The sequence below is a fragment of the Malaclemys terrapin genome, chromosome 16 (assembly GCF_027887155.1).
Source record: "Malaclemys terrapin pileata isolate rMalTer1 chromosome 16, rMalTer1.hap1, whole genome shotgun sequence".
NCBI classification, from domain to species: domain Eukaryota; kingdom Metazoa; phylum Chordata; order Testudines; family Emydidae; genus Malaclemys; species Malaclemys terrapin.
The window spans coordinates 12,831,372-12,953,137 of NC_071520.1; the positions used below are offsets into that span (position 1 = coordinate 12,831,372).

The 121,766-nt window shown below is 47.7% G+C and overlaps 2 protein-coding genes across 6 annotated transcripts; one reads left to right on the forward strand and one right to left on the reverse strand.

Moving 5' to 3' along the window:
- Window positions 1-1,234: 1,234 nt before the first annotated feature.
- LRRC75B (leucine rich repeat containing 75B) lies at window positions 1,235-32,217 on the reverse strand. Of its 3 annotated transcripts, XM_054006129.1 has the most exons (5): window positions 31,684-32,217; window positions 24,614-24,742; window positions 17,143-17,255; window positions 13,372-13,438; window positions 1,235-2,432 (listed from the first exon to the last, which is right to left on the reverse strand). In XM_054006129.1, the coding sequence occupies exons 1-5, from the start codon at window positions 31,960-31,962 to the stop codon at window positions 1,950-1,952; spliced, it is 1,071 nt and encodes a 356-aa protein (XP_053862104.1). In that variant the 5' UTR covers window positions 31,963-32,217; the 3' UTR covers window positions 1,235-1,949. The 3 variants fall into 3 exon arrangements, with proteins under 3 accessions (XP_053862104.1, XP_053862105.1, XP_053862106.1); XM_054006130.1 differs by lacking the exon at window positions 13,372-13,438; XM_054006131.1 differs by lacking the exons at window positions 13,372-13,438; window positions 17,143-17,255.
- A 19,005-nt stretch (window positions 32,218-51,222) lies between these two features.
- GGT1 (gamma-glutamyltransferase 1) lies at window positions 51,223-120,563 on the forward strand. Of its 3 annotated transcripts, none has more exons than XM_054006125.1 (14): window positions 51,223-51,309; window positions 70,868-70,958; window positions 98,830-99,009; window positions 99,972-100,099; window positions 100,365-100,454; window positions 102,328-102,520; window positions 102,990-103,147; window positions 105,589-105,738; window positions 106,419-106,555; window positions 107,259-107,446; window positions 110,498-110,625; window positions 111,852-111,964; window positions 114,821-114,934; window positions 119,418-120,563. In XM_054006125.1, exons 2-14 carry the CDS (start codon window positions 70,897-70,899, stop codon window positions 119,559-119,561), a joined length of 1,785 nt encoding a protein of 594 aa, XP_053862100.1. In that variant the 5' UTR covers window positions 51,223-51,309; window positions 70,868-70,896; the 3' UTR covers window positions 119,562-120,563. The 3 variants fall into 3 exon arrangements, with proteins under 3 accessions (XP_053862100.1, XP_053862102.1, XP_053862101.1); XM_054006126.1 differs by lacking the exon at window positions 51,223-51,309 and adding an exon at window positions 73,276-73,422 and having other exon boundaries at window positions 70,904-70,958; XM_054006127.1 differs by lacking the exon at window positions 70,868-70,958 and having other exon boundaries at window positions 51,235-51,309.
- The last annotated feature ends 1,203 nt before the right edge of the window (window positions 120,564-121,766 follow it).

A 121,766-nucleotide genomic window follows, 5' to 3' on the forward strand; every position in this document is an offset into this window, starting at 1 on the left:
GGATCTCCTGGTTCATAATATAAGACCAAACTAGGATCAGGAGGACATTTCCCCTCTGGCACAGCATTGCACGGTGAGGTGCATTAGAGGATTTTACACACCTTCTCCTGGAACTTTAAGTGGCCACTTCTGGATGAGAGGAATTGGAATAAGTGGATAATTGATGTGGTCCAGAATGCTGATTCTATGCAGGCAGCCAAACGAGCTGGTATCAACAGCCCTGATAGACTCCCCTTGTCCTGCTTTAAGGACATAGGTACAAAATCCAAGAGATCATTAGATTCTGGTTACCCTTCTGGGTGATGGGCATTAAGTCCCTACACTTGGATGCCTATGACTACTTTTGAGGTTTATGAGAAAAGTGGTTGACCCATCATTTGTGGGTCAACCACTTTTCTCATAAACCTCAAAAGTAGTCATATGATGCTGAGTTAAAGTAAACTGGCATACACAAGCTGAAAGGCCATTCAAGGTCTATGAAAGATGAGCTTGTAGATTAGTTCCATGATGTTAACAGAGGTGGTGTTGTCTGAACCATAGACAAGAGACTGGCATCTTGCACAATGGGGCCCTAGTCCTGATTAGGGCACCTGGGTTCTCCCATAGTATGAACCAAAGTCCTGCAGTGTGCTAAGAGAATTGCACTGGTGCTGTTCATGTAAGCAGTACCCACCAGGGCCTCTCCTGGGCTGCCTGGGTATTGTGCCAGGACCACCAGGCTATATTTTGCAGCCAGCGCACTGCTAGCTAGAGGCACAAATAACCCAGATGCTCACACGCGGCATTCGTGCTTTACTTTCATGTCCAAGAGAACCGTTTATTGTGTTCACATACAGCATGGCAACGTGGAAAACACTGGGAATCTTGCATCGCTGGTTGGGTTTCCTGGATGGTGTTAGTAATGGTGACTCGACCGTTCCCATCATATCTATAATATTAGGAACCCTGGCTACAGATGGTCAGATGCACGGCATGTCTAACAAGGAGCAACCCAAAGTTCTGCTGCAGTTTGGGCCGAGCCAAGCGGCTTTGCCACATCTCGCCCCCTAGCCCCCACCATAATGGACTTTTCTGTGAGCTTCTCCCCTCCCCCACTCCTGTCTTTTAGTTTTGATTTGTTGGTTTTGTACAAAGCACAGTTTGTAAAACTGATCATGTTAATCCACAAGGAATGGCTATTCCCTCCCCTTGTCCCCCGCCCCTCCCAATCAACACCCCCACCACACTTCCACCAATGAACACACATACCCTGCCCCTAAATATCCTGACACTGCAATTCCATGTCACGTGTCCTCCCCGGCCTGCACACTCTGTTGGGCCTCTGATTGCAATTCCCTTTGTTTGGACATTAATACAAATCACACAATGAAAAAAACATATTGAGCCAGGCTCAAGGGGAAGACACGCTCTGCTGGGCTCTGACTCCAGTCTCTGATGCACTCAACAAAGCCCGACAGACCCTCGACCCTTGGGGCAGCTCCCACCTCACAACTTCAGGTCTCAGGCCCCAACAATGACAGGACAAAGAGGAAAAGGAAGAAAGGAAATAACCTAGGAGGAGACATTGCTTTTTGTTTAGGTTTTTCCTCCCCCACCACTCCCCTCAATAGCCTCTGGGGAATATGCCGAGTCCTACAGCTCAGTTCCCATCTTCCAATGAGATCCTGCTCCGAGGCCAGGTTCGCTGTGAGTATCTGCTTCCTGTTTGGAATGGGGGTGATAGGTTTGGCAGTGTGGGAGGGGGAGGCAGACTTTCACTGAGAACACGGCAAGTCTGGGATGTCAGTGAAGGCAAGAGAAGCGCCAAAGGAAGCCGGTGAAGCTGGCCTTCTGCATTGCGTTTGTACTCCGAGCTCTCCTTGCCACGGCATCAGTCCGACAGCTAAGGTCTGCTGCTGAATCACCTTTCGCAGCACTGTTGGGGGAAGTCACATGGGGTGTCCTTGTCTTCAGCCACACACCCCTCCTCCTCCTGGCAGCTGGCCTCGTGTCCACCGGACAGCTCGGCGTCGCAGTCGAGAGACTCGTAGATGGTGGGCAGCGTGGTCTGCTGGCTGAGGCGCTTGCGCAGGCCCACCAGCAAAGGCTGTGGCATGGAGGAGACGTCCACATTGTTGCCGAGGTCTATCCAGGCCAAGCACGGGAACTTGTTCATGTCCTTCATGGTGTCCGTCAGCTCCTTCGTGGTGGCTCGGGTCAGCCGGTTGCCGTTGAGGGAAAGGTGCGTGAGATTGGGCAGCGCCCAGAAGAAGGGCAGGAGCAGGCGCACCATGTCGTCGGTCATCTCGGTAAAGCTCAGGTCCACCGCAGTGAGGTTGTTCCCGTTGTTCTGTAGGTAATAGGCCATGCGGTGGACATCCCGCATGGTCAGGGGAATCCCTGATAAATCCATGGAGTCCTGGCTCAGCTTCTTCTGCAGGCTGGTCTTCAGGCTAAGGAGAGGGAGCTCGTTAGAAATATGGACACAGGGAGGGGAGGGAGCTTGGAAACTGAACCCAAGTAACATTGCCTTGGACAGAACTTCCCTTACTAAATATCTTGCTCTCATGCATTTCCTCTTGGCCAGTCCTAGCCACAGGCTTGCTGGGCCACTGCACACAGCTCCGTGGGGATGATGGGGAGGGTTCTGGCTGGGGGAGAGGATGTCCAATAATCAGGTTCTAAAGTGACTTGCATCTCGGATTCTGCTTATCAAATGCACATTAGACATAACCGTGGCGACAACCCTTAACAAATGGACAGGTCTGCACTGCTCTGCGTCTGTGGGTTTGCTGGGTCCCTAATCAAGTGCAAAGGGCTCCCAAGCCTCAGGGCTGTCCTTGGAGTCACCTGCTGTGGAGCAATTTCCCCACTGCAGGGCCCCGATGAATCTAACTTGGAGCACACGAGTAGCCCCGCTGAAGTCAACGGAACTATTCGCATGCTTCATAGGCACCTTGCTGAATTGGGGGCCTAAGAATAAGCAAACCATTTCTAGTGCCGCCCCTCTGCAAGCCTGTTCTCGGAGCCCATGCCCACCTCATTGGAAAGCTGTTCAGAGGACGCAATGGGGATGCAGAGAAATGCAACCCGCAGGAGGCAGGACTGCCACAGTGTTCTTGGAGCTAGCAGTAATCCTTAGGCTGTCACACCAGCTCTATAGCCCTGCTCCATAGTCCATGCTGTTATCCCATGTGCTTCAGACTATAACAATCCCCCTGAGCAAATGTATATAAATGTGCATTAATGGCTACGTAACACCCAAAGGGCACACGGGACTCTGGGATACTCTGATGCATCACAGAAATATGAGCAGGAAAAGGCCTGTCAGGACGCCCCATCCGTCTCCCGGCCCATGAAGAATTAGTCCCTACTCGACACTTACTCGTGTTTGGCTGGTCTAGTTTTAAATGACTGTGCACTTCCCTGGGAAACTCTCCTCCACTAAGGCCTAGTACGGAAAGCTGTGATCTGAAATGTCAAACGCCTGCTGTGCTGACTCAGTAATAATAATCATCTTACATTCAAGTGGCGCCGCTCAGCCTGAAAGATCCCAAAGTGCCTTACGCACTATATTGTGTGGCCTTGGTTACATGCTGTGCCACTCCCTTGGTTGTGCAGTAGATTTGCAGAGGGTATGTATGAGGGCTGACTGTGTGTCTACTCCCATAGATTTAATTTAGAGAATTTTTTCACTTCAAGGTCCCAGAAACAAAGACAAGGTTTTCATCTCGAGGCCAAAAGACCAAAAACATCAAGACACTTGATCACTGCCTTGGATAGACCAAGAAACTACTGACACTTGATCTTAGCTCAGTACTCCATGGCTTGACGGTGACTTGTGGCGTCATTTGCACTTGTGCAAAGAGGGTGTCACACCTACCAGATCACAGCGCTCTGCTTGCTTGCCCCAGTGCGGGTATGTGACACCCGCTTCGTACAGGATCAATGACTACGAGGTACCAGGCCATGAAGAATCAGGAGCACAAATTGCAAGGCCCCTTTATGGAAATGCAGCTGCCATTGAACTAATGGTAGGAATTCAGATGGGCAGTGCGTAATCCTCCGCATTGGGGTTTGGCCAGGTCCCTGGGGTAAGCCTCCTACTCTGCTGAAAACTGCCAGGTGAGATTTAATACCCCCTCCCCCCCCAAGTGGGTGCGACCCTGGTTTTACAGCTCTCCTGACAGAATCACAGTTGTTTAGTCCGTCACTGACAATGCCGTATAACACTGGCAAAGGTAGGAAAATGCTCTTCCCATGCAGAGGATCTGATCTGTGTAAGATCTCAAACACAGAGGAGGATGAGGCATTTATTGACGTTCTATACGTCCTTCAGCAATGCTGGGCATTTGGCTGATTGGCAGATTTAAATGTTTGCCCGAACTGATCATCAGACGCAGGCTAGAGCCAGGCACACTGAGCTGTCGGGGCAGGGGATGCACCGGGGCCAAACCGGAGGGAAATATCTCTTGGACGTGCTGGATTATCGGGTCGCATGGGAAGAGCGCAGTTCCCAGGCTCAATGGGTTGGATGGGGAGAGGCACCAAGTACACTGGGCTGGACAGAAGTGATAACATGATTGATGGGGCTTGATTCTCTGGTGTAAATTGTGAGTGTCTCCAGTGGTGTAAAATGGGGGTCAGTGAGGGCAGAGGAAGAGGGTATAATTTAAGAACTGGATATTCTGTGACGAGCTCGGACGGGCCAGGCTTCCCCTTCCCCTCTTGCACAGAGTCGTGCATCAGACATCCATTACAACCCCAGTGACTCCCTCGGTGCAAACTGCAGCAATAAGTCACGGATCCCACTCTGACTGGAGCAGGTACCTTCTGTCTCGCCCCAGCAACAAGCCAGGACCCAGAGGAGGCCTTAGCAAGCAGACACATTATCTTCCCAGAATTGACTCTCCAGCCAGGGCTGCTGCTGGCTGAATTCACTTAAGCCATCCTCCCTCAGTCCCTCCCAGCCTACGGCTCTTCCCCGTCTGCGTGAGTCTCCTTCTCTCGCCCGCAGTGCCTGCCTGCGTCTTTCACGGTGGCGCTGAGTTTTCTTGCTTCATCCCTCTGGATTTCAGAGGCTTCAAAGGTGCATCCGCTCCCTCCCTCCACCCCTTTTTCTGTGTTGGAGTCTCCTTGTTTGCTTTAAACGATGCTGTGGAAGTTGCAGCTAGAGGCGTGTGCGTGAGCTGCTGCTGACACAGCTCTCACCATACCCAGCTGTTTTAACAGGTGCTTGGCTACGTGCCAGGCCTGGAGCTCTCTCTCCCAGGGCCAGACCTGGAACTCCTTGACCGTGAGGAGCACAGAGTGACCTGCTCACTGGTGTCTCTTCCCCACCTGCCCCGTCCTGAGAGACAATGGAAAAAAGCTGGGTTACACCAGTCGGTTCTGGGCTTGGCTCCAGTTTTGCTCATGCACCCTCCCTTGCTGTGATTTCTGGAGAGTACAATCCTGACACCCCTGCTGTAACGCAGAGGGTGCGTCAGAGCCCAGCCATAGCCCTGCGTTCACCTTGGGCTTTGCATTGTAATGCCCAGACCGAGCCTGGAATGCTCCTCTCCTTGTGCAGACGAAGAGAAAAATACCAGGTTATTCCCAGAGAAATGGGGCCTCTATTATCTCCTAACTTCTTAGTAACAATGGCCTGAAAATTGCAACCCCTGAAAGCTTTTTGTGAGACAGAACAGGTGCATAATCACCACGCTTTCCATTCCCACAGCACAGCACTTTGGCAATGGTAGGCCAGGTCCTTCGCTGGTGTCGATTGACCGAGCTCGAGTGAAGTCAATAGGCCGCTTCGCACCAGCGGAGGATCTGCCCCATTAATACAGAGATGGAGCACACGCTTGTGATCTCTGCAGCAGGCTGGGTGTGAAAAAATTCGCCCTCCCTCCTTTCCCAGCTGTGGAGCGGCTCCCTTGGGGGCAAAGACTGCTGGAACTGTGCGCCTATTGGCCACCCTGCTCCCCCAGCAATCCCTCCCCTGTGCCTAGGCTTGGGTTACATGACCCTGGCACGGCTCCCAAAATCTTGCAGAGAAAAGTCACACTTCCCTGAGCAAGGAACACAGGCAAGAATGATCAGCTGCCTGGGCAGGAGAAATCAAAATGCCTTCTGCCGTCAGTGGCCGAGAGTGGGCCTGGGTAGGTGATGGCAACACGCTTGCCAGTCTGACAAGCATCATCCAAGCCACTGTGCCCTTATATGTCTCTTCTCCACTGTGAGTGGCCTGGCTCTCCCCAGGACCCCATTCAGAACCCTGGCAAAGCCCATCCCACAATCCCTGGGGTCTCACTCCCTGGGAAGGCCCAAACTTGCTCCCACTGAAATCAGGGGCGGTTCTGCCATGGCTTCAAGGGGACCAGGCCCTTCATATTGTTCCATTAATGGGGGCTGCTGGTCCACAGCCACCTCCCACCTCACAACCTCTGTATTGGGCACTGGTGCGACCGCTGCTGGAATACTGTGTCCAGGCGTGATGCCCACGCTTCAAGAAGGATGCTAATAAACTGGAGAGGGCTCAGAGAAGAATCAGGAGAACGATTATCACTACAAGGCAGGTTTTCTAATCATGTCGAGTCAAGGAGCTCCATCAATTTAGCTTGACAAACAGAAGGTTGAGGGGTGACTTGACTACTGGTGCTGAGCTCGCTCTTCAGCTTGCGTTTCCCAGACGTCTCCCTGGGCCCTGTCCCGCCCGCAGCACTGCAAACCTGGCTGTTTGAAACTCCCATCGCCCCAGGCACCTGGCTTGATGCCTTAGGAACCCAGGAAACCCCAGGACCAAGTGTAAACATCCTCCCTGCGATGTATGTTGCCTTCCCCTCGGACAGGAAAACGGCACACTGGCCAATAGGGGACGAAGCAGCACGCTGGGCGTGCCGGCTCCTGGGCATCGATGCGCTCTGGGGGAGGCAGCCAGTCGCGGTGGAAAGAACGCTACAAGAGACAGGCTTCAGCCCATCTGCATTCCCCCTTCCTCCCCCTGGATAACAAACAGCCTCTCTGCACACTGCCTCAGTCAGCGCTCCGGCTTCCTGGAAACTGGGGCTTAACTAATGCAGGAAGCTTCGCAGCTGTCGATGAAAGAATCAGCCAACAAGTAATTAAGTCTTGTCTACCAGGAATCAGCAGAACCCTGTCTCTGGGACCTGGCCCACTTCCCCTCAGCCTCGCCACGCTTTGGGTCTATGAGATTGGCTTGGCTCCTTTCCATCAGCGCTGATTCCCACCCTGGCCCCTGCTCAACTCTCCTTTCTCGTCAGCTGCATGCTTTGGCAGGCACCGTGCAATGCCGCAGCGGCTCAGCTGCGCTGTCACAATGTGAGGATTACAGAGAAGCCCTTTCCCACAGCTGCAAGGGCTCAGGAGGGCTTGTTTTGTTGGCGCTGACTTTGCCTGGCTGAGGGCTGCCCTGGTAGCTTGCCAGAAGCCTGATGCTCACCCCAGTTCCGTATAAACTGGAGCATGCTGCAGCCTGAGAGGTGGCCAGTGGAGAAGGCAGGCCCCAGCATGCAGTTTCAGCCCTCTTGACCTGTGTTGGGGTCACCAGCATTTCTGCTAAGGGGGGTCTGCATAGGATTTCATGTGGCTCCCTAACTGATGCACGGGCTGCATTGCTGAGTGACATAGGCCATGCCCATCCCTCCTCAGCTTTCCCAGATGGACAGAGACTGTTGACAGAAGCCAGGTCTCACCACACACCCCACCTCCGAATCCATACGCTGCTTGGGCTTCTCAATCCCTTTGTCCTGCTGAGCCAGTCCCAGCTCCCGGCGCAGCCCCTGCCAGCTGTGATTTCAGCTGCCAGAGGCCCCCGCTGCCTGGCTAATTACCAGCCTGCTCCCTTTTTGCCTTTTATGTTTTTGTCCCCTGCATCCACAGCGTAAACATTTCACAATATTTCCCTGTGCTGCTGCCTCCCGTCAGCACACAGCCGCCCTTGGTAACGGGAGCCGCTGCCACAGGCTAATTAGCTGAGAAGCGCCTGGTTTTGGCAGCTCCTCTGCATGCAGAGCCCAACCAAAGACCCATATGAACTACTCCTCTGATTCCAGGCATGGTTCAAGGGAAGGACGGGCCCTTTTCAGTTGCCTCGTTAGCATAATCTGCCTCCCTGGGTTCCCAGGCGCTGCCCCGTGGGCAGTTCTGTAGCTGCATAGGCCAGGCACCACAAGGATATGAAAATGAGCATAACTAACCCAAATGCAGCCTCGCGGGCTGGCGTAAGCGTCTCTTCCGAGGCTGGGCCCTGCTTTCCCCAGCTTGCTATCGGCGCACGAGAAGAGGCAGCATTTAGCCCTCACCATCCACCTTGGCCCCATTTCCAGCCCAACGCCCAGCCTGATTCCATCAAGCAATTACTCTTCCAGCTGCTCTACCCGGCCCTGGGGAGAGCCGTGTGATCCTGGCCGCAGGATGAGGCTGGGGAGCACGAAGGTGGACTTCTGCCCTACCTTCCCGCCCCGCATCGCGCCTTTGGTACTGCCTGGGGTTTGGCAGTAGCCAATGCCCCAGCCCTGAACCTTTCCCCCTTGGCTCTCCCTGGCTTTTCTCTGCCCTCACCGACTGAGAGAGGCGTGATCTGTGAGCCAGGACCATTCCTCCTCCTGGCTCTGCCACCAACTCGCTCTATGACCTAGGGCAAGTCCCTTCCCCTCATTGTCCGAGTCTCCCCGGGGGATAAGGACACTGACCGCACAAGGATGCTGCATGGATCCTTGATCACGTAAGAGCTTTGAGGATGCAATTCCCTGAGTCCCATTCCCTCTTTCGCCTGGCACCCCACTCCCCACCTTTAACAACTGGCCCTCCGGCTACTCCCCCGCTTTCTTTGCCCTCCTGGCAATTTCTGAGACTTGTCTTTGTCTGTCAGGGCTGGCTCCAGGCACCAGGCAACCAAGCACATGCTTGGGGCGGCACCTGGTAAGGGGCGGCGGGGGGAGCGCGGTGCGGCATTCTGCGGGGGGGGGGGCAGGCTCCAGCGGCGTGGCACTCGGGGCGGGGTTCCGGCGACATGGCGCTCAGCGGGGGGGGGCGGCGGGGGGCGCGGCACTGGGGGGGTGGGTGTTCCGGCAGCGATCGGCTGGGGGGGCAGGCTCCGGCGGCGCGGCGCTCAGCGGGGGGGGCCGCGCTGGGCGGGGGCTCGGCACTTTTTTTTGCTGCTTGGGGCAGCAAAAAAGTTAGAGCCGGCCCTGTTGTCTGTTGATCCCTGCCAGGGTATTTTGTCAGGAGCACAATGAACGTAACCTGCCACTAGCCACAGCCCCTTTCAACCCACCCGGTAAATGCTTTCCCTGGTGCATTTTGTGTGAGACTCTAGTGATCCCGGGTGTCAGTGTTCACAGGTGAGATTCCCCCAAGCCTTGTGTCCTAGTCACAGGGGGCACCTGGAATTTGGGACTCTTCTGTGCTTTAAGGTGGAGGGTCAACCCCTGCCCTCACCCTGCCCTGCAGCAGCAAATGCTGCCTCTTCCCATCAGCCCCTCTCCACCTTGCTTTGGGCTGGCTAACGTCCGGGCCCATGGGCGTCAGGAAGGCCTGTATTCCCATCCTGCCTCTGCCACCGAATGCCTGGGTGGCTTTGGAAAACTGACTTCAATTCCCCATCTATAAAAGAGGGATACTGATCATTCTTTTCCCTGCTGCAGAGGGATGTAGTGAGGATGCTTTAGTTAATATTCACATAGCACTGTGTAAGTGTTACAAATTATTGTGATCGGCCAAAACTGTCAACCAGGGCACTGAGTGATGCTCTTGGAAAAACACAAAGATCTGAAGCCCCTATGAGCTGTTTTCTTGCCGCCCCCTTCCAGAATCTCTCTCTCTCTCTCTTTCTAAAGCGCTTCTAATACTGCAGCATCTGGGCACTGCAGAATGATTACAGAGAAAGAGTGAGATGTATCCAGAAGGGACAGTCAATTCTCCATCCGACGCTGGTTTAGCAGAAGTGGTTCAGCATGAAGATTCCTCTAGCGGGTGCTCGAGGTACAATAACCAAGAGGAAGGAGCCAGGCTGCATTTTCAAATACTGATGCACTGCGCAGTTGTGCACATGCAAAAGCAAATAGCCACATCTGCAAAAATGCATCTGCACTTGCAGAACCAGAAAGTGTGCGTGCAAATACCCGTGTGTCCACAATTACCCATTCTGCAAGTGCAAATTCTTACTGGCATGCACCACTCCCTGCCTTGTCACTTGCTTATTTTATGGATTAATTCAGTCCTTCACATTCCTGAAAGCAAGACACAGCCAGAACCGTCCAGAGCTGGGAACCAAGCAGATGGCTGCTACGCAAGCTTCCCTTGCACAGCTCTGCCAAGGCAGCTCAATCTTAACTTCTAGCTTCTCTCTTACATTCCTGGGCTCCCGTTCAGCTCTGCCCGTGCACATCGGGCTGCGGTTCCTGCCAAGTGCTGCCAGTACAGTGCTCTCCTGAGCTGGAGCACCTCGGCTATTGGAGACGCACTGGGGGAAGAGCACTGGAATATCCGTGCAGGTGGCTGTTCCAGCCCCACACCCCTCCTAACCCAGACTGCATGGTGCTTCTAAATTAACGAAGCCTTGAAACCTCTGAAAACAGTCATGAATAACGTGAGAAAATTCCACATCTGTCAAACTGCTCTCTCGGTGGCGCTCTTATCACCCCACATCCCCCGGTACAAACCTCCGGGAGAAAAATTATGTCTTGATCTATTGCTCTTCTTACCGTAACTTTCAATTTAACCACCAACTGAAGCTAGAGTTACACAATGCCCCTGAATATATTACTCGCACTCAGTGCTAGTGATAACATAGGCTGTACAAACACGTTGCTATGGAGGGATTTGTACTGGGTTATAGCATGTCCTATACTTCGGCGGTTGAGCTGAGCTGTCTCGTTGTGGTTCGGTAGGGCCGGGCTTTTCCCTGGTGGTGGAATCTAGTACCGCAGAATCTAAGCTTTCTGTTAAAAAAGCAGCAAACTTCCAAAGGCTCTAACGCTCATGGTGGCAAAGAGACACCTTCCAAAGGTGACTCCGATGTAAACTGATGCAGTGCTCTCTGGAAGTCGGGGGGAAGTGCGAACCAGACAATAGGTCTGGGAGACGTATGAACAATCCCATGACATTGCTAGGATTTTGCCGCTCTGAAGCCTAATGATGACAATTCAAATGTGAACAGTGGTAACGATTTCACTGCGGATTAAGGCATGGAAGAAAGCAGAGGGACACTCACGTTACAAAGCTCTACACCAGCTGTTGTGAGTTGGAACTCAAACTGATGTCATGGGTTGGGGGTGGACCCTGGAAGAGTACCACCACCCCCAGTGTGACCCCTGATATTCTTCATCTACTAAAAGCATAATAATAATAATTGGAACACTTATTGGGCCTGGATCTGACCTCCCATATACCAGCTATACACCACTGCCATGCCACTGATGGCAGTGGAATTACTCCTGATTTACACCCGCATGAGTGAAAGCAGCATTAAGGCCGTTACCTTGCAGTGAAGCAAACCTGGCTAAACATGAGATGGGCAGGATCACATGTCATGGCTACTCTCTCAGCTGGGTGAAACGGCACAGGCCCATGTGCTGCTAACCATTCCCTGAGTCGGGCAGGCTGCCACTCGCCGCAGCAAGTGTCTATGTCCCACTGGAGTGGGAGGTGGGGACCTTCACCCAGCCGTTTCCATAACTGCTTCACCAAGCACATAACCAAGATGTGACACATGACATGAAGAATGGGCGGGGCATCCCCCATGGTGTCATACAGATATCAGCTGCTGCTGAGAGGCCTTTGGACTGAAGTGAGCACTCCGCTTCTGTGTTTCTCTATTTACTATGCCGCTGGCTGGGGGAGCGCAACAGGTAAAGCCATGGGCCCTGCTCCCGAGTGCTGCTCTGTGCACAGACCACGCCCACTGACTCAAGGTCAGCTAGCGCATTACAAGCACTGTCCGTTAGCTGACCTCTAGATGACAGAGCAGTGCCATTGCGTTTAATTATCTACTTTAGCACCTATGGCTATGCAGGATTTCACAGCAATGCCTTAGAAGAGAAGGCATTTACCCCACAGAGCAGAGCACTGTGTCCATCCATTGTATGGCCCACAGCACGTTGGCTCATGGCTAGGGCCTACCAAATTCACGGTCCATTTTGGTCAATTTCACAGTCATAAGATTTTTTTAAATTGTAAACTTCATGATTTTAGCAATTTAACTCTGAAATTTCAGGGTGCTGTATTCGTAGGGGTGCTGCCCCAAAAGGAGTTGTGGGGGGTCACTAGGTTATTATAGGGGGTGGGGATGGTACTGCTACCCTTACTTCTGTGCTGCTGCCGGCGACAGCGCTGCCTCCAGAGCTGGGCAGCTGGAGAGCGGCAGCTGCTGGCCGGGATCCCAGCTCTGAAGGCAGAGCCGCCGCCAGCAGCAGCGCAGAAAGAAGAATGGCCTGGTATGGTATTGCCACCCTGACTTCTGTGCTGCTGCCTGCAGAGCTGGGCCCTTGGTCAGCAGCCGCCACTTTCCGGCCACCCGGCTCTGCAGACAGCAGTAAGGGCTGCATGGCATGGTATTGTCACCCTTTTGCGCTGCTGCTGGCGGGGCGCTGCCTTCAGAGCTGGGCGCCTGGCCAACAGCCGTCGCTCTTCAGCCGCCCCGACCCGCCCTAAAATAACTGTGACCCCCCTGAAACTGTCTTTTGGGTCAGGACTCCCACTTTGAGAAACGCTGGTCTCCCCCGTGAAATCTGTGTAGTACAGGGTAAAAGCACACAAAAGACCAGATTTCACAGTCCGTGACATGTTTTTCATGGCCATGAATTTGGTAGGACCCTACTCATAGCTACAGCTCATGTTTGACCAGCTGAGTGTGTTTTATGTCACAACATGGGGCTCCTACGGGAGTCAATGGGAGCTTTGCCTTTGACTTCACTAGGAGCAGGATTTGGTCCTTAAGGAAGATGAAGTCCAGACTGAGAAACGTAAAGCTCCGACGCTCCTTGCATGACAGAGGTACTTTACTAACATAGTGTGTTAGCATAAGTATTTCACTGGGTTTTACAACGGCATGCTTGATAGCTTGGGTAACGTCTCACTGTTCCTGCGAGGTAGAAGTCTGATCCATACAAAGGAGGATTAAACACTCCCAGCCTTGCTGTACTGCAATGGTCTAAAAAGATACTTCCCCGTTACCTTTGGATTTCCTGGTAGTTCAGTGTGTGATTTACTGGGCAGTTTGGAGTGTTTGAGGACAGGACTGTACCTGGTTCCATTCCGACCCATTGGTTTTCTCCTGGAGATGAAAGGCTGGTGCATGGACCCCCTGGAATGTGGCAACCTCCATTTCATTTCCCCTCCCCCCACATAACTATATTTCCATAACAGCCCAAACATAATTAATACCTGGCAGATGCTCCCAGTTCTCTCCATGGCAGGGCTTGTTAATGATCTTCCGGGCCCATCTGACTTGCTGCCAGAAAGCGGAAATCACATTTCAGAAGAGAACGGGGCGTTCTGCGTCTGCTCCATGACAACCAGCAGCCAAAGAGGGCAGGGGATGGGGAAGGCAAGAGGAGAGCTCATCCCTGATTGTGCTTTCCCTGCCCTGATCGTTCCCAGCTGCCCTGGGATCTGCCTTCGAACTTGATTCAATAGAAGCTGACACTTCCCCCATTTTGTTCAGTACAGCCATATGGTAGGAAGCAAAACCTTGGGTGGTGTGGACTTGTGAATGGCCTTTGGCTTGGGGTTTTATTTACAGTTTATTTGATATTAATAAGCCTAGTCCCCAAAGAGGGGTCTCTCTTGACCAAGAAAAAACTGTAAGTTTATTTGAAAAAACCAGGTGTTTATTTGAACAGCCCAAGAGGGGAAACTGAGGCAGGCTGCCTCTCATGTGACCCTAAGCCATGAGGGGATGCATACAAGGCAACCAGCCTGGTTAAAACTGGTGTAGCCAGCAGGATCCTCCAGGGCCCCTCCCATCAAGGAGAGAAACTGAAGGTGTGGGACAAGTTGAATGGAAGAAGTTGTTTGTTGGCAGACCAGCAGCAATGGATGCAGGCAGTTTCTCAGCGGGAGCAGAAGGCACAGTGAGCCATGCAGCAGAATTTACACATGGTGGGGCCCAGATGCCTGGGAGGGCAGGGACCTGGAGTAAGGGTCCACCCAAGTGTTTTAGAGGTGGAAAGGCCAGGCACGTTAAGAGGGCCTGCCCCTTGAATATTGAGGTCTGTGGGGAGGGAGAAGCCCTGCAAACTGAGAGGGCGAGTCAAAGAGGAACAGTCTGTGTGTTTGCAGAAGGGTGTTGGCCCTGGCTGCTGGAGGTGAGGGAAACAAGTGAGGTGGTGCTGGCCACAGCGATCCCTACTGTGACTGAGCGGAGGAAGGAAACAAAGCCCCAGTTGGCTGTTGGGGAAACATGACCCGAATGTGGGGTGGTCACAGAATGGCAGAGTTGTGTTCGGGAGAGGGGGCGAACACTGAGGCTGCAGGGAAAGTGGACATTGTAGCCAGGGCAGCACCTCTTACAATGAAACTGCAGGTTCAATAGCAAGGATTTTTAAGGCGTCTGTAAACTCCGGGGTCATGGCCTATGGTTGGAGACTTGTAAATATAGTGCCTATATTTACGAAGGGGGAGGGAGGGAAGTGAGCTAGGAAACTACAGGCCTGTTAGTTTGACCTCAGTTGTATGCAAGGTCCAGGAACAAACTCTGAAAGAGCAAATAGTTAAGGACATAGAGGTAAATAGTAATTGGGATAAAATACAACATGGTTTTACCAAAGGTAGAACGTGCCAAACCAAGCTGATCTTTCTTTGAAAAGATAACTGCATTTCTAGACAAAGGAAACGCAGTAGATCTAATTTACCTGGATTTCTGTAAGGCATTTAATACAGTTCCGCATGGGATACTATTAGTTAAATTAGAGACAATGGGGGATTAATATGAGCCTTGAAAGGTGGGTAAGGAACAGGTTAAAGGGGAGACAACAGTGGGTCATACTGAAAGGTTGAACTGTCAGGTTGGAGGGCGCTTACTAGTGGAGTTCCTCAAGGATCGGTCTTGGGACCAATCTGATTTAAAACTTTCATTAGTGACCTTGATGCACAAAGTGTGTGACCTAATAAAATGTACGGATGACACAAAATTGAGAGGTATTGCCGATACAGAGGAGGACCAGAACATCATGCATGAAGATTTAGATGACCTTGAAAACTGGAGTAATAGAAATGGGATAAAATGTAATAATGCAAAGTGTAAGGTCATACGTTTAGAGACTAACAACAAGCATTTTTGCTTTAAGCTGGAGACAGATCAGTTGGAAACAAGAGGTGAGGAGACAGGCTGGGGTATTGGTCAGTCACAGGATGACTATGAGCCGCCAATGTGATGCATTAGCCTTTTTCATGGCTGCAATCCTAGGATGCATCAGGGAAGCGCTGTCACCATTATACAAGGCACTGGTGAGACCTCATCTGGAATACTGTGTGTAATTCTGATCTTCCAGTTTGAATTCATCCTTCTTAGACATGGAACAGGTGCAGAGAAGGGCTACTAGAATGATCAGAAGAATGGAGAACCTACCTTACTAGAGGGGACTCAAAGAGCTTGGCTTGTTTATCCTAACCAAACGAAGGCTAAGGGGAGATATGATTGCCCTCTATAAACACATCAGAGGGATAAACACCAAGAAGGGAGAGGAGTTATTTAAGTTAAGGGCCAATGTTGGCACATGAACAAATGGATATAAACTGGTCATTAATATGTTGTTAAGCTTGAAATTAGATGAAGGTTTTTTAACCATCAGAGGAGTCAAGTCTAGTACAGCCTTCCAAGGGGAGATGTGGGGACAAAAAAAAATTTAACTTATTTCAAGACTGAGCTTCATAAGTTCATGTAGTGGGTGGTATGATGAGATTGGCTATAATGGCATATGGCCCGTCCATGACTACTATTAGCAAATATCTCCATTGGCTAGAGTTGGCACACTAGATGCGGAGGGCTCTGAGTTGCTACAGAGAATTCTTTCCCAGGTGTCTGGCTGGTGGGGGTCTCCCACAAGCTCAGGGTCTAATTGATCACCATATTTTGGGTCATGAAGGAATTTTCCCCTAGGTCAGGGTGGCAGAGACCTGGGGGGTGGGTGTTGCCCTCCTCTACAGCTGGAGCATGGGTCACTTGCTGGTGTGAACTGGAGTAATGGTGGATTCTCTGTAACTTGAAGTCTTTTAAATCAAGATATGAGGACTTCAGTACCTCAGCTGGAGGTTATGGGTCTATGACAGGAGTGGGTGGGTGAGGTTCTGTGGCTGTGCTGTGCAGGTCGTCAGACTAGATGATTGTGATGGTCCCTTCTGACCTTAAAGTCTGAGTCTGTGCAATGCAGTGCTGGCAGGAGGGGCTAGAGAAAGTCTGACCTTTCCGGCAGAGAAGCCAACAGAAATTGGCTGCATTGGAAGAAGCCAAGGAGCTGGCCCTGAGGGGAAAAGAGCGAACTTGAAGGAGAGCTAGAGGGTTTGCAGATGGAAAACAGTCTGGCAAGCTGTGAAGACCTCAGTAATTAGGGAAGAAAAGAAGAAAAATTCCCTCAAGCAGAAGTTGCCCTGGGGTGGGCAAGGTTTTCAGTGCGGGGTGGGGTATGTAACAGGGTGGCTTACTCCAGGGCTGGCTTAGCTCCGTGCTCTCTAGCCGATGATTACAGGATGAGCCCCACCTGAAGGGAATTGGAGCAGGAAGTTGCAGTGAGGAGGGAGAGGGACGGGGCTGCGCTGGAAGCTGTAGCAGAGTCTCCAGGCAGGGTGGCCTGGGAGGATGAAGAGAAATCTTGGGTTCTGTGCACTTCTGAATGGACTTTGTTCTGGGGTTTGAAGTTACCGTCAATGTATTTTGTATTAATAAGCCCGGTCTCCCAGGAGGGGTGTATTTCGCCTAAGGAAAAAAAAAATGATGTGAACTTTATTTGAGTAATCTGGAGGGGAAACTGAGGAAGGCTGCCTGTAGTGTGACCCTAACACCTCCTACCTATACCTGATTTTCTCTTGGCCCGTGAGGGTGCAGAGAGGGCTGGGCTAGCACACACCATGGCAGTGAACGGAGGCCTCTCCCAGCTGGCTGTGACCGAGCAGATCCCCTCCTAACCTCCCCTTCCCTTTCCCAGCTGAGTTGCTCACCATGCTTGGGACTTCCTGCGGGGCATGCCGTGCCTATGCCACGTGGAATGAGGGCTCAAGTGGTAAATCAGCTGCCTGCAGATCCTGTCCGCGGACTTCCAGGGGTCGTATTCCTGGAAACAAAGGGACAGCTCAGCCTCCTGCTCCGCGACTCTGGCGCATCCTGGAAACACTCCTGGGCCACCAGGAGAACGCGGAACCTTTAGAGAGCCTCCGAGAGGACAGATGGGATGGGGAGGTGAGATAGAGACAGGAACGAGAGAGAGGGGTAAAAGCAAAGATGGGGCAGTGGACTGGGGCAATAGGAGGTGAGGTAACGGGCAGGGGAAAGGGAGTGGGAAACAGAAGAGGGAAAGGAGGAATGTAAAAGGGGGAAGCAAAGGGAAGGGGAAAGAACACTAGTGACAGGAACTCCAGAGCTGGGAGTTCGGCTTAGGAAAGGGAATGCCCCCGCCCCACCTTCAAATCTGGAGAGAAGGCTTGTGGCTCCTCCCCTCAGGTCAGGCTTGAGACCACTGTAAACTCTCTCTGCAGTGCCTCGGGTGCCTATGGTTCCCTACAGCACGTGGCCCGGGGGAGCAGGGCTGGGAGTCACCTTCTTGTCAGGGGCTTCCTGCCCAGCAGGGATCTGTTTTAACGCTCTGATAGATAGTTCCTGCTCTGGCTGTGGAGTGGGGGTGGGTATTTATATTTTAACCCCTGGGCGTGCTCTGGGATGGGGGGATTGTTGGATTTTGCCCTCTTCAGACTGGGAGGGAAACGTAGCAACTTAACTACAGCTCTATACGTGAAGCCTTCTTGTCCCTGGCCATCCATGGAAAATATTTGCGCCTTCAAACACTGCACAGGCTAGAAAATCTGGAATTGAACAGCTCTGGAATCCAGCCAGTTCCCTGCTCCCAGGTCATCCTGCATCACTGGTTTGTCCCACCCCCACTTTAACACTGCACCTGAAAACGTGCAAAAACGTACACAAAGTTCAGGCTAAAGACTTACTAGGAGATGATAAAATCCCATTCCCTGGTCACATCATTCACTGTAGCCCTCCAAGGGTCTCTATCTCGAACATGCCACAGCATACGACATTAGTCACACCAGAAAAACCGCATATGCTACTGGCTACACAATATATTTAAAACTATAAATGGGCACGCTCAGTCTCCATTTATGGAACCCCGCAACAGCTTATGATCAACATGTTTCAGGGCAACAAACAGAACTCTGTATTAACTTATTCTTCCACTCCACCACCCGCTGAGAAAGCATACAGAGCTGTGACGTCACGGAATGGGCCGTGGGAATGGAACTCTGCAATCAGCACAATATATCCAACAGCACGTATCCATGGCGGAGCAGAGCATTGGGGAGATGGCCAGGCTTGGGGGATGGAAAATGGTTTTTCAACTAAATGGAAACTTTCACCAGAGAAATTCCCTTTTCATTGAAAACTTGGAGGCTTTATAGAAGAGCCAAAACATTTCCATTTTTGACAACCAAAAATTGAAAAACATTGGCTTTCCTGTTGCCAAAATTGGGGAAACTTTTTTCAGATTTTGGTTGCCCAAAACCCCCACAATTTTGGTGTTTGGGATTTTCTGTAAAAACATGACAAATTTCAAAGAAAACTGTTTTCCTGACCTGTTCCAGGGAGTATAACTTGGGGCCGGGGTGGGGAAAGGCATTAGCCAAGCTCCCCTGTGGAGACACTTTCAAAATGTAACTCTTTTTGAACGTGTTTTATTCTTTCTTTTTGTATAAGAAGCTGCCCTAGAGCACAGAGTCTCACACTAAGCCCTTTGTGATGGGATGAACCATTCTGAGACTTGAGCAGCGTGTAGAGAGGGATTCTTAGCAAGGGCTTTTCAGAATGAAATCTGTGAAGAATCCCTGCCCAAGATGGTCCATCCCGACAGGCTGAGTGCTCCAGGGAAAGGGATTGCTTATGATCTCTGTGAGTACTGGATACCCATGGTGGAACGCCATGGTGATTAGATTGTAAGGCCCAAATTTGTAACGGCATGTGGATGTTTCTCTGCTCAGTGTCTGCAAGGCACAAATGACGTAGATAGCGAGCTCCCCTTTTGAGAAGTGATTCAGGGCTTTGAAAGTCAATGGGACTCAGGCTTCTATGAGACTGAGGCTTGGTCTACACTATCAGTTTATGGTGGGATAACTATGTTCCTCACGGGTGTGGAAAATCCACACCCCTGACCAACCTAGTTATACTTCCCTAGCCCCTCATGTATACAGCACTGTCAACGGGAGAGCTTCTCCTGTCAACATAGCTACTGCCTCTCATGGAGGCGGAGTCCCTCCGCCGATGGGAGCAGCTCTCCCGTTGGCATAGACGGCATCTTCCCTAAATGCTACAGCTGTGCCACTGCAGCACTGTAAGCGTAGACAAGCCCTTAGGTGCCTAAGTTACTTGGGCCTTGCCAGGCTGAGCAGAGCAACACCTAAATAAATTAAAAATCTGGGCCCAAGCTCCTCAGAGCGAGGATCTTGCCTTATTTTCCTGTCTCTAGAGCAGTGGTTCCCAAACTTGTTCCACCGCTTGTGCAGGGAAAGCCCCTGGCGAGCCGGGCTGGTTTGTTTACCTGCCACGTCCGCAGGTTCGGCCGATCGCGGCTCCCAGAGGTCGCGGTTCGCTGCTCCAGGCCAATGGGGGCGGCGGGAAGCGGCGCGGGCCGAAGGACAAGCGGCGGAACAAGTTTGGGAACCACTGCTCTAGAGAATCAGGCACATCTGGTAGTAACTAAATAATAAATGGCAGCCATCAGGCTGGCTGTGCTAGGAGTGACTCAGAACAGCTGCGCTCAGCAGGTTTTGAGTTTGTTTTAAATGGGAGGATCACAGAGCTTCGGTTTCTGCAGCATCACTGAGGACCAGATTCTGCCCAGCCCAGGGGCAAGGAGCTACCTCCACCCCTGAACACCTGTGCAGAGGCTGGCCAGCATCCCACCTAGTGCCCATGTCAAGCAGTAGCTATCTGAAAAGAGCTGGGGGGCGGGGAGGAGGACGCATGGCCCTGTTTCTGTCCCCACCCCCTACCTTGGCATTGGCTTGTGGAGGTTCTGTGGTGTGGAGTGGAAAGCATACTGCACCCCTCTCCAAGCGAAGCAGGGCTACCACCCTGGTCTATGAACCGTGGGAACCTGCAGGAGGAATTCTGGGTCCGGCAATGCAACCCCTTTGGAGCCCTCTCTGGTGCCCTGAGTGTGACTGTCTGCAGGGGGACTGCAAGGCAGAGGTTTGCAGGATATTTGCAGTAGCTGCCCACACCAGAGTTGGGTGAGAGAGAAGAGGGGGCAAGCAGTAGAAGATTTCCACCTCCGCCCACCTGTCTGTCTCCTGCACAGAGGCATCTGTCTGATAGGGCAATTTCCTGCAACATCTTAGGAAGACCTTACTGTATTACATACAATCCTGACCCACAATGATACATAAAAGTAACCTCTCGCGGGGCAGATGTGACAGACGAGAGACATGGGAATTCAAAAGACTGTACTACAAATGTGCCAGACAAATCTGGACTTTTTGGACATTAAGTGGAAAGAGGATTTCCTGGGGAATTCCTAGGGTGAGGTGAATGCAAATTTCTCATTTCAATTATACAAAAACTCAACCTTTCAAAGCTCTGCCCTGAGGAGAGGGTCCCTGTCTGATGATTACCTTTTACACAAGGCCAAGATCAGCTCAGGCCTTTGTATAAAGAAATGGCTGATCTGTGCAGTGTCTGGTCTGGTGCTGGATTTATGACAGATGAACTTGCAACCAGTTGTGGGGTTTGAAGGACTAAAACCTACCAGAGCCACAGGTTGATTTGAAGTGATTTCTGCTAAACTTTCTAGTGTGTCTTTATTGTTGCAATGCTTTCACCTTAAGAATAAAGGTGCTTGCTTGGAAGGAGCTGTATAGTAACTTATAACTTTGGGCAATACATGGGTCATAGCCCTCAGAGAAAAGCAAAGTGCAGGCACTGGCCTATTTGGACAGTCTGGCTTGCTGGGGATGTTGCAGTGTAATCCATGGAGCTTTGCAGCCTTAAAACCCTGACGGGATGGAGTGAGACGTGGGTCTTCACCCAAGATAGATGACAGCTACGAGCTGGAAGTCTAAAGCGCATACCCTGGAAGGACCACAGAGGGGGAATATAGGTGCAGTTGCTCTGAACTGTAACAGTGTCATGGGACCATTGTAGGATTATCAGGGCCCAGTGCTCAGCAGCAGGTATGGCGGGGAAGAGGGTGAACTACTGGCTGGTGGAGGTTACACATTGTATAACAAATGGAATTGATTAAATGACTTGATTTTTACCCAGGGAATGGCAGGGGCGTGTGTGTGTGTGTACATGGGGCATTCGGAGGTGCCTTCATCCCTTTGCTGCCCTCTTCATTAGTAATCATTGTAACGATCTAGGTTCAGGCCAATGTAAGACACTCCGCTTGAGTATGGACAGAGAAATTCCAGGATGACTGCCATAGTTTTACGCAGCCAGGCTAAAATTACCTGGATAAAATATTTCCCAATCCCTAAATCAGATTATTATTGTGATTTATCGTCGGTCCTTCAAGTACTGCAAGCTCAACAACCAGTACTCCTGTCCCATTGCCTCCTGCTGGGAGGGGCTGGAACTGGAATATCTATGAGCTCCCCACATTCCTGCAGTGACTTCTGCTCTGGGCCACTGGAAAGAGTCCTGCTGAGTTCCCCACAGTCAGTGGTCTGATGTCATTCCCTACAGTGATTCCCATTGATACAAGATGGCACCGAAATAACTGAATTTGCTTGCTCGAGTTCTTCTTTGCACATGCTGCGGGATGAATGACGACGGGCAGTGCTGAAAGCGATGTGAGTGCTTAAGAGAGGGCCAGGCTGAGACACTGTCAGCAGGTTAAGATTCCCAAATGTCTCTGTCTTGTCCGAAAAACCTTCACGGCTGCCTGGCTTCCCAGCCCTTAGCTGTGCGACTGCAACGCAGCGCGTGTAATTCGGAACTCTATGGGTAAAGCCGTCAATAATTCCGCTAATTTCGTTCTTTATGGCAAGTGCTTGGAGCACCACGCTGCTGGGCCCCGTAACTTTGCTAGGAAGCAGCTGAAGCATCCCAGCTCCCTCGGGACATGGGGCACGTGTAATGCCAGCATGTGGCTTTACAGCTATTGCCTACTGTGCCATTTACAGCAAACAGCTGGTCGGGGTGCACTGTGGACACCTGCTCTGCTGCAGCCCTCCCCATAGAATCCCACTCTGACTGGCAGGAGCCCTGCGGTTTAGGATGCCCCTGCTTGCGTCTCTGCAACCCGCTGCTGCGCTGGCTGGGATTGGGACCTACGCCGTCCCATACTACGTTACGTGTTTTCCAAGCTCCTTAGGCCTTTGTGTTTGCCTGCTTTCATTTTACAGCCTAGCGCAGTCTGCTGCAGCCGTTCCTACAGCTTAGACCCTGCCTCCTGATCCTTAGGTGTCCTTGTAACTAGAAACCTGATCTGAGATTGGAAATTGTGCACCGCCTTCCTATGACTTGCCTAATGTCTATAATCCAGAGCTTTGTGCTGCCGGGTACCCATATGGGAAACAGAAAGAAGAGCTCAGCCACCCGCCTTGCTTCTATTTATCCCTTTACGTGCCTGGGGGTCTGATCCTGCGGGGTGCTGAGCCCCATCCCCTCCTCAACTTAGCTCCCATTGACTTCAAGGGCAACTGAGGTGCTCGGCATCTTCAGGGTGTGTAGCAGATTGGAGGGGCATCGATTGCACTCTGTGTGTATCTATCTGCTAAGCAATAGGCCAGCAGAAGAAGGTAGCACCGTCTAGCCCCACCTCCCCTGGAAGGCAGTGTGCTTCGTGGGGTTGAAGAGGCAGTCAGCGTGAAGTAACTTAGAACTTTAAACCCTTTCATTGCAAACCCCCATTTTTAGATGCTTATAACCTTTGGAAAGAAATTACCCCCTGGGTGGGCATTTTTCATGCTGCTTCTCAGCCCGTGGGGGGTGTTTACAGTTTTCCCAACTGTTGGTTGGCTGCTAGTGAGTTGGCTGACTGGAGGGGCAGGATGGGAGTGGAAGGCTTTCTGTGAGCTAATGGCCTATCACAGCTAACCCTTCCTGACCTGAGGAGCCCTCCGTGTCCCACTGACACCAATGGGACGTCTGGCGAGGGAGGGTTTGCAGGGTCAGGCATTCAGGAAATGGTGCAAGTACCTTTTGGGGCTTGGATAACTGAACTGTCCCACGTGGGCTGGTAGGAAGAACACTGCCTTTGCCCATCCTGCATGCAGCAAGGTCTGACACCCAGCACCGCTAACTGAGCTGAAGCAGCACCTTGCGCGCACGCTGGACGGGGTTTTCCTTAACAATATAAGGCCCAACCTTGCGAAGTGCTGCGAGCCCTCCACTCCCACTCAGGTCACAGGGGCAGCCCGGCGCACTGCAGGAACAGGCCCTACTGGCCAGATTTTTAAAGGAGCTCAGCCCACTTACTTGGGGACCGATTTTCAAAGAGCTCTAAACGGCTGGCGCTGGGCTCTTCTGAAGATCTGTCTCCGAGTGTCCTCATGGAGACGCCGGGGGCGAAGCACTCCTTAAAATCTGGCTCTTTTTCAAATGAGGTTCGCTCCCATTTAAATATCTAGTCCAATATGTGGGTGCTGAGCCCCTGGAAATCTGGCCCTGAGCTCTTTCAATAACCTGGGGTCCCAAGAGCCCACTCCTGCAAAGGAAGCTGGCTGACTTAAACGGGAGTCGTGCACACAGAGGTCTCACAGGGTATCTATCTAGAGGTACCTGCGTTTAGCTAAATGGCTGACTGATTGCCTGTGCGCACAGGAACACTGAATCTGCAGAACCCCAGAGATATTCGGGAGATTGCAGAACTATAGCTGGAGCCCCACACATCTGCCTCTCACCACCCCACTGTACAATACATTGTTCAGTCTGATGTGCCGTCATTTGATTTTTCCTCCCCCTTAAATAAGGAACTCTAGAGTATCCTGCTGGCACTAATGCAGTGGTAGGATAGGCACACAAATCAGAGGGCTTGATCCTTCACTCCATTATACCAGTTTTACATGGATGTAGCTTATTTGTGTGGCCAGACCATGTTAGTGAATGCATGCCAAGGGCCTGCATGGTAATCACAGGTGGATTTCCTAGATGCACCTGTATTTGTCCACCCATTTGTACTCAAACATCCATGCACATTGTGGCCGAGTTTACTATTGCTGTGGGAGGGAATTTCCTGACTTCTCTGCACTTAACACACACACTCTTATATAGAAGTCATTAAAAAAAGCATCATTAATCTATGGGATTATTTATGTGTCACTCCAAGGGAGTAGGTTAGCTGGTTCTAGAGAACTACAGATCCTAAGCCAAACCCAACGGAGATTGGAGTGGCATTGGTCAGTTCAATAAGCTCATTCCTGGGTCAACTTTTTCTCCCAAAGGGATCATTGTATTAATGGGCTTCACCTTTTTGGGGCACTGCAGATCTCTAGCGAGGTTCATCAGTAGGTCGTGGGAAATGGGGTCCACCAAGTTGAGGAAAGTAGCATTCTTGTAGAGCACTTCACTGAGGCACGTACCTTCCAATCCCAGGTCCTAGGAGAGAACACAGGCAGTTAGACTCCATTCTTCAGGGCCCACTTACAGTTGCTACGTTTTAAAAAAAACATAGCGTGAAAGCCATAAAACAACCATGCTAGGGCCCAAGAAAAACAGATTGAGTAATGGAGAAGGCTGCCTAACAATGGTGGAGCAGAAATATATTGGATACAGGCACTATTGTGATGGGCGCTTTAAGTATCTGGATGAATGGCTGGATAAAACAGATTGAATGGACAGAGCTGGGTTGGTCTAGATCAGGGGTTCTCAAACTGGGGGTTGGGACTCCTTGGGGGTCACGAGGTTATTCCAAGGGGTGGATCGTGAGCTGTCAGCCTCCACCCGAAACCCCACTTTGCCTCCAGCATTTATAATGGTGTTAAATATATAAAAAGTGTTTTTAATTTATAAGGGGGGGTCAAACTCAGAGGCTCGCTATGTGAAAGGGGTCACCACTACAAAAGTTTGAGACCCACTGGTCTAGATTGGAGATTGTCTGTCTATCGTATGAGGGGTAGAAAAGGTTTCACTCTATTAGCCAAGGAAAGGTGAATCACTCCATTCCCTGCGGGAGCCCACAGAAGCAGAGGCTATAGGCAAGCTCCCAGCTACTCCAGCTCTGCCCTGTCCCAGCAAGAGTCCCCGTAGGAATGGTGCAGGAGCACCGGCACTGAGAGAGCTGACAGCTAGTTCAGCCGCAGCCTTTTCTGGGGGAGTGAGTGCCTATGAGTCAGAGGCTGGACAGGGCTACCTAAGCAGCAGCAGTGAGATCCTTAAAACTGTAGTGATGAATCTATTTGTAGTTTTGTCCCCTAGAGCTCTCGCAGTATCAACGGGGAAGCAGGAGCCTGCTTCTCTCCTCTCAGCATCCCTGGCACAAGCCCTGGTTGGGACGATGGTCCCGAAGCTCACCTGCGGGCTCAGGGTATCCTGTGACTTACGCTAACCAGGAACATCAGGAGAGCCTGGGAGACTGTTTGCAAACGAAAAGTCTCCTGGGTGGTGGTGGGGGTGACAGGATGAATCATGTGACGATCCACAGGACCAAGCTTTGGGAGGCTTTTCTATGCTAGGAGGGAAGGCGGAAGTCCCCATGGGAACCAAGGGAAACTTGGGTATGGCAAAGGTAAATAGAGATGTCATGAGGCACCGGGAAGGATGAGAAACTGAGGAGAAGAGAGGAAATCTGGCCAGGAAACAGAGGCACTCAGCAGAACATGCTCTGAGGAGGATGAAGGCAGGAGTGGCAGGGAGCTGATAGGGAAGGGGGAGGAATGAGAGAAGTCCCATGGGGGAGGGACGATGCTGGGGTTTGGTTCCATCGACATGGAGGATTCAGATGAAGGAATAAACAAGACATCTGCTCAATCTGAGCATTGCTGCCAGGAGACATGAGCAAGCAAATGGATGTCCCATGTGCTCTCGTTACTTTGCTGAGTCTGTGCTTAATACAGCGCAGGGTGAAATCAGCAGCCCTGAAGGAAGGAGCTTTGTGCATGCACGTCCCCAGGGGGACAGAGCCATGAGAGAACTGGTGTATCTTGACCCTAGACAGCAGCAAGAGAAAAAGCAACACCCCTCCCTCACCCCCTCTCCCCAAGGAGAGAGCAGGATACAGAAGAGTCACTGGCTCCAAATCCAATGAAGAGAGGAAGTCGAGATCACGTGCACTAGAGACGCAGTTGAATGCATGTTAGCTCATCTTCTGTGCATCGATGATTCATACAGGAGTAGGATATCCCCAAGCAAACTGAGCAACATAATTTATGGGTCAACAACATAAGAATAAGCTGCCACACAGGGCTATTGATACGGACACCTAGGCATGGGCTAGGAACGCATCAGAGCATCATGCCAGCACCTGGCTTGACCATAACACTTAGGGGAAGTTGGCACAGGCTCTGTAGTCCTATTCTCACCCTCCTAAATACAGTGTGAAGTACAAAGCTGTGGGAGTGGGGCATGGCTGGAAACACTGCAGCCGTAATAAACACTCAGGTTCAGCAGCACCCTTTGGAGCTGTCCAGTTAAAGAGGAATCTGCATTCCTGGGGAGAGGCTTGGAAATAACGTAGCTGTAAATAGTCCCTTCAGATTGAGAACCGCTGGTGTACGCTGTCAAACTGTAAGTCGGGACCCCATTTTAATGGGGTCGCCAGGGCTGGCTTAGACCTGCTGGGGCTTGGGGCTGAAGCCCGAGCCCCACTGCCCAGGGCCAAAGCCGAAGCCCAAGGGATTCAGCCCTGGGTGGTGGGGCTTAGGTTACAGGCCCCCTGGCTGGGGCTGAAGCCCTTGGGCTTCGGCTTTGATCCGTACCCCGCGCAGGGAAGTGGAGCTCGGGCTTTGGCTCCCCCACCCGGAGCAGTGGGAATGGGGCGGACTCAGGCTTCGCTCCCCCTCCTGGGGTCGTGTAGTAATTTTTGTTGTCAGAAGGGGGTCGCGGTGCAATGAAGTTTGAGAACCTCTGGTCTATACCAGCCAAGAAGCACTTGTTAGTCGATCCTCACCCCTTGCCCCCCGAATATATTCTTTTAAAGAGTTTGGTTTGTGACTAGCAGACGGGACAGACCTATGGTTTTGACCCATTTACATTTTTATGTTCTATTAACTTAATTATAGTGGGCCTGATCCTTGGCTGGTGTCAATCTGTGTAGCTCACCTGGGCCCGATCCTCTGCTGGTGTAGACTGGTGCAGCTCCCCGACGTCAATGGAGCCATGCGCATTGACCCCCGCAGAGGAGCTGGCTCCTGGTTTTTAAAATGGCAGCTTGCAGTGGCTAATGGAGCTGTCCCAGTGCTGACACCCAAAGCCCTGCTTGGCCTGTGTCGTGGTAATGGAATAGAGCCAGTCAAAGCACTGCCCACCCCCCTTTGCACGTACTGGCCCTGAAAGTATAAAATTACAAAACTGCCAGGTAAACATCCAGGGCTAGAGCCAGGCTGTCAGCAGGAGGCAGGAAGGGGTGGGCACACTGCAGCAGCAGGAGGAGAAATAATTACCCATGAGGCCCTGGGGGGGGGAGGCATCTGCTCCCTCTGCCCTGGCTCATCTCTGCTGCTCAGTGCCCGTGAGGGGGAGGTCACAGCCACCCCCTTGCCCTGTCCCCTTTGAGATGACCAGCTCCAGCACCCCTGCTAGGCTCCTTGAGCCGCCCCATCTCCTTGCAGCCCAGCACAGGGACAGTTTTTGTAGTTCCAATGTCGGTTCTGAAATGAAGTTGAACCCCTTAATAGTGGACAAGTGAATCTCACTCCCTCCAAACAGCCGCCAGACCCCCACCTGTGCCCATCGCTCTGTGGCTCTTGCGTGCCTGTTGTTGTTAATGTAAGCCCGTCTGTATAATGTGGGATGTCCCGTGACAGACTGGAGCTGAGGGTTGTAATATACAAGGTAAGGAAGGTGGAAGACGATGCTTCCATGTGCCACACCCGTTCAGGGCAGGAAGAGAGGAATGGTTGGAAGGGCAAAGCAGAAGCTAAACGGCTAACAGGCTCATGAGACTCTCTTCAGTTAATTGCTGGCCAGGCAATTGTTTTGCCACCAATGCTATTGACCAAGCTAGGACAGCAATAATGCTATTTCTGTCCCATGGCCCTGTCAACGGTTAGCCACGGAACGGCACAATAACAATTCTACTAAATGAAATTACAAAGCACACCGGGCAGTAGGTAGTCGTTGGTATAAGTGTTGGCTGGATTCTCTCCACTTTACTCAGCCATGATAATTACTATGTCCAATTTCTGTGTGTCCATCCACACAGCATGGGTGTGTGTGAGAATGAACCTATATCCTTTACGGTAGGTTATTGCCCTAAGACACAAACAACTGGCAATCCTGAGACAGGGACCAGGGGAAAAAGTGAGGTAAAGGGAAATGTTAGTTAGTAACCGGCTCTTCTCAGATGAATTGCAGAAGTGGGAAGGATGGGGGGGCACGTGGCTTAGCAAAGAGTTGCCAACACTGTACCTCAAAAATAAGGGATTGTATTCTTAGCACCCCCGCCCCACCCCTCCTCCCAATATTATTATTCATTTATTAATACTAAGCAGTGTTCACCTACGTTTGCCAGAGTATTTCTTGCTGCTGCTTGCAGCACTCAGCAACTCCTGATCTTGTTGTGCAGAGACGAAGAAATAAGGGACGTCCCTTCTAATAAGGGACTATTGGCAGCCCTATAGCTGGACCCAAAAGAAACTGTCAGGCCATGTGCAAAGGAAGGTTTCAAAACGACCTTCCACTCCAGATGGCCCGATGACTCAACATGAAAATCCCAGCTGCCCTCTAATGACCCTTCTGGAGACTTCAAGATCTGAGAGGGGTTTAAATGTTTGTCTGGGTAAAAGATTCTGAGCACCATAGGAAACGACACTCTGTAATTCCAGCCTCTGGCAAAGCCTACAAAAGTCCCTTCTTGTCACATCACCGCATTTCAGAAGCAAGTTACAGCCTATTTCCCCCCCGCCCCCGCAAGCTTCTTGGAATAATGATGTCTCTCATGCCCTCTTAGATCTCTGTCTGCATGAAGCGCCCCTTCCCCCCACCCCACAGGATTTCTGTAGAACACGTCCTCAAAATGATTTAAAGTAAAGGAACAGAAATATTGTATTTATGCCAACACAAAGACGAATGTATTGAGACCGTATGTTAAGGGAGGTAGGCGGTAGTGTAAATTCTACGGCAAGGGGACACACTGAAATTAAGAAGCTACAATGTTAGGTCCCAATTCTGCAAATTCTTGCTCGTGAAAGTGCTATTTACTCGTGTGAGTAATCCCTCGAGTAAGGTTACTCATGTGAGCAAATGTTGTAAAATGAAAAAAAATACTCTTTACACAATGAATCTATGGAACTCTCTGCTACAGGATAATTATTATATTGTAGTGCATAGAAGCCCTAAACGCATTAGTCTAGGTGCTGCACAAATATGACAGGTGGCCCCCGCCCTAAGAGTTTACACTTTAAGTAAGTTTACTAATCAGCCTTATGTTGCATGTTTCAAATGAGGATTAGACAATTATCTGAACAAGAATGACACCTACTAGGATAAGAAATTGTAAGGGCTGGCTTTCAGTCCTCAGAAGCTGTCCCCCCATTGAGGTCAGGGAGAAGAATACAAACTTAGGTGCAGGGGCGGCCCTTGTGCCTGCATTGATCCTGTCTGTCTGTGACAGGACACCAGAGTGGATGGACCTGTTCCAGGACAGTAACAGTTGTGTCCTTAAGATCAATTTGGCACAGCATTGTCTGTATATTCCCTTTTATTTCCTGAATGGAGACAGACAAGAACAAGTTTGCCTGTGATCCACTGACCCGCTTACCTCTCCTTCCCTGACTAGGTTATCCTCAAACAGACATTCAGTATCCGGGACAGTCAATAGGCAGACCATGGGCCAAATCCAGACCACCAGATGTTTTTGGATGGACCCTGAAATCTTTACTTACTATTATAATTATCTTTGGTTTTGTATTTTCTCTGGAGTCTGGACCTTGACTTTACCTTGATCGTTTGGACCTTGACCCCCCAAAAAATAGACTACCCCGATCCAGGGCCTGCACTCAGGCTCCTCGGTAGCCCATTCTGATAGAATCAACAGGCAGGATTAATTTATGGAAGGGGGCTGCCTCTCTCTTGTCAGACTCTGGCATAAAATGGCCTTGATTAGTAGGTAGCTTTCCAAGGTCCTTGCCTGGAGGAGTTTGGGTCATGGATTTTTGGCTCTAAAATCCTTAACTGCACTGATTCAGTTGTGTCCCCAGTGGTTACGGTCATTTAACTCCCACTCACCCCCTCTTTCTAAGGGATCTGGTTACACTCGCCTCCTCCCCCACACCGAGACTTGGTAAGATGCTAGTGACAGATGCATGTCTCGATGTCTTCAGCGCTCCCGGGCCTCTAGCCATCCTTCGTGCCACTGGTGATGTACGGAACAAAGAGGCTGCCTCCCGCTCCCCACGTCCACACCCAAAGTGGGATTGCTGACCCAGCATCTGCACGCCCTTCTAAAGCAGCACAAAGAGCCCAGCCCCTCACACCCCCCCCTTCCACTGAGCAATCACTGGAGGGCTGTGCACAAATCACCCCAGACGGGCAAATCCGATCCTGCCTTGTAGCGCCGTGGGGAGAGTGTTTGGGGTCGAACACAGCAATGGGGAAAGCGGAAAGGGTTCTGCTCCAAGTCAGGAGCGTCCCTCTGTGAATAAGGGCCGCGACAGGCGCCGTTCACGGAGGCAGCTCTTGACCTCATTGCAAAAGGGACCATGTGAAAAATTCATTTCAAAATGAAGAAAAATCCGAACCGCTCCCCCCTCCTCATCTCCTATTCCTCTCACTGACAGGACCTACGGTTATTGTCTTGCCATAGCCCCAGTTACGCCCAGTTCATAACAGCCCTTCCCAAGATTAACCCCTTCCCTGCTCTGTCATGTTGGGGTGGAATTGCTTTGTTTATTAGCATCCCTTTCTTTGTTTTTGCATGCACCCGCCTGCACTGACACATGGCTTTTTCAGCCCAATGTTTTTTTTCCTCCAAGCACTTCTTAACTGGCCTTGCTTACTTTCAAAATGGGTCTATTAGTTGCATGCATTTTCCACTTTTTTTTTTTTTACTGCTTAATTTTGCTTACACTTTCTGTGTGACTTCTTTGCTAGTTTGCACTGCTTCGTTTTTGAGTGCTTTATTTATGTATTGCATTGGTGTATAGCTTTTAGCATTTTCCCCTGCATTTTTTCCCGCATTGCTTTCTTGCTAGTTAGCATTGTTGTATTTTAGCACCCCTTGTCTGCATTGCTTTGTTCAGCATTTTGCATGCACTTTCTTACACTTTAGTCTTTGCGTGCACTTCTCTTGGCATTGCTTGCTGGGTGGTTTGTTTTTTTTTAAATAACTATTTATTTTCCATGCACTTTTTTCCCCCCCGTTGCACTATTCAGTCATTTACCTTTCTGAGCAATCTGAGAATGCGGACCGCGTGCTCTCTCTTGTGTTCCCGGATGGTCGCCTGGATCTCTCGGATCCATCCCACCCTCCTCACGTAGGGCGCCGGGTGGTTTTTCCTGGACAGCTTCTCGGAGTTCAGGATCAGGGAAGCGAACTGAAAGTCCCCTCGGTTAGTCTCCACCCTCCTGTGCGGCTCCTTCCTAGCTAACCTGGGGCACGAGACTTCTCCAGAGGCGCTCTCCTCCTCCAGGCTGCTTTGTCTGCTCAGCCTGGACCCCATGATGGAGCCCCTCGCTTGTACCCCCTGCAGCGGGGAGGAGGTGGCTCGGCGCGGGGCTTACCGAGGGGAACCAAACGCGTGGGCAGCAAGAGCGTGAAACTGACCCGCTTGTCAATGCCAGCGCCTCCGGTTCGCTTTGAACCGGGGGGGCTCTCAAGCCACCAACATCATAGCAGCAGAAACAACATCTGAGGTGCATTCATCCCAGCTTGCAAAAAACCGGGTTGGGGGGGAGAGGGGAGAGCAGGCACATGATTCCCCCCCCCCATCAGCCGCCCCCCTAAATAAATAAATAACTGTTTCCCGAGCAATGCTGCTCTCCCTCCCAAAGGGGTGGGGTGGGGCGAGGGGGCTGGTGCTGCTGGTTGACGAAGGAGGCGCTTCGCCATCGGTTTGTGCGTCTCTGGCTTTCTGCAGCCAATAGAGGCTGGGTAGGTGTGTGTGTGTGTGTGTGTCCGAGATCCCTCTGGAAAAGCGGTCTTGCCGCCCCCCGTCTCCGCCCGCCCCTTGCCAAGCATCGCCGTGTCTTGTTCGGTTTCTGCAAGGCGCATGTGAATTTCCTACGCGAGACACAGCGGCGTCTTTCCTCTGCCCAGTGCGCCCCGCTGCGATTTTGAAACGAAGGGAGAGACCCTGGTACCGTCTTGTATGTTGTGGCGTCTGCCCAGGCGGCTAGGAGCACGTGTGTGTTTGTCTGCAAGCCCCGTGGGTGGGTAGCGCATACACAGACCGGGGGTAGTAATTAGAGATTGCAGCAGCAGCATCCATTTGGTCTGGCTTTTTATGCATTCAAGCGTGGTACAGACTGTTGTGAGTCTAGACCCTTTTAAGCTGCTGCTGGCACCTGGTTGCCCAGAGGGGACATCCCAAGAATGGCTGATTTGTCCTGGCTGCCTTTCACTCTAGAGTATAATTTTCCCTTTCTTAACACATAGCATAGGGCACCCACCAGAAACTCGAGCCCAGACCTTCGCAGTGCCTTGTCAGCCTGGGGAGGGGGACGCTATTTTGCAGCGTTTGGATTACCGGGTGTTTATTTTGTTGTCTGCAACTCAGGGGAATTCATTTGCCACTTACAAAAATGATGAACCCAACCTCTAGGTTAAAAACAAACACATGAGCTGATCCCAATTTAATAGCCCTTTTCTGGTTCTTTTATCTGTCTGTCTGAACCTGCATAAGATTACCAAAATCTGTCACAAGTGGGAATGTTATATAATACACGTCATGGGTGAGCTCAGGTATGCCCGTCCCTACAGCTGTGGGCAGTGTTTTCCATCCGTTCAGTGACAGGATTTTTATAAATGCAGACTAGGGGTGAGAATTGTCCTAGTAACAATGGTTTGTAATGGATGCTAGGATTCTGGCATGTTTCCGTGACGGTTGTGGGCAGAGATTTTTTTCTTCCTTAGCCATGTCATACTGTAGACGTACTGTCATACATGTCCACCCCTTGCCCTAGGCACTGTACATCAAGTGTACTAAGTTTCTTCTCAGACAAAATCCTCTTTAGCCATAGTGCATGAGGAAAGACTGCTAGAACCCCATTAGCAATAGCAGTGTGGCTAGCAAAATTCTGATCCCAACACTGAGAGAGCCTCCGTCTGACCTTCCAAGAGCTATTGGAACTTCTCCTTGAGCTGTCTCCTCTGTGGCATGACTTAGGCAGGGAGTACGTGGGAGTGGATAAGAATGTGCCTGGCTCGGATCTGCTGTGTCTGGACTCACTGCGCTGATCCGATGAATGTGCATAAATATATTTACAAGGCTGGGGATTCACTTATTGCCTTATACGTGTGTGCACACGTTGTGTGGGGCTAGTCTCATGCATCTTCTTGCTCCCATTCAAGTACATAAAAGGTTGTTACAAGGAGGAGGGAGAAAAATTGGTCTCCTTAACCTCTGAAGATAGGACAAGAAGCAGTGGGCTTAAATGGCAACAAGGGTGGTTTAGGTTGGACATTAGGAAAAATTTCCTAACTGTCGGGGTGGGTAAGCACTGGAATCAATTGTCTAGGGATGTTGTGCAATCTGTCATTGGAGATTAAGAGCAGGTTAGACAAACACCTATCAGGGATGGTCTAGATAATATTTATTCCTGCCTTGAGTGCAGGGGACTGGACTAGATGACCACTCGAGGTCCCTTCCAGTCCTACGCTTCTTACAAAGGGGCCTCCAGAATGGAAAGCTTAGATAACCCTGGCCTTAGAAACCTCCTTCTCTACTGCTAAGAGAGTCTCCTGGGGGGAAGTGACAGATTGGCTGACCTTGAAGCTGAAGACCTATCCACAAAGCAAGAACGGTAGCACTGGCTTCCCCATCCTGGCCTAACATAGCCACCTCTATGGGCAAGAGGGGAGTTCAGTATCCAGGCCCAGTCAGACCTTGGCTTCTCTGCTGAGACACTGACCAGCTGTCTTAGAATATAATTGTTAGTCTGCAACAAACCATGGCATTTGTAGGGTAAGTTCATCCCTGGGTAAAGGGGCAATGTCTATTGGAGCAGCCGCACATAAGAGCGATCGCCCCAGGGAGGTAAGGCAGTCTCACCACACATCAGTACAGGGCAGCTGCAACGCCATCTTGGGCTCCATAGAACTCCTGGTCAAGACTGCCTCAGCGGCACTAACCAGCACGTCACTCAGCTGCCCTCCCCTCCCACACCTTCCGGCCCCATCTACGTTCTGGGCTGTTCTGGCCAGCTCCAGGCCCCTGCATGAGGGGGCTGCTAGTGTCTTGCATCACTGTGACCCCTTCCAGGTTCACTTTCCATCACCAGAGGCCTCAGCCAGCCTGGGGTCTGGAGGCAGAAGCGAGTCAGAGCTGAAATGTGCACCGGGAAATAGATCCACTCTGTCACAATATATCTAGGGCTTTGGTTATGCTAGGCCAAATCCGAAGGTCCTTCCTCAGCTTCTACTCAACCCTTACCCCACTAGGACTTTTGCCTGACTGCTGCTGCAGGAGCTCAATTTCTGAAATCAATGAAGTCCCCAGGTGCAGCTCAGTGAGTCCTAACTCAGGCAACCTCCATTTGGAGCGAGTAAATTCTGAGTAAGGATTTCAGGGTTTAGTCTGATGACTTTGAGAAAAACATTGGGTCCAAAACAAAATCGATGGTGGGTCCCCTGGGCTCTGGTTGTGTCTCCAAGGCGTGCGCATTGCCAGCAGTCAGTGAGGAGAGCAGAAAATACTGACAGTAAATGGGAAAGGTCCTAAACTGAGACCGGTGGGTCAGCCTCACCCTGCCTCTCAGAGGCTGGACGGGGCATTTCAGTTCCATGCCCTGTCCACTGTGCCTCATTAAAAGGCACCACAATGGCAGCATTTGTAACTGAGGGATCCGTCGAGTGTTTTTTGTGACTCACTTTCATCCCTTCTCTCCGGGACCCAGGGAATAGGGACCTAGTCTCCAGTTTACACATGCTCCAGGATGCAATCAGTGTGCATTGCTCCAGGGGGCCGGGAGAACGGAAGAGAATTAGTTTACTAAAAGGACGGTACCATTACCAGGATTCATCTTCTGTGTGTTCAACTTGAAAATATCCCACCAGAGAGCAAATCCTCTTAACAAACAGGGGCGCTGTCTGCAGAATGTATTGTCTGTGTGCTTTAAAGTAGGAAACGTAACAGCAGGAATAATAGGCGCTAATTAGAAACACACAGCAAGGCTGGACCATATTTGAGAGAGGGAGTATGGGTGGCTACTGGCTCATTTTGGACTAGGAAGGGCAAACCCTGCTCCCTCGCTCCGTGTGTGTGCAAAAGGCCATCTGGCAGTGGAGCGGGTGTATTTCTGCACCCACTGCAGAAACAAGGAGCAGAGCCCCATTAGGGTTCCCTGCACACTGCTGTACTGGGAGGAGAGTGGGGCTGACAGGAGCAGACCAGGGGAAGGATTAAATGGATCCTTCCTGTCCCAGAGGCTGAGGAGGCTACTGCTGTCATTCGTCTAGAACATGAGTTCTCGACCCCAGGGTTCCAATCCCCAGGGGCGTCATGACCAGCTCCAGGGGGTTTCCATGATAGATGGGAGGGAGATCGCAAACCAGTGCAGGGAAGACAGTTCCCTAAGCTTTTTGCTGTGCTGGGGAGAGGAGTTTGGCCCTGATTGTTATGAATGGGACTGACTCGGTCGAGGGATCATGCTGGCTTATGTGCCAGCATGGATGGAAACGTGGGCAACTCTCAGGAATTTATTGTGAGTCTCGCAACATTTGGTGTTTATCTTAAAGTCCCAGATCCTGGAGCTAACTGATTAGGGGAGCCTCTCAGGTTTCTCCCCTCGCCTTTTTTTTTTTTTTTTTTTAAGGGAAGGGATGTTTCTAGCCCTCAGGATTTCAGAGAAAAGCTTGTAAATGCCACCCCCCCATGAAGCCTACAGGCTCAGAAACCGGAAGGCAAAGAAAGAGAACCCAACATTTAGTATTTGTCCTAAAAACGAGGGTTTTTTCCTAATTTAATTCATTTCAGTGCCCGTTACGTGATTTTTGAACCCTTGGGGTTGGCAATACTGGAAAACCAGCCTGTATGTCCTGCACGTGCTAGCATGAGTCAATATGCATAAACGCCAGAGACCCCAGAAACCAGCACTCTGCACTGTATTGTGGGAGGTGCTATACACAAGCATAGGGTGACCAGACAGCACGTGTGAAAAATCGGGACGGGGTGGGGGGGTAATAGGAGCCTATATAAGAAAAAGACCCACAAATCGGGACTGTCTCTGTAAAATCAGGACATCTGGTCACCCTACCAAGTGTCTCAAGCAGGGAGGTAGGTGTCACTCTGTCTTGGCTCTCTCTAACCAGGAGATGCCGACGGACATTCCAGGGTGGGAGTGAAGGATCCGAAGCTGTCGTCCCTGCGCTTCTCCCCTGATCTGGCAGTGGCCACTCGGCACATACCCCCATACAGATTATTTGCCCATCTAGCAGGGATGACCTGTGTGGGATGAGGCAAAAATGGTGCAGGAACTTGTATTTGGGTGCATATTAACGGTGCTTTTGCAGCACTACGGCCACTTTGGGGCAGCTGGGTCGAATTAGAATTTGCCCCTAAAAGTCCCCTTAATGTGAGATAGCGGCTCTAGAACAAAGAGGAATGCTGTTGATAGGGGCCGTTGTTTTGTTCTGTTTGCACAGCACCTCCACACAGGAGTCCTGGGCCAGGACAGGGCTCTTAAGTGCTACAGATACACATAAGAAATGCTACTGGTAATAGACCCAACTTCACCAATGCAAACACATCTCCTTATTCCCAGCCAGGGGAAGGGTTATGATTCCAGTTCAGCCAGTCCCGGCTCCTAGTGCCAGCCTCGCTCCCGTTGGCAATGTGGTCAAGTACGTAGGGGTCAGGGCTAGGCCCAGGACTCTGGAATTCCAGGCTTGCCTCTGTCACTGTGTAGTCTGCGGCACGAGACATGGCACTTACCATCTCTGGGCCTTGGTTTCCCCACCAATAAAATGTGGATAATAATACTTGCTTACCCCTTAGGGTTGTGAATGTCTGCAGGGTGCTTTGAAAATGCCAAACACTGGAATTTTGTACCATTTCATCCCAATATGTCCTGTGATACCCCAATTCCAGGGTGACTATGGGCCCAAGCACTGTGACTCGGGGGCTTTTCTTCTTTCACTGGATAGTTGCATAGAGTATGTGTTGTGTTATCTGTCCTCTCCTCCCTCCCCATTCAGCTGATGCTGTGAGCCTTAGCACTCCCTGCAGAGACTACAGTGCTATCTTATTGCAAACAGAAATCACTCCACTGTCCTTTCCCTTGAGAGACCCTCAGTGGTTCATAGTGTGACTGCAATTCCAATTGCCCCTTGCTTGGGGAAATCAGTCTCTCACGCACATTGTGGGCATCCTGATTTGTACGCTAGGCAAGCCAGACTCGGATGACAATGCTCTTATATGATGACGGTTACAGTTTTGACTGTTGTTGCTGGGCTGGAAACATGATTGATCAATTTCCTGTTTAAGAAGGGAAAGGGGATTACAGGATCTGGAGAGGCTGCTATGCCAGACTGCCTGGTGCTTTCAGAGCATCATCTTTTGTTTGCCAATAAACTGGCTCTCGAGGCCTTGGGTGTGGCCAACTTCCATGGGGGTGCCCCCATGGGGGTCTGCGCTGGCAGTAGCGACAGCTCTGTGCAGGCACAGCTGTGACGTTCAGTTGGTGGAGCGTTTGTAGCAACACCCCATGCAATATTTATTAGCTCTTCAGATTTCTTCCTTCTCTCACAGCTGAGGCTCCCTTGTCAGCCCACAGTGTCCCCTTAAATATTGTGGAGCTCCCGGGCTGAGGCCCGCATCTGTTCAGTGCCCGGTAGTGAGAGTGCAGAAAGGACAGAGCTCTGCTGACTGATCACGAATGAAATTCTGCTGAGCACATGCAAGTGAATCCAATTCTAGCAAAGCTCCCCAAAAGACAGACTGGCTGGCTTGTGCATTCCCTAGATGGAGTGTCTTGGCCATTCGTGATCTCCAGGTCACCGATAAAGTGTGAGACATTACTGCGAACGCAGGGGAAATGCATGACCTCGCCTTCCCCTTCCTGCATTCAGAATGACCAAATTATAGAGATGCTGGTTTTTAACCAGCAGTGAACGGTGAGTCTCTGCAGTCCATCCCCTGGAGTAACATTTATCCAGCAATGATGCCCCCTGCCCCCAGCTCCCCCAGCACCTGCCTGGAATGACACTGTCAGCTCTCCTGTTGCGTGGACAGCTAAGTCTGGACACAGCCCCGCAGAGAGCATTTACGCCATGCTAGAGAAAAGAGAACTCCCAAAACAGCCTTTCAGCTACACTGCTGGCAGCAATACCAAGCAGAGCAGTGATGGCAGGAACTATTTGTATTAGGGTAACCACCACAGGGGGCATCAGCATTGGGACCCCCTTGTGCAGGGGCCTGGACAAAGCATGGGAGTTAATAATAGAACTGCTCTGCTTGCACTAGGGAGACCTCTGGAGCACCATGACTAGTTCTGGGTACCACACGTTAGCAAAGAGGTGGACAAATTGGAGAGAGTCCAGAGGAGAGCAACAAAAACGAGACCAGCATTGGAAAACTTCCCCGCTGAGGAAACATTGAAAACAACAACGGGGGTTGTTAATCCTGAGAAAAACAGACTGAGGGGGGACCTGGTAAATATGCGAAGGGCTGTTACAAAGAGGATCAATTGTTCTCCACTGAAGCAAGGACAAGACGTAATGGGCTTAATCTGCAGCAAGGGAGATTTAGGTTAGATATTAGGAAAAACTGTGCAACTCTAAGGGTAGTTAGGAACTGGAACAGGCTTCCAAGGGAGGTTGTGGAATTCCTGTCACTGGAGGTTTTTAAGAACCGATTAGACACACCTGGCAGGGATGGTCTAAGTATACTGGGTCCTGCCTCTGCACAGGGTGGGGGTCGGGGGGGAGGGGGAAATGAACTAGATCAGGGGTTCTCAACCTTTTTCTTTCTGAGCCCCCCCCAACATGCTATAAAAACTCCACGGCCCACCTGTGCCACAATAACGGATTTTCTGCATATGCAAGCCAGGGCCGGCGTTAAGGGGTAACAAGCAGGGCACTTGCCACGGGGGCCCCTGCAAAGCTACATTGCTCAGGCCTTGACTTCAGCCCCGGGTGGAGGGGCTCAGAGATCTGGGCTTCAACCCCAAGCGGTCGGGCTTTGGCTTTTTGCCCTGGGCCCCAGAGAGTCTAATACTTGCCCTGCTTGGAAGCCCCTCTGAAACCTGCTCAAGGCCCCCTAGGGAGTCCCAGACCCCTGGTTGAGAACCACTGAACTCGATGACCTTTCAAGGTCCCTTCCAGCCCTACATTTCTATGATTACAGTCGAGCCCATTACCGTGGGGTCACCTCCCTCTAGCTGAATCTCTTCATGGATTTGATCAGCTAAGAAGAAGGTGGAGACTACATCACACAGACCCGCACACAGACACCTACCATGGCTGTCCGACTGCCCAGTCAGTCACTCTCTTTATGCTTAGCATTGTTATTCCTTATTTGCAGCTTAAACTACCCCCACCCTTCCCCACCACAGGTCCTATTCCCAGAGCAATGCCTTGTTTGAAAGCCCGGCCTTAATCCTTCACTTCCTGGCTTTCTAGCATTTGTATGGTTTTGACTCAAATGTTCCTGAAAGGTAATATGCCCTTAACTGGCAAGGGCCTTGTCTCCATGAGAAAGCAGCACTGGTTTAACGTAAATCAGTTTCTAAACCAATTTAGTTAAAGTGGTGCAAACCACTGTGTAAATGGTCTTATTTTGGTTTAAGAGCAGCCGATTTTGGTTTAGCGTAGCCTTTCATAGATTCCAAGCCAGGAGGGGTGGTTGTGATCATCTAGGCTGTGTAGCGCAGGCCAGAGAGGTTCCCCAAAATCATTCTTCGAGCAGAACTTTTAGGAAAACCTCCAGTCTTGTACTTCTGGGGGTACGCAGAGGTCTTCCAGAGGGTACGTCAACTCATCTAGATATTTGCCTAGTTTTACAACAGTGTAACAATCTCTGCCGAGGTTCGGCCCTCAGGGCTGTGGGGTATCCTACCGCCTCGCTCTGGTCTGCCGTCAGTCCTGGTCCAGTGGCAGTCTGGGACAGCAAACACGCGATTAGGGGCTCAGGCCCCTAAGCAGGGGCTGAGCCAATAGGTCAGAAAAAGCCCCGGGCCCTCAATCAGGGCGGGGCAGCAACCATGCAGTCTGGAACCCAGGCCCTCAAGCAGGGGCTGAGTCAATGTTTATAGCAGCCCAGGCCCTCAAGCAGGGGCTGAGTCAATGTTTATAGCAGCCCAGGCCCTCAAGCAGGGGCTGAGTCAATGTTTATAGCAGCCCAGGCCCTAGGTCAGGGCAGGACAGCAATCCAACAGTCAGTCAGGAACCCAGGCCTGAAGCAGGGGCTGAGTCAAGGAGCAAGAGGTCCCAGCCTCTCTAGGCCAGGGAAAAAGGGGGGAGTCTGCCACCCAAGGAATGGGTGGCAGGGGGGACACAGGCCCTCCCACTCCACTGCGTCCCAGCCCGGGGCCCTAGCTGCGGCGGAAACTGACTGCTGTCAGTGGGGATCCTGGCCGCAACACACTGACATAGGCTCTGGCAGTGCTGCAGCCAGACTGGGGTTGGCTGCCCCAGGGCTACTTCCACACTCCCCCTCGTAGGGTACCTGGGCCATACTAGTGTCCTCAGTGCTCTCCACCAGCATCGGTTCCTCCCGGTAGGTAGCGAAGGGTATGCTCGGCTCCTCCTCAGGATAGCAGGAAAGGGGCAGGCTTGCCCAGTCCTCCTCAGGATGCCAGGCGAGGGGTAGGCTTGGCTGGCCTGGTGAGTCAGCAGGCCGGTCGCGGCCTGCTGCTGTCTCCCAAGCGGGAGCTCGGCCACAGACGTCTGCTCTCTCCGCCGGCTTGTTCTCCACTAAGCTCTGCAGGTGGGCTTTTATACTTCTGGGTCGGCGCTGGGACCTCTGAGGGGCGGGCGCTGGACCCGGTGGCTCCGCCCACGTTGGTGTTAGGGGAGGTTCGGCCCTCAGCGGGGCTGTGGGGTGTCCCACCGCCTCGCTACAAACAGGCTATATAAAAAGCACTAGCAAAGTCAGTACGAACTAAAATTTCATACAATGACTTGTTTATACTGCTCTATATACTATGCACTGAAATGTAAGTACCATATTTATATTCAAATTGATTTATTTTATAACTATATGGTAAAAATGAGAAAGTAAACAATTTTTCGGTACTAGTGTGGCTGTGACATTTTAGTATTTTTATGTCTGATTTTGTAAGCAAGTAATTTTTAAGTGAGGTGAAACTTGAGGGCACTCAAGACAAATCAGACTCCTGAAAGGGGTCCAGTAGTCTGGAAAGGTTGAGAGCCACTGAACTAAAAGATCTTCTGGACTTGAACTCTCTGAATCTACATACATTCTTGTGTAGGGCTGCTCTTAGCAGTGTGCCTGCATCCTCTGCTCTGCTTTAAAAGCTTTTTGTCAGGGAATTCCTCAGTTCATTTATAAATCATCCTAAAATGGGACTGAGCTGAGAAGCAAGAGAGGATGGAGCAAGTTCTCCCCTCACTGCTGCCTGAAGGCTGCGGGAACAGAGCCCTGTTCTTGGGCCACTCCCAAGCCCTGCAGGAGGTGAGCCCCTCTTATGTGGGCCAGAGGAAGTGAGCAGGGGAGGGGCTCCCTATCTGGAGACCTCACAAGGTCTCTGGGTGTAGTGGGAACAGAGAGAGCAAGGCAGTTGTATGGACCGCACACCAGGAGGGCATTACCTGTCTCCTGAGGTGCACCTGAGAGAAGACCTATTCCTGAGGAGCAGGCCTTCCCTTGCTAAATGCATCAGCCCATGGCATGTGTTTGGAGGTTCACAGGCTGGTCCCTCCACAGCCAGAGGGAGCTCATGTGGGCCCACTCAGCCTCCACCATCCTAACCCTTAGGATACTGATGGGAGGGATCCTTACCCTCTCCTTCCCGCTCTCCTACAGGGGACAGGCGGCTTGCGGGGCCTGCAGTGAGCCTTGGGGGAATACCCTCCTGGGTGCCTTAGGATGACTTTCAGGATCAGTCTACACTGTAGTTTGACACCCCTGGCAGCTGACTTGGACTGGGGCCATAGGGCTGTTTAATTGTGGTGTAGACGTTTGGGGACCTCCCATGTCGCGGGGACCTACAGCCTGGGCACCAGCCCGAGCGCAAGTCGGCTGGCCCCTGTGGGTTTATAATTGCAGTGTAGACATATCCTCAGAGGCCAACCAGTGTCTGCCCCCTCCGCCCCCTAGGCAAGCCTTAGGAAGCATGTTAGTCCCCATTCAGCAGTAGATGAATTGCCAGCTGCCCACCCAGCCGAACCAGCATTGGCAGCTCTGATGACCTCACACAGGCTCCTCATGAGAGGCCGGCCACGCCTCTCTGGTTGTGAGGAGGGGTGGAACGCTCCCCATTGCGCCCCCTCAGTGCACCTCTGCCCCGCTGCTCTGCTATGCTCCCCTGTCCCAACTCCTCCTCGGCTTCTACTCCAGCCTCCGCCCTCCTGCCCTGCTCCCCCAACTCTGCTGGTACCCTGCCTGCATCTCTCCTCTGCTGCCCACCCCCTCGCAAGCTCCCACCCGCCCCTGCAGCCCTCCACAGGAAAAGACAGTATGTGACACACTCCCTAATTCCTCTTTATGCCTTGGGTCAGATGGGAGGAGATCAGCAAAGCAATAAAATGCAATTCAAACAGATAGAGAAACAAATGCCAGGAAATGGGGGGAGGAGAGGAAGAGACTCTCCCCCTTCCAGCCTCCCAAAGCTCAGGGGTCAGTCTGAGGTCACTTGCATCTTGCTGACTTTCTCTGAACCCCAGGGCTTAGCTGTGCATCTTTCAGGCAGCCTGGGCCTGACCCTCAGCTGTGGCCGAAGAACACTTGGCAGAGCTGGTGAGCCTGCGCGAGAAGGTGCCCTTTGCACGCTGCGACTGGGGCTGCCGCTGCCCTGGCCCAGCCCCCAGTGCAGGTTGGAGCAGCCTGGAAGTTTGCATACTCCAGGGGGAACAGGAAATGAAATCCTGAGGCGTGCGCATTGTGGCCCAGGTCGTGTTGCTTGGAGGGACCCTCGGTTTCACATTTCCTGGCAGTTGTGCACTCAATTCCTCAACCCCGACTGTGCAGGAACCTTTGACTTTGTGCTAGATTTCCCTGGGCAATTTAAAAATGGTCTTTAAAAATATTTTAAAAGAATTAAAAAAAAAAAAAAGCCAACCTACCCTGGCTTAAGATTTCTGCAGCGTTTCAGCAGTTGGATGGAGGAGTTACGGCGCCGTAAGAAAACCAAGCCACCCGAGGCACATACGTCGACTTAACGCGGAGGGTTAAGGGGGCGCATGCTGCCAGTAAGCTGCTTTTAGAGTTTAAAGCTGCTCCAGTGCTTAAGATGCATTAAGCCCATAGAGCAGCTTAGTAGCAACACTGAGCCACCTTGAACAATTGGTCCCTAAGGGCTCGCCGAGGCAGGGCGCTGCCACCAGCATTTCGACCATGTTGTGGAGACCTGATCTGAGCATTAACTCAATGGGAACCAAGCTAGGCCAGCGCTGAGTTAAGGGTTTGAGTGGGCGCAGGGCTAGAGGCTGAAGGGCTGAGCTGGCTTTGTAAGTAATTCATTCAGGGCGATGCAGAGCTCCTCCACCGTTCCCAGCAGCCTTCGCTCCTTAACTAGGGTTACCATATTTCAGCAAGCAAAAAAGAGGATGGGAGGAGCCCCGCCCCCATCCTGCCCTAGCCCCGCCCCTGCACCTTCCACTCCCTCCCACTTCCTGCCCCCCTCAGAACCAACAACCCTCCCCCCGCTCCTTGTCCCCTGACTGCCCCCTCCTGGGACCCCTGCCCTTAACTGCCCCCCAGGACTCCACCCCCTACCTAAGCCTCCCTGCCTCTTGTCCCCTGACTGCCCCCTCCTGAGACCCTCCCCCCATCCTAACTGGCCACCTAGGACCCTACCCCCTACCTGTACCCTGACTGCCCCAACCCTTATCCACACCCCCACCCCCAGACAGACCCCTGGGACTCCCACGCCCCATCCAACCACTCCCCACCCCCTGACAGCCCCCCCCCAGAACTCCCAACCCATCTAAACCCCTCTGCTCCCTGTCCCCTGACTGCTCCGATCCCTCTCCCCACTCCTGCCCCCTGACAGCCCCCCCAGAACTCCCAACATCCCCCCCTCCCCGTTCCTTGTTCCCTGACTGCCCCCTCCTGGGACCCCTGCTCCTAACTGCCCTCCAGAACCCCACCCTCTACCTAAGCCTCTCTGTTCCTTGTCCCCTAACTTCCCCCTCCTAAGACCACCACCACCCTAACTGCCCCCAGGACCCTACCTGTAGTACCCTGACTGCCCAAAACCTTATCTACACACCCCCTAGAAAGCCCCCCCCCAAACTCCCGACCCCCCCCGTCTCTTGACTGCCCTCTCCAGAACCTCCCTGCCCCTTCTCCGACCCCCTGGCTCCCTTACCCTGCTGCTCGTCCCAGCACTGCAGGAGGCGATCTGCGAATGCAGGGAGGGAGGGAGGGAGTGATCTCTGCTGCAGGGGAAGCGGAGGAGGGGCTCTCTCTGGCTGTCGGAGACCCATGTAAGTGGCACCATCCGGCCGGCTGCCCTGTTAGCCGCGCGCGCTCTGCATGTGGCGGGGGGGGGGGGGGGGAAGTCCGGACATTTACAAATTCCCCCTGGATGCTATTTTTAGCTCAAAAAGCCGGACATGTCCGGGGGAATCCGGACGAATGGTAACCCTACCTTAACCCACTGACCAAAGGACTAGAAAACTTCTAAGGCCTGATCCTGCTTCCTACTGGGCAAAACTCCTCCTAATTCCACTGGAAGCTGGTGCAGGCCTCCAGGGTGAAATTCACTCTGGGTAGATTACTGAGCCATGGACCTAGGGCCCTCTGCAGCAAGGGCAGGGCAGGAGATGGCTGTCCACACAGGACAGAAACTGAGTGTGAATTGTAATTACATGCAGCACCAAAATATCATGCTATTTGGTGCTTCAAAAATGCAGGAGAGAGAGATTAGGGTTGCCAATTTTGGTTGGATGTATTCCTGGAGGTTTCACACCTGACATAATCTTTAATTAAAGATTAATCTTTAATTCTTGGAGACTCCAGGACAATCCTGGAGGGTTGGCAACCGTAGCTGTCGAGCGCGAGAGAGAGAGATCCCAGTGCCATCCATTAACCACATACACCTCTAAAAGTCTGCAATCCAAGTAGGGACCTTCAGAGAAGGATGAATAACGTTTCTCTGTTGTGTGGGCCCTTTCGTTGCCATATCAACCTGTTTGTAGTTCACTGCAGGCTTGGGAACCCAACCAACTGGCTCTGTTCCTTTCCAAATCAATCTGCTTTTCTCTCAATCTCAAGAGATCCTCTCTTTGAAGAAACTTCTATCAGTTACAAAAAATAGTAAAGCGTTACCACGAGTGACGCTCAGATGTGCAGACTGGAACAGCATTGCCGACCTTTATGCTGCAGGTGCCTTTGGAGTCACAGCAGGCAGTTTCGTCGGCTCATGCCGCCCCTGGGTTTCGATTAACTCCTGGAACGGCAGTTATTAAAGATGATCTGCTAAGTAGTGAAAAAAGTGGGGTGGGTGGGAGCCCTTTTGTTGCATAAAGGTGCATAAAAATGGCCTCAACTTTTCTTGTCCGGCTTGTTTTTCACATTAGAAAGCTAAGTTGTGCCGAGGCTCTAGGATGTTAGTGGAATGGAGACAACACCAGAACCGAGAGAGAGACTTAAGGAGGGAAGGGATTTTTGAGTCACATTGTTTAATACCCTCTGTTTTCTGGTAACACCTATTAACTTCAATGACTAGTTAACATTTCGGGTAAGGGTTGTCTTCACCAATCCTTCCGTTAAGCTGTGAGCATTCACAATACGCATCCTCGGAGAAGTGCAGTAGGTCCTCCAGCCATGCCAAGGAAGAGCTCAGCTGACACTCCTGATTCACATTGCCAAGGGAAAAAATAAGCAGGGCAAAGATACGTCGTGTGTCTTATTTAGCCATCAGAAAGGAACAATAAAGGGTTCCCCGGAAGGCAATTTTATGATGGTTCCTAGCTCCCATTAGGCAGAGGGAGGAAGCAGTGGGGTGGTGGTTTCTGGTTTGCAACAAGTGGGGCCTGACAGAGGACAATAAAGGAGAGAGAGAAATGGATTGACTCCTTTGCAGAGCACAGACCCCCGGAGGGGCTGTGACATCTGGCAATTTCCTGCTATCCTGAACAAACCTTATTGAATTCAGTTTACGTATTGTTAGGCTTCATTTATTAAAAATGCAAATGTTTGTGGGTTCCTGTGGGATTGTATGGAATGCCTCTCAGGGGAGACCTGACTAATGTGAATCATGGGAGGTGGTATGAGCCTCAAAGGACTATTTTAAACAATGGGCCAAGACAAGTATGAACTTTTAAAGTTAAGTAGCTTTCCCAGGAAATCGCTAGGCGGAGAGGTAGGCAAGTGGACCCACTCTGGTTATGCAAGACCTCAATCTATTGCAGTGTCACCCTGAGGTGGGAACTTTTGTCTGCTGATCACCTGTTAAGTGAGGACAGATCAAAAAGGCTCACACTGGACAAAAGAGTGTCTCATCGATTCACGAGGGTACTTGTTGTGGCCTGAGTAATGACGGTTATCAATTTGTAACCAAGGAAAAACTCCTTGGTGGGGTTTGAAGGGCTGTTCACCTGCCAACGCCCTTGGTGGAGCTGGAGTGATTGCTGGCAACCTAATGAGCATGCACATAGGCTCTTCTGTTGTTGGGATCTGTTTTCTCTGTAATGCTTTTACTTTAAGAATAAATGTGCTGGCTTAGCACGAGCTGGGTGGTAACTGAACTGTTGGCCCTTTACACTGTTTTAGCGTCTGAGAAAGCAAAGAGCAGATGCTGGCCATGTAGGCAGTCTGCCTTGCTAAGGGCATTCACGCTGTAGGCAGGGGGCTCTGTAGCCTGGAAATACGCCAGTGAGAAAGGGAGAGAGACGCGTGTGTCCACCCAAGACGGCTGATGGCTCAGAAGCCCAAGACTGAGTGCCCTTGGTGGACCTTAGAGAGGAATGCAGGTGCAGTTGCCCCGAACTGTGACAGGATAATACACCCCCCCCTTTCAGCACATATAACCAGATTATGGCTGCTCCAGCATGGGTACAGTGCAGGGGGGAGAGTGCCCAGGGATCCCATGCAGTAGACAGCCATCGCTTGTCTGCAGGCATTGGGGAAGCTAAGGGGAGCCTGGTTAGTTCTGCCAGCAGGGCATGTTTGGGTAGGAGACGCCAGGCTCATGGCCCAGCCCACTCCTTGGCAGAGCTGTGCTGGGGCACTGCTGATCACATCTGCTGGAGAAGTGCCTGCTGCCCCTAGTCTCTGGAGGCATTCTGCCTTTCAAAGACAGCACCCTGGGCATGTGCGGCTCCTCCCCAGCCCAGCGTGACTGCCTCTGCAGAACCACTGTTGGTTGTTCTATTTATGACTTGTACGGTAGAGCCCAGGAGCCCCCTTTATGCTGGGACTGTACAAACCCAGAACGAAAGGACCGTCCCTGCCCCATGGAGCTTGCAGTAGAAGTATAAGACCAGAGGCAGGCGTTGGAGCACAAGGAAACAATGAGACCGCTGTTCGTAGATCTCCAGGCAAAGGAGAGCTAACAGGAGGGATTTAAAGGGGGCTGAAGAAGCGGCTTTGCTGATGTTGACTGGGAGCTCCTCCCAAGCATACGGAGCAGCCTGGGAGAAAGCACAGGTGCTTGTTTGACAAACAGCCCTAGGCTGGCAGCCTGGACACCAGCAGCGTTTGAAAGGTTCCCTTCTGTAGAGCTTTGTCAGCTACTGGCTCCCTTTAACTTCCCTGACCCCTCCCAGTCAGCCCGCTCCTCCTCCTCTACATTACATGCACTCCTAGGTTCTGGACCTTGGGCTCTTCCTTGGGGAGACTAGAGACACCAGGTCAAATTCAGTCCTGGAGTAAATGCCACTGAAGCCAATAGGGTTATGCCTGCTTACCCCAGCACTGAATTTGGCCCATGCTAGCTGCTGTTTTCCCACCATTCGTACACTTTCTCTCCTGTGCAGGACACCCCGAAGCATTTGCTAAATGGGTTTTCGCAGATCCCAGCAACATGAAGGTGTAGAACCCTGGCTCCTTTAGGTTTGCAAGAGCAGTGCCGTTAGCCGGAGTGTGAAATGCTCACTTCACCTATTGAGATTGCCCCATGGCCTGGCTGGGGTGAATCCCTTCTACAGGCCCAGCCGTCCCCAGCAAACACTCTGGCATTGTTAATCCCTAGCTCGATTGGGCCTGTCAGTGCAAGCGTCCTTCTTGCTTTTCCAGGTCAAGGCTCTGGTGGAATAACAGCCTTTCGCACATGCGTGCAGTGTCTGCCGTTCGCACTGGTCATTTCCTCCATCTGAGCACTATCCTTGCACCCACCTGCCACAAGTTGGAGAGCCACCATGAACTGAGCCTGCTTCCCAATGACATTCAGCATCGACATTAACCATGTTAACCTTGGGAGTAAAGGGAATTTCTAACATAGTAACAGCTGAGGCCAATGTATCACCCCCCCACCCCCCCCCCCGCCTGCATGTTATAAAAAGTACATTGTCCTCCTGTGCTCAATACAGCTGGCTTACCTGTGTTAGGCAATGTTTGCCTTGTAACATGAGTCACTAAAGGCTCATTCATAAGCATCTTCATCCACATCTTTAGAGGAATTTCTGGAAGAAAGAAAACCGGGGAGGAACGAGAGCAGCTGCAGTAGACACTGCTGTAGAAGCACGAACCTCCTTCCTCACCACCTGTTTGTGGTATCTCAGCAGAACAGAGCCTAGATAGAAACAGGCGAACTTTAAACCTTCCTTAGTACAATAGCCATCAACACCCCACTACCCTGACGCTAGCATGTCCTGAGAGCTATCCGTAATGAGAGCTTTCCCTTTACAAAGCATTTTACAAACATTACCACAGCCCAGTGATGCAGGGGCAGTAGTACTCTTCCCATTTTATGGATGGGTAAACTGAGGCACTGATGTGACATTGATGTTAGAGGCAGAGTTAGGCTCCTGGCTCCTGGGTGTGACCACTAGACCAGGTCTCAAATGTAATCGCTTATTTTTAAAAAGCTAAATCTCAAGTTCTTTTATACAAAGAAAAGTTCTGAAGTATACCCTCGCACTCCAAAGCCTGCACAGCTGGCTTCAGGCGTGTTTGGGGGGTACCTGTTGCAATTAGATCTGGTTGGGAGGGAATGGTTTTCCAGCAGCAAAGCCCAGCTCATCAAAACGGAATGTTCTGCAGGAATGGGACAATTCTGAAGAAACTGGCCAGGTTGGCTTGGAAACCTGCCTGTTTGCTGCTAGCTCCCCTGCCTGGCTCCTTCGCCTCCAGCCTGGCGGGCTGACTGGGAGTCCCAGATACCAAGCTTCCAGGCTCACAGCTCCTCAGCAGGGTGACTCCGAGTCAGGGCAGTCCACCAAGTGGGTTGCCTTGGACTCGAGGCTCCCATGGTCCCAGGCTACAGGGCAGCCTGCTAAGCAAGACATGGCTCCTCAGCTCCTTATCAGTTCGCTTGGTGGGCTGCTGCAGACCCAAGGGTCCCAGCAACCCTGGATTCCCAGGGGGTCAATTGGCCAGTTCCCCACCTGGCCAGCTCCCCAGGCTGCCCTCCTGGGGGGTGGACAGGGTCCCTGGCTGTGAGCTGGGCAGCCGGGCCAGCTGTTCCGATAAAATTCAGAGAGGGGTTTTTTGGTTGCCCTGCAACCAAAGTCTTGGAGTTTTCCAGTGTTGCCAACCCCAACCCTTCAAAAGTCACAAGTCAGGCCCTCAGAAATCATGAGATTGGCTTAAAATACCGAGATTTTTAAGAATAACAACTTTTGGGCTCCATTTATGGTCTGCTGGTGTCACGTTTTCAAGCTTCCGGGGTCACGTTTTCAAGCTTTTCTCTGCAGCCGCAAGGAAATTTACTTGACTTGAAATGAAAGTTGAGATTCTCCCCAAGCCTCATGTCTCCTGGAGCTGAGACTTGAAGAAAAGCACCAAATATTTCAAGAGTGACAATCAAATTGCAAGAGCTGGCAGCACAGCTGCGGAGTACTGTCGTCGTCTTGTAAGCATTTTTTTCACTCGATGCCCCAAGAGCAAAGGTCAGAGGGACAAAAGAGTGATGACAAGAAATATCATTATTATTTTTTAAATGTCACTGCCTTGACTCCACCCCCTATGGCCTGGCCCCAGGTTGAGCGGTGACATCACAGCATGAGGCGCGCTGGGGTGTGACAGTGGGGGCTACCAGCCAATCTAATTTTGTGAGACAGGAACTGAAATCCTAGGTTATGGGCCTGCTTCTCTGTTGACATGCACTTTGCTGAGTAATTTATCTCAGATCAAAGGGGTTGCAAAACAATACCAGATCCGAGCACTTGTGTAATACCACAGGCACCACACCAGAACCAGGGCAGTGGAGAATCGAGCCTAGTGGCGCAGAGCACCTGATGTAACCTGTCTGCTTTGGGACCTTTGGTATGTACCTTTACGCACTAATTAGCTCATTCAAAAAAATATATATATATATCACAGGTCACCTTTAAATTTCCTACAACTCATGGCACATGCCATCTAGTGTCCAGGCAAGGAATTGCACGTTATTTAAGCCTGTCTATTTCACCCTCAGGAGAACAGACAGAAGGAAGTTGCTCTCAAGAAGTCTCCTTTCTCTTCAGGGAAGCACATCAGACAAACTGCCAGGGAGGTGATGTGTTGAAAACACCCTGTGAAATGCCACACAGACTCTGTGGGAAAAATCAGACCTAGTTCCAGGTAGGCTTGTGTGTGTCCAGGTGTGTTTGTAGGGGTGGGTGGAAAGGGGAAGGAGGTGGGTATGTTGTGAGGTTTCAGGTAGCATGCCCACACCACACATAGCTGGAGTGGCCGGGATACTAGGCTGCTGCCAGATTTTGTAAGTAGGAAGGGGAAGATCTGTTGCTGTCACTGATCTTGCCCTTGCTTTTCAGATGTTAAATTACCTTAGCATGGTCTGAGCATGCCAGCTGCAGATGCCCATCATAATAAATGAAATGACCTACCTCAGTTTGGTCTTGAATTGTTCTGGCTGGTTAGCTGTCATTTCTATTGCAATCGGAGCTATAAGCAGCCGCCTTAGACTGGAAAACACTTTTGTTTTTTTCAACACGAGTACAGGTTGCCCAGCACAGTCTCTGTTACGCCATTTCCTATACAGGCAGCACAGAGTTATAGTATTATTTTTCAGCACTGAACTCCGGCGGTTGTTGATTGATTTGCCAGTTCTGATTCTTAACTCTCTCCTAGGTCCCCTTTATCCTTTCCAAAGAAATACCTTTTCCCCTTCCCAGACACAATTTCATTTATAAGAGGGAATGAATTAGGAGCTATCAGGATCCGGATGACACATACAGTGCCTCCTGCGTCAGCATCTTACTGCATGTCTTCACACATTGATAGAGAGAGATTTTTGTGCTGGGTGAAAAGAGCTCCTAAACCAAACCCATCGGTGTGCATTGGTAAGCTGTTTTCCACCAGGTATCACCATGCACGTCTCATCTGCCATCATATTGCCCCGTTTTCCAGTTTTTTCAAGCTCTTCACAAACTTCCCCGGGGTCTGATAACCTAAATTTGTGTGCTCAGCCCTTTTATTAACGCTCCCTCTTGCAGGTCATTAATAGACATATTGAGGAGTACAGCTCCCTCTGAGCCATAGGGGAACCCCTTCCTAAGCACTCCCCAGGCTGAGCTCAGGTCATTTATTCCTATACCCTTTAACGTCCTATCTTTTGACCAGTTTTTAGTCCAGGACAGGTCTGTATATCCTTGATAGCCCCTTCTGGGGCACTTTATTAAATTCCTTATCAGAGAATTCTATGGATCATACCCAGCAGTTCTACACATTTGATCCAGTATTGGTAATAAATGATAGCCACCAATTTACCCTGCTGGCTTGTCCCTGTCACACTGCACTGATCAGACCAGGGTTATAACTCTGTCTAATGATTGTCTCATTGAGTTTTCTCAGTACTTAGGTAGGGCTCACTGGTCTAGAATTCCTGGGAGCTCCCTTAAGCTTTTTAAAAAGTTACAACATTGATCAACTTCTGGTCCTCTAGGGTAGCGGCTGGTTTTATCATCACTCAGCAACTTCATTTGCTGGTACCTTCAGCGTTTTCACAGGCGTGCTGTTTGATCTGGGTGATTGATGGTCGTGTAAGAGGCTGATCCTGCAAACGGAGGCCCTGATTCCGGCAAGCATTCAGGACTTACTTAAGTCCTATTGAGTTGTGAAGGTGCCATTGACTTCAGTGGGACTTCAACACATGGTTAAAGTTAAGTGTGTGCTTAAGTGCTTTCCTGAATAGGGACGGATTAAAGCTTATGTGTGGTAAGTGCTTTTCTGAATCCGGGCCCCATGCTGCTGGGTGTGGAAGGTGGTGGACTACTCTTAGTAGCAAATGCTGTGCCCACTAGGGATTCATCCTAGGGTTGGGCCCTCGTTTCTCAGGTTGTTCCGTCAGCTCTTTATTGATCTCTCCGTCTCTGGTCAGGCCCCACCCCTCCTGCCTGGCAAGAGTAATCTGGGGTAGGTGTTTCTTTGTGCAAAGAAATAAATTAGCTCACCTGCAATCCCTGAGACCTCTTTGGCTGTTCCCTAAGCATCCACAAGGTGCAGTCACACAGCGCTGGTTCTCCAGCAAGTTTCTATCTCTGACATGCCTGCAGAATTCCTCTGTTATCTTGGTCTATTTGTTCACCGTGTCCCCTCTCAAGCCTCGCAACATCTGCTGCTGGTAGTTCTGTGCTACACAAGGTACAAGGCAGTGGGGGATCGCAGAAACAGCAGAGGTTTCCCCCACAGTATCCACCAGCACCTTGCTGTCTCTTAGATGGCACTTTTCATCCATAGATCTCAAAGGTCTTTAACAAAGGAATTCAGTATCACTATCCCTATTTTACACATAAGGAAACTGAGGCACAGGGCAGTGAAGTGACTTGGCCAAGATCTCCTAGCAGGCCAATGGGAGCGCCAATAATATCACCCACAACTCCTGAGTCCCAGTCCAGTGTTCCGTCCACTAGGTTACATTTTTTCCCCCTAATGTGCCCCAACCCTGATATGGAAGACCAGTGACTTCGCTAAGGTTGCCTGGCTGTAAATGACGCCTGAACTGGGTGTGGAGGGAGCACTTCTAGTGCTGAGAAGGTGCTTTCTGCGCATACCGTATCCTCCCTCTCATCACTGCTTTGGCTGTCTCCACTAGAAAAGTGGTTGAGTTGAGGTTGGGTTTAGGTAACGTGGTTGCTCCCACCTGTTCATGCTCTCTGTATGTGTGTATATATATCTCCTCAATATATGTTTCACTCTATATGCATCCGATGAAGTGGGTTGTAGCCCACGAAAGCTTATGCTCTAATAAATTTGTTAGTCTCTAAGGTGCCACAAGTACTCCTGTTCTTTTTGAGGATACAGACTAACACGTCTGCTACCCTGAAACCTGTGGTTGCTAATGTCAAAGTTAGACTCAGGACTCATAGTTTGTCAGACCACTCTGTTTTATTAGCACAGCGCTCTGCTAATACATTCAGATAATGTGAGCCCCCATGCAAGAGTCAAACAGTCTTATTTATACAGATAAAAGGGTGCAAACTAAACAAAGGGACAGAGAGAGCAAAATTGTAAAATTTGCATAGGACACAATATGCATATCCTGCTTCCTTATTAACTCTTATCGATCTAAGGCTAATGCTTCACCAATTGCCCTTAAGTGGGGCAATTCATTAAGCAGTTAATGACAGGTTTCAGAGTAACAGCCGTGTTAGTCTGTATCCGCAAAAAGAAGAACAGGAGTACTTGTGGCACCTTAGAGACTAACAAATTTATTAGAGCATAAGCTTTCGTGGACTACTACCTATTGGTTCCATTCTATATGCATCCGAAGAAGTGGGCTGTAGTCCACGAAAGCTTATGCTCTAATAAATTTGTTAGTCTCTAAGGTGCCACAAGTACTCCTGTTCTTCTTTAAGCAGTTAATGTCTGCTTTCCTGCCCCCTGGCTTGCAGCATTTCTCATTTCTACTTAAAGGTACATACAGCATTCTTTAATTCATTCTATTTCTTTAATATAATTCATTTCACTTTCACAATCCCTCCTTTTGGTCAAGCTTACGCAAAGACCAACAATTACTGGGTTCCACATATTAATCGTTCTTTATCTCTTCGTTCATCATATTAGCACTCTGTTTTGGGGCAGTCACTTGGGTGGCATACCTTACACAATTCTGGATACAACAGGAGATTAGCTGAAACCATACAAAAATCATTAGGATTTCAAACAGGATAGTCAGGGCTCCCTGAAACAACCAGTTTCCTATGCCAGAGAAATTGAACAGGTTACTTAGCCACTTCCATAAAGAACTCGGCTCTGCATGGGGAAGATATGCGATTTGTTCTAAGTGACTAGCGCGATCTATTACCTCATTGGTGTCATCAGGTATGAACACACAACATTCTTTTCCAATGAGAGCACAGGTCCCTCCTTTGGCCGCCAGCACAAAGTCCAATGCCTGACGGTTTTGGAGGGCCATCTGTCAGATCGCCCGTTTCTTTGGCCAGGGTCTTTAAACTCTCTCCGGTTTCATTTGCCATTATTTCAACTACTGCTTGTAACCTCGGGAGCCTTTTTGCATGGTGTTGAAAGATTGTATTGTTTTCACTAAGGTTACTGTAGGGGGAACATGAAATTTATTTTTTTCTGTTTGATCCTCAGGTCAAGAAAAAATTCATATCCCCATACCCAGCCTGCCACTTTTTAGTTTTATTCGAATAATCCCATACACCATTGGCCACAATATGCTGAAGGCAACGGCTTTTTCCCAGATCCAGCCCTGTTCATTACACACTCAACACCAATGACCTTTTCCCTCCACCACACTTATCCATTTCGATACATTTATTCCCACTGTTTCCCAAGTGTCATTATTGTTCCATGTTTTGTTAAACGGACAAGGTCCTCCAGTGGGGTCTGGGGAATTGAGTGGGATTGCCAGGACAGGAACACCAGCTTGAGAGTGGGCTGGGATGTGGCTACAGACCCAGCAATTAGAAATATTAAGGGTCTGAGCTATCCACACTTACTGCTGGATAAAAGAATTGTCATTGTGGACTCCCCAGACCTTAAGACACCAGCAGCCGAGGAACAGGCGCCACCAGAGGCTCATGTTGGAGGCAAGGCCCTTCTGGTTCTGACAACCTCAACTGAGGGAACCGCAGTCACGGTTTTACATCCACCAGGCAGCAGGCGCTAGGCTCATTACTGCTTCTTTTTGAGCCTTGCTTTAGGTCCTCGTCTGCTTCTGGCAACCCTTACGAGCGCGTAGATGGTAAGGTATTGCAGGGCGGCTGTTCCTCTACGTCTTCTTCCGGAGTCAAAATTGACTCTGCGTGGTCCTGAGGTGGTGATTGGTTTGCTGGGGATGGTGCCTTATTACACTGCGAAGCATGTATCCATGCTGTGATGCTAGACAGTTTAAAAGCCATCTGGATAGTAAGCAGTACCTGATAATTCTTTAATGTCCTTTAAGTCTCTTTACTTCTTTTTCCTTGACTCTGGCTATAACAATGGCCTTCACACCTTATCTTTTTCTGATGCATACATTCCTCATTCACACAAACAGATTGAGAATACAAACAGTAGTATTTTATATTGAGCAAAAAGGCATTGCAAATTAAAACCTTGCTAAGTTTTACAATCAATAACCAAGACAATTTACATTGAGACCCAGGCTTGAATGTTCCTCTAATCTACTTAACATAGACACAATAGAGAATCCTGTTTCTTACTTACTAAACCTTAAAACAAAGAAATGTATGTATAACTAGAGTGCCTACTTTGTAATACATATAGGAAACCATAGTAGAATTTATTCTAAAACAAAAGGGTGACCATAATCAGTCATAAGGATTGTTCTGGTCTGTCATTCCTTTCTGCTATTCAAAAAGGGTGGCTGACAGGATGAAATCAAATCATACATTAATTCTTATCCTGCTCCTATATATCCCCCTTTTGACACTAAGATTATTAATCGCCAGTGTCACGTCTTATTTAGTCCACGTAATAGAAAATACTGGGAGGTGATTTGGGCCTGTGGCTCTAGCTTTGCATACATTTGTTTTATCCAACAGCACATTTCAAACATTAAATTTGATTAAATTAAACACATACAATTTAAAACCAAAACCAATTAGGGTTAGTAACATTAGTATGCCAGTAGTTGTGGGAGACCATTCAGAAAATATGTTATACCAATGGTAAGCTGTTATGTCTTTCTGCAGTGGCAATTCTTAACATGTTCCCATTTGCGTGTATAATATGAATGGGTTGGTTTCCCACATTGCCCTTTTGTTTGTTTTAGGAACTATGTTACCTTTTTACCTTTTGTAAACACAGTACTTACATTACATTTACATTTGTCTATTGGAAGGTTGCTAACACTTCCATTCTTTTAAAACACTTTTCCCCAAGAATTAACACATACACATAGCCCATTATACAGTACTTTGGTCTCATTATTCATTTTATCCCACATACAGGATCCTAGTGAGATGTCTTTACTACAGGGCTTTGGAGCAACAGGCATGGATAATCATACCCACTTTTATTTGTTTTTTATTAGGTTGTCCTGTAGCTGATATTAGCTTTTTCTGAAAGACAAAAATAACATTTTTCTACCACTTTTGGGGTGGCATTTATTATTGCTTAAAATATTCCTTTTTCTTTTACAAATACCCTTGCTGATTGCAGGCAAAACAAGAGGAATTACCTCCATATTTTCCTGTGTTTTTGTTCTACAGGCAGGCCAGGTTTCAATGGCTTCTATCTTTTACGAGTTATGGGGAAATTATCCCACTGTTCAGTCATTAAATCCATGAGCTGGTGTACCTCAGTTTTCCCTTTACAGCAGACCAAGTTTACAATGTCTTTCCTGCTGTGTTAAGCTTTACGTTTGTTTACAGGTAACAGCTGAAAAGCAACATTACCATAAAGGATTTTTCCAAAAATCATACACACTATAACTTGTTACAGGGGTACTTATTAACATTACATTTATTTTAATTAAAGGTATCTTGTTATACCGTGCCTTTTATTTAGACAGTTTGTTTGCTGACCAGGTATGTTCTTTATCTGCAACTTCTTTGTGCAGGCAGTTCTCTCACTTCCTTTATCAGTTAGGTAATTTGCATCAACACAGGCTTGGCTTTTGGATTTAAAGCCATCAGCAGAACTCAGAGACTCTGTCTTAAAAGGAACACAATTAACTTTTACCAGAGTTTTGATTACTTTTAACTTTTGCTTCCAAAACACACAGATCTGAAAAAGAAAACACAATCTATTGTGGCTCCTTTGGAGCCCTAATAGGATTTTAATTAAGTAGCATGTTTTGTTTGCATTTCTTTTACCACCCCCCCCCCCAATATACACTGCACACGTCTGCACATTCCTTTTATACTTTAACTTTTAAAACATTCGCCATATTAATTTTTACATAAGTGTAACTGTTTCTTTTGTTCTTACAGAGTTTTATGTACCCTTATCAAAGTGACAGTCTGATTACACACAGCCATCCCAAGGCTCAGTGTTTCTAACATTGCTTCTTTTTGTTTTGTGCACCTCACCCCTGCTGTTGCTTCAGAGGGGCACTGTCTTTATTCTTTTACTACAGCTTTCATCTGCTATTTTGTTACAAAAACAAACAAACAAACAAAAAGAATCCAGAATTTCTCCCTATTCTTTTGATTTTGACTGTCCTGCTGCAGTCATGACTTGGTCTTTATTGGAAAACATTTAGATTTTGTAAAGAATCAAGTTACCCCTTAAGGGTTAACTACCAAATCCCAAAGCCAAGCAACACTGATTACCTGTGCTGGCAAAAAGGTCTGTCAGTTTTGCAACTTTGAATTAAAGAGTCAAATGGATTTTAAACAAAACAAAACCAATTTATCTTAAACCTACAAAGCAGGACTTTTACAAACCTCACATATTTCCACAGACAGACAGATACATACACGTTTTCTTTTCCTTAACATCCCTTTTACTCTGCTTTGTTTTTACATAGCTGTACATAGATTACATTCCCTTTATACATTTCGGGCAGTTAAGTTCCAATAGAAACCCCCCTATGTTCTTTTAGCAAATCTGACTAAATTGTTTATAGTCTCTTTACCTGGATTATTTACAGACATTCTTTTGGAAAAGGGCCCATTTTTCCTTTAGAATGGCTGCAAAGAAACCAAGAATTCTTTTAACAAGGTTAAAATACTCCTGTTCTTTTTGCGGATACAGACTAACACGGCTGCTACTCTGAAACCTGTCTTTAACAAGGTTCTTAACATTTTTACAAGGTTTAACTGCTTAATTCTCTCCAGCCTCTGTAGAGTTAACTTTTCACTCTCTTTCCTTAAATCACTTGTTTATCTCTCAAAATTACACCTTTATCAACTCAGATGTTACCTAAGTATTGTTCCATTGTTACTTGCACTTACATCTGACACTATGCCCTTAGGATTCCAACCTGTTTTTCTTTATCTGTTGCTTGCCTGCTTGTCTGGGCCCGATCCTGCTTTTTCCAATGAACCATTTTTGTGAGTGATATTGTGGTCATCTCACAATTTTGAAAGAAATGTTTAAGGAAAGGGACCAGGAAGGGTGGGGGGCTAGTTGAGGAGCTCACCCTCCTTAAAGACTCAGTTTCTGAGGCAGACAATGAAGGGGAACAAAACAAGGGGCTTTTTATCCTTTTTACAATGAGATGGGAGTATGAAGGGGGTTGGGATCGATCCAGGGTTGTTGTTGTTTGTTTGTTTTTTTCCAGAGAACGGGGTAAAGGGGAGCGCTCAGTCTGGTGGTGGGAGAGGAGGCTTTTAATAAAGCTTTTAACTTATTATTTGAATATATTTGAGAGAGGTGAGTTTTGATTTTGTCCACCTACGATTTGCCTCCTCCCACCACCGCAGAAACAATTAACCTCTCCTTTAGCCAATTTAGTTTTAGGTTAGCCGAGTTTGTCTTTTAAGACGTCCACTCAGTCTTTGTTCCAAGAGTTTAACAGTGGCCACTGAGTTTTGGGATCTCCCTGAGTTAGCCTAGACCATTTTTCCAGAAATTTACAGGAGTCCGGACCCTTCCTAAAACTGAGCCGGCGTTCCTTTAGGGGACTGTCCCGACTTAGATGTCTGGTTACCAATACAGGAGGACTTTACACACACCAATCACACAAGAAGGAAATTCAGATTCGTCAGAGCGATGCCCGGTGCAACACACAAAAGGAGCCCACAGGCTACTGCCACAATCGTCCTTGCTTTCACACCAGGGTGCAGATTTCACTCACTCAGACCGTGGGGACAGGAACCCCTTGGTCGTCCGAACCCGGACGGAGATGGCACCCAGACTCAAACACTCCACAGGAGGACAGATAGACACAGAGACAGGACAGTCCTCAGTCCGGACAAAACACAGAAATAATTACCTGACCAGATTCTTGATGTCAGATCCCGGGATCCCTACCAGAACAGAGTGGGAACCAACAGGTTAGATGGCATAGATCTCACTGTGGTCATGCGCCCTTCCGTTCAGGAGGAGGACCGCTTGGGCCAACTGCCCAGGTGCCGGCTGCCACGGTCATCCTACAAAAATGGTCAGGAATCACACGGCCCCAGTGAAGACGGTTGCCATCTCGGTGGAACCTCCAAATTGTCAAAGTTAGACTCAGGACTCATAGTTTGATTTTGTCAGACCACTCTGTTTTATTAGCACAGCGCTCTGCTAATACATTCAGATAATGTTAGCCCCCATGCAAGATTCAAACAGTCTTATTTATACAGATAAAAGGGTGCGAACTAAACAAAGGGACAGCAAAGAGAGAGCAAAATTGTAAAATTTGCATAGGGCACAATATGCATATCCTGCTTCCTTATTAACTCTTATCGATCTAAGGCTAATGCTTCACCAATTGCCCTTAAGTGGGGCAATTCATTAAGCAGTTAATGTCTGCTTTCCTGCCCCCTGGCTTGCAGCATTTCTCATTTCTACTTAAAGGTACATACAGCATTTTTTAGTTCATTCTATTTCTTTAATATAATTCATTTCACTTTCACACTAAGCCCAAATCAACTTGGCAGCTTTCCCAGTGTAGATGCCAGTGCGACACCCTGGCACCCCAATATGCACCACTGTCATGTAATTAGGATTGTTTTGCACAAAGTATGCCTTTTGAGGTGTCATTCTAAAAGTCTTGATCTGCTAGACAGTAATATCTCGTTGGATTGTATCTGCTATAATCCTATGCGAAGTTATGAAGTTTGGCTATGTATGTGGTACTGAAACATATTGTGAGGTTGAAAACACCCACAAGCAGCCTTTCAGGTACAACAGTAAAAAGGCCAAACAATGTTAATGGCTTATTGCGGAAATGCACACAAGCACAAGGATTACCCCAGGGACTGTGTACAATAGAAACCTCTCAGAGATAGCACTACACAATGGGAACTGTTTGACCCAGGTCACAGCAAAAGAGCTTTCCAGCAAGTGGGAAGAAGATATGAAACAGGGGAAATGACAACATGATGGGACCTCATTCTCCCTACAACAACACACCTGAAAACACCTGAGGAATAAAGACTGAACAGGGAGAAGTGATGGTCCCAGGCTAAAGAGATTGCTAGCCTGTGTTTGAAAACCTGGGAAACCCAACCTGCAAAGCCAAGGCAGCTTGTGCCTTAAGAATCTGCCAGCCTGTTTCTCACTCAGGGTGAGAATTTGCTAATTCATATCCTACCTATCCAGTGTGTTAAGATCAGTTTGCGGTTTTGTTTATTTACTAGGTAATCTGGTTTGATCTGTTTGCTATCCCTTATAATCACTTAAAATCTATTCTTTTGTAGTTAACAAATTGCTTTTGCTTTGTCTAAAACCAGCGTATGTGGAAATCGTAACTCAGGGCAGGAAGCTGTTGTATATTGAGGGAGGGGGCTGTACGGTTCTCTGTGCAGCGCAAAACGGTATAATTTTGGGTTTACACTTCAGAGAGGAGGTGCGTGTCTTAGGAACTAAAGAGTGCCCTAGTTTTGCCTTCCCATGCAGGGGCTGGTTAAAGAACCTGTCTGCATGTAACTGCAGCTGGGAGTGTCCCCACCTGTATGTGTGCTGGAGCCTGGCAGAGGGCTGGTCATAGCAGTACAGTGTAAAGGGAGCCCAGGCTGGTGGGTCAAGGGGGCTCAGTGGTACCCCAGTGCCAGGTGGCACCCTGGGGGGAACCCATCAGAGCCAGGAAGCACCTTGTAGCTTGACTCAGCTGGTTGAATTCCAGCCAGGGCTCCTGTCCAAAATGAACGCAGAGTCACTGCTGTCACATGTAATTATCAGCTGAGAAATTGCAACATGATTTTAATAAGCTGAGAGTAACTTAATTTGCCCTGACATAACAGGCTTTCTATCAAAACAAACTGAAATAAAGAGCAGGACATGCTTCAGGATATGCTAAGTACCACATGCTACATGTGCCTTAGACACCAGGTGCTTTGCAGTGTGATGCTGGCAGCCCAGATGCCCATGTCTCAACTGAACATTGACAAATACATAACAGGAACCAGCCTGGCCCACTTGGGTGGTAGTGTTGTTAAAACACATATTAGACTTATCAGAATGTCTTTTAGACTTCATGGAATGCTTGGAAGTTGCTGCATGCATGAATCTCACTTATAACATCTGTACCCTATTATAAGGTCATACCTGAGCGTTTGCATTGTAAGCCTCTGTAACAGTATAAATCACCAGACAGGAGAGAGACATTAACTAGGTGAAAAGCTGGTCTCCAACAGAAGGTGTTATGTTCTGCCCATCCAGGAAGGCCCATGGACACCAGACAGACTAGTGTGGAATGTTAAAGAGGACAAAAGACTTTATTTACTCTCCCCTCCTCCCATGAAGGTGAGTCATGCAAGTGAATTCTTTCCATAGCAGAGGTTTGCTGTCCAAGGCAGAAGGGGGGAGGTCCAGAAAAAGTCTGATAAAGAAGAAACTTTTTTTTAAAGCTGCCTGGACACTGGGGGCAAGGATTGCTAGGTATAAGCAAAAGATCCACAGTGTTTAGCCTGGGTTAGCCATAAAGGACATATAGAGCTTGCTTATTCTAGAAGCCTCTATTACTTTTTTGAAACTTAAGATGGGAACTCATTTTTGTGCATATATATATGTCTACCACCTTAAATCTTGTACATAACTCTTGTTTCCTTTTCCTATATAATAAATCTTTAGATAGTTTATTATAGGATTGACTACAAGCGTTGTCTTTGGTGTGAGATCTAAGGTGCAATTGACCTGCGATAACTAACTGTTCCTCTGGGACTAGGAGTAACCTAAATATTGCTGTGACCATTGGTGTAAGGGGCCGTCTATCACAAAGGCACGCTTACCTGGGTGGCAAGATAGATCGGAGTACCCAAGGAGACTGTCTGTGACTCCATGTTAAGGCTATTGTAGTCCCTGAGCAGTTTACAACTTGATAGCAGGTTGGTGAAATCTAAGTATAGAATTCACAGCCAGTTTGGGGTTTGTTCCCTGTTTCCTAACGGTCTGCCTGAGGTTGGTACCCACAATCTTGAGCCACTGCAGGACAGCTTGACACAAGTGTCTCCACACAGGCCTTCCCTGGGCAGTACTCATGTGGAGCTCTTTGGGAATCTCAGCAGGGAACAGAGTGAGTGCCCTTTAGATGCACTCGTATCAGAACTCCATCAAAGGGCTAGATCCTGGGACGAAAAGCCAACAGATTCCTGCAGGGGGGCTGTGGATTGGGGAGTGCTGCCTCTGACCTCACGGGAAGCCATGTGGAGGGGAGAGATGGTGGGGGTCCATGAGGATCCAGATCTGGGAGTACAGGGGGACAGGCCAGCAGTGGGAAGGGGAGACGAGCACTGTCTGACACATTAACTCCCACTATAAATCCACACACATGCCTGAGTGCTTCTCCGCTCCACACAGTGATGGGGACCCTTTGTGGAGGGATCTGGTGGCACTGGCTGGTTTGTGCAGGTCCAGGGCTGTTAGAGGGCTGCGGTGGGTAGAGAGCAGGTACAGAAGCACATGGCCTTTATGCACCTCAGCACTGCCCACTGGGGGATCCCTGAGACCTATGTAGGTCTTAGGGATGCACAAGTTTGGAAGACTAAGCCCTCCAGACGTTTTTTTTTGCTTGTTTTTTTGTTGTTTTTTTTTTTGCAGAGGGACAAGCCAGGCCAGGTGACCCCTCCACAGCTGCCCAAAGGGATCTAGTACATCTCAATGCACACATTTGCATACTGTTTCTATCAGCCTGTGCATAGCTGTGATGGTCCCAGACTGACAGTGTGGGGCTGGTTGTATTGTGGCAGCTGGCTTGGAAGTGCAGGTGTCCCTGGCACACTGGCTGCCAGCTACTCACAGCCCTGGCAGTCCGTAAAAACAAGCAGCAGTAAAATCCTCCCCCGAGATCCCGTTACAGCCTGGTAAAGAGAACGGCACCCTCCCCCACTGGCAATGGGAACAACAGCAGCAGGCATGGATCAAGGCAGGTGAAAAACAGCAAAAGTTCCTCTTTGGCACTCACCCCAGAGCTAGGGGCAGGCAGGCTGTTGAATTCAGTGACTCTGCAGCAAGCCTCCCCCATGCACGGAGCTCATTGGCATAGCTGTGACTGGTGCAGGTGTACTGGGCCTGCTGACATCAGCTTGCTTAAAGGTGTAGCAACTTCTTTTGTGCTCAGCTGGAGGTGCTGACGAAACAAACCGCAGAGCCCAGAAGGGAATGGAGTCGTGCATGGGATTGACAGTGATCGGCCTTTATTCAATCCAGCGCTGGCTAAGAGCATACACTCTCATGGCTCCTCCATTGGTGAGCAACACACTCACCTCAAACTCACTGCACCCCAGTCATCGTGGGACCCCGCACCTTTACCGCACAGCTGTCAGTCCATCTGCCCACCTGTGGTGCTGTATGCACATGCTAAATAATAACAAAGGCAGACCGATCAACTCAGGTTGCAAGCCCTTTGGGACAGAGACTGCCTCTACTCGCTGTGTAAAGTTCCCTGGTCCCTGGGCTGCTCTGTACCACTGTTAAATAAATCATAATGCAGGAGATGGGAGGTTTGACAGGCAGCTCCACTGCCAGGGCCGGCTCCAGGGTTTTGGCCGCCCCAAGCAGCCAAACAAAAACAAAAAAAAAGCTGCAATCGCGATCGGCGGCAATGCGGCGGGAGGTCCTTTGCTCCGAGCAGGAGTGAGGGACCGTCCACGGAATTGCCGCCGAACAGCTGGACGTGCCGCCCCTCTCCAAAGTGGCCGCCCCAAGCACCTGCTTGATAAACTGGTGCCTGGAGCCGGCCCTGTCCGCTGCAGATTCTCTTTTCTCCTGGTCTGCATGTGGTTAGTGTGCAAGCACTCAGCACTGCTGTAGTTTGAAAGGCACTGGGCTGCCCCCTTGGGCAGGGGACCCCTGCCCATATTCCCACGGATGCATTAGCACTTGTCCATGCTGCATGCTCTGGTAATGTTCTACCCAAAGGAGCTGGCCTGCGGCACACACCCAGCCTGACTGGTCCGTCCAATCAGAACGACGTTTAAACATTTTGGCCCATGATCCCCACATTCTAAGGTCCGGGGGAGGGGGGATCTCCTGCTGCTTTAGAACAGGACGGTGGCAATGGGAAGCGGAGCAGTTTTAACCCTTTCCCATCTGTATCTATAAACTTCATGGTCACTGTCCCAGTTTCACACCAAATCAGCCAATCCTGTCAGCATGGGTTTAAGGCCCACTGAAGTCATGGGGAATTAAGCATGTGCTACAAGTTAAATATGTGCTTACGTGCTTTGGCCTTGGTGACGAGTCTGCCCATCCCCTGGTGCAGCCCGTCTCTTGTACTGTTTGAGGACGTTGGTGGCAAACTCAATCTGGGTTCGCTAAGTGCTCATCCTGCTGCTTATTCCCTTTGTAAGGTCGTCGTCCTTTGATTCTGACCTCACAATACTTTCCATAGACACTAATTGTGATAGATCAACCTAGAATAAACTAACTGAGCTATAACTACTATCCCCTGGGCAGTGTTAGTAGCAGGAGTGAATGAACTTTTCAGAAATAAAGATCCTATTTAATGCCAATAGCTCCCATCAGAAAGAATAAGGGGCAGGAAGTAGAGGCTAAAGGAGTCCAGCTCACAGCATCTGGGTCCGTTCAGGTCTTGACTGTGCTGCTGGGACTGACCATAATGGGGTTCATTGGTTCTTGGACAGAAAAGAAAGTGGATTTGTGCAGTTACCGAGAGTGGACTTTGGTTACGCCTGGAAATAGCCTCATTACTCTGGATTCAGCGCCCGCCCACCTTAGTAGACTTTAACAGGAATCAGTCACCAAACAGCTCCTTACGATAATCGGAAAGTTTGACATTAAGTAGCAAGTACTTTGAACTTCTTTTCAACTCCTTTGCTGCAATACAACGCCCTGTTTTGCATGAGGAGTCTGAGCTGTCTTCATGTTTTATTCATTTCTTGTTTACACTGGAGGAGAAACCAAGCCATAAGAACCAGCAAAAACAGCCCACACAGCTCCATGCATTGTGCAGTCAAATCACAGCCAGCGATTTCAGTTGCCATTTCCAACTTCGGCTGGGTTTAATGTATGTATTAGCTAAGTGACAGAGAGGTGTTTTCTATTGACTGGAGACACAAGCTTTTGAGCTCTGATTTCAGCTCTGACACTGATTTGCTCTGTGGCCTTAAGCAAGTCATTTTAATCTTGTCGGTCTCCGTTTTCTTGTTTTTTACCATGGGGGGAATGATACTTATCTCATGCAGTGTTGTGAGGATGAATCGACCCTGTCTGTAAAGAGCTTTCAAGATTAACCGTGCTACCTCAGTGTAAAGCTTTGCTATGATTATCAAAGGAATGGGGAAAGATGGACGTGTGGCATTTGGGGACCCACTTCCAATTGTTTATACCGCTTTAAAAAATAACCAACCCTACCCTGCATCCCAACAGGTAGTTGCACTATTCTGCAGTAGCTGGCCCGTGTGACTGGGCACTGTAATAGCTGCATTCCCCCACAGAGGTATCTATAGTTCAGTGGTAGGGGAACGGATTGCTTTTCATATAGGGCTAAGACAGCTCATCTGCTGTGCGGCATGGAGGAGATTATACAAATGTACTTACTGGCCAGACTGCCTGGTAAGCACACAGAGGAACAGAGTCATTAGAGACATCATCTCCCTCTGCCTCTAACTCTGCCCTTGTGTGTGATTTGGACTCTCGCTGTTGTGTGAGTGTGAAGGACCAGCCACAAGAAGCAGAGCTGGGAACACCCACTCTATGCAGCACCCTCCGCAGGCAGGTCTAGTTTTGGCATTCAGCACGAACGCCTGGCCAGTGCCTGCCCCTCCCTTAGAATACTGCAGAGCTGGGAACGAAGAAGCCTGTTAAGAGCTGTGTAAGTGCAGCCCACCCACTGGTTAGGCCGGGTGTGTTACAGGGCTCTGTGCCCTCCCCACAAAGCCTCTGAGTGTGTCACTGTACAGCGCAGTTCATGGCAACTGCACCTGTAGTCCTCCTCTGAGGCTCATGAAGGGTTCCCGGCTCCTGGCCAGCACCTCTCTTGGGCAGACACCGGTGTCTCTCTCTCCCTCCTGAGCAAGGTTTTAAGGCTGCACAGCTCCCTGGATTACACAGTGATGGGCCCAGGAAGCCAGACTGCCTAAACAGGCCAGTGATTCTGCTTTGCTCACGCTCTCTGAGGTCTATGACCAGTGTATTGCCTGCAGTTACAAGCTACCACACAGCTCCTTCTAAGCAAGCACTTTTATTTCTAAGGTGAAAGCGTTGCAGAGAAAGCATGTAAAAAAAAGACCCTCTATGCATGCTAAAAGCTCACCAGTGGCCACCCAGCAGTCTAGGGTTCCCAAGAGTCACGTATTACAAGGAACGTCCCTTATTTAAATAGAAAATTGCCTGTCCTGTACTTCATCCCTGTACAGCAAGAGCAGGAGTTGCTGAGTGCTGCAAGAAATACCCCTCATGAATGTGAGTACTGATTATTATTATTAATAAGAATAATTAATAGCTGGAGGTGGAGTGGGGCAGAGGTGCTAAGAAAACAGTCCCTTATTTTTGAAATGCAATGCTGGCAACCCTACAGCATTCTTATGGGGCCCTGGTAGGTCAAGTCCTTCCAACCCATCCTCAAGGCTAGGACTCCCCCTTGGGCAGAAGGGTCTGAGTGTTTGCTGGATCACAAAGGAGGCCCTGAGTCAGTTTAAACTCCGGCTATTTATTCTAAAGTCCTTTATTTGTTGGTTTCTGGATAATCTAGTTTGAACTAGTATATGCGAGCCTCCCCAAGTGGTGGTACCTCTCTGTGAGGTAATCACCACTCACTGTTTTTAGTTTCTGGAGGAGCTGTGAGAACCCACCCCCCACCGAGTAGAAATGGCTCCCCATGGAGTTGCAATATCTGTCACATCTCCCCCCTAGAGAGATTACATAGTGTCCCACCCCTCAATAATACATAAACTTAATACAGTAAGGGCTTTCGAGGTGCTTGACTGGCAACCTAGGGCAACCCATTAACTTACTTCCTGGACAGCATTTAAGCCATTACCTTTCATTACTTCATATTTCAATGATGAATATAATAAACATTCTGCTAGAAAGGCAGCATGCACGTGTGCCAGCTACGACAATATCCTGGACAAATCTTATTGAATTAAGGTTAAGTAGCTTAGGCGGCCATTGTATTAAAACTGCAAATGTTTATGTATTATTGTGGCATTGCATGGAATGTGTCTAGGGAGGAGACCTGCCTAATGTAAACTGTGAGATGTGTTATGCACTTCAAAAGACTATTTTAAACACTGTGAACTTTTAAAGGTCAGTGGACTTTCCAGGATATCTCTAGGTGAAGGTGTGTGCAAATGTAACTCCGCGTGTTATGCAAAAGCCCTGCCTTTTGAAGCTATGCCCTCAGGAGAAACCCAGTGTCTATGAATTACCTATTCACAGATCAAAGACCCAAGTTGTTTAAAGGAGGGATTAAACTTTTCATGGGGTGCTTGTTCATAACCACCTTGACACAGAACGTGTAACCACAGGAAAGCACCTTGGTGAGGTTTGAAGGACTGTTCACCTGCCAGAGCCCTTTGTGAAGTTGGAGTGATCCCCGGTAACCTTATTTGCATGCATGTAAGTGCTTTTAATTTTTTTTATGTTTTCTCTGCAATGCTTTCACCTTAAGTGTGCTTGCTTAGAAGGAGCTGTGTGGGCCTTTAACCATGAGCATTGACGCTCTGTATAGCCTCTGAGGAAAGCAGGCAGAGCAGGCCTGCTTAGGCAGTCTGACTTGCTGGGGCATTAACAACTGTACAGACTGGAAATACCCAGGTCAGAAGCAGGAGAGAGAAAAAGAAATGCAGGTCTCCGCCCAGGAGTGGTCACCTCATTCTCCTGGGCAGAGACCTGCATCTCACTCCATCCTGACCCTGCACAGCTCCCTGATTTACAATGTGAAATCCCCAGCAAGCCAGACCGCCTAAAAGGCCAGTGGTTGTATATTGACAGCAGTTACAAATGATAACACAGATCTTTCTAAGCAAGCCCCTTTATTCTTAAGGTAAAAGCATTACAGAGAAAATGTAAAAAAATCCAACCCAGTAGAAGACCCTACAGGCATGCTAAAAAGCTTATGAGAGCTCACCTCCAACCTCAGATAGCTGTCAGTCCTTCAGACCCCCACAACTAAGTTGTCCTTGTTGTTACTAGTTCTTATCAGTCTTTAGAGCAGGAACCAGAAGGAAGGCTGGGTGGGTCAGCCATTTTGTTATACAGCTCGGGTCTTAGATCTTGGTCTTTTGTAACAGGTAATCAGGAAAAAATGACCTTCTCTTCAGGGCATACCTTCAAAAGGCTAGTTTTTTTTTTTCATAGCTGGACCTGGGGCGTTTGCATTAATTTCCCCCCATCCCCAGGATTTCCCGGAATTCCTCTTTACAGTTATTGTCCCAAAAGTCCATACTTGTCTGGGACATTTTCAATATAGTCCTTTGAACTCCAAGGTCTCATATCTGTCACATCTCCCTTCCCACCCCACGCTCTCCCCAACCCCCCCAGGAGAGATTACCTACAGTCTCAGCCCACAATAATACATAAATTTAATACAATAAGGGCTTTCAAGGATCCAACAGGAAATTGCCATATCTGTCGCAAATGTGTTACAGGGTCCATGCTGTGTCCTATCCTTGAAGGGTCTGAGTCTGTTACAGCCCCACTTGGGGAAGCTTGGCTCTTTAGCACATGCTTTTAGCTCTGGAGGTCCCCAGTTTTTCAGGGGAGGTGTTGGATGCCATCACCTAAGCAGGACGCCAGCTCTCAGCAACAACTCTATTGATCCTGCAAACTTCTGAACAATATTTTGTGCCCGCAGCTGGTGTTCTTTCTGCAGTGGAAGGCAGGCTACCGGGGCTCAATGGATGATTGGACACCCTTTGTCTCTCCACCCCCACCCCACCACCAGCTTGGACACTCCTGCTCACCAGAGAGAGGAATAGCTACTGTTTTCAATGAGTTTAAAGCCAGGGGGAAATGTTCTGCCCCCTCTTCCACGCATGTTTGGGCGAGATGGTCTGGTTTATAGTTTGTAAAGTGCTCAAAGATGCAGGTGGATGCAGGACACTGCAGGAAGCCATTAGCATGATTACAATACATTAAAAATCCGTAGCATCCTAAATGTAAGCAGTAAATTATCTTATCATCATAACACATCACGCACCTCTAGCCCCTTTCATCCCAGGATCTCAACACGGTTTGCAAAAGCTTCGCATTCTTCCTGGGAGTTAGGAAGGCATTTTACAATAGGGTAACTGAGGCAGCAAGAGAACGTGCCTCACCCAATGTCAGAGTAAATCAGGGATAACACCAGGAACTTGGGTTTCCTGAGTCATAGGCTGGTACAATGGCCAACAGGCCACCCTTCCACTCAAGGACATTTAGGTCAGACGTACGGAAGATGTTGTTTATGCCATGTGTATAAGCAGTGCTGTACAGTATGTAGGATGTGTCACAAAGGCCATGAACCCTACCACAAAGCATTTATAATGAATGGGTACAGGACAGCCTGGTGCCATGTAGGTAAAAACAGAGGGGTACTGGCCAGAAGTCTATGGTTTATGGTAGTAATGAGAGATGTCCACAGCAATCTTCATGCCAAAGCTGGGTGCGCACTGGGTGTGGTCAGCATTCATTACCCACTGGTTAATAAGGGCCTTCTCATCTGTAGAGATTCTTGGTGTGAAACATCAACATCCCATGGCCAGCTGGGTGAAGCTGCTCTTGAGGACCCTGGGGAAATGCAGAAAGACTCAGTCCAGGTCAGTTGAACTGTGTTTCATTTGGAGGGGTGAAATAAAACATTGTGACTACTCTTTTGTTAGTCACATGATACAGTGCGAGTACAAAGTTAACTTTTGGAAGCCCAGGTAGATTAATGGATACCAGACTGGGCAGAACAGCAGTATGGCTTCAAAGTGCCATTGGGTCTCTCAGACTGATGGGGAAAGGGAGATGGCAGTGTTTTTCTCTGACTGTGGAGTAAGACTCATGAATCTATCTCCCCTTGTAAGTATTCTCACACTTCTTATCAAACTGTCTGTACTGGCTTAGCTTGATTATCACTTCAAACGTTTTTTTTCTCTTAATTAATTGGCCTCTCAGAGTTGGTAAGACAACTCCCACCTGTTTATGCTCTCTGTATGTGTGTATATATACCTCCTCAATATATGTTCCATTCTATATGTATCCGAAGAAGTGGGCTGTAGTCCACGAAAGCTTATGCTCTAATAAATTTGTTAGTCTCTAAGGTGCCACAAGTACTCCTGTTCTTCTTTATTCTAGAGATGGAATATTATGCAGTGGCTACTCCACAGTCAAAGTTGCAAATGAGTTTCCATTATAATCCTGACTTTTTTTGCCTCTGACCTACTCCTCTGCCACTAAAATCCACAAACAAAAGGAATAACAGCCTCAACTTTGGCAGGTTAGGTCTGGGACTGAGGTTGACATTGTCTACCAAATATCAAGAGAATTGGACAAGGGTTTCCAGAATTATTACAATCCTCTGAAATTAGAGGTGTGTTCACCTCCATCCAGTCTTCTAACCTCCTTGGAGCAGAAAGAAGAAGAGAAATAAAACTTTACTGGACTCACCTAATTGTGTCCAGGACTAGTGATTAGTTTTAATTTTAAAAGTTGTTAAGATTTTAAATACTAACATCAGATAGGCATATTGGCTCCAATGCACTGAAAATAGGGGGTCCTGAAGATCTGGAGATCTACGCTTTCATTTAAAAAAGTAAGTCTCTAGCTCTATTAGTATTAAATGATTGTATTTTAGTATTGTGCTATTGTAGTGTCCAGAGGCCCCAGCAGAGATCAGGGCCCCATTGTGCTAGGGGCTGTACACATACATAGTAGGAGATGGCGGGCCAGATTCTCAGATGGTGTAGAGCAGCACAGCTCTGTGGAAGTCAATGGAGCGACACTGATGTGCATCAGCTGAGGATCTGTCCTGGAACATTTACTATCTAAATAGACACAACAGCTGAAGGGTGGGAGAAAGGGCTGCAGCAAGAACCAACTTACTCTGTCTTAACTGCACCTGCCCCATATTTTTTTCCTGGGAGTATCACCCATTAGATACAAAAAGCATCAAGAGCAACAGGGCTCTGAACCCAGGGGTGCTGAGAGCCATTGAATCAGACTCTAAACCCTGTATGGAATGGAAACCACTTCAAGCCAGGGGGGTGCAGTAGCACCCCCAGCATCCCTAGTTCTAGCACCTATGTCTGAACCCGCTAAAGTCCATTCAGTATGTGTGGCACTAGCCTTCAAAATCTAAGACAAAGCCTCCAGTAAAGGACAGAACAAAGCCATAGAGAAGGAAACTGAAACTGAATTCTTTATAATCGGGGTGTGGGGTGGTTCCTTGGGGGCAACACACCTCTGGCTGAGATGGGCTGGACATGTTTCTCTCTGGAGTGGCTCCGAGCACCATCCAAGGCAACACATGGATGCTCAGGCAATGCCAGGAGTCGGCCTCTCCTCAGGAGTCACGTACGCTGCCCCTCACAGCCCAGGGAACTCGGAGCAAGCCTGGGCCTGCCCTCTGCTGTGGCTGCCCTAGGCCATCAGTCTGGCCCCAGGGCTTCAGGTTCCATGGCTGAACTTTCCCCATGGCTGGTGGGAGAGCTGGTCTGTGATGAGCAGTGAGCAATGGCTCTCTATGCCCCGCTCAGCGAGCACTGCCCTGCTGTGGCGTGGGGCAGAGCTAATCATTGTGAACATGTTGGCCAGAGCATCGCAAAAACAAACAGTGCATCCAGCAGGGCTTCAGCCCTGAGATAACACAATGCCAAAGAATCACCCAGTTCCCTTTCTCGGTGCTATATGCCACTTTCCCTGCCGTGAGAAAATACAACCTGCAAAAAGTCTTAACTGCTCCATGCTCAGCTTTCTCCTGTGAGCAGTAAATCAGCCAGGGTGGGAAAAGAAACCCAAAAAGAGCAAGGAAAAGAAAAACGGGCAGGGAAGCAATTTTCCAACACCACCGTTGGTGTTCAAAGAGCTGCAAGTTCCTTACATCAGACTCTGGAGTGTCTGCTCTGTTTCTGACCACTCCCATTTATAAAGTTTAACAGCCACTAACCACTGCCTGGGAGTTCTTACTTCTGAAATCCCTTTGCAAGCGGGGACGAGGCGAGTGGGATGAAAGAGCCGTCCTTGGTGTCACTGGCAGAAGGCGAACAGCTCCCAGCTAACATCCCAGCTTTCCCAAGGGTAAGCAACTCCCTGGGTCTATTTCCCCCTCTGAACTCTTACTTTTGGTTGGGTTGCGTCCAGGTCTTGCTCCTTGCCTTCTCTGGCTGGTTTCATAATGTTTTGTTACAGTGGCTTTGCTTTCTAAACAATTGGGTCCTATCTACCTGCGGATCAGGATTTGCAGAGAGGGAGTGTGTCCGGTTTAGCAGGATTGTGTCTCTTTACAGAGAGTGTGGTTAGAGCTAGGCACTGGGTGTCACATGTCCTGTGGTCATTTCTCAGCTTTGCTACTGACTGGTCGGGTGAGCAAGGGGTAAGCCATTCAACCGTCGTGTGACTCAGTTTACCCATCCAGCCATTGTTAATAATAGTAATTCCTGCCTAGCTCATGGTGGAGTCGTGAGGCTTCATTAATTAATATGTGTAGATGAAAGGCCCTGTAGAAGTGCCAAGTTTTTTGTCACAAGCTTGAGTCGTGCACTTTGACTTGGGTTCTGTACAGACTGTGGGGTATACGGGAGGCTGGAGAAAGAAATGCCAGATGGGCAATGTGACTGAGATGAAGACCTGCCAAAATCACAGGAGAGAATTTGCTGGGCTGGGTGGGGTGGGGGGAGAATTCCCTGGTGTCCTGGAGCAGAGAGAGATTCTTAGTCTGTGAAAGCCCCATCACTAGCATGAGTCCCCTTTAGGCCACAGGAAACAAACTGGGCTAACTCCCAGCCGGCTGATACCTGGCCAATAGCTAATTATTTGGGGCTTGAGGAGCCGCTGCGGGGGAGGTGCTATACGGGAGAGCCCAGAGACTGGGCAGCTTGGCGCTATTGTGTGGCCCTACCTGCCTCCCCTCGCACTGTGCTCCCATGTGACCACCTCACCTTCTGCTCATTCCCAACCCTTGGCCCAGGAACCAGCTGTGGGAGGATGGGACGCCAAGCGCTGGGAAGGAATGGGCACTAAATATGGTAGCTAGAGCAAAGGCAAGCAGGACTGGGCAGGGGCAGTGGGTAGGAGACCCTCAGCAGGGAAGAGGGGTCATCAGGATGAGGGGGACCTTCCAGTGCCTGTCAGGAGCAGAGAGGAGGCCTAGGGCGATGTAAGGGCAGGTCTTCACTACGGGGGGGGGGGGGGAGAGGGTCGATTTAAGATATGCAAATTCAGCTACGCGAATAGCGTAGCTGAATTCGATGTATCGGAGCCGACTTACCCCGCTGTGAGGACAGCGGCAAAATCGACCTCCGCGGCTCCCAGTCGACGGCGCTTACTCCCACCTGTGCTGGTGGAGTAAGAGCGTCGATTTGGGGATCGATTGTCGCGTCCTGATGAGACGCGATAATTCGATCCCCGGGAGATGGATTTCTACCCGCCGATTCAGGCGGGTAGTGTAGACCTAGCCTTAGAAGCCTTCTTCTGTTCAGTGAGAGGAGGGGGAAGGTAAGAAGAGAGCAGGGCTCCTGTATGGGGCAGGGAGAGAAAAGCCAGGGGGAGAGGCACATGCTGGCCCAGAGAACTCAGCGCAGAGTGTGTGTTGGTGGGGGGAGCGAGGGGGGCGGAATGACAAAAGCAAAGGGCACAGCCAGAGGCAGGAGCGCTAATCTGACTGGGGGAGTGAGAGGAAACGGCCCAGTGAGGCTGAAGAGAGCTGCCCAGTGGAGCAGAGCTGGCCAAACCTGATTCTTGGATCAAAAATCAAAACTCTTAAGGGCAGATGCAGACGTGCATGGCTGAGCAACCACTGCCTGGGGACAGGTCTGCAGAGGGGCACTTGGCTGACAAAGCCTCCAGGAAGCAATTTACCGACTGCAAGAACAAGGTGGATCCAGAAAAGCCTCTTGCTGATCCCGCCACAACACGCACCCCCACGGATGCCCTCGGAAAGGCTGAGGGGCCGGCCCCATCTCACCCTGAGGGTATCTTAGCTACATCCCACTCAGCGGATTCCATTCTGCCTGCTGCGCCTAACAGTCTCTTTGACCATTCTACTGGAAAAAGCTATTCACAAAATCCCCTTATCACAACCCACCCCCAGGCGTCCGACCTGATGTGTCACGTGTGAGCTCTCTCAGACAGGGACTGTCTTTGTGCAATGGCTGTACAGGGCCTAGCACATGCTAAACAATAGCCACAGGGGCATGTTCAAACCTCCTAGGAGTGGACAGACAAAACAAACCAGAACTAATCATAAATATCTTCCTAGTAACCATGAGAGCAGCATTCCTTTAACCCCACTCTCTATTACATGTGCTATTAATTGAATACAAGTCCCCAGAGTGCCAGCACTGGAATAGACACAGATGTCAGGAAAGGAGGGTATCTTTGGCTAGGCCTTGCAATTGGGCGTCTGACTGGCAGCCTGCTAGTGGGGGCTAGAGGGACTGCAGCAGGGCCTCTTTCCCCCTTTGGTTACTGACACCAGCCACACTCCCAATCCCATTTTTCCCTCTTTAAGTCCCTTGTTTGGGAAAGTACCTTAAACACCTGCGTAAATCCCATTGACTTCAGTGAATGGGGGGACGGATTTAAGCAGGTAGCTAAGGCCCAAATCCAGAAAGGTATTTAGGCTCCCAACGTCCATTGAAATCAGTGGCAGTTAGGAGGAGCCTAAAAACCTTTGAAGACCTGGGCCTAACCACTTTTCCATTGGGGTCAGTGGGAGCCTTTCCATTGGATCTGTCCCTCAATCCCATTAATTATTCTGAAATCTGCCTCTCTTCCCTGAATCAGGGCTGGACAGGCCAGCAAATAAACCCCCTGCTGCTGTGGCACAATGTTCTAAAAAACAAACCATCCAGCCCAAGAGAACAAAAGAAAGACTCAAATCCCAAAAGCAACAGCATTCTGCCTTCTACTTTCCCTGCAGTTTGCAGGGCTGGCGGGAGGTGTCTGCTGAGGAAAGGCCATCAGATCTTTCCTTCGCAGCAGGACTAAATGAACCAGCAGCAACTAGCCTAAAGGCTGGGCATCATTTCTTGCTTGGTCTTCCTTCTTCCCATGCTTTTCTTCTCTCTCTGTCCTCCCACCCACCTCTTTCATTCGCTGTCTCGCTTTGTTTCTACTTTTCTCTTCTGGCTACCGTTTGTTTGCTTTCTCTCCCTCGTGGATTTATTCTCTCGCATCTGCCTGTCTTTTTGCTTTCTTAGAAAAACCCTCTCCCTGGCCCGGGTTTCTTGAAGAACTGTAAGCGTGAGGCGAGTTCTGTGGGGCTCCACATGTGGCCCAGGCTAAGACTGACTGTGGTTAGCAGAGGCAGGCTCACAGGCACGGAGAAAGCAGAGTCCAGGAGGTGACCTGACAAGAGGGTTCAAAATAACGAAGAAGGGGTTAATAACGCAGCATGATGAAATTGTCCAGCATGCAGCATTTCAGAATGTACAGCGCATGGCCTAAAAATCAGGAGTAAAGAATGAACCCAGAGACCTGAAGAGTAATAACTATAAACTGTTTCAGAGTAGCAGCCGTGTTAGTCTGTATCCGCAAAAAGAACAGGAGTACTTGTGGCACCTTAGAGACTAACACATTTCTTTGAGCGTAAGCTTTCGTGGGCTACAGCCCACTTCTTCGGATGCATAGAATGGAACATATAGTGAGGAGATATATATACATACAGAGAACATGAAAAGGTGGGAGTTGCCCAACCAACTCTAAGAGGCTAATTAATTAAGATGAACTGTTGTCAGCAGGAGAAAAAAAACTTTTGTCCTGATAATCAAGGTAGCTCATTTAAGATAGTTTGACAAGAAGCTGTGAGGATACTTAACATGGGGGAAAGAGACTGCTGAGCTGGAATTGATATGCAAACTAGACACAATCAACTCAGGATTGAATAAGGACTGGGAATGGCTGAGCCATTACAAACATTGAATCTATCTCCCCTTGTAAGTACTCTCACACTTCTTATCAAACTATCTGTACTGGGCTAGCTTGATTATCACTTCAAAAGTTTTTTTTCTCTTACTTAATTGGCCTCTCAGAGTTGGTAAGACAACTCCCACCTGTTTATGCTCTCTGTATGTGTGTATATATATCTCCTCAATATTTATTCCACTCTGTATGCATCCGAAGAAGTGGGCTGTAGTCCACGAAAGCTTATGTTCTAATAAATTTGTTAGTCTCTAAGGTGCCACAAGTACTCCTGTTCTTAATGTGTGTAATGGCTCAGCTATAAAGTGTCAGGGAAAGTGATGGAAACACAGAGGATGTGAGCTCAAGGGACACCGGCACTTGCTTCTGGAAAGGAAGTGTTGGAGCAGTCTCAGGGATGGGGTTAAATCTAATCAACAATGGGCTGTGGAACAGTGTATCAGTCACCCCTTGTGGCTGGCAGGAAAAGGGTTAAAATCTCTCCTTTAGCAGATACTCTTTCATCACTTGCCTGTCTTTATTGCATGGAGCCCAGTCCTGGGGGCTGGGCTCACCTTGGGTTAATTACCCCATTAGAGAGGAAATCCAGGGCTTATAAATGAAAGCACAGGGAGTGAGCTACTCTCTATTGGGGGCTGTATTACTCCTGGAATGAGGGAGTGACTCTGGTGCTGAGATGCTCTTTGTTTACTGAGCTGTGGCTCTAGGGCCAGTGGGTTGTTCCTCTGAAGCCCTTGGCCTCAGTTTGCTTTGTCCTCTCCCAGGCCAGATAACCTTTGTATCTTTCTAAAATGTCTTATCTCCTCAGGTTCCAATCTGCTGACTGCTTGCTTTCCAAGGCTCTGTCAGCAAAGCTGCCTGCTTCTGTGCGCTGAGGCTCAAAGGCCGGCCCAGGTTAGCAAACATAGGCCCTTTATGGCCCTGATCCAGGAAAGAGAACTGCAGTCCGTTTCATTAGAGGAGCTGTTGGCTTTGGCTATGACAATTCGAAGAACTCTGTCTGAATAGTGGCCCCTCAGCTGCAGTCATCTCTTTCTTGTCAAATCCAGCATGGTTTGGGTTTGGGTTTGGATTTAAAAATCTCTTTCCAGCTCTCTAGGGAAAGCCTTGGGAGCTCCAGCAGCAGGTTCGCTCTCTGAGACTGGGATCAAATACTTGCCAGGAGGTGAGTGGCAGACAGATGTTTATGCAACAAATAATTAGGCTTTCTGAAAACTGGCTTTCTGCTTCCTTCCCCCAGCACACACAGCCCATGGGCCTGATTCTGATGTTGCTTGCATGGGTGAAACGCCACTGGTTTGAGTGGAGTTGCTCTTGGATTATACTGGTATAAGGGAGAGGAGACGTAGGCCCTAGAAATCTCCAGTAGCTCACCCTATGTTCTGCCTCTAAGAGGACTTCACAACACATGGCCACACTGCAGGGGAAGGATGCCAGGCAGCAGCATCTGCCAGGCGGGAACAAGCTGAACTTTACCTGTTGTAACCTTTGTGTTATGCTTCTCATGTAGTAAACTAGGATCAAGGTCCCTTATCTTGAAATTGAATAAGAGCCGATTACAATGTTGTGTGGGTTATGATGTCAGAGAGGAAAGGTGCCTTATGAAAGAATGAAGTCCTGTTTATTAAGCAAAAATATCTGACAGCTGACCATTGGGACAGAAGGTGGTAATGATTCAGCAACTGGAGGGCAGAGACTTTGATGTGAATGCTCTGTTCCTATCTCCCCTTCTTTGCTGAGACCAGAAGTTCTGTTTAACGTGCTGATTCTCGTCAGAGATCCCAGATGGTGCCTCTTGGCATTTCTGTGGTGAGATCCGTCACCTAGGATTGATTAGAGATTGGTGAAAAGCAGCTATGAAAAACTGCAGGGATGAGAACCCTGCAAGTGAATAGGGAAACAATTTAAAAACATCACTCCAGAAATGATCTCCAAGGTGCTTGAGGTATTTCAATGTCAGCAAATTGTCTCCTAAGGACAATGGAAAGAAAACATCCCTAATGTGCTGACAAATATTTTCCTTTGGGAGAAAGGGAAAGTAGAGGGGACCAGACTATCCAACAAATTCTTGGACTGCATTGCAAACAACTTTTTATTTCAGAAGGTTGAAAAAGCTACTGGGGGGAAGCTGTTCTAGACTTGATTTTAACAAATAGGGAGGAACTCGTTGAGAATTTGAAAGTAGAAGGCAGCTTGGGTGAAAGTGATCATGAAATCATAGAGTTTGCAATTCTAAGGAAGGGTAGAAGGGAGAACAGCAAAATAGAGACAATGGATTTCAGGAAGGCGGATTTTGGTAAGCTCAGAGAGCTGATAGGTAAGGTCCCCTGGGAATCAAGACTGAGAGGAAAAACAACTGAGGAGAGTTGGCAGTTTTTCAAAGGGACACTATTAAGGGCCCAAAAGCAAGCTATTCTGCTGGGTAGGAAAGATAGAAAATGTGGCAAAAGACCGCCTTGGCTTAACCACGAGATCTTGCATGATCTAAGAAATAAAAAGGAGTCATATAAAAAATGGAAACCAGGACGGATTACAAAGGATGAATATAGGCAAACAACACAGGAATGCAGGGGCAAGATTAGAAAGGCAAAGGCACAAAATGAGCTCAAACTAGCTACGGGAATAAAAGGAAACAAGAAGACTTTTTATCAATACATTAGAAGCAAGAGGAAGACCAAAGACAGGGTAGGCCCACTGCTCAGTGAAGAGGGAGAAACAGTAACAGGAAACTTGGAAATGGCAGAGATGCTTAATGACTTCTTTGTTTCGGTCTTCACGGAGAAGTCTGAAGGAATGCCTAACATAGTGAATGCTAATGGGAAGGGGGTAGGTTTAGCAGATAAAATAAAAAAAGAACAAGTTAAAAATCACTTAGAAAAGTTAGATGCCTGCAAGTCACCAGGGCCTGATGAAATGCATCCTAGAATACTCAAGGAACTAATAGAGGAGGTATCTGAGCCTCTAGCTATTATCTTCGGAAAATCGTGGGAGACAGGAGAGATTCCAGGAGACTGGAAACGGGCAAATATAGTGCCCACCTATAAAAAGGGAAATAAAAACAACCCAGGAAACTACAGACCAGTTAGTTTAACTTCTGTGCCAGGGAAGATAATGGAGCAAGTAATTAAGGAAATCATCTGCAAACACTTGGAAGGTGGTAAGGTGATAGGGAATAGCCAGCATGGATTTGTAAAGAACAAATCGTGTCAAACCAATCTGATAGCTTTCTTTGATAGGATAACGCGTCTTGTGGATAAGGGAGAAGCTGTGGATGTGGTATACCTAGACTTTAGTAAGGCATTTGACACGGTCTCACATGATATTCTTATCGATAAACTAGGCAAATACAATTTAGATGGGGCTACTATAAGGTGGGTGCATAACTGGTTGGATAACTGTACTCAGAGAGTTGTTATTAATGGTTCCCAATCCTGCTGGAAAGGCATAACAAGTGGGGTTCCGCAGGGGTCTGTTTTGGGACCGACTCTGTTCAATATCTTCATTAACGACTTAGATATTGGCATAGAAAGTATGCTTATTAAGTTTGTGGATGATACCAAACTGGGAGGGATTGCAACTGCTTTGGAGGACAGGGTCATAATTCAAAATGATCTGGACAAATTGGAGAAATGGTCTGAGGTAAACAGGATGAAGTTTAACAGACAAATGCAAAGTGCTCCACTTAGGAAGGAAAAATCAGTTTCACACATACAGAATGGGAAGAGACTGTCTAGGAAGGAGTAGGCCAGAAAGGGATCTAGGGGTTATAGTGGACCACAAGCTAAATATGAGTCAACAGTGTGATGCTGTTGCAAAAAAAGCAAACGTGATTCTGGGATGTATTAACAGGTGTGTTGTGAGCAAGACACAAGAAGTCATTCTTCTGCTCTGGTTAGGCCTCAGCTGGAGTATTGTGTCCAGTCTGGGCACTGCATTTCAAGAAAGATGTGAAGAAATTGGAGAGGGTCCAGAGAAGAGCAACAAGAATGATTAAAGGTCTTGAGAACATGACCTATGAAGGAAGGCTGAAAGAATTGGGTTTGTTTAGTTTGGAAAAGAGAAGACTGAGAGGGGACATGATAGCAGTTTTCAGGTATCTAAAAGGGTGTCATAAGGAGGAGGGAGAAAACTTGTTCACCTTAGCCTCTAAGGATAGAACAAGAAACAATGGGTTTAAACTACAGCAAGGGAGGTTTAGGTTGGACATTAGGAAAAAGTTCCTAACTGTCAGTGTAGTTAAATACTGGAATAAATTGCCTAGGGAAGTTGTGGAATCTCCATCTCTGGAGATATTTAAGAGTAGGTTAGATAAATGTCTATCAGGGATGGTCTAGACAGTATTTTGTCCTGCCATGCGGGCAGGGGACTGGACTCAATGACCTCTCGAGGTCACTTCCAGTCCTAGAATCTATGAAAACTTGCACATCCCATTTAAAGGTAACCTGGAGATCTTGGATTTAGAGAGATGGCAAAGCTGGACAGTTTAATTTCATATTAATGTTTATGGTGGAGGAAGGAGGGTATTTTCTGGAGGGTATTTTCTTCGCTAGTTGATGATGACCAGGAAAACAATGATGTTTCTGTGTTGATTTTTGTGGATTTTAAGATTAGCTAACGTCTATCAATCCTATTTCTTTACCCACACAAAAATATTTAGTTACCTAAAGGTTGCCATGTGTGGTTCAAACAACCACTCCATGCATCACTTAAAAATCTCAGAACTAGAAATTCCAATTTAAGGTTGGGTTGAGATTGAGTTATGTAACTTTAACTCCTTATGGGCATATGCACAGGCCAGTAAACAGAGCAATTATCACGGACCAGAATCCAAACAACTTCATTCTGCCTCTGTGACAACACGCTAGCAATAACCACAGACTAAATCAGCCTGTTCCAGATCTACATGAAAACGTTCAAACCTTAATGTCCGTGCAGAAGTGTTACATAATCTGGCATTTTAAACAACCATACATATCTCTCACTGTGCTCCTATAACAACTTGGGACTGTAGAAATATGCTACAGCCTGCAAATCTTCCCCCCGAGCAAAATAATTCCATGACCCCTCAATTAGACACATCACTGGAGCTGAAGCGAGTGTATGGACTATGTCTCTGGATTAAAAACACCCGGTGTCAGTTTTGTTCCAAAGCTGAGATTCATTATATCAGAGGTATGCCCATATGAGCTAACCTATAGAAAAGGAACTCTGTGTACAACAAATCACAGTGTAAATTTTCCACCCAGCAAGTGTCCTCCATGTTTAATATAAAGGACTAACAGAGATTCAGGGGTAGAGCTTAAATTGTCTTAGTGCTGTTTCTTCTGCAAATGTAAGGCTGGAATAACCTTGCCTGTGTAGTTATGACCAGTTTCTCCATCATGTAGACTTTAAACAGTCAGTACACCTGGACTGAGTTTGGTTGATACAGGTAATAGTGTTGTTGTAATCAGGGCTGCCGAGAGCGGGTTTAGGTCCCAGTGAAAAAAATTTTTGGGCCCCCCAGCAAGGGCGGACTGGCTAAACAGGGCCGATGGAGGGGGGGAGCCAGGCCCCGGGCCCCCTTCCGGACCGCCGGGCCCCGGTAATTTGTACTGGCTTCCCCCCGCCTCGTCGGCCCTGGTTGTAATATACTTAGACGTCAGTAGGATGTTTGACTTGGTACTGCACAACATTTTGATTTAAAAAAAAATTGAAAGATATAAATTAACATGGCACACATTAATTGGATTCAAAACTGGCTAACTGATAAGTCTCAAAATGGAAAATCATTGAATGGGTGTGTTGCTAGTGGGGTCCTTCAGGGATCAGTTGCTGGCCCTATGCTATGTAACAGTTTTGTTAATGACCTGGGAGAAAACACACAAAACCAACACCGATAAAGTTTGCAGATGACATGCAAATTGGGGGAGTGGTAAATAATGAAAAGGATAAGTTACTGATACAGAGCAGTCTGGATCACTTGGTGCACTGGGTGCAAGCAAACAATAGGCCTTTTAATATGGCAAAATGTAAACCTATACATCTAGGAACGAAGAATGTAGCCGCTACTTATGGGATGGGGAACTCTAAGCTGTGACTCTGAAAAAGATCTGATGATCATGATGGATAATCAGCTGAACATGAGCTTCCAAAGTGACGCTGTGGCCAAAAGGGCTAATGCAGTCCTTAGATGCATAAACAAAAAAATCTCAAGTAGTAGTAGAGAGGTTATTTACCTCTGAATTTGGAACTGTTGTGATTGCTACTGGCAATACTATGTCCAGTTCTTGTGCCCACAGTCCAGGAAAGGGTGTTGATAAATTGGAGAGGGTTCAGAGAAGAGCCACAAGAATGATTAAAGGATTAGAAAACATGTCTTATAGTGATAGATTGAGCTCCTTGAGTCTGTCTTCTCAATGAGAAGGTTAGGGGTGACTTGATTACAGTCTATAAGTACCTACATGGGGAACAAATATTTAATAATGGGCTCTTCAATCTAGCAGAAAAAGGTATAACAATTGCTGGAAGTTGAAGCCAGACAAATGCACACTGGAGATAAGGTGTACATTTTTAACAGCGTAACTAACCAATGGAAAAATTTATTAAGGGTTGTCATCACTGATGATCTTTAAATCAAGATTGGATGTTTTTTCTAAAAGATCTGCTCGAGGAATTATTGTGGGGCAGTTCTCTGGCCTGTGTAATATAGGAGCTCAGACTAGATGATCACAATGGTCTTTTCTGGCCTTGGAATCTAATGACCATGGGCACCAGTCTGGATACTGATGGTCATCAGTGCTCTCACCCACTACCTCTCATCCTTCTCAACCTGCACCATGTTAGTTTCTTATGGGTCAAAATGTGGGTCTCCATTACCTACCTTCCAAAAATTTCCATTGTCTCAGCCTGCTCTGTGGATCTCTTGCAACCTGCCCTCGCCCCTGAAATTATTCTCGTATTAGAATCGATAATGCATTTCTGATGCACTATAGAGCGTGAGGCGTATATCGGAAGTTAAAATCCTATCCTATGTAGCTTAAGGGTCTTCGAAAGGGTTTACATACCTTACAGGGGACTTCTGTGCATCTCCAAGGCTAAAAAAAGATCATCATATTTCAATATTAATAAGCTAATATAAATGTTTAGTAGAACTTCAGGGTGGGTTTTTTCTACCTTTGGTGGTGGTTTCTCTCAGGAAAGGAATAACACCTTTATTTTAGGAAACATAGAACCTTATCAGGAATTACTTTTTTATTGTTGTAGTTAAGTCAAACTATTTTAGTGTTTCAATGTAATACAGCCAGCACATTTTTTATAGTGGCTCATGCCCTGAGGCAGGAAAACTTGGGTCATAGGTAGGAAGAGGGCTGGCTGGCTGAGGGATTGATAATGAGATTTCTGGAGTCTTTAATGATTAGGTAGATGGCTGGTTAAAATCATGTCTGTTGCTAAAGGTCAAAAGTTAACATCTGATGGCATTAACTGGCACCCCTGGAAGGCTGAGCAAGGAGGCAAAGAAGTGAAGTGCTCATGTTCCCAGAGGAAGGAAGGTCCAGGGGTTAGGGCACTATGACTTGGGACAGCTGGTTCAAGTCCCTGTTCTGTCACTGTGTGACTATGGGCAAGTCACTTAGTCTCTCTCTGCCTCAATTCCCCGTCTGTCTTTTTTTTTTTTTTTTTAATGATAACAATACTTCCCTACCTTGCAGGGCTGTGAGAATAAAGGCACTAAAGACTTGAGTGGTTCAGATACCATGGTAATGAGGGCCATATATGTACCTAAGAAGACTCCGAACACTTTCCTCCATAGGAGAGGTCCCTCTTAATCAGAAGTCAGACCTATTGATGTAGTATGGGAAGGCTACTGTTTATCTCTTGGTTCCATTTATAAATAAGGACTTCAGCCTCCAGGGCTCAGTATGGTACCTTTCATGAGCACTAAATAAAGATTAAAAGGGGTGAGTTTTTGATTCTTCAGTCAATGAGTAACTGAGGCAGTTAAAAGAAAAGTAACTAGATGGAGGGAATTCAACTTCAATGGTCAAGGGAGTGCAAATATCAAATACTATACTGAGGAATTCCTCAGAGTGCTTTTCAAGAGAAATATAATTACTGGTAATTATTGCTAGTGCTAAGTAGATACTTTGGCACTTGGAAGAGCAAGTACAGCTGCTTGGGAAATTGCATGAAAGGACAGGAGCAGATAAAGATTTACAAACACTTGTGAGAGCTAAGGAGGAATTAGAGAGGTTCTGTAGCAGCTGATCACCTGGGACCTACAGGTGGCAAAGCTCCATCTGTGGGATTGCTTATGGACAAGGAAACAGCAGATTTGCCCTCCATTCCTCCCTTGAATGCTGGTAAGTACACGATCTGCCATATTGGATCCAGAGACTGACCAGAAGGCCAGTCCTCTCATTTAACTAAGCATAGAGCTGGTCAAAATCTTCTAACCCAATGGAGGGGAAAGCTTTTGAACATCTGGCTTCATCAAAATTTTCCAAATATGTTATTTTGATGAAATTAGTTTTGAATCAACATTTAAAAATGTCATTTTGGTTTTTGGAAACTGAAACTTTGATTTTTATACTTCCAGTCTTTAGATTTGGGGGGGCACCCAAGGGGAAAAGTTGGCAAGTAGTACATGTGAAAAATGGATTTTCCCACCTTCTCTCATCTTTTTTTCCTTTGGAAGTGTGTGGGGGGGAATTTATATTAAAGAACTAAATTTGCATTCTAGGTCAAAGCAAAAAAAAAAACAGTTAGATTTGAAACTAAAATTCACACTGGAAAACCCCAAGTCTCTGTTGGAAAACTTTAAATTATTCTTTTTAGATGGAATTTTCTTGGGGGTGGGGGGGAGAAAGGGCTGGTTTCCAGCTAGCTTAAGCTTTCTCTGAACGTCACAATCCGGAGAGAACTTGAGGGTAATGGATGCAGTCTTTGGAAGGCCTAATATTCCCATGGTGGGGCTGCAAACCCTTGTCTGTCAAAGCACTCTGAATGAGCTGTGCACACACAGTAACCTACTGCTCCTGACACTGTGCCAGCCAGGTAGCCATGCTTTTTTTCAGCTGAACTGTATCATGTTCTAGTCAAAATGCATCAAGAGGGGCAAGTGGTAGGTTCTCTCTCTTTGCGTTTAGTGCTCTGCTAGCTGCCCTACTTAAGGAGGGGAGACCTGGGCTTCACTCAGACCTATACTTCTCCAATGTATCTGCAAAGATATTGGCCTATGTTCAAGCCCCAGACTCAAGACTGGAAGAGATGCGTGACACTGTTCAGGGCACCTGCACCTGTTTTCCCCTTCCAAGGTCCCTGGACGGAGACCTATATCACTTCCTCCTGAGTGGGGTTTCTCTGGGCTGCACCGTGCCCTGCCTACGCTGTAAGTTCCCCAACAAACCAGACTGCCTAAAGAGGCCAGAGCCTGCGCTTTGCTTTCCTCTCAGCAGCTATAAACAGCATAGTTGCCCACAGTCATAAGTTACCACAAAGCCCTCTTTAAGCAAACACATTTATTCTTAAGGTGAAAGCATTATAGAGAAAACATAGGAAAAATGTCATAGTTCCTGTACACATTACTACCACTCAGGCTTATTGGCCTCAGTAGGCCAAAGTCTTTCCCACCTTCCTAGGAAGGCTTGGCCCCCCTCTTGGATGGGAGGGCCTGTCCATTTGCTGGATGAGAACAAAAGCCCTGAGTCAATTTAAACTCAAGCTATTTAGCCAAAAGGCCTTTCACTGTTTGGTCTCTGGAAAGTCCAGTTTGAACCAGTATATGAGAGCCTCCCCTGGAGGGGTGGCACTTCTCTGGAGTGTTACAACCTGTGTGAATTTGCCTAATCACCCCCTACTGTTCTTAGTTCCTGGGGGACATGTGGGGTGGGGTCCCCTCCCCCATGGAATTGCATACAATCCCTGCCCCACAATGATACGTAAAGTTAATACAGTAAGCTCTCCCAAAGATAGTCCTGGAAATTGCCAGATCTGTCACAATGTAAAAAATGCTAACAGAACTTAGGCTGTATTAGAGGGAGACAGTCAGCAGGCTGTGCAGTGTATGAGGCCTGTTGTTCACCCAGTTTATCTGAGCCCTAAAGAACTTCCCTTAGATTTCTTTCACTGTGAATTGTGTTGGTAATTGTGTTCAGAAATGGTTTGATTTCAATTGTGTACTCATGTTGAACTGACTGAAATGCCTGAATATTAGGCCAAAGACACCATCATAAACTCTGGTTATGTAAACCTTACAGACAGTTTGATAAGAAGTGTGAGAATACTTACAAGGGGAGATAGATTCAATGTTTGTAATGGCTCAGCCATTCCCAGTCCTTATTCAATCTTAAATTGATTGTTTCTAGTTTGCATATCAATTCCAGCTCAGCAGTCTCTCCTTGGAGTTTGTTTTTGAAGTTTTTCTATTGTAAAATAGCCACCTGTCTGTACTGGGCTATCTTGATTATCACTTCAAAAGTTGTTTTTTTTTTTCTCTCTTACTTAATTGGCCTCTCAGAGTTGGTAAGACAACTCCCACCTGTTCATGCTCTCTGTATGTGTGTATATATATCTCCTCAATATATGTTCCATTCTATATGCATCCGAAGAAGTGGGCTGTAGCCCACGAAAGCTTATGCTCTAATAAATGTGTTAGTCTCTAAGGTGCCACAAGTACTCCTGTTCTTTTTGCGGATACAGACTAACACGGCTGCTACTCTGAAACCTAAATAACACTGTGATCTGTAGCCTCTATACAAACAAATGAAGGATACTGCTAGTAATGTTAAGGCACACGTTGATGCATCATAAGTGATCCTTATCAGCCAAATGTTGAAACCACAAATCTACAGCTATTGCTGAAAGGAAACCACTTCTGATTGATTTTTTGGGAAAGTTTTCTTATCTCTAAACTTTCCTCTAATTTTAGACACCTTTTAAAGACTTGCCAGGAAATTAGCATAGGAATCTTCCCAAGCATGTTCCCAGATTTTAGGATTAGATAGACACAACTAGTGTCTCTTGTCATCCTGAAAAAAATCAATCAATAGACCAAATGAATTATATATGGTGGTTCTGTTAAGAATCAGGGACTCTACTACAAATTCCTTCCTTGTAACAAATCATATAATTAAAGTGTGACTAAATGTGTTACATATGAAGATTTGTAAATAGGCATCCTTATTTTAGGAATAAGAGTTACAAGCAAAAGTGAGTGTTGAAATGTTTATGCACATACTATTGAATATAGGAATGTTAGAGAGTTAAGAGTAGCAATTGATAATTTAGATATTGGTTAGAAATCATGTTCCTTGTTTATATTCTGGACATTAGTCTACATAACTTCAAAAACAGAACAGCTAGAGTACTCAATATTAGGAGCTAGGGTATTTATTTTATAATGAACTCTGGAAGTTATTTGAAATCAAATTGGGGAAGAAAACCTTCCTACACTTGAAGGCAGGATGGGAACATTTTTCTTCAAATTAAAGCTAATAGCAAAAAGAATGAAGCATAAACTTTAAACTTCACGTTAATGAAACTTTGAGAAAATAATCCCCAAATTTACAACAGAATGAGACTGTTCATTGTTTCACAAACAATTAGCAGAGAACCAAACTAAAAACTTCAGAGATAATTTTGTTAGTATTATACACTTATAATGCCAAGTAAAAATTAAAGAATTCCAGGAAAGAATTGCAATTACATGGGAAAACTAACATTTCTGAATCATGGATGCCACCTATGGGATGGGTAAAAGAGTGCAATGACACCAGACCTGCCAAAATGATGGATTCACCTGTAACCTGGAGATGGGACAACATCTCATTTTGGGGATGACCAATGAAAAGGCACAAAATCATGACAATGATCTTTCTGGGGATGGTTCAACTCATCAGTCTATCTGAATGGAAGAAGGATGCATAACAATGCACCACCACAAGGTTAGTAGAAGCAGCCTCATTTGAAGATCAACAGATCCTGAGTGCAGAGTTGTCTTGATCTGACCTATAGAGAGGGGCTACCCACTTCAAGCAAGGAATGATCAGTCATTTGAGTTTCTTTAAATGAGTCCTTCATAGACAAAAACATTTGGGTTTGGGTTCTGGGCCCAAAATTCCAACTATAAACCCAGCTTGGGAAAGAGGAAGCTTTCCTGAAGATCAGAGACACCCAGAAGATGCCACCACTACTACAGAAAACTCCAAAGACAGCTGAGTTAAGGCTGAGACTATCCTAATCTGCTTAAAGGGTGGGGGGACTGGGAAATCAATATTTATTGCTAAAATATTCCATAGGGAAATTCTGCACTTCAAAGCTAACACAGAACTTGGCCTTGGAGAGCAAACATTTTGGTTTCCTAGGTAATTAAATGAATTGGAATTCAGATCTTTGTTCCATAAATCCAGATTCCTGTGCTGATAGGACTTAAATTTGGGCATATACAACTTTCAGAGATAATATTGAGATCATGGCTTCAAATAGTAGAAGGAAAGGCCACACTAGGAACAAAAAAGATATTGCATTGAAATAGATTTTGATTTTGCATTTGATATTGCAAAATATTCTCATTCAAGGTGTCTGATTTGAATCCTATAATGCAGTCTCCTTTAGCTATAAATACCTTTGGTACCTGATTTAACTGCCTGTTTACAAATAGAGCATTGTAACCTTAAGGAGATGCAGCATTTTTGTATGATAAGGCTTTTTAACCATCACCCAGATTACTAAAGTTATCTTCTTTACTGCTTAAAAGAACTAACACTGGGCTTATAATTGTTTTGCTGTGTATATACACACATGAATTATTGCATGTCATACTTTTGTGAGAGATCACTGTTTGATAGTTACCTCTTGTCCTGCTAAGACTTTCCATAGATGTAAGTACTAATGATAACTTTCTAGCATTAAAAACACCACTCTGTTCTGCTATATTGTCTGTCTAGTTGACATTGACCCCTCCTCAACCGTTACGGTGCTCCTTTTGTATACCTTCACTCCTAACCTTGCTTCAATGTTCAAATGTGCATGCTACAAATACTAAAACACTCTTCTACACTGATTCAGACTATGTTGTGTATTACTGACTACAGAAGTTATTCTGTGTAGGTGAATGCCTTGTACGTTCAAATGCTCTCTTCATTTCCACTTTTGTGTGTTTAACTCAAACTGTGTTTGGTTTACCTTTGTCTCTCTTAAATACTCTTCTTTTCAGTGTATCCACTTTGCTAACTTTTGTTATGTGCTTTGTCTTTAAGAGACATCCTCTCTTCTCTGTGCAAATTGACTTGGATGGCATAATCACCCCACTGCATCGAACCCCAGCTTTTTCAGACACTGCTCACTTTGCCTGACTTCAGCTTTCCCCTCTCACACTGCTTGACTGAACTGCTTCATTATCTCTCCCCATTTTAAACACATATTAACTACACACACAACTAGAGCTACACCATCCCCTCTGTATTGTTATAACAATCTTCAGCTAGGTAGGTGTGTGTATGAACGCTGCATGACCTTAAGCAGTAATGTCAAATGACCTTGACATTTCTCTCTTTGAATCCTGTGCTTAGTCCTAGAACTACCACTTTCTTAAACCAGGATTAAAAAGGAATTGCTAGTTTGCTTTACTAGCCTTTCAGTTGACACTGCTCAACAGTATCTTGACTGTCTTTTTAGCTTGTATCTTGATTTTTTTCCCCCGTCGTTTATATTTTTAGGCTTAGACAGATTAGATTTTTATCTGTAAATGTTGATTTCATCAGACACACAAAGTGATGGAAAAAACATTTCCATCTATGATACTTTAAACTTACAGCGAGGCAAAGTAAGAAAAATGCTGCTTGAGAACTTACTATAATTTGATTTAAGGATATTTACTTTGTATATTTTGATGTGACGTTGACAATTTGTGTTTTAATGATTATAAAGCTTTAAGTTTTTTAATCTCAACATCTGTCAATAAATAATTTGGCCCCCCTATTGTCTGCCCTTCCATAATTTCCTGCATCTGTGAAAATTTAAATAGATAAAAATAAGAGAACTTAAAATAAATATCAATATTATCCACTGAAATTATATAAAAAAAAAAAAAATCAGATTCAGCCAAGCCTAGATATTTTTGATAATAAGTTGAAATCTAGTATTGTTTTGTGACATAGTTTACTTTAATTTATATCTGTATATAGGGCAATAGTCCTTTAATTATGGACATTAAATTATGTTAACAGTGCATGACTATTATCTCAATGAATAGAAATGCTCTTTTGAAGCAATAGTATTCCAAGTAAACAATTGAATACCATTGTGTTTGTCACTACTTGTTGAACTTTATACTCCTATCATATTAGTCCTTCAGACATAGCTAATCAAATTATCTTTTTTAATTTCCTTACATCCTAGAATTTCCCACTTGATTAAGATGTTGCTCTTTAAGCATTAATAGCTGTTTATACTGTAACTAATTAATTTACATGCTTTCTTCTGGTGGCTGGTTTTGTTTTATTTTCTTCAATATATTTTCAAAATCAAGTTTCTTTTGTTAATTTTGGTTGGCATCTGCTAAATTCTGGGAAAAGAACTCTTGTTGACAGAACATAGGATCCGCTCCCTGGAATAATCTCGTAAGTAATGATTATCGATACTTCCTTCTGTTTGTGTTTTGCTTTCGCTAAGCTAGTCATACGAGAATCAATTAGTGAGTAAGTCCATCTCATGGACTTTTTTCTCAGCTTTCAATTTTGATTTGGGTTTTTTGGTGACTTTAACTTTACAATTACCTGGCACTTCACCCTGTGCCAGCCTCTGCGGGAAGAAGGGAATTTAGCTTCTGCTGCTAAGGGCTTGGTAAGCTATGGGAGAGACCTGGTGCGCTAGCATGCTGGATGAATTGAAATGGGTGAGTGTCATAAGAACTACCCTGAAGCCCAAGAAGTCCTATAGAAAGAGACTTGTAATAAATGGTGAGGTCGCATTTATCTGTGCTCTGTGTTTAGGAAAGGCTGGCTGGTAAAGCAAAAGCTTCCCCCTTTAGATCCACTGGACTGCTTAACTATAACTGGAAAAGAGTATCGGTGTCTTTTGATTTATGGGATGATTCTTAAATATTTCAAGTCTGGGATACCTGGTAACAAATCCATGGCCACTTTGGACTTGATGGCTGCAGCAATAGAGAGCAAATTTCCCGTTTCGAAGGCACAAGGTACCAATTGGGCTGAAGGGAATTTCCATTATCTGCTAGCAATATTGGGCCTACAGCTGAGCTATTTAGATTTCATTGAAGGGCAATGAGGTGTACGCACACGCTCACCAGTTCTTTTCAATGGTTCATGAAACGAGACCCTTACTGTTCTGTGTAATGTGTTCACAACCTAGGAGTTCTTAAGTAACTCTATCAAATTACAGTGTTAAAGGATCCCCACAGTTACATCTACTAAGGATTGTGTAGCTTGTTTAATAACACCCCTGGAGAAGTTGTCTGTAGGGACTAATCTTGGGAACTGCAGAGCGAAAAGCATAAGCCTCTACTGCTTGAGCTAAAAGACCAACCCAATCCGTCAGCCCAGTAGCAGGCTCATAAACCACCAAGCATGATCTAGCACTAAAGAGGGACAAAGACCATAGTGAGTTAGTAGAGGTTTTGCTAGGATAAATCTTAGCAAAACCACTAGAAGCAGGTGTGTGTGAATAGAGACTAAACAGACTGATTATTGTTTAGGGTTCAAAAGAAACAAAAATCTTGAATGTTTTCTGCACAAAGGAAGTGGAACTGACACCTGAAATCACTGTCATCTGAACCTGCGGCAGACTTGGTCAATATAGTCTCTGCCTTTGCTGCGGTGTTCTTCGTTTTCTTTTCCCCAGTGCTAGAAGGTGTCCTGTGGAGCAAATAACCACAGTTTAATGGGGGGCTCTACAGAAGTGATGAGTTGGGATGTTATTGCACACAGAGTGTGTCTGCTGGCCCTGACCTTACTGACAGCTGGAAGAGGGTTTGGGAGAATGCATAATTAGACAACAGCATCTAAGGATATAAACAATGGCTAACTGGGCTTGAATACAGCACCCTAGTGATAATCAAGGTTTCCAAGGCTGACGGATTCATTTGCTTTCTCTGTTACATAGTGGTAAAGTGAGTTCACTGGCTGACATGTGAGCGAGGAAATGGTTTATTTAGCTTAATGGCTAAATAATTACTGCAAACCTGCCTTTAGAAGGAGAATGAAAAGAATTCATACGCCAGTCGTGAATATAATCTGGTACCCTAGCAGCTTATCGGCAAATCCTGTAACTTAAGTACAGAGATGTATGGGGAAAGGCACTGATACCCAGGGACCATTCTCCCAGTCATGGTTAACAAGGGATCCTACTCTAACTGGTAGGCTAAAGGCGCGTGCTGCTTTAGAAAGTGATGGGATCTGGCTGCGCCCTCTTCCTATGAGCAGCACTGGTGGCTTTGGAGGAGATAAGCTAGATATCTTTCTGCCTGCGAGTTTTTGGCTAATGGACAAATGTTGGCTGCTGCTGCTCTGCACCGTGCTAGAAACCACTGCTAGCTATTATGATTGAAACGCCCAGCTAAGCTCAGATACCCCCACCTTTCTAACAGCTTAGACTTGCAGGGGTAGTCAATAGATGGACCATGGGCCGAATCCGGACCGCCAGACGTTTTTGGACAGACCGCAACATCTTTTTATTGACTTATTATTACCAGTATTGTTCTTGGTTTTGTATTATTTTTCTCTGGAGTCTGGACCTTGACAATACCTTGACCAAGAAATTTGGACCTTGACAAAAAATAATTGATGACCCCTGGTTCCTAATCTGGAATGCCTTGTCTCTTGGGCCACAGTGACCCGAAACCTTAAACTATGTGCATTTGGAAATTCCAGCCTCCAGGGGGAAATCCCAAATTCTGACATGCTTAGCTCTCTGGAGCAGGGGTGTGTGTATGTGTGAGTCTTTCAACTCTTCTGGGTGGTCCTCCAAAGCCCTCTTAATGTCCTGCCTTCTGTTCTCCTCGTCCTGCTCCAGTTCTCAGGGCAATGCAACCTGCCTTCTGGCACAGAGGGGGCTTTGCCTCCTGTCGGAGCCACTCATTGCTGTTCCTTCGTGTGGCCAGAAGCGAGCACCGTAAGCCCCACTCCCAGCCCCTGCTTGGTCCGGCACAGCAGGCTGAACTTGAATCTCCCTGCCTGGCAGTAACTAGGCTGTTGTGCTGGGTTTTGAAACGAAGCTTCCGTATGTTTAAGACTGTTAAAGTTGTGACACCAATTAACGCAGCTCACTGGTAAAGTTGCTCATCCAACCATAACTCCGTTGCTTGTTGTTCTTCCCCTGCATGAATTCAGACAGGCCAGACTTGGCTTTGAATTTCCTGCCTCGCATTGGACAAAGTCACAACTCTAATGTCTGAGAAGGAATTGTAGTGCCTTTAATTACTTTATAGCCCCTCCGTCTCGGTCTCCTGCTGCCGAGAAGCGCTGTCTGACTGAAATACTAACAACGCTTCCCCAGAGCTGGATTTGGCGAGAGGTTTCAGAGATTAAAACCACTTGCAGAACACAGCTTGCTAGAGAGTTCCAGCACTCGCTGCTTCAGATGGCAGCACGCAGTAATTGTTCTGACTAGTCCTGCCAATAAATCCTTGGAGAAAAGAGCCAGCTTCAACAGGGAAAAACTAGGCTGTCCACTTAACACACCTGTCTATGCCACCTAGCCAGAGGCATCAGGTAAGTACTGAAATGTTGGTCATAACATCGGCCAGTACTTCCTAACCTTCATGCAGCAACATTCACAGCCTTCCTTCCTATCTTCAAAACTGCAATGTAGTGGCTCTTGTGTATAGGATGGACATTGCCCTCTAGTGGCGGGGCCTACAGTAGGCTAGGTCACCCAGTAGCTTTCCTTTAACTTTGGCAGTAAAGACCTAGTGTGTTCTTGGCTCTTGTTCTGGTCCCAGTTCTGCTCAGGATTGCCTGCTTTTCCTGTAGCTCAGTCCTCTAGCTTCCTACAGGGACCCCAACTTTTTCTCTTGCTCTCTTCCCTGACATGATCCGTCTCACGCAGCTGTGTTTCGTCGAGATGCTTTCTCTTTCTTCTGCCTGTAGGTCCATGTCTATTCAATGTCCTGGTTAGCTTTTCCAAGTGAATGATTTTTATTCCTGCCTCCACCAGATTATACTAGTTAGAAACAGAAACGTACCTCTTAGGTCACCAGGAGTCACTGCGAGGCTGGGGACCTAGTCTCCTGACAGAAGACTCATTGGATGCGCCACTTATTCTAAGCCCAAAGGACACGTGGGAGCTGAATTCTGAGCTGAGAGTTAAGCTGAAACACTGACTGTGACTCTTGAACACAGAGCCCAGCTCTCTGATAGGCCCAACCCTGAGGATGGGGCCTTGCAGAGCTGCACTGCCCCAGCAGGAGCATGGGGGGGCGCTGGCTCCAGGAAGTGCTCCCTCCCAGGTATACAGGCTGGGGCACTGACACAGCCATTCCCTGTGTCTTTCCAGCTGTGCTGAGCTAGGGCGTGGGAGGTCATGTCCTGGTCTTAGCCTTACCCGATTCAGGGTGGCTGTCATCTGCAGCGGGACTGGCCGGGCCGGACTCCCATGCATGGGGCTTAAGGGGTCAGAGGCTTTGTACACTGTGCCGTCACCCAGCAGCTGGGCCCAATCTGGCCCTTACTGGTCTGGAATGATGCCCATCACTGTGGTACTGGGGTAACTTGCACTGACTATAAACAATGAGAAACAAGAGGTCCCTTTTAAAATAAAGGGCCTATGATAACCCCCCCCACACCCACTGTAAGAATGGGTCACCTATCTGTCAAAAGCCTGGCTGGATAGGTCAGGTAAGTTTGACACTGTGCCCCACCGCAGCTTGCCAGACCCAGGATGGTCAGGTCACAGAGCACTGCTTCCAATGATCCAGAAGCTTATGGCTTCCGGCTCCAGCGTTGGGACTAGTGATCATGCCCTGTGCTGCAGGGGTAGAAGGGTCAGATAAGCCACAGAAAAGAGACGCCTCCTGCCTGGTGACAGATCCTGCCGCACTTTCTGTAACATGCCGAGGACAGAGCCAGTCCAAACTCGCTGCCAATAAACACAACTGTCTTTAAGATCCAAGGCTGAGGGAGCTATTGTTGGAGACATAATGGCTGCTCTGTTTCCATGCACAGTAACTGTATGACAAGTATGCCACTGATTTTAGAATGGTCCAGTGTAAAGCAAGCTTGGAACCTGTACGGAGAGACATCACCCTTTCCCCATCAGCTGCCTGTCATTAAGAGTCACATGTGTAACGGCACAGGCAGTAGATTAGTTTTGTAATGAGCTACGAGACTTAGAAAGCTTTCTGTGCCCGGATGGGAGGAGCAATGCGATGGCTACTAATAGACAGAGGGCCAGCGAACTGACCTCTGTTCGGCTGGAGTGGGGTGTGTGTGTGTGTGTGTGTGTGTGTGTGTGTAGGGGGGGTGTTCAGCTAATCTCCCTGATGGGCCAACCCACTCACTCTGCTTCCATCCTGGCTGGCCTGCTCCCTCCAGTGACCTCTGCACTGGCTCCCCCCACGCCTCGCTGGTACTGCATGTGCCTCTGCCACAGGGCAGCGAGAGCTAGTCTGACCTGGCTGGAAATCACATCCTGCCTTGGGCTGTTACATCACTGGAGAGGGTCAGTCCTGTCCGCTCGTCACACTATGCCTCTGCCTGCTTTCTCTCTGCACACAGCCGATGCTTTGGTAAGGTACCTGGATAGCGTGGCTATTGCACTAAGTGTGCTGGCAGTATTACATCTGTAACTAACCTGTACTGTTCGGGGTGGGTGCGTGGGGGAGGATCATAAGCAATTAAAAGATACATTTATTTTCTTACTGCCAGTGCAGCTGTTTCTGGGGAAATGAGGCCCTAACTACTGGGAAAGCAAATGACTTCTGTTGCACCTAGGAATGGGATAAAAGACACCTTCTGAGTACTCTGCATGTTGTACCACTTAGAGTGGGTTGTGCCTATATTGGTATGTTGCCAGTGGGACAATGTGCTCATAGTGTCACTATTGAAGATGTATATAATACAGGTCTATGGCTACCCCATGACCTTGCACAGAGGGAGGGCAGCTGTTGATTCCTTGGGTACCTTAACTCTTCCACAAGCGACAATAGCTGGAGATAGTTAAAGTGTAATTGTATCTTTGAATTGCTTTGATTCCAGAATTTGAAAACACAGCGTTTCTCCTGTGAAGTCATTGCCAGACATTTATAATTTATTTCTGTACCTGGGGCTTTTCCTGATCGTGCCTCCTCTACTCTATGCGGAACTACTTACCGGTACTTACTACAATGTAATGTAATCTATCCCAGATGCTCACTGTGTTAATTACTATATCTTGGCCTGCTCCTTTTAAAGAAGTATGGGGCAGCTCTTGCAAAACTGTTTGCTGGCTTAAAATCTTAGCAAAAGCAGCTGGGTTTGAAGGGCTCTGTGCTTATAAACTGGAACAATAGTGATGCTACATTAATAATAAATAGAATTATCCGGGCCGAGGGAATGGGGGCAGAAAGTATTGCACAGAATAGGCCTGTTAACAGACGAGGAGGGAGAATTCTGTAATCATTCTAAAATGATTGATAGAATCCCTGATCTGCTGCTTGTCGTCGATGTTCAGCATGAAAACCCAAAGGCTCTTGGTATCAATATAATATACCTGTGAATGAAAAATAAATCTAGCGTTGGGAATACTTGGAATTGCTGCAGATCAGTAGGGCCAGGGATATTAGCTAATTGATGAACTGAGCTACTGGCAATTACTTTTGACCTGGTTTAAAAACGGGGGGGCCTGGGGGAGGGAGGTAATGAGATGTACAAACTTTCTGTGAAGGGAAAGGAGGCAAAAAGAGCAACCCTGGGAACTGCCATCCAGTAAATCTAACTTCAGTCTCTCGCGAGAGGGAATGCTTGTTTCCATCATTCCCCGGGCGCTCTCATGAGCAGAAAGCTGAAGGAGACCAGCCCACGCCAGACAGCGATGATCTTTTTAATGTTGATCAAATGACAAACTGTTGAGTGAAGGGCACTCGGGGATGTAATAGAGCTGGGGTAGGGCCCCTCAGAGTGAACTGAGACGGATTGCATCTGGGCACTGTCCCGCTGACACTGGGGACTCTTACTCTCACGGGACTGCAAGGACAGGCGTGCCCAATGACCTCGTTCTGCTTTTTGGCGTGTGTGTGAGGTTTGAAAGTTAAAAGGGGTAATTAGGCACCCAGGTCCTAACTGAGGCAATGAGAGTTGGGTGCCCATCTGCCCTGGGTGCCTTTGAAAAGCTCCTCGCTATCGACCTTCCTTCCAGACACAGTAGGCCGAGTCTCTAACTTCTCTGAATGGAATGCGCCTTTGGTCTCCTTCAGTTGCTCTTCCCCGGACCTCCCCTGCTTCAATAGGGAGTCGAGAGAGGAGACAACTGGTGAGAAACCAGAGAGTGAAACTGGATAGGTGGACATTCATTTCCAGTGTATTTGAAACAGGCTGCTAGATCACCTGTAGGCCCCGTGGGGATTCCTGCTCACAGTGTCTCTCCCCACAGAAAGATGAAGAAGCGCTATTTGACGGTTGGGATTCTGACTGGCTTCCTGGTGGGCCTGGTCCTTTTCTTGGGGTTTTTCTTTGGACTGCGCTCAGCCCCGCGGCCCCCAGCGCAGGATGGACATCTCTACAAGACAGCAGCTGTAGCCACGGACGCTGGGCAGTGCTCCATAATTGGAAGGTATCTCTCTTTACTCGCGTTCGTACATTCTCTGAGCTATTGTAACAAAGTCAAGGACCCAAACTGTTCCATTTGCTTTTGCTCAAGAGCTGTTTGGCTAGCTCTCTGCCTGTGGAGTCTTGCACTGCTTGGTTTTCTCCCCATGCCTGAGAAACATGGTTGCTGACCACCTAAGCTATGTACAATGGGTCCACCGGGATGGGAACCACATAAATGACTGAAATAAACTTTTCAAGCCACCTTTAACATCCATTTTTTCAGTCTCCAAGGGGATTTCAGTGGCCAATTCTCACTTTAAATTTAAATGGGAACTGGACATCTAAATGCCAGAAGCAGCTCTAGAAAACCTCAGCAGGGTTTTCAAGCTGATCTTAATGCAGATCTGTCCAGCCCACACCAGCAGGAGATGCTGCTTTTTAAAAATTACTCCTTAAGATGGGGGACACTCAAGAGTAGATGATGCTACCAAGGGAGAGCTCGGTCATCTGCAGGCTTCTTTTCTGTGAAACTGAACCAGGGTGCATCTGTCATCTTGAATAAAATGCTGAGAAAGCGACTAGATACTGCTTCCCTCCTGCCTCTGTGCTGAAGCAGGCAACCCCTTGAGAGCCTGTGAGTGGGAGGAGGGAGTGGCGGCTGTGACGGGACACTAAACGAGTCTTATAATGTTCAGCCACTAGGTGATGCCATGTGTAACATACCTTATCTGAGTCGCCGGCCGCAAAGCAGGCAGCACATTAAAGTAGCTCTTAGACAGAGAACATCTCTCTTGTCTCGCTCTATGGCGGACGCTCTGTAGCCAGTCCAAATCTGGTACGAAAGCCTGACTTGTCTGTAGCAGCCCTGCGATCTGCCGTGTACAAGGAGGTCCTGAAAGTGCTGGAGGTCCTGAAAGTGCTGGAGAAGAGGCTGCTGTGCTGTCGGTTGCCGGACAATAATTTTGTTCTCTTTGGCCTGTGCAGGGATATCCTTCAGCAAGGAGGATCTGCAGTAGATGCTGCAATTGCAGCTCTGCTCTGTGTGGGCCTCATGAATCCTCACAGTATGGGAATCGGAGGGGGTCTCTTCCTCACCATCTACACCCACACAGGTAAGAGGGTCAGTCGTAAATGGTGGGCAGCATTACCCTTGGAACACGGCTCTGTCTAAAGCAAAGTTATTAATTCTATCCTAGCACAGGGCGGGTGTGATAGACATCATACCCTACCAACACAGGTGGGGTGACCTCAGGCACCCCAGCCAAGCAGGAGTTAGCTCTCCGTGACTCCAGTTCAGAGGTTCAGTACCACAAAGCCAGTGTGCTGTGTGTCTAGAGTGAAGAGCTGATGCCATCCTTACTCCTTGTGTCTTTAAAGGGAAAGTAGAAGTCATTAATGCAAGAGAGGTGGCTCCAAAAAATGCATCCTTGGACATGTTTGGGAACAACACAGAGCTCTCCCTTAAAGGTAAGGCGATGTCAGATGGTGCTGACATGTTGATTCCAGTAAGTGGCTCCTTGGGCTGTTCAAACTTTAGCTACTGTTGCAATATCTCCTGGGTTCAAAGTACTTCTGACTATTCTGCATCTTGTGGCTGGAGTGGGCCCTACCCAGCCACCTGGGATTCTCACCTTCTCAATTTCCTCAGAAATCTCTTCCACCTCCTGCTGATTGCTGCTGTGTATCTTCACTTGTCCAGGAAGTCAGAATGTACTGTCTCATCCATGACAGTCAGTCACAACAGCCCCCATTGTCTCATTCATACAAAGAACAATGTAGAAAATCAATCTTAATACCCAACTGTTAAGGGGCCATATTTTGTATTGCCATGAACAGCATAACATCTGCCACTTTCCTCCCCATGCTCTGATAGACAAGAGCCCCTGCTGTTAGATCTCACCAATACTTGTGTTGCCGTGAGAGCCATCACTCAACTGTCTTATTAATGGTGGCTCCAGTTGGAGGCCTAGAGGGTCCAGAGGAGAGACAGAAATTCTCCTGACTGGAAACCAGGGCCGGCGCAACCCATTAGGCGACCTAGGCAGTCGCCTAGGGTGCTACAATTTGGGGGGCGGCGACCATGGCGGTATTTTGGCAGCGGGACCTTCCACCTCCTCTGTGGGGGGTGGCATTTTGGGGCAGGACCTTCCGCCGCCTAGGGCGGCAGAAAAACTGGTGGCGCTCCTGCTGGAAACAGAACCGTATCAAAAAGACATGAAGCAGCTAAACCAACTGCCTTCCCAGAATGCTTTGAGGGACCTAGGAAAGCAAGTTCTCTTGCTGGGGTACATCTGTATTTGAGGGGGGAAGGGAAAAGCCTCTGTGGGGGAAAACTGGTATCCGAGGAATACATTACAATTTGGGGAGGTGCCAATAAAAATGGGACTGTCTATGTGAGGTGCAAGTCGTTGCACCAAACCATGGTTTGAAATCCCATCTGCATGGGTTACTTGTACAATGGCACGTGTCAATACCCAATAACCATCCCAGTGCAGGTGGATGCAATGAGGCCTATGGTTCAGCTCTGGTTGTATTTGTGTCCTTTACGACAGTCTTTCTCCCCATTTTTGGATTGGAAGCCATAAGCTGCTTCACCAGTTCAGCTAGCTCTAGTGATGCTATCCCACACTGCAGGGCCTCATGTTGGGTAAAAACCCCAAACCCCTTGCTACCAGCAATTGCCTCAAGAGTTCCCGAACACGTACAGGGAGTGACTGGACCAAAACCAGCTCCGTCAAACAGCATGATTGTATGGGTGGGCTGAACTGTTGCAAAGACATGAGATGCGACCAACTTCTTTCATGCAGGCTATTCCCATAAAACCGCTTCCTTGCTAAGTGAACATTAGAGCAAGGCAGCATTTTGCAGACTAAACTTTTATTTGCCAAAACATGCAGTTTTGAGTCAACTGAAATTGTGTTTGAATTCAGCAAGTAGCTTCAGCTTTTAACAAAAAAAATCTAACTGCTTTGATTTGACACTTCTGAAATGAAACATTTTGACTTTTCTTCTTGAAACAATGTTTTCATTTAGAAATGTAGATGGATTTACTTCAATAATAAAAGAAACCAAATGTTTTGGATTGAATTAAAATGTTTTGTTTTCATTATGGTGAGAAACTCAACTTCCAGTCTGGAACACAACAATTTTTTCCTGATTGCTCTCCTCGCTCCTCTCCCAGTTTGGCCACTGAACAAGCTCAGCTCTAGTGAAGACATGGCCATGGAGGGGTCCCCTTCACTTCTTGTTCTGGAAATGAGTTCACATAAAGACAACTCTGTCTTTGCCTTTGCTTAGTGTTTGTTGCCGAATGGCCTAATGTCTTCCCTGTTTGCTTCAGGGGGCCTGTCCATTGCGGTTCCAGGAGAAATTCGTGGCTATGAAATGGCTCATAAGCGGCATGGCAAGTTGCCATGGAATAGCCTGTTTCTGCCCAACATCAAGCTGGCGAGAGAAGGGTTCCCAATTGGGAAAGGTCTGGCAGCAGCCATCAAGTCAAAAGAGAAGGCGATTGAAAGCAACCCCTCACTGTGGTAGGTAGCACTTTGGAGCCTGCATTGGTGCTATTATAACTGCCCCTGCTTGGAATGGCAGTGAACTTTGAACTCAGGGACTTCAGAACCAGCCGTATGAGCCTTTGTCATCTGAGCTCAAGGACAAGCCCCATCCCTGGCTGCTGTGGTAGGTTTGATCTCTGATGTGGACCAGCTACTAGTCTATTGGACAAAAAGAGCCACTCTCCACTAGTGTAGGTTACACTGAGCGATGAGTTTGTTTTAACTCTGAGGCAGGAGTTCCTTGTGTATGTTGTTCAGCGAGCAGGCCTGGCGTTACTGTCTTGGTACTTGTGTCCGGGGGACCATGTGAATAGCATGTCTTCTAACTCCGCAGTGCTGGTTTTCTCTCGGAAGCTGTTAGCCTGCATACTGCGCAACAAAGGTGTCTATGGTGAAGCTCAATGTCAGAGCTGATTCCCTCACTCTCTTTTCCTTTCCCCCGCAGTGAAGTGTTCTGCAGAGGAGGAAGAATCCTACATGAGGGGGATGTCATCAAGATGCCCAAACTAGCGAACACCTACGAGACTTTAGCCAACGAGGGAGCAGACGCCTTTTACACAGGGAGCCTTGCGCAGCAAATTGTCACAGACGTCAAGGAGGCAGGTGAGAAACCAGGGGCTTGAGTATCTTTTTTTTAATTTTTTATATATATATATAAGATACTAAAAAAGATATAATAAAACTAAACTCCCTAAACATATTCATCAAGAGCTGCAGAAGTTCAGCTTCCATGGATGAAAATCTTTGCTGTGATACCAAGTCTCGGATTTAGCAAAACTTCTTATAATGGCCAAAGAAAGTGAAACCCATTAGCAGCTGGCTGAAGTTGAGTCATTGGTTATAAATCAGTAGTCGTGGGGCTGATGATTTAGAGCAATGGTACTCAACCTTTCCAAGCTACTGTACCCCTTTCAAGAGTCTGATTTGTCTTGCATACCCCAAGTTTCACCTCACTTAAAAACTACTTGCTTACAAAATCAGACCTAAAAATGCAAGTGTCACAGCCACACTAGTACTGAAAAATTGCTGACTCTCATTTTTACCATATTACTATAAAATAAATCAATTGGAATATAAAGATGGTACTTACATTTCAGGGTATAGTATATAGAGCAGTATAAACTAGTCATCGTCTGTATGAAATGCTAGTTTGTACGGAGTTTGCTAGTGCTTTTTATGTAGCCTGTTGCCAAACTAGGCAAATATCTAGATGAGTTGATGTACCCCCTGGTTGAGAACCACTGATTTAGCGTCTTATTGGAGAGAAAACAATTTTATTGGGAGAATTTTTTGTGCCGGATTAAATTTAATCTTGGGGGAACAATAAAAAATTGTAGACTCTTTTCCTGCCAGGAAATAACCTACGTGAAATCTCTGGTCCAAACATCTTTTGCTTTTAGACTCATGGGAAGTACTGACTTCCCATAACAGATCAGAGGTCTGCTGTCTAATCTGAGATGCAACCTCTCATAATAGCTTATACCTAAAAACATAGGCCCATACCGTGTGAACTTCGTCTGTTCTGTCTATGGCAATAGGGCTCTTACCCTCTGTAGGCCACTAAATGGTGACAGAACCATAGGCTTAGATAGCACATTGTACATAGCTTCGGAATTCACAGAAATGTAGTAACCCACCTATTGTGCTTCTCCTCCCGGAGCAGTGAATTCCTCCAGCTGACTATATGCTGTTTGGGTTTTTTTTAAGTAATTCCTTCAATTGGTTGTAAATGCTCTGAGTTTTAACATCACTGAGTGCCCCCCTGTTCTTGTATTCTGGGATAATGATTCCCAGCTTATAGCACTTTTCATCAGCTCTCAAAGCACTTTACAAAGTACGATGGGGAACTTGAGGCACAGAAGGGGTAAGAGGGATGGCTCGGTTTTGACAATGTCAGTACATAGAAGCCGCCAGTCCCTTCTGTCTTATCCTTTCTGTGTGCAGTCTAATCCCCTTTATTGCCCTTCTCAGGAGCTCTGGCAGTTTTTACTGTATTTTTCTTAAGATGAAGTGATCAGAATTGGATGCAGCTTCCAGGTGGGCCTGGGCCACCTTTGCATGTCCTGTCCCTTGTCAGCCACATCTCTGAACCTCACAGGTTCAGTTTGGGTTTGGAGAGCCAGGGACACCTAGTTCATCCATTTTCCTTCAGTTCTGTCTGGGGGTCTGTCAGCTCTTGAGGGCAGGAGCCTTCACAAGAGTCTGTCTAGCTCACACTGTGCTCAGCACTCGGGTGCCTGAACCACCAAAGGCCAGTTTATCAAAAGTGCTTGGCACCCACAACTGGGGCCTGCTCTCCAGAACTGCTCTGCACCCCGCCCCCCTTGTTCTCTGTGGGAGCTGCTGGGCACTGAGCTTTCTTGAAAATGTGGCCACAGGTTCTAAAGTGCCCTAGAGCTAAAATAAATTAAAATCACTCACTGTTCCTAGCCTGGGTGTATGGTCCACCTGGCTCGGCTCCCTCAGCAATGGTCTCCGACCCTTTGAGTGCGTCCCTTTCAGGGGACATAATACAGAGAGAAATAATCCCTGTTCGCACAGTGTTGACCACCACTTTCCTTCATCACACTCTGCAAACCCTGTATCAGTTCCTTTCCAGTGAGGTTGGAAACAGACAGCACCAACCACTCTGTTTGTGGGGGAGCATAAAGCGTCTGCATCCACCACCAGCATTTACTCCTTGTAAAACAAGAGGATTCTGTGGCTCGCTCCCTGATGTTACCAGTCTCCCACAATGAGAGATGCAGATGGCCAGAACCCTGGCTGATATAAGTCAGTCCAACTTCACCAAAGAGTGATGCAGATTTTTGCCAGCTGGGGATCTGACCCTGAGTCAGAAACGGGATAAACCCATCTCCATTCACACATCCCCTTATCTCAGTAAATCTGTGGAATCTCACTGGTTAGATCACAATCATGGTGAGGCCATTGCATTCTCACCACTGGCAGCCACAGCAAGGATGGGGAAGGGGGAAGATAGATTCTTCCTCCTACTGGAGATTATGTAAACCCGGAGCCACAGTTGGCTTTTCTCTCTGTTCTAGGGGGCATCATTTCAATGGAGGACCTAAGAGACTATACTCCGATCCTGAGTGAAAATCCTTTAAACATCACGATCGGGGAGTTCACCATGTACACTCCCAGTGCCCCCCTGAGTGGCCCAGTGCTAGCACTCATCCTCAACATACTGAAAGGTAAGAGCAAGCCTCAGTGAACCACACTGTTACAGGTGATAGCAGCCTGGGGATTCCCAAATACCGCTGCTGCCCATCGGCCACTGCAATCTCGGTAGGTAAACAACAGTGTTCTTAATCAACCTCAGTTCTGAAGTGGCCAGTGATTGAAGGCTGTTAGAAGAACAGTTCGTACATCTGGGAATCAGCCCTCTAATTCCATAAACGTAGGATATGGCCTCAGCAGATGAAAGAACGGGCTGAAGAATGAAAAGGATTCTCTTGATGGGTGTCCTCTGGTACCCGCATGTGTGGAAATGAAAGGGACACGAACTTATAAGTGACCCCACTTTTTGAAATGTGCTTACCTGCCATTCTTGCAAGTAACACTTAAGGTCACTCTAACAGAAACTAGAGGACATGCTCTCTTTGAAGTGTTTACAGCACTCTATTGTCAGTGGCCTGTTTTTTTCGGAATGGGTCTTTCACGCAGCAACTGCAGAAAAGGAAAAAAGAAATGTGACTGTCAGACCCCAAGCAGTGGCTGTTGGGGGTCAGAGGCTGGGGCAATACTTGCTTCTGAGTCTTTGCTTAAAATGACTAGATTTCAAGTTGACCATCTTTCAGAGCCAGTTCCTGTTTGCCACCCACTGGCCATGTGCTTTCAGATGTGCTCACAATGTGTTATCTACTATTGCCAGGATTTAATTTCTCCAGCGACAGTATCACGACCATGGAGAAAAAGGGTCTGACTTACCATCGCATTGTGGAGGCCTTCCGCTTCGCGTATGCCAAGAGGACTTTACTGGGAGACCCAGCATTTGTCAACATTACGGAGGTAAAGAGCAGAGAAGTCACTGTATTTCCTCTCCTAAAAGCAAGATCTTTCTGCATGTCCAAAGCATAATGAAAGCCAAGTGGCGATTGGCTTACAGCCTCTGACAGGGGACCCCAGATATTTCCAAGGGCACTTCAGAATTCTGTCTGCCATCAGCAAGTTGATGAAACACCGATCTGAATCCAAATGTAAAGCCATATGTGACCGCTGATCCATGGGTGACCTGCCAGGGATATAAAAAGGAATTTCCACTGGTGTTGTGGGCAGTGTGTAGCCATTGGTTTGCCAGTAGAATTTACATAATATAGATAATACTTTGCACTTCCGTAGCATGTTACATGTTCAACGCGCTATACAAACTATAACCGACTATGAACAAGGTTAACTCCACTTGTCTGCCTACCTCACGGGGATGGTGACAAGGGACTTCCAAAAAGTGTTTTGACAATGAAAGACGTGAACTGGCCTCAGTGATATTAGCGTCGGTGTGTGCAGCGTTCTCGTTATGGAAGTTTGACGTACTGGCCTAGCAGCATGGAACAAAGGATTCCAGACAATGGAAAGCCAGTGGCTTCCTTGCTGGATTCTCCCCAGTTTTTCAAGGTCTGATGTGACCCATCTCGCAAGGGTTCCAGCATTCTAGAATTACATCTTTAACTGGAACGTATTGGTAGCATTGAGCTGAATTTGTCTCTCCGAACAGGTGATCAGGAACATGAGCTCTGAGTTCTTTGCGGATAACCTACGGGGGAAAATCACTGACAACGCCACCCATACAGTCGACTACTATGAGCCAGAGTACTACACTCCAGATAATGCCGGTACATCCCATCTCTCCGTTGTGGCTGATGATGGCAGTGCTGTGTCCGCCACCAGCACCATCAACCAATAGTATGAGTTCAGACGTTATTTCCATGTAGGCCTCTACCGTCTTCATAGTGGTTCTGTGGTTGGTATAAACATCACTGGACTGGTATCTCCATAGTGGGTTAGTCGTTGGTAGAGGAATTGCTGACTGGAACTCCCTTTATGGGAGTCATATAGGTGCCACTGTTCTGGTAAGACTTGGACTTCTAGGTTCTATACTTTTCTCTGGTCTAGTCCTGCCAGGTGCTGAGCACCCTCCGTCATTGAAATCCACGGGAGCTGAGGGCACTTTACAGGTCAGGGGCTTAATGCTGAGTCCCATGCTATTGAGTAGGACACATAAGATATAAGGACTAGAGGCCTCCATTATGCTTCATTCAAGCCCACTCTTGTTTAAGTTTGCAATGACCTATTCCACCCCCTTTGTCCCTTAGCTTTGCCGTCAGGGAATCCCCTACCGCACTCAAGTACCTCTTTTCAATTAACGTTTCCTTACGTATCAGACTCTACCTGTTTCTCTCTTTCCTTGTGTCGTAACAAAGGAAGTATAGTTACTGCAGCTGCTCTGCCCATTACCAGCACACTGAGGGTTGCGCTGTTAGTGGCTATTAAGAGAGTTCTTTAGTTAGTAAATGGAGGCTTTATCCTGAATTACCAGACTGCAGCCAGGATGGCCTTTCCTCCCCTCTGCTCAGCGTGAACCTTTCCTGCCTGATTCACCTGGTGAGGTCAAATCCAACCTATCGAAATGCCTGTAACGTGGGCTGTGGCATCACTGAATGAATCGGGTGTGAGACACTAGTGGGTCATAAACGCGATTGCAGTTTATTCGGTTGCCGAGTGATTTAATCAATAATGAGAAAACGTAAACAAAGTACATGTTGCTGCCGTGGCGTTCTGGTAAAATACCGCCTCTCTTCTGGTAGAGATGGGTCTGGATCCGAGCTTGCAACTCAATCCTATCTCCATGATGGGTTGTACTGGAGCACCTCTACCCCTAGGGCAGTTTGGAGCCGGAGTTCAACCCGCACATTTAGGCACATTTGGGTATTTGGAGGTTTGGTTTAGCCCCTGGTATGGTAAATCTGGGTCCTGATCAAACCTGGGATAGTTACACATGCAAAGTGGCTGTAAATAGAGTTTCCCACTCAGTTGATGGCAGTGTCTCCTGTACAGAGGTTACACCACCACATGAAAGGCAGAGGAGAACTGGCTCCCCCAAGTGAGATCCAGAGGTAGGTTAATGTCCCTCTGTTAGTCTGCTAGGCGCTCTCTGAGTGCAGGCCTGTTCCTTGCAGGGCGGTGAGGTCTCACTCTGAGATACAATAGTTTCATGTAGGGCTGTCAAGCGATTTAAAAAATTAATCGCAGTTAATCACACTGTTAAACAATAATAGAATACCATTTATTAAAATATTTTTGATGTTTTCTACATTTTCAAATATATTGATTTCAGTGACAACACAGAATACAAAGTGTACAGTGCTCACTTTGTATTTATTTTTGATTACAAATATTTGCACTGTAATAAACAAAAAAATAGTATTTTTCAGTTCACCTAATACAAGTACTGTAGTGCAATCTCTTTATCATGAAAGTTGAACTTACAAACGTAGAATTATGTACAAAAAAATAATTGCATTAAAAAATAAAACAATGTAAAACTTTAGAGCCTACAAGCCCATTCAGTCCTATTTCTTGTTCAGCCAATCGCTCAGACAAACAAGTTTGTTTATATGTGCAGGAGATAATGCTGCCCTCCTCTTGTTTAAAATGTCACCTGAAAGTGAGAACAGACGTTCGCATAGCACTGTTGTAGCTGGCATCGCAAGATATTTACGTGCCAGATGCGCTAAAGATTCATATGTCCTTTCATGCTTCAACCACCATTCCATAGGACATGCATCCATGCTGATGACCGGTTCTGCTCGATAACGAGCCAAAGCAGTGCGGATTGATGCATGTTCATTTTCATCCTCTGAGTCAGATGCCACCAGCAGAAGGTTGATTTTCTTTTTTGGTGGTTTGGGTTCTGTAGTTTCTGCATCAGAGTATTGCTATTTTAAGATTTTTGAAAGCATGTGCCACACCTCATCCCTCTCAGATTTTGGACGGCACTTCAGATTCTTAAACCTTGGGTCGAGTACTGTAGCTATTTTTAGAAATCTCACATTGGTACCTCTTTGTGTTTTTGTCAGATCTGCAGCAAAAGTGTTCGTAAAATGAACATGTGCTGAGTCATCATCTGAGACTGCTATAACATGAAATATGGCAGAATACAGGTAAAATAGAGCTGGAGACCATTCTCCCCCTAGGAGTTCAGTCGCAAATTTAATTAACCATTATTTTTTTTAACGAGCGGCATCAGCATGGAAGCATTTCCTCTGGAATGGTGGCTGAAGCATGAAGGGGCATATGAATGTTTAGCATATCTGGCACGTAAATACCTTGCAGTGCTGGTTACAAAAGTGCCATGCGAATGCCTGTTCTCACTTTCAGGTGATATTGTAAATTAGAAACGGGCAACATTATCTTCCATAAATGTAAACAAACTTGTTTCTCTTAGCGATTGGCGGAACAAGAAGTAGGACTGAGTGGACTTGTAGGCTCTAAAGTTTTACATTGTTTTGTTTTTGAGTTCAGTTATGTAACAAAAATAATCAACATTTGTAAATTGCACTTTCATGATACAGAGATTGCACTACAGTACGTGTATAAGGTGAATTTAAAAATGCTGTTTCTTTTGTTTATAATTTTTACAGTGCAAATATTTGTAATAAAAATAATACAAAGTGAGCACTGTACACTTTGTATTCTGTGTTGTCATTGAAATCAATATATTTAAAAATGTAGAAAAACATCCAAAAATATTTAATACATTTCAATTGGGATTCTATTGTTTAACAGTGCGATTAAAACTGCGATTAATTGCGATTAATTTTTTTTACTTAATCGCGTGAGTTAACTGCGATTAATCGACAGCCCTAGTTTCATGTGACCTACAATTTATCTGAAGCTTGTCCTTGTCCTAGAGTCCGGGTTTGACATGCCTTCCCTTCTGCTCGTTCTATTTAGCTTTGGCTCAGAAGTTCGCTCCAACGTGAGTGGAATCATATTTAACGATGAGATGGACGACTTCAGTTCACCTTACATCATCAATGGCTTCGGAGTCCCTCCCTCTACTGCAAACTTCATCAAACCAGGTAGCACTTCACTCCCTCTCCTTAGCCAGTATCATGGCTGCCTTTTGCATACCAAAGTGATGCTGACTGCCAGCTAGAGAGCAGCATCCCCTGACCTCTCACTGACTCTGCACTGACATCATGATTGACATCATCCCCGACCTCTCACTGACATCATGACTGACATCATCCCCTGACTCTGCACTGACTCGGGGTCCTTCTCACATATGGGAAACACGCAAGTTCTGTATACTGCATCACTGATAACAGCTCCATTAACTACTGATCACGTTTCCTTACTGTGATCTGTATGCACTGCCTGGCCGAGAGGAACACAAGCATCTGTAGTGTCAAGCAAAACACCCAGGACTTGCTTATCCCCAGCTGCGTGAAGCCCTCGCAAAGGTGAGCTCAAAAATCACTCCAAGTGCCATGCTCCACAACTGCAGGAGAGCCTTGGACATCGCTGATCAGGGAGGCAGTGAGTGAACGTGGGAGGCCCTGGGAATGGTGCACAACCTTGCAGCATTCCAACAATCTACGGGCTGCAAGGAATTTGCATAAATATTTAAAATGCATTTGTGTCAGTGTGTATGCTCTCCCTCCCCCACAATACCTTTGGAATACTGCTCTGAAAAAAATACATGGTCTTTTGCTAACCTTTAAACCCAGGTCTCTTCTCTTTACTTCCCTTGTTTCCATTTTTTTTACAGGTGAGGTGGAGTCAGAGAGGGACACCCCCTATATGTAAAAGCTGCCTTTTGCCAATGACAGCTCATGGGGCAATGAAAATGAGATGGGGGGCCAGGGGTTTAGTGCAAGGGAGCCTCCCCAATCAGATCTAGAGCCACAGAGGTTCTCACCCGGATGGGAAAGTGACCAGGAAGGGCCCATTACTCAGGGATGAGTTCTGAAGCGGAACCCTGGCCTCCAGTGTATGGGTGCACACAGCTGGATAGCTGGCATGCTGAGGTGTGCCCATATGTCAGGGGCCAGCTCAAAGCCCTTGTAGTTTTCACTCCCACCCCCTCTACAAAGTCAACAAGGGGGGGGGGGGTTTCAGGGGATGACAGAATCCCCTTGGCAGCTGAAGAGAGACTTGTGCGCTGAACCAGCAGATCTGGGATCTGCAAAAGACCAACAGTAGCAGTGTTCTGTATTTCTAGCCTAAGCAGGCTATGGTGGTGTGGGCCCAGATGCCGAGCTTGTAATTAACTACAAGTTAATGTCTGTGTGCACTCTTACAGGTAAACGGCCCATGTCCTCCATGTGTCCATCAATCCTAGTGGATAAAGCAAATAAGATCAAGATGGTGGTTGGTGCGTCTGGAGGAACAAAAATCACCACAGCAACAGCACTGGTACGTGTCTCTGTGGGATGGATGAGGAGACAGTTAGTAGAGGCCAGACAAGGTTGGAGAGGCGGCTGAGTCATTCTGTCCTGCTTCTCATTGGGAAGGCTCCCATGAGATTGCCTTGAGATTCAGAAATTTTAAGGGTAGAAGGAAACATTATGATGATCTAGTCTGACCCGCTACAAAATGCAGACCCTCGCCCAGTAATTTCTGCATCAAGCCCATAACTTCTGTGTGAACTATAGCATATATTTTAAGACAACATCTGGATATAAAGACTGCAAGTGATGGAGAATCCACAGCCTCCCTGTGTAAGTTCTTCTAGTGGTTACTTGCCATCACTGTTAAAAATCTGCACCATAATTCTAGTCTGAATTTGTCGTTTCCAACCATAGGATCCCATTATGCCTTTTCCTGCTTGATTAAAAAGCCACTTACTGACTAATCGCTTCCCCATGTAGTTAGTAATAGACTGTGATCAAGTCGCCTCTTAACCGTCTCTTGGAGGAAACTCAATGGAGAGATTTAGGAAGCTCAGTCTATGAGGAATGGTTTCCAGACCTCAAATATTCTTGTACCTCTTTTTCCTAAACCCTTTTTGATGTGTGGACACCAGGACTAGACACTATTCCGATAATGGTCTCACTAATGGGGTATACAGAAGTAATAGGTGGCAATTCGGCGGCAGGGGGTCCTTCCGCGCTCCCGGTCTTCGGGGCACTTCGGCGGCGGGTCCCGGAGCAAGTGAAGGACCCGCTGCAGAATTGCTGCCGAAGACCTGGAGCGAGGAAGGACCCCCCCACCGCCGAATTGCCGCCTTCCCCCCACCCCCCAAATCCTGGTGCCCTAGGTGACTGCCTAGGTCGCCTAAATGGGGTTAGCTGCAGCTATACGGAGCCCTAGCGTACGTCCCAACTGAATCATTCCACCGTGCGCCGGAGACCAGGACATACCAAATTCCTTTGACTTGGACATTATTCTAAATGCATGTTTTATGTTTCTACAGAACTTAATACAATTAATCAACCGAGCAGGACACTGCTCTGGCAAGTGTGTGTGTGTGTGTGTGTGTGTGTGTATGTATGTATAATCCAATCAATACAAAATGGTTAGTATACATTAAAGTTATAACCCTAACAAATGTAGAAATGCATAATGAAGGCTGCTGTCCTAATCCTCACAACACTGTTACAATGGAAAACGGTATCTGCAATAGAAAACCTTCATTTTAGAAGCGTCAGGTGTACCACTATGCTGTGTGCAGAAGTAACTTTTTTCGGCCATGCACTTTATTATAATATAACTAATGTAGCGTGATCTCAAAAAACCCAAGTTTGCTGAGTGCCTACACAATGCCTTCAGCTTTTGGAGGCATTTAAAAAGGCTACTTTAAAAAGTACCTGTGTGTGCGTACAACCCACAGTTGTTTACACTAAACCCCATACTTGTGTATATTCCTGAGCACACGAATATTTGTATCTGTCTCTTTGCATGAGATTTTCCTGAGTGCAAAAGGGTGAATTTTTTTTTTTTTTTTTTTAGGTTGCTGAAAGAGTTAGTGGGTCAATAACACTTGGTTAGCAAATACTGTCATCTACTATCCTTGGGGGTAAAGAATCCAAGTCAGATTTGGTACAATGTTCCAAGCTTCTGAGGCAGCTTTCATGGTGTGCCCTGCTTTGGGTGATAATGGTCCAAGTACACTTTAACAGAAGACCAGCAGAGGCTGCTGTTGAGCCTCATTCGGTATAACTTACTGAGAATTAACGGGACAATCTAGGTCACTTGCATCACAGGCATGCAGAGTTCCTAACTTATCCAATGTTTCTTTCTGAGAGCTACATGGTTTGCATGGGAACTGCTCCTTCATGCATTTCTCCTCATGCATGTACAAATGCCGGACTCTCAAATGGCAGGTGCGCTGCTGTAACCCTACAGGTTACATTTACTGGAACTCTCACTTGGCTTCATTTCCGTCTGCTTTAGAAATGTGGATCCTCATGATTCACGGTACAAACTTCTTACAGAAGCAGCCTTACAAAGTATTATGGTTTTCACAGGAAGAAGCTGTCACCCTAGTGCTCTGCTTCCTCTGATAACGGCTGTTGCTGTCCCTGTTTGGGCAGTGCAGAGTGATAGGGAGTTGTGTGTGGTCTAGATACAGAGAAATGCAAAATTCAGACACTAACTTCGAATGCCCTAAGGTTTTGCCCTTTTTATTTAGAGCCATAAGGGCTCAGCTGAGCAACTGGGATCTGGGATTCTGAATTCCACCTCTAAAGCACAGCTGTGTATAAAGATGCCCAGACCCACTGCAGTTCTGCTTTTGTGGTCCAGTCTGCTTCCTGCTTATGTTTTCTCTCTGTACAAAGCACATCGCTGAATTGCACACACGGTTTTCCCAAGCTCATACAAAGCACAGCAGTTGTACACGTGGGGCTAGCACCTGGAATCTGGAGGAGCGACGCTTGGTGCAAGGCAAGAGGAGGTTGTGAAATAGTTGCCTTAAGCCAGCTATTGAGGTCCTTGATCCTAGAGATCTTCTAACATGTTTGCTTGTAGCCCTAAGTGGCAGTTAGAACAGCCCGGGATGAGCCAGGCATAAGGGAGCTTTGTCCAGGCTGGCTTCAAGGCAGGGGGTGATGGAGAAGGGGCTATCGTGGCTCTGAATCACCTGAGCAGCCCTGTATACCGGGGTGATCTCCTGTGTCCTGTTCAACCAGCTTTAGAGGCAGCATTGTACAGGTAACGCCGAACATGCTGAGGAATCTGGCTCTCTTTTACTGCAGTATCTCGACACCAATGACAGATTTCTCTGGGGGCAGGTCATGTACTAATGCTGCGCCTTTCTGCTTCATCCAGACAATCATCAGATCCCTCTGGTTCGGGTACGATGTGACAAAGGCTGTAGAAGAACCTCGAGTTCATGATCAGCTGTTTCCCAATGTCACGGAGCTGGAGCAGAACGTAGAGCAGGTCTGTTTGTCTTCTCTGGGAGGGATTGGGGCAGGGGGTATGATGTCTGACATGATCCTGGTCTCCGCAGGCACCGTGGGAATGTTTTCCCTATATTCCATTGCGTAATGTTTGTCTGACTGTTTATGAGCTTAAGAATTAAAGCTGGGCAAAGCTTTGGCCTTGATCCACAACACGGAGTTCAAGGACCCATCCATGTGGGTTTGCACTCGGAATTTTGGCTGCAAACAAAGCCGGAAATGCCAGTACTACAGAGCTGCCCTTGGGAATTTGCCTGCAGGTAATTTAATGCTGTCCTTGGCCCCGCGTAGCTCAAAAGCTTTTCAAAATACTCAGCCTGGGCTAGGCATGAAGTTTGTAACAACTTCAAACCCAGTGAATTTCAACAGGCTTTGTCTCTTAATGTATCACTCTCTTCGTGATCCTGAAGAGTTGTGTATGAAGCTGAGTCGTTCTATGGCACTTGAAGGATGGCCAAGGAGATATTCATTCAGTGCTGAGATCACCCTTGGAAATCTGTAGAAAACTTCCATCAAAGGTCCTTACATGGGACCTTTGCTGTCCTCTCAATGCATTGCTACATTGGGGTTAAAACCTGCTTCAGTCTGGATTCACAATGACTGATACCACTCAACTCAAGCCTGCAGACCTGCTTCTCCGATACACTAACCTCCCCGATGTCCTGTGGGCACATGTGGATCAGCACTTTCTCTGCAGAGCTCCTGAATGCCTCTAGCAGACACTGCAGGCCTTGTGTCTTTAAAAACATATGCTTTTCCCAGACAAAACCTGCTTTGTTCATCACACTAGAAGCACTGTCCAGAAACCCCTTTTCTATCTGTGGAGAGCTAAAGGGGCTTCCGCTGTAGTTATGGCAGCAATGAAAATAGCCATTATCAAGTTTGGGTAAAAGCCACAAAAACGCCCTGTCAACCTCAGAACTAGTCAGTTGACTGGAGCGAGGCAGTGTGCCTACAAAACTTGAAGTGGCATGGAGGAGCTCATGAATGGACGTGACGGGCTGTAGTGTTCAAAACGTTTCACTTACATAAAATGACCCTACTGGGTCAGACCAAAGGTCCATCTAACCCGATATCCTGTCTACTGACAGTGGCCAGTGCCAGGTGCTTCAAAGGGAATGAACAGAACAGGCAATCATAGAGTGATCCACCCCCTGTCCAGTCCCAACTTCTGGCAAACAGAGGCTAGGGACACTCAGAGCATGGTGTTGCACCCTGGCCCATCCTGGCTAGTGGCCATCAATAGACTTATCCATTAATTTCTCTAGTTATTTTTTTGAACCCTGTTATAGTTTTGGCCTTCACAACAAAGTCCCATGGGTTGACTGTGTGTTGTGTGAAGAAGTACTTCCTTTTTTATATTTTAAACCTGCAACCCATTAATTTCCCTATTAATGACCCCTAGTTCTTGCATTCTGTAAAGGAGTAAATAACATTTTATTCACTTTCTTCACACCAGTCAAGATTTTATCAACCTCTATCATATCCCCCCCTTAGTCATCTTTTTTCCAAGCTGAAAAGTCCATCTTTTTAATCTCTTCATACAGAAGCTGTTCCATACCCCTAATCATTTTTGTTGCCCTGCTCTGTACCTTTTCCAAGTCTAATATATCTTTTTTGAGATGGGGCAACCAGATCTGACCAGAGTATTCAAGATGTGGGTGTACCATGGATTTTTATAGAGGCATTATGATGTTTTCTGTCTTCTCTGTCCCTTTCCTAATGCTTCCTAATATTCTGTTAGCTTTTTTGACTGCAGCTGCACATGGAGCAGATGTTTTTGGAAACTATCCACAATGACTCCAAGATCTATCACTCTAGTGCTCTGCTTCCTCTGATAACGGCTGTTGCTGTCCCTGTTTGGGCTGTGCAGACTGATAGGGAGGTATGTGTGGTCTAGATACAGAGAAGTGCAAAATTCAGACACTAACTTCGAATGTCCTAAGGTTTTGCCTTTTTTATTTAGAGCCATAAGGGCTCAGCTGAGCAACTGGGATCTGGGATTCTGAATTCCACCTCTAAAGCACATGTTGGGCAGGATCTATAAAGACCCCCAGACCCACTGCAGTTCTGCTTTTGTGGTCCATTCTACTTCCTGCTTATGTTTCCTCTCTGTACAAAGCACATCGCTGAACTGCACGCATGGGTTTCCCAAGCTCATATAATGTGCATTCTTTTGCCTTTATCCACACTGAATATCATCTGCCATTTTGTTGCCCAGTTACCCAGTTTTGTGAGAATCCTTTGTAGCTCTTCGCACTTTGCTTTGGACTTCACTATCTTGAATAATTTTGTATCATCCTGAAAATTTTGCCAACTCACTGTTTATTCCTTTTTCCAGATCATTTATGAATATGTTGAATAGGACTGGTCCCAGTACAGACCCTTGGGGGACACAATTATATTTACTTCTCTCCATTCTGAAAACTGACCATTTATTCCTACCCTTTGTTTCCTATCTTTTAACCAGTTACTGATCCATGAGAGGACCCTCTTATCCCATGACAGCTTACTTTGCTTAAGAGCCTTTGGTGAGGGACCTTGTCATAGGCTTTCTGAAAATCTAAGTACACTATCTCCACTGGATCACCCTTGCCCACATGCTTGTTGACCCCCTCAAAGAATTGTAGTTAGATTGGTGAGGCATGATTTCCCTTTACAAAAAATCATGTTGACACTTCCCCAGCAAATCATGTTCATCTATGTGTCTGACAATTCCATTCTTTACTATAGTTTCAACCAGTTTGCCCAGTACTGAAGGTAAGCTTACCGGCATATAATTGCCGGGATTGCCTCTGGAGCCTTTTTTATAAATTGGTGTCACATTAGCTATCCTCCAGGCATCTGGTACAGAGCCTGATTTAAATGATGGGTTACAAACCACAGTTAAAAGAACAGGGGAAAAGAACACCCGCTATCTTACAACAGAAAAACTTCAAAAACAGACTCCAAGGAGAGACTGTTGAGCTGGAATTGATATGCAAACTAGATACAATCAACTCAGGATTGAATAAGGACTGGGAATGGCTGAGCCATTACAAACATTGACTCTATCTCCCCTTGTAAGTATTCTCACACTTCTTATCAACCTGTCTGTACTCGGCTAGCTTGATTATCACTTCAAAAGTTTTTTTTTCCACTTACTTAATTAGCCTCTCAGAGTTGGTAAGACAACTCCCACCTGTTCATGCTCTCTGTATGTGTGTATATATATCTCCTCAATATATGTTCCATTCTATGCATCCGAAGAAGTGGGCTGTAGCCCACGAAAGCTTATGCTCTAATAAATTTGTTAGTCTCTAAGGTGCCACAAGTACTCCTGTTCTTTTTGCGGATACAGACTAACACGGCTGCTACTCTGAAACCACAGTTAGTAGTTCTGCAATTTCACATTTGAGTTCCTTCAGAATTCTTGGGTGAATACCAGCTGGTCCTGGTGACTTATTACTGTTGTTTACCAATCTGTTCCAAAACCTCCTCTAATGACACCTCAATCTGAGACAGTTCCTCACATTTGTCACCTAAAAAGAATAGTTTAGGTTTGGGAATCTCCCTCACATCATCCTCCACAGTGAAGACTGATGCAAAACATTCATTTAATTTCTCCACAATGGCTTCATCTCCTTTGAGTGCTTTGTTAGCAGCTTGATCGTCCAGTGTCCCCACTGATTGTTTGGCGGGCGTCCTGCTTTTCCTGTTACTTTTTGAGTCTTTGGCTAGTTGCTCTTCAAATTCTTTTTTGGCCTGCCTAATTATACTTTGACACTTGACTTACCAGAGTTTATGCTCCTTTTCTATTTTCTTCGATGGGATTTAACTTCCAATTATTAAAGGATGCCTTTATGCCTCTAACTGCTTCTTTTACTTTGTTTAGCCACGGTGGCACTTTTTTGGGCCTCTTACTATGTTTTTTTTATGTGAGGTATACATTTAATTTAAGCCTCTATTATGGTGTTTTTTAAGTTTCCATGCAGCTTGCAGGCATTTCACTTTTGGGACTGTATCTTTTAATTTCTGTTTAACTAGCTGCCTCTTTTTTTTTTTGTGCAGTTCCCCATTTTGAAATTAAATGCTACTGTGGTGGGCTTATTTGGTGTCCCACCACCCCCACAGGGATGTTACATTTAATTATATTATGGTTGCTTATTACCAAGTGGTTCAGCTCTATTCACCTCTTGAACCAGACCCTGTGCTCCTATTTAGGATTACATCAAGAATTGCTTTGTCACTTTGTAGCAAAACCCCTTGGAAAGCCGGAGAAAGGAGGTAGCTGGTTGGAGGAGTGGGAGGGTGGAGATGGTGGAACAGGTTTCTGCGTGGAGCTACCGCCAGCAGAGGGGCAGCTCAGCAGTCCAGTATACTTGTGTGTTGCAAGTGAGGTACATAGCATGTACTGTGTAACTCTGTGTGCATCCTTCGGTGCCTCTCCTGTTGTGTGTTTACCCCTTCTCTCTGCATTGCAGGGCATAAAAGAGGAACTAAAGAAGAGGAAACACGATATCAAGCGGTCTAACAGTAGCGCCATCGTCCAGGCCATTCTATGGACTGCTGATGGCTGGGCTGCTGTGTCTGATTCCCGGAAAGGTGGCTTCCCAGCAGGCTACTGAAGTCGCTCAGGCTGCTCTGACAGCCTGCTTCTTTGCTGCTCTAGTGACCAGCTTACATCTGGGGAGAGGGGGGAGGGAATACTTGGGCACTGCAACTCAGGGACTGTCACAGGAAAGAATGAATTTGCCTGCGGTTCTGCTAATGGATCTGGACAGATGTTATCGAGGGCCATTACTGAAAAGTGCCTTACAACAGATCAGTGTGCTAAGAAGAAACACAAATCTCCCAGAATATACAGCACCTACCTAAAGGGTCTAGTCCCTCCTCCTGCTCACCAGGGATTGAGTGCACAGCATTTGGAAGGTCCAAAGCCCCAGCTGCAGAAAGTGTTCCTTTGGTTTTCAGCTTTATCCAGCCAGTGGCTGTCCTTGTCTGTCCTCTAGAAGTGACCGCCTTCCCGTGAGACATGAATGCTGGGCTGTGAATGGGATGCAAGGTGCTGGCAACTCTACACTGTAAAGCAGTACACCCGAGCTACAGTCTGAAGAGTGATTGGGATAACCCTTTTCCACACCCTCCCCATTTTCTTAACAGACTATCGTCTTGCTTCTCATTTCAGGAGTTTGAGGCATGACGGGGTAGCTGAAGAAGTGATGGGGCCAATGTCTTTTGTTTGTTTTTGATATCTGTTCAAAAGCTGTAAAGGGAAGACAGAGGCTACCTTTTAAACTTATGCTGAAAGAGAATTACAGGCCTATGGAGGTAAACATCCCTGCTCTCACCTGTACAGTACACGTGTCCACAAGGGATCGGAAGACTCTATATGACTAAGGCACTGCAGCAATTTGGCTCCTTGGTGCAACTCCTTCAGGTGCCAGAAAATAGGAACAAGGCTCCCTTATCCGGGATGCGTCTTCCCTTCTCCCCTCACCCCAGGAGTCTCCAATTTGTGTCTCACTATTCTCCCTTCTGCCAGCATGCAAATTCCTAGAGTCCAAAGGGAAAAGGGAGGAAGCATTTAAAGCTGAATATCATGGTATAAACTACTGACAGCCAGGGAAGCATGGTCTCTTGTCTTTCAGGTACAAAGCACAGCTTCGGAGGGGTCGGTTTGGTTATATCACTGTGATATGGTGTCTAGCAGCTGAAAAAAGATCTTTCTATAAGGGGTGTGGCGGGGTGCAGGGTGCCCATCCTTAAACTCCAAATTTGATGCGGTTGAATACATGGATTTTTCTTTCTTACCTGCAGCTTACCCCAAAGACTTGAATGTTGCAGAAGTTGTGTCCTTAGATGAGTGTGAAGCTGTGGTTTCAGCCAACTGTGTGTCCCCCCCCCCCCCCCCCCCCCCCCCCCCCCCCCCCCCCCCCCCCCCCCCCCCCCCCCCCCCCCCCCCCCCCCCCCCCCCCCCCCCACCCCCCCCCCCCCCCCCCCCCCCCCCCCCCCCCCCCCACCCCCCCCCCCCCCCCCCCCCCCCCCCCCCCCCCCCCCCCCCCCCCCCCCCCCACCCCCCCCCCCCCCACCCCCCCCCCCCCCCCCCCCCCCCCCCCCCCCCCCCCCCCCCCCCCCCCCCCCCCCCCCCCCCCCCCCCCTCCCCCACCCCCCCCCCCCTTAGACTTGTTGCTTGTGACTTTAGCCATCTTTGTAACAGAAATAAGAATATTCACCACCTTCAGAGCTCGGGTATTCATTTGGATTTGAGATGCAAGGTGGTTAAATAAGGCCTGAGCACCCTTGCTACCTACTGAAGTCTCCCCACCAGAGGTGAGGCTGGTCAGTAGCTTTTAGAAGCCCTTGGTACTTTACAGGATGGGCACAAACAAATTGTCAAACCGGCAGCCTGCTACTCTCTTCATTGTCTGTTGGAGTTGGGTGAAATCCAAGAACTAAAATATAACTGGTCTAAACAGGATTTTAAAAATCTATTCAGTTGCAATAACTGGTGGCATTAGTAATACAAACAAGACTTCACTGAAAATGAATGTTAACCTGAAGTAGCCCTCTAAAGAACAAGCTCAAGTATTTGTTCACTTGTATTTTAAAACAAGCTCCCCCCCCCCCCCCCCCAAAAAAAAAAAAAAGCCTCATACTAATAACGAAATAAATGCCAGGTCATTCAGAAAGTATCCTCCAAAAGATTTAGGAGCACAGTTCCCACAGTCAATGGCAATTGTGTTCCTAAATCCTTTAGGTGTGGAGTAGGTCAGGAACTAACTTTTTCCTCTGAGAATTTCTGATGAAAACAAATGTTTGTCTTTGAAAAT

Coding starts and splice junctions, on each gene's coding strand:
- LRRC75B (XM_054006129.1), bottom strand. CDS start 31,962: ATGGGGTCCAGGCTGAGCAGACAAAGCAGCCTGGAGGAGGAGAGCGCC. Junction 17,256..24,613: donor ATCTGCAGTGCCCCAAAAAG/GTGAAGCCCATT, acceptor CTTTGTTTCCAG/GAATACGACCCCTGGAAGTC. Junction 2,433..13,371: donor GAACTGGGAGCATCTGCCAG/GTATTAATTATG, acceptor CCCTCTCCTTAG/CCTGAAGACCAGCCTGCAGA.
- GGT1 (XM_054006125.1), top strand. CDS start 70,897: ATGGCCAGCTGGGTGAAGCTGCTCTTGAGGACCCTGGGGAAATGCAGA. Junction 103,148..105,588: donor CACAGACGTCAAGGAGGCAG/GTGAGAAACCAG, acceptor TCTCTGTTCTAG/GGGGCATCATTTCAATGGAG. Junction 107,447..110,497: donor ACCAGCACCATCAACCAATA/GTATGAGTTCAG, acceptor CGTTCTATTTAG/CTTTGGCTCAGAAGTTCGCT.